The sequence below is a fragment of the Lygodium microphyllum genome, chromosome 3, assembly GCF_053477565.2.
Source record: "Lygodium microphyllum isolate KBCC chromosome 3, Lygodium_microphyllum_v1.1.10, whole genome shotgun sequence".
Taxonomy (NCBI): domain Eukaryota; kingdom Viridiplantae; phylum Streptophyta; class Polypodiopsida; order Schizaeales; family Lygodiaceae; genus Lygodium; species Lygodium microphyllum.
Window position 1 is genome coordinate 16,910,732 of NC_141137.1, and position 144,179 is coordinate 17,054,910.

General features: G+C 39.5%; 1 protein-coding gene across 1 annotated transcript; it reads right to left on the reverse strand.

Annotated features, from left to right (window-relative positions):
- Positions 1–29,518: 29,518 nt before the first annotated feature.
- Positions 29,519–105,790, reverse strand: LOC148038095 (Adaptin ear-binding coat-associated protein 1 NECAP-1). Its single transcript, XM_087668864.1, has 8 exons — positions 105,478–105,790; positions 72,160–72,191; positions 71,933–72,033; positions 71,639–71,711; positions 71,522–71,553; positions 71,353–71,443; positions 30,194–30,305; positions 29,519–30,114 (listed from the first exon to the last, which is right to left on the reverse strand). The coding sequence occupies exons 1-8, from the start codon at positions 105,607–105,609 to the stop codon at positions 29,872–29,874; spliced, it is 816 nt and encodes a 271-aa protein (XP_087524990.1). The 5' UTR covers positions 105,610–105,790; the 3' UTR covers positions 29,519–29,871.
- Positions 105,791–144,179: the final 38,389 nt, after the last annotated feature.

Genomic DNA, 144,179 nt, shown 5'->3' on the forward strand with positions numbered 1-144,179 from the left:
GTCTAATCAACTAACTAAATAAACAAACTAAATCAAATAACCACAAACAACCAAAACTAACTAAATAACTAAATAAACTAAATAACTAACTAAAAAAACTAACAAAACTAAATAAACAACCTAAACTAACTAATCACAAATCTAACCAAAGTAACTAACAACCTATTTAACTAACTAACTAAATAAACTAACCCTAAACTAACACAACTAACTAAACTAACCAAGTAAACTAAATAACTAACTAAACTAAATAAATTAAACTAACTAACAACCTATTTAACTAACTAACTTACTATATATTTAACTAAATAAACTAACCCTAAACTAACACAACTAACTAAACTAACCAAGTAAACTAAATAAAATAAACTAACCCTAAACTAAATGCAAAGTAACTAACACACAAAAATAATTCAAACTAACTTATCTAATCAACTAACTAAACTAACTAACTAACAAAACAAACTAACTAACTAACTAAACTAACTAACCAAAACTAACTATTTAAACCAATAACCTAATTAACTAACTAACTAAATAAACTAACCCTAAACTAACACAACTAACTAAACTAACCAAGTAAACTAAATAACTAACTAAACTAAATAAATTAAACTAAGGACGGAGGGACAGAGAGAGAGAGAGAGAGAGAGAGAGAGAGAGAGAGAGAGAGAGAGAGAGAGAGGGAGGGCGCCCTTTTGCAATGCAGGTTTCTGATGAAGTACCTACGTACACAGTGCAGACACACACACCGTAAATCTCTCTCTCTGGCCTGCCGTCCAAAACGTTCTGAAGCTATCAGAGACCAACCCCCGCCCAACCCTCTGACGTGTTTCTTGGCGTCTCGACACTGCGACGCGACTGGCACACATGTCAGAGCATCTCGACGCTGCGACGTGACTGGCACACACGTCACAGAGAGACAGACTCTCTGACGTCATCAGAAGCATTATACAAGCAGCTCGGAATATTGGTTATAGGAAGGATCGGGAGAACATCTGCATTTCCCTGCACCGAGTCTGACATGACCTGCTGCCTCTCGACGGCGGCCCTTTCTTCAATGGCAACATCTCCGACAGCTTTTTCCTTGTAATCATCTGCTTTTATATTGATATTATGCTCGGAATTGCTGATGTTGCTGGTGGCCCTTAATGTTACTCCAGGCCTGGAAAAGGTGCCTCTGCATGCGTTGCTGCTGCAAAATGTGCTGCGCCTGGATGTCAGTAACAGCCGCCATGGCGGATCGCAGGACCGTTATGAGGGGAGAGGAGCCAGATGTTTCTGGCTCGACCTGGACAGCCCGGACGTCTCCCCAAGCTTCCATCTCGCGAGCGAGGTCTTGGTCGGCCAGGCCAGCAGGGACCCCGATGAGCTGAACGGCACGGGAGAGGTGGTCGCGGTAATGGAAGGCAGGAGGAGGTGGGGCAGGGAGACGCCCACGCGTCAAGAGGCGGTTGGTAGGGCAACGCCCACGTGACAGGCCCGGGCTGCACGTATGAGCTGGTGCGCAGGCTGCTGGCATTGCCTTTGTCCGCGCGCGTACTTGCGGAGTCTGTGGTGCTCCCCCAGCCGCCCCTGGTCTCTGATCTTCTCCTGCAGCAGCAGCAGCAGTAGCATACAACTCGCAAGAAACCCGCCTCTCTTCATCCATCCCTCTCCCCCCCCCTTTCCCTCTCCCTCTCGTTCTCCCTTCCCTCCCCCAAAAACCAAGCCGGGAAAATAAAAATTTCCGCCTTTCCTCCTCACAGACCTTAGCTTAATGGTAAAGCCCCTTTCTCAGCCTAATAATAGGGATAAAACGCAGTCAACCAGAGAGAGAGAGAGAGAGAGAGAGAGAGAGAGAGAGAGAGAGAGAGAGAGAGAGAGAGAGAAAACACAAAAATGCTGAGAGAGAGAGAGAGAAGACTGACCTCCTGCTGCTTGTTGCTGGCCTGCCTCCTGCTGCTTGCTGGCCTGCCTCCTGAGTGAGAGTGAGAGTGAGAGTGAGAGTGAAAGTGAGAATGAGAGTGAGAGTGAGAGAAGAAGAGAAGGTGGTGGAAGGAGACCACGTTCCATTCTGCTCCCAATCATGTGACATTAATGGTCACTTACCTTTCATTCTCCTCCTAATCATGTGACATTAATGGTCACTTTGGTTTGGTTTGGGAGCCAGGTTCGGGAGCACTGTGGTGGTTCGACACTTTCCCGAACCTGTAGCTCAAATAATAATGTAGTATAGATATTACTTCTTATCTTACTACTATATTATTTTAGCTATAGGTTCAGAAAGCTCCCAAACCTTTCCAAATCTCCTTTCTTTAATCAAAACCCCCTCCCCTCCTCTCTTTCTCACGTGTAATATCTCATTTTCTCTTCCCTTTTCCTTTTTTCATTAAAGCCTTCCTTTCTCACATCCTTTTTTAAAATTAAAATCCCCTTCTTTTTTAAATTAAATTCCTCCCCTCCCCTCTCTCTCATGTGGAGGGCATAGGTTTCTCTCTCGCTCTCTCTCTCTCTCTTCTTTAATTAAATCACATTTATTTTTAAATCAAAAGTTTCTTTCTCTCTCTCTCATATTTAGATTAAACTTTTTAATTAAAAATTTTTAATTAAATATTTTAAAAGTTTTTTTAATTTAAAATTTTTCGAACATAGTTTTTCACACACTTTGAGAAGGAGATAGAATAAAAGAGAGATAAGAAGAAGAAAAAGAAGGATAAAAAAAAGAAGACGGAGAGAGAAGGGGAAGAAAGAGGAAAGAGACATGTTTTTTTTAAAATTAAACATTTTTCTTCTCCCCCTCCCCCCCTCTCTCTCATGCGTAGGGCCTAGGTTCTCTCTCTCTCTCTCTCTCTCTCTCTCTCTCTCTCAGATGAAACTTTTTGTTTAATTAAAATAAGGATATATATATATAGAAAGAAGAGGAGAGGGAGGGAGAGAGAGGGGGAACAGAGAGAAAGATAATTATAGAGAGGAAATATAAAATTTAAGAGAGAGGAAAAAAAAAGGAAAAGAGAGGAGAGAGGGGGAGAGAGAGACGTAGAGAAGAAAATGTGAGAGAGAAAATAAGAAGAGAGAATTTGAACACAATGAGATAATTATAGAGAGAGAAAAGATAAAATTTAAAAGAAAGATAGAGAATTATAGAGAGAGAAAATATGAAATTTAAGTAAGAGAGAGAGAGAAAGGGGGGAAAAAAAAGAGAGGAGAGAGGGGAGGGAGAGACAGAGAGAAGAAAATGAGATAGAGAGAGAGGGAAAAAAAAGAAAAAGAGAGGAGAGAGGGGGGAGAGAGACAGAGAGAAGAAAATGAGAGAGAGAAAATAAGAAGAATAAGAGAAAGAATTTGAACATAGAGAGAATTATAGAGAAATGAAAGATAAAATTTAAAAGAAAGAGAAAAGAAAAAGAAAAAGAAAAAAAGTTTTTTTAATTAAAATAAGGATATATATATATATATATATATATATATATACAAAGAGCAAAAAAGAAAGAAGATGAGAGGAAGGGAACAAAGAGAAAGAGAATTATAGAGAGAAGAAATATAAAATTTAAGAGAGAGAGAGAGGAAAAGAAAAAAGGAAAAGAGAGGAGAGAGGGGGGACAGAGACGGAGAGAAGAAAGTGAGAGAGAAAATAAGAAGAGAGAGAATTTGAACACAAAGAGAATTATAGAGAGAGGAAAGATAAAATTTAAAAGAAAGAGAAAAAAATTAAAGAGAGAAGAAAAAAAAGAAAAAAGAGGAGAGAGAAGGAAAGGAGAGAAGGGGGGAGAGAGAGAGAGAGAAGAATAAGAATAAGAAGAGAGAGGAAAAAAGAAAGAGAGATGGGAAAAAAGAGAAAAGAGAAAAGTCTTTTTAAAATTTAAATATTTTTTGAAAGAGAGAGAGGAGGGGAGAGAGGAGAGAGGGGGGAAGAGAGAGAGAGAGAATATAAAATTTAAAAGAGAGAAGGAGAGAAGAAAAAGATAAAATTTAAAAGAGAGAGGGAGAGAAGAAAAAAAGGAAAATTAGGAGAAAGGGGAGAAGAAGAAAAGGGGACGAAGAGAGAGAGAGAGAGAGAGAGAGAGAGAGAGAGAGAGTATAAACATAAAGAGAGAATTATATATAAGGAAAAGATAAAATTTACATACTTTAAGAGAACTAGAGGGGGGGAGAAAGTGAAAGAAGAAGAAGAGAGAGAGAACATGTAGAGAGAATTATAGAGAGAGAAAAGATAAAATTTAAAAAGAGAGAGAATAAAAATAGAGGAGAAAGAGAGAAGGAAGAGAGAGAGAGAGAGAGAGAGAGAGAGAAAATTCAAAAAGAGAATGAAGAGAGAGAGAGAGAAGAAAAAAAAAGGGAAAAAAGAGGAGAGGGAGAGAGAAGGAAAAGAGAGGAGAGAGGGGGGAGAATAAAAGGGGAGAGAGAGAGAGAGAGAGAGAGAGAGAGAGAGAGAGAGAGAGAAGAAAAGCCAGGAGAGAAAAAAAGGAGAGGAAAAAAAAACTAAAATAGAAGGCAAAGAGAGAGAGAGAGAGAGAGAGAATTAGACATAGGGAATTCTGGGAGGGGGAGAGAGAGAGAGAGAGAGAGAGAGAGAGAGGAAAAAGAGGAGAGAGAAAGATGAGAAATGGATTGTTGAGAACTTCGCTTGCCGCTTCGAGGCAGCAAAGCTGCCGCGAAGCGGCCTAGCATTCTGTGCAACGAAGCGCGCATGAAATGCTAGTAATATATACATATGCACACAAAGGTACAAACATACACACACATGTAAACATATGAGCAAGAGAAAAATGGAGAGATTTAAGTGTATGAATCTACTTGTGAGTATGAATAATTTATAATTTTCTTAGAGATATACTATTAATATATTAATAATACTCATGATATTATTGTTAATAATATTGATTCATTATTAAGAATAACACAAGTGTATATATCAATATACATAATTCATTTTAATATTGATGTTTCATACTCATCAAATAACATTGTAATTTGATATGCCAATCTTAACTCATAATATAATTTTGAGCATATCATAATAATCACACATTTTTTACAAATGAACCATTTAATGTTATGGTTCTTCGAGACAATTTGTGCATGTATCAAAGAAACTAATTTTCTTTAATGAGAGTTGCTTTATGCTTTAAATAAATCCTTATAAATATTATAATGATTAAGTTGCTTGATAGTCGAAAGTGTGTGTGGATGACACGTGCAACGTGACAACATACGCACGGCCTTCCACTATGGGCCAATGATGGGCATAAGTGTGAATAGTACATAGCTTCCTATTGACCCAACAGAGTTGATGCCATGCATAGATGGTAGTGTGGGAGACTTCTCTTGACACTAGGAGCATGAGATCTCTCATGAAGAGAGCCATATATGACAAGTTGGTCTTGCCTATTGTTCGACTGCTTGCTGGCCACTAAGTTTTCTAGGATAGGAGGGTTTATGATCTCTTATGATTGGTTTCTTTGTGACTCAACCCACTATAAAACCTCATGCCAAATGAAACGTGCATTATGATGCAAAGTACCCTAAGTAGTTTTGACGCTAGTACTTTGAACCTTGATATGAAGTACCAGACTAATATCGATGAAGCATTTAAGAGAATCTAGTAGTGTGTAAAATGGAGTAGGCTTCCATCTATTTTGAGGGATGATAATTTTCCTAATTTATATGGGATGTATGGGCCCCTTTCAACTCACAATAGCAAACTAGCTATAATAGTGTAACCCCACACCTTATTTTAGTGCAATTGTGGAATTGTGTACACAAGTATTTGTTGGAGAGAAAAAAGTAGATAAAGATCATAATTTTCTAGGCTAACACACTAGGGGCTAAACCTTTTAAATTTAATGGCCTAAAAGGAAGAAATATGAAAAGGATGAAAATCTGTATAGTGAATTTGAATGCATGGGGCAAGCAGATCATGTTATAAGTAACCTATATATTTAGCTCCTTTTACTTATATACAGCTTGTCTCCATCAAAGATCAAGCCTCACACACACACACACACACATCTTACAAAAATATCCCCCATTATGGTGATATTGGACTTATATCAATTACTGGTAACATTATTGCTTCAACCTTCAACTTCTTCAAGGCTTCATTATTGGATGTGGACTTAGCACATAAAAATGCTAAATGGTCAAGCAAGAGTAAAAAGCAATGCTCATTTATGATTGCCTTGCCCTTAATGCATGGATCATTGACGCTACTTATATTACATTGGTGGTTGGTGTTACTAAAAGGCAATGTCAGGGTATACCTATGGGTTTTAGTTGTTTACCCCTATGGCGTAACCTACACCTCTCCTTTTTTGAATATAACTTCTATAAAAGATCAACAAATGTTGGTAGATATGATATTCTGAAACATTTTACACATACATTCAAATATTATGATGACTTACTCTTGGTAAATGTACCTAATCTTGCCATTTTTATGAACCAAAAGGTGGATTCCATTTTCTCCATTCACTTGAGAGTTCCTCTACATTTTGACCTCACAAGGAACTCCTTCTATCACTTTCCAAGTGGACATTTCATTTCCTTGCCTTCACATTTCCTCAACATGACAATTCACTACACTCTGAATAATCTTTGCATCAATACTTTTGAAAAAAAAGAGGATCTACCATTCAACTATATACATTATAAACATAAAAGTAGGAACATACCTTTGGGATGGTCACACAAAGTTATCCTCTCACAAATGGGCCCTATCCTTTACTCTAATAATTCATCCCACTTAGCATTGCTTCAATTCAAGTTCATGATCCAAAGATTTACCAACAATGGCTTCGAAAAAGCTTAGCTTTGGCAACTTATTTCTATCTATCTTAAATTGGATTTACCTTTGTTGAAATTCGACATCATGCTGTTAAGGAATTTTCTCTTGAACTGGTGAATGGTGGGTATCTTGGGACTTGGGTGCTTGTCCCATGGTGCACCATCACCTTGTCATTATCCCTTTGGTATAGGAGGATTGGTAGGTTTCTTTACACTATCCTACATCCATGAAGATGAGGAAGTTAGTACTTGATGCTCTATCACATTTATCTTCATCTGGGCACGAACACACATATAGTGCACTACCCAATATACCATTTATATCATATGCCTTAATTCTCTGCTTTTGTTGATGTCTTATTATATGCTTAATTCTCCTAATTAACCTCCATGCTACTCCAATATCCACTGTATTCTATTTTGTCTTAGGTACTACTTTTCATGTATCTAATTTATGCAATATCTACCCTATCTTATGCAACTTCATTTCTAGTCTAATAACTATGTTTACTAATGGACTCTTTCCGTTTAATGAAAGGTATAAGCTTCTTAACCTTGCTAGTTTATTATTAGTATCCAATCGCTTGACCCCCTTTAACTTCTCTTAATAATGAATTTAGTTGTCTCCAATATGTTATGACTCTAGTTGCCTCTACATTGGATTAATGGATTAACCAAGACTTGTATTAACTAGGATATTGTACATTGTTCCAATTTGAGTTAACCTAAGATATGGCCTTTAGGTGGGTGTAGAGAAACCCTCTCCCTGCTTCTAGGGTTTCATTGTTTATAACCTAGTTTTTGAAACTTCTTTTCCCCTTTCCTACTGGTTTATTTCTATGTCCCTCCTTGTTAGGATGTAGTTGCCTAATCTCCTCTATTGTTCACGACTTTGGATGCTACTTGCACATGCCCTACATACACTTAACCCTCGCCACCTGCTCCCCATTCTGCATTATATGTATGTTTAAAACTCCTCAAAGAAGCATGATTGCATGTAGGTAATTTATTTCTTTTTGCTATATTTGACCTAGTTGTTGAGAAATAGACAAATGATGTATGCTCTAGGAAGAGCTGTCATGGATCCCATATGCACAGTGAGGATAGTGGAGAAGCTGGAAAGCTATAAAAGCATATACTTGGTTCACTTTTTTAAATGAATGCTATTGTACTTTGTACTTAGAGTCTGTAACTCTATCCACTCAAGATTGTGTTTATGAGTCCAAGCTAATCTATCTTGGAACCTAATTCACTTGAGTAAAAGTTTGTATCTAGTCATCAGTCTTCTTCACGTCTCTTGCTTACGAGTTCAAGTCTCCATAGCTAAACTGTGTTCAAGTTCCATGTTTGCTAACATGGTATCAGAGCCATGGTGAGCTCAGTTTAGCCCTTTCTCCTACTTCTCCAGCTTATCATAGCTCAACTCCAGCTCACGACAACTGGTTGAGTTCATCTCCTACTTTATTTTCACACACTTCTTCTTGGCCACCATAGCCAGACTGCACCTATCTTCAGTGGAGCTCTCAGATCTCATCATACAGACAATTTCAGCTTAAGGTGTCTTCTGAGAAGCTCTTCCTCTGCTCCCAGCACAGCTCCCTATCACATCAGAGTGTGACATTATCCATTGTAGAGCCAGCATTACGAAAATCGAGCATCGTTGTCTCTGTTGCGCCTTGTGACAGTCCTACAGTCTGTGTGACGTGTGGAGGCTGCAATTCGTTATGCTCATATGGGGCATTTAAAGCCTATACTATAGGCTATCCCCCATCCAATCCTCGGCCCGAATGGCTGTGCCTAGCTCCTGCTACAACAAAAAAATCAGGGCTGTCTGAAACCCTACACAGTGGAAGCCATAGCCAGAAACTTAAAAAGCTTGGCAACCTTGTCTTTTCTTATTGGCATCATCAATAGTCACCTTGATCACTCTGAAATTATCTCTGAAGCCTATTGCAGATCTGGAAGGATCCAAGGAAGTTCAAAGATTACCTGGCAACATCGAGCCAAATATCAAGATCTTCAAGACATAGTACCTATTGATACTCAAATAGTGCTTCTTGGCACTTGAATATTTCACCTTACTCAAAAGTAACTCATCTTTTGATTCCAGTCTCGAAGAACATTCTCAAGTTATGTAATGTTTTTAAAGTCACAATTATCAAATCCCTTGTAAATCTCAATCTTCTTGTAAAAGGATAGACACTGCCCGAGAGTGACCTTCTACTAAGATGACTAAAGTGGAACATATAGCAAAGTTTAATGGTGAAGGCTTCCATGCCTAAAAGAAGAAGACCATGTACCATCTTATGCGGAAAGACTTGTGGAGCTTGTTTGAAGATGATGCAGATAACAAGAATGAAGATGATGAAGATGGGTTCGTTGAAGAAGACCAATTCAAAACCAAAGAATGGAAGAAGATGAATAACAAGGCACTAGGCATCATTTCATGGGGACTAAGTGATGATGTGCTACATCATATATCTGGCATTAGAAATGCTAGAACCGCTTGGGAGGAACTTGACAGAATGTTTGGTACCCAAGCAAAGAACTCAAAGGTAAAATTACTCATGCAGTTTTATAAACTAGATATCAAAGACAGTGCTTCTATGACCGCGCACATTAACAAGTTCAAGAGCCTAAAAACCCAGCTTGCAACTCTTAAGAAGAATATTGATGAAGATGAATCAATAGCCGTACTATTTGCAAGTGTAAACAAGGATCCATATGAGAACCTTGTGTCCAATCTAAGTAATGTTCCAAGTCTCTCACTCAAAGATATTGAGCACTCACTACTTGATGGAGAAAGCAAATTCAAAAGCAAAGATGTAAAAGAGACCAACTCAAGGGAAAACCTCTTATACACTAGAGGAGCTACTGGACCCAAGGGAAGAGGTCGAGGATTCAACACCGACAACAAGAGTCGGATGACACGTCATTATTGTGGTAAAACTGGCCATGTTGTCAATGAATGCTTCCACAAGAAAAGAGCATAGCAGATGCAGAATGACCACCGCCAAAGTCAATTCATGAATGAAGAAGAAGAAAAAGATACTTCCGCTACCATCATCAACTCTGATAGATTGTTTTAAGGAATTTGTTCCCATAGTGGATCTCTATGTTTCCCTTAGTGGATTTGATTTCTTAACCCTTGCCAAAGATGTAAAGTCTCAAGATTTAACTTGACTAGGTTGCCTATGAGCTAGTCTTCCGGGCCATGTTATCATGTAGGGGGAGCAAAAGCCAACAAATGTAGGGACTCATCATTTGAGGGGGGGTGTTGAGAAATAGACAAATGATGTATGCTCCAGGAAGAGCTGTCCTGAATCCCATATGCACAGTGAGGATAGTGGAGAAGCTGGAAAGCTATAAAAGCATGTACTTGGTTCACTTTTTTAAATGAATGCTATTGTACTTTGTACTTAGAGTCTGTAACTCTATCCACTCAAGATTGTGTTTATGAGTCCAAGCTAATCTATCTTGGAACCTAATTCACTTGAGTAAAAGTTTGTATCTCGTCATCAGTCTTCTTCATGTCTCTCGCTTACGAGTTCAAGCCTCCATAGCTAAACTGTATTCAAGATCCATGCTTGCTAACACTAGTGGGACTACATATATTCAGGTTATTACTACTTTTTTATCATGCCAGTTATGGTAGACTCGGCTAGCTTTATCTTGTTGCTGTTTGTGGCTTGCTTTCACATCTTTGTCCTTTATAGATTGGCAATTACCTTGTTGTTCAATGCTTCTATTTCACCCTCATGTAATTGTTGGATATGATGTGATTGATATTGTTGGTTTTTATTTTCCCATTTGTCTTTCTATTATTTGCCTCCTCTATCAGTCTCTATTCCATAGAGGTATTTGTTTTTTGTTAAAAAAATCTATTACTGCTCCTTTCCTCCCTATGGATTTTAATATGTTAGCAGTAATCAAATTTGTGGATGTCATACAATGCTCAATTTGCTAGTTTTGATTTTTTAAATAGTAGTATTAGTTTGTGATCACTCTCATTTGTATTCTGATGTATCTTTAATCTACAGGTAGATAATCTGAAAATTCTATAAACATGTTTAACTCTTTGGCTAAATTTGGCATGCCTTGTGGATGATTCAACTAAGATAACTTTGATATCTTCCCCTATCCTTTAATGAACAAGTTTCTAGTCTAAATATGATTTTGTGTAATAAAGGTGTAGGATTAGCAAATTGTCCTCTACAACCTTAGCGTTATTGTCCACATAATTTATTTTTGTTTAACTTATGGTTATGGTTCCAATGCTAAAGCAATAACTAGGTTTATGGTTGAAATGAGATGATTAATTTTTCATGATAATAACCTATGGTTTACTTACTAAAGTTTATGCATTGCTTTTATGCCGATATTTACTAGAGGGCTTATACCTTTCTTGTGTGATACATCTTTGACTACATAAGCATTTGGATTGTCTTTGGTTTATATGGGATAAGTCCTTATATGTTAATAACCTAACTTGTCTTATATACCTTCATGACATCCTTCGACATGTTGTTGGTCTAATATTTCTTGGAAAGAATATGATATATATCCTTTAGTAATACCTATTTGCTGGTTTTCTTGGTACACAATTTTAGTCATGCCTTAGGTATTGGATAACTATCTCATTCCTCCATCCTCTTTGATATTCAACGACTTAAACTCAATGGATGCAACAATGGTTATTGGTCTGCCATTGTTATTGCTTCCCTCTTTGGTCAATATGACCTAATTCACGCATACATAAAAGAGGGTCTATCTCTTGCTATGACTATCGAGCATGAAAAGGGCTTACATATACCTTCCTTAGTCCTTCACCTCTTCCCATAAGGGATGTGTTATTATCTTGCAAGATTGAGGGTCTACCTTCTATAGCTTCATGGACATGTGCAAGGTAATCTTGTTCATCTTGGGTGACCTAGATAGGAACTCGGCATTGGTGATGACACCTGCAACATAGGATATAATTTTTGGTCCTTACTAATATTCTCCCCGTTCAATTTTGTAGGTAATAGTTGGTGCTCTTCCCTTGTGAACTTAATCACTTTGTTTGTGTCTTATGCTATTCACTTAAGTGTTGGAGTGCTCAGCCTTATGGCTTCTTGTAATTCATTCTTCTTTTCACTACAAATAACATGGTTGGTGCTACCTTTGCCTCTTGTATTTCATTTGCTTGCTTCACACGTGCACGTGCCCGTGCGCGCGTGCCCACACACACACACACACGCACGCACGCACACGCACACGTACACGCACACGCACACGCACACGCACACGCACACGCACACGCACACGCACACGCACACACACACACACACACACACACACACACATGTCCTTTTAGATGCTTCAAAGGTGCATAGGACAAAGGGAGAAACATCAAGGTTTAAGTTACAATTCACTTTGGGGTGCTATAATACTTAATATATCTTGACCCAAAAGTAACTTGGTGCTTAATCTTTCTAAACTCCTCTATGATGACATTGCAATCTCCATAAATGATCCATTTTTCCTTCTTTCTAGCTCCCTTCATCTTGGCAATTTTACTTGGTCATGCTTTGAGTTGTGTTGATGTAAGTCTTTTGTCGAGAATTGGCCTTAGTTTGGTCTTTAGCGTGTATGTCTCAAAACATCATTGGTGCTCTTCATCAACTGTTCCTCTTACATTTGTTCAAACCATCCATTAGGAAGGCCTTATAAATATGCATGGAATGTAATCCTCCTTTTGCAATGCAACTTATTAATTATTAAAAAGATAGTATTTGTCATACTTTGTGATATGCCTCCTCCTTTGATTCGATTTCTTCTATACTCCCTCTTGCATCTTGTTTGTTATTTCCTTGATTTCATCTTCAATCTTTTGAGAGAGAGAGAGAGAGAGAGATTCCTTCGGGCATTTGTGGGTCTACAAGTTTATGCATGGTTTTATGTTTTATAGGGGATGATATGAGTCTAGATGGGTGGGTATACTACCTTTAGACATGTAAGTGTGTGTTTGTGAAAATTTTACATACTACACTTTAACATGTAAAGGTATGGATTTCAAAGACTACACTTGTACATATATAAAATTTAAGACTAATGGGTGTTTAGCTTTGTTAGTTCATGTGAATGTGCATGATGGGTGGGGAAAGTAGCATGTTCATGTTTGTATTGGTGTGAATGCATGGGCGTTTTTGTAGATGCCCACATAAATGAAAGTTATTTGAATGTTTGGCCATTTACCAAGGTTACCTCACCTATGGTGGCCCAAATTCACATGGCAAGGGATGGACTTTATGATTAATCAAGTTAGAGCTCAAACCGTCTTTCTTATGGAGGTAAGGAGCCATATGGTGGCAGCTAGGATGGAAGTGGATGTGTACAGATTAAAGACATTTCCATCTACACACCTAATGTCTTGGTTGATAGAACAAGATTAGGCAACACCATAAATGGCCATTGTGTGTGAAATCACAATGCTCTTTAGAGATTGGAAGTTAATTGTTAGGACGGAAGATGGAATGAATGGATTTGCATGCATGATTACTCACATGAGAAGGAGTGTTTTGAGGATCTTGTAACGATTCACAAATGTGCCCTTGTGCACTAACTTGAGAATAGTGCTTTGAGCATAAAAGCCCTTATGCACAAAGCACATAGCACAATCCAACCAACCCATTAGAACATTGCAAGTAACACATGACATGTGTATCCACACTCCTATTGCACTGTAGTTTCAACTCCTACGCAAAGCCTAGAGCACATGTACACATGCACTAGTGCATTCTCCTTGTGCACGTATTGGTCACATGAACCACACACACATAGGCATTCACACATGCACTGTTACACTTCCATAGACTCTTGATTAGCTACAACCGTAGTGCAGATTGACTTTTGCACACCTTTGTGCATATGTGCACATGCACACTACATACATAAATAGTGCATATGAGTTCAAATGCATAACTAGATGGAAAATGACACACTTAATCAAAGAGTTCAGTCTTGGAGATTGAGCATAAATAAAAAATTTGAATCACAATAACCAACCATAGAAACTGATTGGGAAACAAACAACAAGAGTTGGGAAATGAAAATAAAAAACTAGAAAACCAGACACCCAGTTCAACTAGAGAAGACCTATTGACATAAGAAACCTTGGTATGGGTGTATGCACTTGAGATGTAGACTTGAGCTTCCATCTCTCACAACAAGCAAAGACCCCAACCCTAGTAGGCTGATTGATATCAGGAACACCCCTATCCGGGATTTCATAAACCAAATCATTGAATTAGTCAACCTAGAGACCAAAGGCACTATACTTAGCACAACGGAAAGAATTGAATTAGTTGACCTAGAGACCAAAGGCACTATATTTAGCACAATGGAAAGAATTGAAAACTTGGGGGGAGCCTTGGATGACTTCTAGGCTACCATTGACACCTTCTAGCATGCTGACTTTGACATATCAAACATGGCCATGAGGCCATGGAATAGGAGCTCATACGCAAACACTCTTAATCGGTGGTTGTGAAGATCAACAATGATACAAGACAATAGCTTGCAACCAGTTGTTATCCGATCTTGTGCAACAATGCATGTTTAACTCCATAAGCATGCCTTAAGTAAGAACTCACCTTGCTCAAAACATCTTGAGTGGGATGGACACACGCCATGAACTAAGAATCAAACAAAGATCCATGTTGTGCCTAAGAAATTGAATAAATATAGGGCCGAGGATGATCCTTATAGCTTGTAGATCGTATCTATGACTTGCTAGACTTAAGATCGAAATATGTAAATGTGTCATGCACTCCCTTTGCTTGATTTTCTCATAGCATCTCACATTGTGGAATCTCCCACCATGGATTCCCACTCCCTTGGGTAGTCATAGATGCAATCCATGATTTTCTAAGGAAGGAGAAAATATCCAAACAATAGAAAAAGTGAGAGAGGACTCACTAGCTATTATAGTTTAGGATTCACTGATGAACTCCCATGCTCTCCTAATTCCATTAGATGTGCGATCTTGAAGCTCCATCGATCTTGATCCCATGAGCCTACACCAAAGGTGTGCCAGTACGCCTTGCCCGAATCTCCAATCTACGTAAACGCCTCTCTCTCTCTCTCTCTCTCTCTCTCTCTCTCTCTCTCTCTCCCAACCTCTTAGGCTTGTTCCTTTGTCACAAGAGTCTCTACCTCTCAAACTTGAGCTAAGCTCAAGGAAGTAAGGAGATGGGTTGGAGGTGTTTTGCAATAGAGAGGAGCACCAAGAAGAAAGCTAGCTATGGCACACACATACAGCTTCTCTTCCCAAGCTTGTATGAGACAACACAATTCATAGGTGATTCATAGGTGAGGATGCAACAGAGAGAGTCGAGAGCCAAAGAGAATGAGATAAGCCTTTTGATTTTTTCAAGCATGGAATGAATCACAAGTAGGTTTTTCCACTTTAATCATGGGCCTTCTTTTTTACAAATGGGTAGGGCCTAATCTTTGAAGGTGCATGTGACTTGAAATTTTATTCATGCACGTTCTAAGGGCCCCTGGTGGCATGGCAACCTTCTCATTAGAATTTCAATTCATCCTCTTGCATGCTTTTAAATGTATATTAAATCCTATTACAATTTGGATGGGATGAGCTTGTCAGTGCTTAGAATTAATTCAAAAGCTACCACAATTCTAAGCACTCAAATTTATAGTTTTTAAGCATGTTTCTAGGGTCTTTGCTATTTTTGGTATTACGTCTTTTTTAGTAGCTCCCATGTCTCTCGCTTCTTTGACTTTGAATTTAATGAGATTTTCCATCTTCGCTCCTACTTTCTTGATCATATTATTTCTGTTTTGAATTTTTCTACTTGTGCCTTGACCTCACATAGAGCTAACATTACCCCCCCCCCCCCCCCACCCCCACCCCCACTATTTAGTGCAAGTTCTATGGCACTTAGGATGGTTGGGACTCACGTGGAATGGTGGAAGGGATGGTGTGTCAAGTGATAATGAAGGATGGGTGGAGGTTGAAGATTCTTCTTTTCTCTCAAGTGTATATGCAAGGAAAAGTTGTGTGCATGAGTTTTGAGTGGGTGGGAGGTGTGATTGGGAGATGGGTGTGCTAGGGAGGCCAAGCCCCCAAGGTCCATCCCACACTTGAGGACCCAATCGGTGAGGGTTTATTTGTGCTATGATGTGGCATTCAGGGTGACAAGCAGGCAATTTCTTGGGATGTCCTACCATTGAGGACCCTAAACAAGTTGTGGGGGAAGGGGATAGGGGGTTGAAGATGGAGTGAGTCGATTGAAATCATTAGATACCCTCAACTTGAGGACCCCTAGGTCTTGTGCATGTGTAGGGATTTTTTTGTCTTTTTTTGGGAAAATTATTCTTTGAATTTTTCTTTGTCTTGATTTGGCAATAGGAGTGGCTTAAGGGAGCGCTCTAAGCCCCCTCTAAGCATGCCTTGCTCATGAGGTAGATTTTCATTGCAACCTGAGTCACTACTAGAATGGTGGGTAAGAAGAGATGGATACAATTGATGATGCTTAAGTCACTACTAGAGTGGTGGATAAGAATAGATGGCTACAAAACTGGTGAAGTGGCTTTAATTAATATCCTCTAGGAGATTGAGATAGAAGGTTGAAAACATGGTGTCATAGAGGATGAGCCTGATAACCATGGTGTACTTGTCTATTCCTACGTTGACCACAAAAAAAAGGGATGCAATCCATCCTCCTTTACAGCTCTCTTTTGGTTTAGAAAACAATATCAACATCTTGAGGTAATTGCAACACATAGTGAAAAAGATTGGGTTTGGGGAGTTTAAGAAGGTGGCCATGAACTTTTTGAAGGATGGGACTAGATCTCGTCCTTGAAACTTGAGGTATTCCTTTGGTTCAATGGCTTTGATGTTATGGATGAGTGGGAACTCATACCTACCATGGAGGTTAGGGTTGTACTCCACTCCACTTCTTCTTGGATAGGGTAGATGTTTGCGGTTTACTCTCCATGGATGTGACACTACAAAATGCATCCATGCTAAACATTGACCTTGTCATACCAGTACCCTTCTTCTTCTTATTGTCACAACCCAACCCTAGGTTTTGTATTCTTTGATCAATCCAACATTTGCCCAAGGTATCCCTTGTGTAAATTATCTATTGCACCATTTCTATGGAGATCACCAACTTGAATTTTCCATACAGGTTGAAATTGAAGGGCATAGGCATGGCTTGAGACTCCCATCTACCCAAGGCTACAACTTGCTCCTCCCAGTGGATGGTCATAGCTTTCTTTTCCTTTGGAATTTTCCAGATAGGTTGAAATTGAACGGCATAGGCATGGCTTGAGACTCCCATCTACCCAAGGCTACAACTTGCTACTCCTAGTGGATGGTCATAGCTTTCTTTTCCTTTGGAATGATATGTCTGACATGTACTCTAGGGACACTTGATGACATTCCTTGAGCTTATCCATTTCCTCCCCCTTTTTTGCTTTGGATCCCTACTAATATTAGATGAGGTTGATTGCTCTATAGTTGGTTGTTCTAGTAGAGCGATGTCCACAACATCCCTCAAGTGGAAGTGGTGACAATAGGGGTTCCTCAAGATCCATGAGTCCTAACTTGATCAATACCACCTCACTTAATAAACCTTATTCCTTGAGTTGTAACGCCACATTGTCTCACAAGGGCTCATTCTTTGGTTGTCGTGGAAATGGCTCTAGGCTATTATGGAGAGCCTTATTAGCTGTGTAGCTACTCCATTGTGTCTTCTTCACTTGGATTTGTGATGTTTGTCAACATCTTAGCGAAGGTTCACTGTTGAATTTTCATGAGCTCTTCCACTACCTTGGCCTTGTCCATAGCCAATTTCTTTTCAAGGCACTCCCAGCTATCTTGGTGCCTGGGTCTTGAATAGTCTTTGTATCCCTCTCCTCCATCTAGTCAATTTTTCTTTTGATGTATTCTAGCTCTCTATCTTGATATTTGGTGAAAGCCTCACATGCTACAAGGTGTTCTCTCTTGATACATTGTGACTCAATTTCCTTGGTTAATTTTTCCACTATTTGCTTGTAATGCTTTGCATTTTCATTTGCCTCTTCTCATTGCTCAATAGTCATCATTCCTTCATCTAAGCTCTTCATACTCTTTCAATTGTTAATTTTTAGAGTTTGTTTGCTCACCTCCTCTTCCAATTTTGCAATGGTCTTCAAGGTTTCCTCATGTTGAGGCTCCAATATTTCTCTATGTTCCTTTTCCTGTTGGTATTGATGCAAGACTTCTTCATACTTGTCACTCTCACTGCCTTTCTTTGACATGGTATCCATTTCTAATATGAGATTGTACACATCCTTGGTATATTGTCTTTGGAGGGCCACATAGGTTTCCTTTTCTTTCTCTAGGGCAAGCACTACTTGCTTTCTTTCCTCCTAATTTTGATCCCTTTGCTCCTCTAGGATTTTGAGTAGGCCATCAAAAGCTTGAGAGGGTCTTTGGGTGATGAGGGGCACATGGGTAGAAATGCCTTCTATTCTGCGTAGTTTTTCAATTTTGGGTAGAAATGTCATTCATTCTTGCATGACAATGTGGAGACTTTGAAGCTAGTGGAACCTCTTCTCCTAGGTTGATTGGCTATCTCCTTTAGTGGTAGGTGGTTGTGGTAATGGCAAAGTGGGTGTTGAGGTTAACTCCCTTGGCAGCCTTGGCATTGGTTATGCTTTTGACTTTGTTTGCAGTCTTCTTGGAGCCTACTTTTGTTTTACAGAAGGGTGAGATGGAATCGTAGTAGCCAATTCTTCAACTCTACTCGGTTGTTCCACTAACTTGTAGATAGCGAAAGTCATTCAACTTTTGTCTTCTTGGATTCTTTCAAGGACCTTTCCATTGAATCCTTCTCTTTAGATGGAATTTTCTTTGGCTCCCACTTTTTTAGAAGCCTCTTTCTTTTTTCTACTCTTGGTAGGGATTTGCTCTTATCTTTCTATTGTTTACCCTTTTGAGGGCCTTTGTCTCACTCGGTTTTCTTTGCCTTTTATTTTTGTGTGACTTCCAACTCAGCCTACTGAGCTTCCTCGCCCCTTCTTCTCTATTCTTTTGTTTTCTTCTATCTTTGAGATGCACCCTCTTTTTTCCCTATATTGTTTAGGAGGCCTCACCTTCTTGCATTTGACCTTGTTGGGTAGATGCACTTGCTAGCCTCCTTGTGAGCAACCAACTTTCTTTGAGATGCTTCATGCTCTCTCTTTGCAAGTTCTATCACCTTTCACAATTATGCTTCATCATCATCCTCTTTGCTTGTGGCATGCGGTTCATCTTCTATGATTATTGACTCTTTTGGTTTTGAGGCTACTTCTTGGGCTGATGATGTTGCTATTCTCTCACTTGTACTTGTAATCGTTTCCCTCACTATATTAGGGTCCTCAAGTGCTTCTTTAATGATAGTAGTGAGCACTCCTCCATATCTAACTAGAAATGCCTTCCTTGATGCTTTTCCTCTTGTGGGTTTCCTACTTCTTGCCATGACCTCCTCAAAATCTTATGGATCCTGGGTGCTAGATTTTGGCACTTTTGTTGCCACATGTATGTTGTTTTCGGTGTAGGCATTGAGATCCACATTTTTCACATGTCATGTCCCAAGGTCTTCAAAAAGGCCCACATGGATCTTGTTCATGGTGGAGTCGTGCTTGGTGCTTGAAAACAAGTTATGCATTAACTTAGCATGCATCCTCAAGGCTTGGTCTAGGATTGCTTTGCAATCTTAATTCCATCCTTGCCCATTTCTTAATTGGTGAATTAAAATTTTCCTCCCACATCAATCCTTTCCCTAGTCACCTCATCTAAGCACTTTGGTAGGCCCAGTTCCCTTTATACTACCTTTGCATGTAGGGGAATTTCTCTTGGATGGTTCACTCTTCCCTCAAATTTATTGACACATTTTTGGAGAGAGCATTGTTCTACTAGGATAGTCTCATGGATAATGATTTAGAGAAGTGAAAAATCCTAAAATGTTAGGTTTTGTTAAAACATGTGACAATACAATATATCTTATTACTCATGTTGGGAGTGTTCCATTGTCTATGCAATTAAGTGTTTAGTTGATGTATTGCATATGCATAATATAAAAAAGAACTTGGTTTCTATTGGGCAAATGGTTTGAGTAGGGGATTACAAGTAAAGTTCAATCAGAATGGCTACTTTGTAGAAGATTTAAAAAATGGATGTACATTGGTTGTAAAATACAAGTGTATGGGAAGGATGTTTATCTGGATGTAAATATACCCAAGCTAAAAGATGCTATCTTTGCACAAGGTATAGGAGTTGTGTTTAGTATTGACATTTGGCATAAACGCATTGGCCATGTAAATGCACAATGGTTTAGAAACATGTTGTCACATGAAATTGTGATGACAAGCTTGCTCAAGTTCAAAGTGGCTAATATGCAAAAAGTGCACGAAGCATGCTAATTTGAAAAACAAGCAAGGCTTGCATTCTCTCATGATAAACATGCAAGAATCATTTGATTGATGTTGTACATTTAGATGTATGGGGTCCTACAAATACTATATCAATGGCTCAATGTAAGTATTATGCTATCTTTCTTGGCAATTATATAAGAAAGTTAAGGATATACTTAATGAAAGGAGAGAAGTGAGGTGTTCTCTCACTTTCAAAAGTTTAAAAATTGACTGAGAAACAAACAAGTCAACTGATTAAGTGCATGAGGTCATTTGGAGGGGGAGAGTACCGTTCTAATGAATTCAATAATTTTCTAAAATAATAGGCCACCCCTTAAGAAGTGCTCTCCATGATGTCGCATTCCACATGCTCTATAGTTTGAGTGTCTCAATCCACTCCTCAATATAGACATGCACTTGTGGTGGTGTTTGAGACTGTAAGACTTCCTGGAACTCCAATTCCCTTTGTGCTAGCTTGTTTTACAGTGCTTCTCCTTGCATGCAAGTCCAACATCACGCCTTGCAATGCCAATTGCAAATCATCTTGCTACTCTATGCACTTGTTCCTTTGTGGAATGGTGGGTCTCCTTTGTTGATGACAAGTCCGTCGTCTAGCAAAGTATAAAATGGTGCTTTCACTTCTCCTAGGAGGAGAAGTGTTATGAGTGTCTTCACTCCTCACAAGCTGTGTATTCTCCTCCACACATTGCACCTCATAACTGCATGAGAAACTCCAATAGCTATTGGATCTGAGAGGCACACAATGCAAGGAGGAGGATCGAGGGACTTGCACACGGGAGGGGGGTGTGAAAAATCTTAAAGCCCCCTCCTTGCATTGTGTAGATCACCCATGAGAACTTCACAACAAAGGGAAAGGGGATTTTGCAAAAATCTCAAGCTCCCTCCCCCCTCGTACTCACACAATGCTCAAAGGGGGGAGTGGGGGTTGCAAAATCTCAAGGGCCCCCTTCGCATTGTGCAAATCACCCCACATACACACACAACACAGGGGGGGGGGGACTAATTTTTGGCAAAATCTAGAGGCCCCCTCCTTTGCATTGTACAAGTCACTCCTCAAGACCTAAACAATGCAAGGAAGGGGGAACATGTGCAAAAATCTTGAGACCATCCCCTTGTATTATGCAGGTCACCACAAAGGACCCACACAATGTGGCACACGAGAGAGTGGGAAGGGGGGCAATGCAAAGTCTTGAGGCCCTTCCCTTGCATTATGCGGGTCACCCCGAGACCTTCATAAGGCAAGGGGTGACTCGCCCAACGTGGGGGCATAATAAGCTGAGGGCGCAGAGAGAGAGAGAGAGAGAGATCGCGAAAATGCAAAGAGAGTGACAGAGAAGAGAGAGAGATCGTGAAAAATGGGAAGCAGATCTGCCACCCGTCTGTCGTTGGCTTGGCACTTATAGCCTTCGGTATAACACACGTAGTAAGCACATGTGTAATCATATCTATGCGCCCCGATTAATTTTCATACGTGTGAGTCCACATTTATGATGAGATGGCATTGAGTGACATTAGCACATGCAATCGCCTTATGTAGCTCAAATTTAAAATTAAAATTCACTTCACATGTTGCATGCATGTTGAAACTCCATAGCCTTCTCATCCAAATATTCTTCATGATCTTCCACATTGAGTCTTTTCCACTAGTAAATCTTTCACAATGCAATAACACCCATACAAGCTCAAAGAGCACCCTCTCCTTTCATTGTCTAGTCCTCCAGACACTAGACAATGTGAAGGAGGGTCCAAAAACTTGATTATCCCACCTCATAGTGTTCGAGTTTTACGGGGGATACCCGCACACCATCCCTCACATTGTTTGATATCCTCTCCCCTAGCATTGTGTAGGTCCCCACTAGGGGTACCCACACAACACGAGAGGAGGGGGGCCCAAAATCTTGATGGCCCTTCCTCATGTTGTTTGGATTTTTGCCAAGGGGGATATCTACACAACACAATGGGAGGGGTTCCAAAATCTTAATAATTCCCCCGCCCTCCCCTTGCATTGTTTGAGTCCTCTCATTGAGGTGAGGGGGATACTGCACAAAGCAAGGGGGCACCTCGAGATTTTCAAAACCCCCCCTTCAATGGTAGTGGTAGCTACACACAACATTTAGGGGGGAGGGGCTCATAATTTTGGAAAACCTCTCTCCCCCCTCCCCGCATTATGTGCATTTGGCCTCTTTCATCCAATCCTTCTTGTTTTTTGTCATTTTCACCTTTTGGAGTTCTATTACTATCTTTTTACTTTTTCATAGAGATGGCTAGGAGAAAGCAGACCACCATACTAGTACCGTGAAAAGATACCCTCACATCACATGGCAAGGATTGACCTTTGGGAAAAGCATGCAATAGGGATTGGCCTTTGGGGAGATTGTGTAGCAAGGGTTGGCCTCTAATCTTGGTAAGAGCATGCATGTACCATAAGTCAGAGCTCAACGAAAGAGATACTAGTAGCACAGGTCCATTCTCAATGAATTAAATGGAATCATGGACCAGCATGAGCCTACCATCCCTAAGCTCCCGTCCATACCTTCGCATTAGATTGCCTACATGAAGCCAAGGAAGACTTTATGATCGAGTTCTTCCATGATACATACATTCTTGTAGCTCATGTGCATAAAGCCATGATTATAACAAGGGACTTCACATTCCTTAGGCTTTTAAGATTTGGATATGATAGATTGCTGAGCCTAGATGGCATTTTAGATAGAAAAAATGAAGGGAATTTTGGAAATCCCACCTCCCCTGTGAAGGAGCAAGAAGATGAAGATGGCTGATACCACAAGAGAACCCTTGCATCCCCACCAAACAAGGCCAAATGCTCAGAGGATAACAACCCAAGAAGAAAGGGAGACACATGAGACAAAAGCCGCGAGGAGACTAGTAACATTAATGAGATCAATGAGATTCATGAGAGGCACATTAGTATGCATGAGGACAACCATCAAATGCCGAATATGATTAGCCCATCCTTTGATATTATATTGCCTCTACGAAGGCCGCACTAGCAACAACTAGAATTGAGTGCCATTCAATTCAGTGAGGAGGACATTCTAGTGCTTGCACACCTCCATAAGGAGGTCAAAGATCGTGCGATAAACGTCGTTCTAAGATATATTTGTTAAGCATAGTACTTCAAAAGGTTTGCATGGTTTTCTTGGTAGCAAATGGCTTGAGACTTATTGTTTATTCAATTTCTAACTTAATTTCAGTAAACCTTCCATTTGATTGACAAAATAAGGTTTTCATCTTAGACTCCCTACCATCCATGGTGTAAATCTCCTTTACCAAAACAAAGATGTTGAAAATTGTATCAAAGGCTTGAGGCTATCACTCACATCCATAAAATGTTAGAGAATACACACACAGTCAATTGCAAAGTGCTAGAGCAAGGTGATGGCTACAATTATAGATGGAGGGTTTGCCACAATGCCGAATTGTTCCTATAGCATTTGCTCCAGATCCAAATCAATGATATAAGTTTAATTAACTTAGCATAGTGTTAATAACTTCATAGTTAACCTCATTTAGTGTTTTTTTTAATAGGGTGGTCATGTTGGCAAATGACACAAACGATGAACTTATTTCGTTCAGAGCAAAGATGGTTGAAAATCTGATCAAACTGCACAACACATAGAAATATTTCAATATACCAACTATCTATATACCTCTGCACCCTTGCCTAACTCCTAGAGAAGTTAGAAGGTCAAATACCCATCTAAAAACCATACAATTGGATGATGTGGAGGTAAGTGATGAGATAGAGAACACCATTAATGGTTTTGAGAGCTTAGATATAGATAGAATGCAAAGATTGTAAATATGCTACAATTTTGTATAAATCAAATTGCAACCATTGGCAATAGAATTCAAATTTTTTTTGTATTATACTTGATCGTTTTTACAACTATTGCATGTGTATTCCTATCAAATAGGTTATGGCAAAAGGAAAACTTGTTTTGTGGAGATGTCCCCTCATAAAGTGTCTCTCTTTTCTTTAGGGCACCGACACACAAGGTTCACCATGATTAATGTTATTAGCAAATTTAAAAATGTATATCTTACTAGACAACGCAACATAGTTGTGGATTGTACATTCTATTTACCTTGTAACCATTGCACTTGAACAAATAATTAGCATGATACTCATGCCCTTATTTGCTAGGTCCATTTTCACTTAATATAAAGACATATTTGCTCTCACATTGAGTAGCATTAAGAGCTCATCCTCTAATTAAACCTATAATATCCTCATAGGATTATCAATGCCATTATGTAAGTCTTAATCAATTGCTATAAACTTTCCATCCACATAATACTATCTCATGTAATAGAAAGTCAAAATAAAATTTTGAGTTACAATAAAAAATATCATAACATGTTTTGGTTGCCCACTGGAATTAGTAAGTGATTGAGGTTTCCATTTCTTGAATGGTCTAATTAGTGAGTTAACGAAACTATATCAAATTAAGCATCACAAATCAACATCTTATTATCCAAGAGCTAATGGCCAAGTAGAAGTAACTGATAGAATTGTGGAATTTTAACTAAAACAATAGCTTCCCATAGGCGAGATTCGGATGAGCGTCTGTATGAGGCATTATGGGCCTACAGAACTACCTACAAGATGACAATGTAAAATACACCATTCAACTTAGTTTATGGAACTAATGCTATATTTCCTATTGAGCAAGAATTGCCTACTTTGTGGGCAACTCTATCGTTTACTATTAGGGGAAGACGAATCATTGAAGCAAAGTATATGACAATGGATTTATATTGCACTTTAGACATAATTCCACATTCTTTTGTGTCTCAAATTAGACCTAAGAATTCCATGCATTTCTTCAAATTGCATATGAACATTGATGATGGTTTCAAAACTTTCTCATCATAAAAGAAATCCACAAAAACATGTAATGCTATGAAGATTGTGATCTTCGCTTATCGACTCTCTGCATTAAGTTGTAGATATCTTTGAATATATGCATAAATCTCTAATATAAAAGATTCACATGTTTTTAGTTTCGGAATTGGCCACTCTATGCTATCTAGAGCTAGGAGTGGATGAGGCCTCAAAGATGCACATTATATCATGCTTGATGATGCTTTATAAAATTAATCATAAAAGAAAACATCTTGCTTAGCCAATGATCTATTTGAGGTTGCTTTGTATAATTTCTTACCAATAGAGCCATAAAATGTATCAAGGATTCCAACTATACTTTCGAAGGTTACCAATCTTCGAGGTTTGATTGATAATCTGCAAATATACATAAACATCAGTAAATTTTTGAAACATAAAATCTAGTTTAAAGCCTATTGAAATATTTCAGTGAACTTGCAGTTTGGTATATAGCATGATATATCAATGGGCCAATTTCATAAAAGTAGTTCTAAGTTCATATATCCATGTCGTATAAGCACCTCCTTGAGTTTTTTGGTCCTTCGACCTTGAAATCCTTAACTCGCCCCTTGTAAGTTTTAATGAATTCATTTTCATATCATCTCCTCTTCTTTGCCTATAGCATAACCTAAGAACCAATAGAGGTGATAGTAGAAATTCACCTATTGTTGTCAAAGTCAAAATTATTGTATATTGTGATTACTATGATAAAACATGAGGGATGTCAAGGACATAAAGCTTCCATTGAGATAGTAGGTGAAGCAAAAGAAAACATTGAGTGAAAATAGAGAAAAGCAAATCCTATGCAAAAGTGAAGGAAGGCATGCACTTTGTTGACTTGCTTGAGATTTTCAAGAAAAAGAAAGGACATTTTCAAGAATTTACAAGGTTATTCAAGAATTTCGAGAAAATGGTTGGGAGATTACAAGGTTATGTAGGACTGATAAGAATCTAGTGTCTTTAATTGTACCAATACCTCTTGTATTTTGTGTCTCTAGAAATTTGTGCTCCCAAAATACAAAATGCTTTATTTGAAAAATCTTTAATTATGAGATAAAAAGACTAAGAATTTGGAAAGCCACAATTTAACCATAACGGTAGCTCTCCCCCTATTGGTTCAGAGATTTCTCTCTCTCAAATTAAAAAGGCCAAACTTGTGTCTGAATCTCCCCTACTATAGCTTGAGAGCATGATAGAGTTATCTGGACTTAACAATTGTGGCCAAGATGGAACAAGGATTAAGGTGAAAAAAAAAGATCGTAATAACTATACAAGTTCATCTACTAGTTTACAATACACGTATATAAAACACTTCATTATGATATCAATGTTGTGAATATTCTAACCATCATCCATGTCACTGTAGAAATGGAAATTTACTTAGTCATTGAGTACTTCTATACACACCATTGTGTGGTGCGTCTAAAGAATGCTTAAGTTAGTTCACCAATCTACATCACTTTTCACATCTAAATCTTTTTTGCACCTATAAAACATACATAGCATGAATATCTTACAATCCATATTTCAAATACTAAATGTGTGAGAGAGGGGGAGAGAGTCAAATGGAGCACGCATTGCTCACATGGCAGGTTCTTCAAGAGTAGAGAGAGAGAGAGAGAGAGAGAGAGAGATCTATTAACATCTCTAGAAGGCGAGAATGGCCTATGAAACCATAACTAATATAACCGGTATCATCATATCTCATTAGAGAAGAATACTGAGATATATTTAGGTCTACATAATAAATTGAAATGGACAATGAAACATATGGAAAACTGAAAAGAGTATAGAGTATCCCCCTTTGCGTATGGAATCCACCAAGACTTTGCATGCTACCTCCAATTGAGTCATCACGGTAATCTTCATTTGTAAACGAGCAATCATGACACGAATATGTCGCATATGAGCATGCCTACATTGCCAAGCAAGTACCCTAGAGCATTGTGCTCTGCATAACATTATAGCTCTGTCTATTGTGATACCACCTAATGATGTCCTTCGATGGTGCCTATCAAATAGGAGATGTAGTGTATAAGGTGGCACTGGCCAAGGGATCAGCTATACTAAAAAAGTCTGTAACTGCTCTCTAGAGGGGTGGATGTGGTTGGGGTTGCCTCCGATCCCATAACAATGCTACTCTACACTGTTGGAACTCCAATAAGAAAAGGCCCAAGCATCCTGGTCCTCATAGTACACCCGTCTCAATGGTCCAAAGCCCTCCTTAAATAGGCAATCACATTGACCATCACACCACCATGAAAAAAGTGCAAGCTCTAGAGACAGCTCTGCTCATTGCACAACACATTACCAACACACAAGGACATTGTACGTACTAAAAACTCCACACTTTTTGCACGAGTCATCATGGCAACAACCAATTGCTTGTCAATTTGCAGAACCACAAGTGAAATCCAGACCTTTACAAAAGCTAGGCTAGGAAATTGCTGCGCATCATCATCTATGTATTGCTATGGAAGCATGCCTTACCCACAAGCCAAAGTACAATGGATGGCAGCATGTAACAGTGTGGCTCTCCTCTACTATTGCTATCTCCTCAACCTTGACGTTGCCCTTGTTTTGAGATGGTTAGGGTGCCTGAATGAGGAGCTACACCACAAGGTATTGCTCTACCTTTCAACGAGTTTACATGCTTAAGGCATCCACTACAATTGTTATCACATGACGATGACTCATCTAGGGCTGCAATGTCACCTGAAGCAGTCAAATAAATTATGCTTGATGCTTGTACAATACATTGCATGGTTGTCAAGACTTGGAAGTGGCATAATTTTTATCCAACAAATTATGAAATCTATTACAGTTACACATGGTGTTCGAGAGGCAAGCAAATAGCAGTCCAAGATATCCAAGGGGAAAATCTCTATTCCATGCAAACTTGACAACTATGTTAGGTAGGTGCCTTAAAATTCTTTGGAGTAGGTGACCATGGCAATACATGTATCATCTAGCTGCCATATAACAATGGAGCCCTTTCCAACAACTGTTGTTCATGCTGAGCATTTGATGAATGAAAGCATAAGGTACTATCTAGAAAGATGGCCCTCGAATGTGTTCAAGCCATTAGGCTATTACTTGCAAGAAGGCAAAAGAGAATTACGATGCATCTGGATACTCCTTTCTTTTGACAAGATTGTTGGCACTGCTATAGGGATGGATGTCTACACCCATTGAAATGTCATGTTGTATCAAAGGCATAAATTTACTATGGCTGAACCATGGGACTCTAGCTTGGCATAAGGCAAAATAGAATTATCAGTACATCTGAAAGTTCTACACTTTTGTTGGCACTACTAGTGAGAACCCTTACACACCATGGGGACTTCAGAAGCAAGTGTTTTGACCTCTCCAAATGTCGAAAGTTTCTTCAGTGCATGAAAAGGGTAACAGACTATCTTCCAGCCTCAATCCCCCGCCCAATAAATAAATCATTCTTGTAAATTTTGTTGAGATTTGAATCTAGGTCCTAGAAGACACTTGATGCCATCCAACCCATCTGTAAGTTGCCCAAAGGAGGGACTCCTAGACCCAAATTTTCACTCCAAATGCAGAAGTTTACTACCAAACTATAAACACCGCATACAAAATGCAGTAACACAGCTCTCTGTGTGAAGATTCTCTGAATACTTGAGCTTTTCTTTTCTTTTCTTCCATATATCATGAATACCATTTCGTAAGGAAACAGACATCATGACTGAAGCATCCAGCTCTTTTTAGGCCTCTTAGATTAAGTGCCCTACGAGCCGCACAGCCAGTCTGGCCTTTGAAAACCTGCATAGAAAGCTCTACCCAAAACCTTAATATGCGGCAATTCATCTGCTGTATTGGCAACAGCTGTCAAGACAGGACCAGCAGGCTGAAGATAAGCAAAGCAGAATATACAAAGAGATTGCAAACAAGTTAAGAGCCAGCAGATTGAAAGCGCAGGGACCTGGAACAGCTGCAAATGACACTAAACCTATATGACTGACCTTAATATCCTCTCATAGTTGCCAACATCCAGGGGTTACTGAAACGGGAGGTATGAAACAGGTTTCATACGAGGTTCATAAAATTTTAGAAATAGGTTTCATCCAAGATGGGAAATAACTTCATACATGTACGGAATACGACTCGTGACACAGCTGGCATAGATTGATGATGATTTATGTTTCTACACTAAACAAATGCACATTCAACATAACATTAACACTTCTATGCATCATGGTCCATTATTCATGACCAACATTTATTTTAAATAGAGGACAAACATAATGGACAATTCCTCACACAAAATCCTTGCAATCCATACCAATGATTAAAATAATCCATGTAAGCACATAAAATGAATGCATGATCATGTTCACTTGGAAGTTAGGGCTTGTTTTAAAAAGTTCAAAATACATGCTTTATACGTTTATGAAATGCAAAAGTATGAAGCTAGTTTCCTGACCTTATGAAACAGGTTTCTTGGCAACTATGTCTAATCCCCTCAATGAAAGTCTTAAAGCCTATTCTACTTTCAGTACAAAGCAGCACATGAATTAGGCTTACAATCCGATCTCTGGTTCCATATTCTTGACACACAAGAAAGGCCATGACCAGGGAATCGAAAGTCAGTCAATACTTACTTATAAGTGTTTCTTACAAAAACTGTATATCAGGAATGAAGAATATATGGCAATAGATACACAAGGCAATCTTATTTAGCATTTACATGGACTCAAAAGCTAGCCAGCCGTCTGGAAGTCCCCAAAGTCATCATCTAAGTCATCCTCAGGTTTTGGTTGCTCGGATTCACTTGATTTACTTGAAGGACCCCGGAGAAGAGAAACTGGAAGAGTGTGTTGAGGGGGAGGTGCAAGGATTGGGACACAAGTCTGGTCTGTGTCGGCAGAAGGACCTCTGTTCGATTGAGCATGTAAATTTTGATCAAAAAATTTTGACCTTGCAGAGGCATCAATGCCCTTAGACTGCAATCACAAGCAACTTATCAACTACAGGTGGTTGTGATTTCAAAGGAGCATATTCATTTGTGAGTGAATCTCTTACTGTTTTAAGGTTTAGCCGGATGGTCTCCCCATCTTTCAAGCTATAGTCAACAGAAGGTTTTGATTGATAGTTTTGCTCCATTTCGTCTGCATGCTTCTTTTTGTTTAGATATCTGTTCATGAATATATGTTAGTATGGAAAGTAGGGCAACCATTTGAGAGTGACTAGTCAGAAAATAATCTCACTTTACAGCGTAAACTGGTTTTAATTCGTATCTCAACATCCAAAGGAAGAAAATCAAGATACACTTCTTCAAACCAACAGTATTAAACAAACCATACACAAAGAAGCATCAAATTCTATGGTTTCAAATAGACTCCTAAAAGATGTAAAATCTTGAATATGTCCAGATGAGAAAATGAAAATGCTATGCATCATGGGTTTAGGCACTTTGATTAGTCTTTATTTGGGTGCCATTTAGAGGCAGCTGGTCAGCTTTTTTAGGATTTGTTCAGTTGTCTAGGATCTCATCATAAGACCTATCTATGCTCCATTCCACGCTTAGTTGTATTGCATCATCTTGCATCCTTGGGAGAGAGGGAGACTGAAGGCACTGCTGCTGGTCATCATTGTGCCGGTACCCTGGTGGTCTTGTACTACACACACTACATCTCACACCTCATCTTATGCATTTCATTGCCCATTCATTTTGCATTCGCATTTTTGTATTCTTTCCCTTTTGCCACTGTAATGCTTTCTCTCTCTCATTTCCAAATCATCTGCACATTCTCACATGGTATCAAATGACCAGTGTTGTTCTGGTTCCTCAAGAAAACGGAGTATAGACTCCTTGAACTACTATGCTTGCCATTTGTAAATGAAATTATGTTGTATAAACTTCCTGAAGTGATCCTCAAACATAATTAACAATTCCTTGCACTTCATCAGCTTGAATGAAAGAACTTTCCTCTTTTTACTTTTCCCACTATTGGTGCTTCCAATTTTAACATCCTCAAATATCTTCACTACGATTAATTTTTCAATAAATCATTCCTCCATTGGGCATTGAGGCATTTTTGCAAGCCCACAAGAAGAGCATTCTCCAGTCAAACACTTTAGTGAATAGTAGGAGGCTCCAATAGGCTTTGAACATACAACTAATTCCCCTAGCAAAGTTATGCTTGAGAAAGTCTGTCCACAGTGCATTGCAACTATCATTTGGTTGAAAGATATCACCCTTGCAACCACACCTTTCTCGTGCACACCAAAAGAGCTTTGTCTTATTTGATTTACAGATCCCTCGAAGTATGACATTTGCACATGTTATACAATAACATGTGTATCTATCCCAAAGCTTGCAAACGAAGTAAGGCTTTAGTTTCTCTCAGTATCATGGGTGAATCTTCACATTCCAATGACTCCCTTTGAATTAAAGAAAGTAGTTCCACCTATACTTCACACGATATTAAACAAGTTACATGCAGTTTTTCACCTACATTTTAGCACTTTTGATTCACAACTGGCAGAATGGTAACTCTTATAATGGTGGTTGCCAGCCAAGCTGAAATATACTCAACAATAAGCTACCACCACTTTGGAGCCATACAAGTAGGTATCAAATTGGAAGCCACCATGGAGGTACCTACTACTACAGTACATGTAGTGTTTGTATGCTATAATAGAACTACCTTCTAATATATTGCTAATCAGGTAGCTTCCACTCTGCTTTTACATAGGTAGCTAACCAATACACTACCACATGCATATACTAGCAGAGTAGAATGTATCTTTACGGAAGCCTATAGATAGTTAGTAGAAGCTACCTAAGTGGTACCACCACATATCTATGAAGTTGCTAGCCACCAACCTATATGATAAATACATGTGGATGCCACCATGTTACCATATAGGTAGGGAACACTATAGAACAGGTATCTTGGACAATAGACACCTTGTTGGCCCCAAAACTGGCACCCCTTTTGATATTTCTTTAACTTTAATTGCTATTGGATTAAGTACAAGTTGAGTGAATTTCAAGTGCTTTTCAATGTACGATGGCCTTGATTGATGGCACGGGTCCCAAGGTGGTTGTTAAACCCTAATTTTTACACAAATCTGGGGGTTACAACAAAAATTCTATTTCTGTCCACCAAATCTGGCTGTGATCCTCTCTACATGGCTGAGAAACACTGAGAATGATTGAGCACCAGTTGGAGAAGGTGAGAGAGTACTAAGAGAAGAGAGAAATCTGAGATTCCTTGTGAGAAAATGCTAGGATCTGCTTGCTGCCTTGTTCTAATTGCATTAAATGCGGTCGCCTGCTGCCCTGAAGACCCAAAATGTTGTTGCCAACCCCTGGGAAGAGTTCTCTTGTTGTTGCTGACCTCCTGTAGGCTCCAGATGGCTGTTGCCTGCTACAATGGTTGATCTTTGCACATCAAAATGGACCGGCAGCTGCTCCTTCCTCTCTCTCAAGCTGAATAATGCTACTAAATGCTCTTTACCAGCTCCAAAAAGGTTTTTTCCTCAATTGCATGGGTATTTTTGCCAAGTGGCAGCCTTCTAATCCATTTCCCAGCAATTTTCAGCCATTAAATTTATTTTCAGAATTAATTTATTTTGAAAATTAATTTCGGCTCTTCTAACCCTGCCAAAAATTAAATGTGCCCATCTATAAATTAATTGGCTAGTCCATTTGCAACCTAGAGTGGTCCCCAATCTCAATTGTCTCTTAGATTGGCATTAATTAATTAATTAATGTCGGTCCCTAGTGTCACCACTAACACTTAATGGTCAAATAATTGTCCTAGGGTCAAAACTAAAACCAACTGACAACCAAAGCCCGGTTGGCATAACTTCTTACAACTTTTGCCTTCGACACCCAATGTATCCTTGGAGTTCTTGGTTTGTTACCATAAAACAATTACCATGTGCATCACACATGCTTTACAACCTCACACATTTGATTATTAAATTAATCAAATGTTACTCGCAAGATTAAAGCGTTTCATAAATTTCATGTCCTTGTGACACCCTGCCACACTTGTAGCAGATTGCGCAAGGAGGATTTGGGTGGGGTGATATGTACTGACGTGGAAATCCATCTCAAGGATGGCATCCACAACCCACCGACTACACTCGTGAAGGTCCTATTATAGAAGGAACTTCCATGTCTGCCCTGCTCGTTGGTGTGAGCCCATGAACTACCAGCTTGCCCAAGAGGGCTAGACTCTCGTACTCTGGGTCGATGACCCCCAACCTCCCTTGGAGTGATACTGGATGATAGTCGCCAATTCCACCTTGGCTCAAGAGTCCCTAGACTCATCTGAACGAGCCCAAAGAAAATTTCGCATGAGGCGGCGCAATTGAGCCACACATGATGATAAGAAACATTGGTAGGAAGCAATGTACTAGGCTGTTGCTAAGAGGACCTGGTTGACCACTAGGGCTCTATTGGCTAGGGAGAGGCAAGTCGTGCTCTAGTAGTCAACTTCTGATGGAGTCAAGTAATGGGAGAAACTGGTAGATTGGTGTAATGTGGAGTCCCACTTGAAAACCAAGGTAGCGCACGGTTTGTCCCTCGCCCATTTGAAACCCAAGTGGATGCCCCATTTGGTGCTAGACTCTAGATCTGTGAGAAAACCGATTGACTTCTGCTTGTTGATTATTGCCCTTGCAGTTGTGCAAAGTACCTCCAATGCTAGTCTCTCTCTTTGCAGCATCAACTCATCGTTATCCACATAGAGGGCCATGTCATCTATATACTTAGAGATCCACGAGCTTTGTATCCTCTCTCATTGGGAGCTTAAGGCCTTGCAGGCTGCTCACTCTCTAGTAGAGAAAATAGAACATCACCTCTACAAAGAATAGGAAGAGATAGGAGGAATAGAGGGCAGCCTTGCCGAACTGACCTCTTCAAATGGAGCTTCTCCTCCTTCTCGCCTCCTATAAGTATCTTGTCGGTGGTTGATGAAACCAACCTTTCTCCTTGGATAGGGTGGTAAAACCTAATCAAGCACTTAATTATAGTAAGTAACAAATTCACAAAACTGAAAATGCATACTTTATCACTTTAATCTTTGACATTGGACACCCTATTGGCCCTAAAACTGGCGTCCCTTTCGGTATTTCTTTAACTTATATTGATATTGGATGGAGTACAAATGAGATCCTTTGATCTCGTCCACTAATCCAAGTACCTCTTGTTGTCAAAATTGACCAGCAAGCCTCCAAACCAATTTTCCCCTTGGTTTGCTTGGGAATTGGCCTTCACCGTGCTCTTTGAAAGACAAATTCAGCCCCACATTTTATATTGGCTGGCTGGCCTCTTGAATCTCCCTGAAATTTCTTAATTTCAGTTGTTGAAATTCAAGCCCTAGGCCCTCAATTCTAAGCATGCATCTTGAGGCGGCTGTCAAACCCTAATTTTTGCTTTGTAAATTAGGATTTCCAGTAGAGATTGATTGAAATCTCTTCCTGTGATGGCTCAAACAGCCGGAAAATGTTGAGATAACTTGAGAAATGGCTGAGAAATGAGAGTGAGTACTATAGAGAGAGAAAATTTTAGAGTTTCATTGCAACAAACATTGAAAAACTGCTGCTGCCTTGCTCAAACAACCATGGAACCTATGACTTACAGCTTAGGACCACTAGAAAGACTGTTGGCCCCTCTTTTATGTTCTCACTTGCACAAGAAGAACCTTGGGCTGTTGTCACTTGCTTCTCGAAGGCTGTCACTTGTTGCTGTAGGACTGATGCCCCCTCTTGTATGTCGTCACCGGCACTGAAAGGACCTTGGACTGTTGTCACTTGCTCCTCGAAAGCTCCAAATTGTTGTCACTTGTTCTAGGACTGATCCTTGGTGGCTGCTTGCAAATCACATTAGTAGCCTCGTCTTGCTTTCTAAGAGTCTATTTCTCTCTCACAATGGTTGAAATATACTCCAACCCTTGAAAGCATTTTTTCCACTTGCATGGGCAAGTTTTGCCAAGTGATAGCCTTCTTGATCCCATTTTTCAATATTATTCAGCTTATTAAATTAATTTTCAGAATATTTAAAAATTAATTTAATAATTACTATAGTGCTAAAAAATTTACTTTTACCAACCAATAATTAAATTGGCTTAGTCAATTGCTTTTCCAAGTATCCTTGAGCCATTATTAGCCCTTAGATCAACATTAATTAATTAATTAATCCCCGATTTCTAATGTTAGCAGTGACATTAGTGGCCAATAAATTGTTCTAGGTCAAAATCTGACACTGGGTACCACCTAGTACATGTCAAGTAGAACTTATACAACTTTTGCCTTCGACACCCATTGCATCCTTGGGATCCTTAGTCTATTACCATGAAATAACTGCCATGTGCATCACGTGTGCTAAACAACCTTGCACATTTGATTAATATCCTAATCAAATGTTATCGGAAAGATTATAACATCTCAAAATTTCACGTTCCCGTGACAGACCTTTTCCTTGAAATCCTTGCAATCGTCCTTGATTGTATTGCATTATGCCAAAGGAAAAGCATACCGCAGTGGAATTTCCATAAGGCATCACAATCACAACATTGGCCACTGTTGTCCAACCATGATACATGCCCCAAACCTGTAGAAAATTTCTAGCCAGCATATACATAACATTAAACTGAAAATCAGTTCAGAAGTGTTGCTAGAAACTCATTAGATGCATCCATAACTCATGTTTCTCAACTGTTTAGACTATCAACCATAGAAAAACATTAATTGAGCATAAACCATGGCTGAAACTATACATGGCATTTACTAACATGTTGTTGTCCATGAAACCAGCTGTAAACCATTGAAAATTGAGCATAATCTGATTACTTGTTGATTTGAGAACTGATCATAAACTGCTGCAAATGTGACCCGAAACTAATCACAAATTGATTGCAAAAACTTACTAGTAACCAATGCAAAACTAATCCCAAAAGTGAGAAAAAACAGCTCTGTGATAAAAATTTGAGCTGAAATTGATCAGAATTTGACTTCAAAACCGAGGCAAAAGCTTGTGCCAAACTGATAATCAATTGATCTCAAACTAATGCAAAAGTATAGTCTCAAGAGCCGTGGTAACTATACTCAACTACATACATTTCATAGTGACTAGTACACAGAGTAGTGACCCCATGGCAAGCATAGTGTTAGCACAATACCTTGGATGTATGCTGAATACATCCGAGATCCACTATATACAAGAGTTGTCCACAACTAGAGGAGTGGAAGTGCTACCTCCCCCTTGAGCATCAGGTAATGCTTCGGACCCCTACTTTATTGAACTTGACTAAGCTCAAACTAAAGTTGGCTCTGCCTGAAAGGCATCTTGGTAAAGTTGCAACAATTGAGGATGGTTTGCCAAGTCATCCACTTTGCATCTATTAGTGAAACAATGCTAAAGCTTTACCAAGAAGCATATAGAAACTTTATCTCTAACTTTACTTCCATCAAACCTCCACTAGGTTGTACGCCTTTTTTTCCCTTAAGCATTGTGGTGCTTTATACTTTAACATTGTTGCAATTTCGACTTAACTAATGTGCAACATTGCATCCAGTTGATCAACCCCTCATGTATACTTGAAATGCTAGGAGCACCAAATGCATTGGGAAACATTCTTGTTTGCATACTTTGGACCATTGCAATGTGACTGTGCATGGGAATTCGCATAGTACCAGCCATACCAAGATACATTTTCCCGTATGTTATATGCATTACTAGCTGCAGTTTTCCTCATGACCAACACTATATGGAGCATTTGCAAGACTAGTATTAATACCACGAGTCCCAAACACAATGAGCTACATAAATGCATTGCCAAGCTTGTCACTTCATGTCCTAGCATCATGCCAACGTTGTTATACATGGGGTTATGCATATTACCAGCTATATCCGGATACATTGGGCCTTGCACACCATGCATTGGTTGCTGCATATCATAAGGTGTTGTGTCATACATCTCCATATGCAGTCCCTAACCCAGCATAGCATAGAAACTAGTGCCACAACCAAAGTATCCTAGCTTCCTGCCCCATCATAGCATGCATGCCCTGCTGTTCAAAAAGCATTGGATTGGCACTTCCAAGTTAGCCTCGCATATGCATCAATTGCCTCACTGGCATCATTCGCTTATGCTCACTACCCACATTTGGAACATCAAGCTATTGTGTTGGCTTTTCCTTCGGTGCATCTTGCTATCCCGAAGCTCTCGAAGATGATTTCCTCTTCTTGCCTTTGTTGCCCTCATTTAAGGGTTCAAAAAGCGCATAAACTGAGAATCATTTGCCAATTGCATAAACATTTCAGCAGTTGTCCTTTGTTGATCTTTACATTGGTTATCAGCTTCTAAAGGCCTAGGACTCACATTTTGGTCTAAAGCAACAATATCAACTTGCTGTCCATGTTGCATGCCTTGTCCAAGATCACGCATTGCAATTTTCCCAACACTTTGTGATATGTCAAATTGAGAGGCATCATCCCTGCTTGATCCCATGTCCCTATGTGAAGACATTATTGCTGTAATGTTCAGCTGAATACAATTTCAGCACTAGGGCAAAGCTTTTGACTTTCAATCAGGTCCGTTAGGCCCAGCAATTCGAGGGTATTGATGGCATCCTAGCAATGGAACCTTGAAACCAGCCTTTCTCCTTGGATAAGGTGGTAAAACCTGATCAAGCACTTAATTACAACAATTAACAAATTCATAAAACTGAAAATGCGGATGGAGTACAACTGAGATCTTCTGATCTCATCTGCTAATCCAAGTGCCTCTTATTGTTAAAATTTACTAGCAAGCCTCCAAACCAATTTGCCCCTTGGTTTGCTTGGGGATTGGCCTTCACCCTACTCCTTGAAAGACAAATTTAGCTCCAAATTTGAAAGACAATTTGCAGTTGCTGAAATTCAAGCTCTAGGCCCCCAATTCTGACCACGCATCTCGAGAAATACGCAACAAAGCATCCCAAAACTTCTTATTATACTGCTCCAAATTCTTACATTCCTTAGCATCTAGCTTATTCCAAGCTGTCATGATGTCCGCCTCAAAGGTACTTGTCAACCAACGTGATGCAAACATTTGCTTGAATTGTACCCATGTTGACGGTGCTCTACCTTGCATCAAAAGAGTGGACCACCATTGTAATGTATTCCCTTTCAAGAAAGTGGTCACCTTTCAAACTGCTGAATGAAAGTCCAAGCTTTTAGCCTATCTTATACACCATTGAAAGACTCAAACTTCACTGCTTTTCCACCCTCATCACAATTTTTTGTTGCCCCTTTAGGTGTCAAGTTGTTATACACTAGCTACTACAAAAAGAGTGCATTTGCTGAATTTACATCAAAACCAATGTCAAACAGAGCATTTCCATGACCAACATTCATTCCTTGAGCCCCATAAGCATTCGAGAAGACAGATGGAGTACCAAATATGCTACTTTGTTCCCTAGGTATCAAGCCAATGTTGCCATACGTAGGGTTTTGCATATTTCCAACCATACCCGAATACATTGGGCCTTGCACACCATGCATGGGTTGCTGCATACCATAGGAATTTGTGCCATGCATTCCCGTATGTGGTCCTTATCCAACCTCAACATGAAAAATCGTGCTTCCACCAAAATATCCTAGTTGCCTCATCATAGCATACATGCCCTGACTGTCCAAAATCCATTGGATTGGCACTTCCGTGATAGCCTTGCATTTGCATTCCTTGCCCTATAGGTACCAACTGTTTTATTTCATTAGCTTCTTTAAGAGCTTCAAATGAAGGGTTTGGCAATATCTTTGGTGCATCTTATTGTCTCGAAGGTGTAAAAGATGTCTTATTCTTCTTGCTTTTGCTATCCTTCTTTGGAGCATTCAAAAATTAGGTAAATTGAGGATCCTTTGCCAATTCAACAAAGATATTTACTACTGTCCTCATCGGATTCTTGGACTGGTCATCAAATTCCTCTTCACTTTGTTGGTCATCAATCTCCTTTTGCCCTGAAGGCTGTGCATCTTGCCCAACAATAACATTTTCAGCTTGTTGTCCATGGTCTGAACCTTGTCCAAGGTCAGACATTGCATTTCCTTCATTCCCATGTGAATGTTCATACTGAGAGGCATTATCACTGCTTGAGTCCATCTCACTGTATGAAGACATATTGCTGTAATTTCTCAGCTGAGAGTAAAAATCAGCACTCGTACAAAGCTTTGGCTTGCAATTAGGTGCCTTGGGCCCCCCAAATCAAGGGATTGAGTGGTAATCCCGACAATGGAACCATGTAACTAGCCTTCCTCCTCGGATAGGGTAGTAAATAACCTGATTAAGCACTATTTACAGCAATTAACAAATTCACAAAATTGAAATGCACACTTTACCATATAATCTTGGACATTGGATATCCTATTGGCCCTAAAACCGGGGACCCTTTCGGTATTTTTTTAACTTAATTAAAGAAAAAGTTGATGTACAATGGGATTCTCCCAATCCCTTTCGGTATTCCAACTTTCCTTGCTGTCCAAAATGACTTGCCAGTCTTCAATCTGATTTGCCTCTTAATTCGGACAGTCAATTGGTCTTTATCCGCTTTGATGGAGATGGAAAATGCCTGAAATTCATTGGTTTTCCGGTCCCTCCAGTTAAATTTGATTGAAAACAGCTTCAGCCCAGCTAAATCCAAGTCTTGGAGCTTCCAATTTTTGGCACGCTTCTTGAGGCTACTGCTAAACCCTAATTGTTGCCTGTAGATTAGGATTCATAGCAGAGAAATCTGAAATTTCTCATCCTCTAGTGATCTTAATACTGCAATCTTGGGAGCAAAGCTCTAGAAAGGTTGGGAGATGAGAGAGACTGCTGAGGAGAGAGAAATTTTCGACTTTCTTTACGAAGAACTGAAGAAAATCTGTCATTTACTCCTGCTGCCCTATCTCAATAACTTGTAGATGCAAAGAACTGAAGAAAATCAGTCATTTATCTCAACACGTGACAGCTTGTAGATGCTGTCACGTGTTGTTGATTGGTCTTCTCTTGCCCCTGGCTGCGTCAAAAGGCCCTCCAATGGTTGCAAATCACACGAGCAACATCTTTTTCCTCTCTCTGGAAGGCTGAATACACTAAAGCGCCTCTCTCTAGCCTCTAAAGATGTTTTTCAGTCTTGCATGGGCATTTTTGACAAGTAGGAGCCTTCTCAAATGGTTTTTCTAGCATTATTCATAATTAAATATTAATTTTCGGTCATTAAATACTGAAAATTAATCTAATAATTATTTTGATGCCCTGAAAAATAATCTAACTGGTCAATAATAAAATTGGCTAGGCAACTTCTATTCTTGAGTGTCTTTGCACCATCTTTGACAATCAGATTTGTGTTAGATACCATTAAACACCACTTCTCTAGTATTACCAATTGACACTTATGGCCAAATGAATGACCTAGCCCAACAAATGGCACTATATACCACTAAGTAGCTTTGTGGCATAACTTCTAACAACCTCTGCCCTTGACATCTTGTGATTTCTTGGAGTCTTGGACTCGTAAAATTACGCTAACCCCAGTTACAACTCACACATGTAACATTTACTTAATCGTGTGATTAAAATTAATCCACATGTTAAGTAACACTTAAAAAATACATGTTCCTCATGACACCTAGAGATCTTTGCCTTGGCTTTATTGATCCTCTAAGTTCTCTAGATTATTGAAGTCACCTCCAATAATCCAATAGTGAACCATGGGGAGACTTGTTGCAATCTCCACCTAGAAGCTAGTGCGTGCACAAATCTCAGGAGGAGCATAGATATTGAGGACTGCTAACCAAAAGTCCCCTTGTCAAGCCTTGCCCTTAGAACCCTTCTTGCAATAATCCTCCCATGGTCTCGCACATAGGGTAACAAATATAGACCAATGGAAGTGTAGATTCCTCCACTCAATACTAGCAAGGTAGAGAAGGTCTGTATATTCCTCACCCTAGGGAAGATTTGTGCCTTTCCCACCTTGCTGGCTTGGGTGGAAAAAAGCTTATGCTCATGAAGAAGTAAGATGTCAATCCGTTTGGCGAGGGTTGGGTTGCAAATTTTGTGGGACAATCAACTTCTTGGGAACCGTGTGTCCACTATAGTGGAGGCTATTCACATTCCAAGATGCAAGGTGTAAACTCATGGATAGGGCTAGTAGTTGCCGAATATGCACTTGTTAGGGGTCAAAGAAGCTTGGAGGAGGAATTGTTGGGCTTGTGCATTCACTTTGCTATAGACCTAGAGGGTGAACTCCATTCCCCCGTGGTAGACCTGTGGCATACAAGAGGGGTAATAGATGCTCTCAGTTACACAACCAGGGTATCCATGAGCCAAGTTGAGAAATGAGACTCTGCAATCTAATAGAATCAGGTGGCCTAGGCAAGTGGCCACTTAATCATATCCATCAGTAGGATCCATTGGGCAGGGGCTCAAAAGATAGTGCTGAGGCACGGAATCTCAGCCCCGCCCTTTAGTTGAAGTCCATTTGACATCCCAGCCATTGTTGTTCTAGTAGTGCTAGTCATGCCTCTCTGAGCCATCATTGAGAGACATGGTTTGCTACCTAGTCCCTTATGACCTCATTAACTAGGGCTATCGACCAGGCCCCTGAGTGTGAACATTGAAGGAAGATGTAGTTTGGCACTTGTTCCACCACTCTCATATATAACCACGAACCACAACGAAAGAACTTGTGTCATAAGCTGTTCATGGCGAGGAAAAATACAAGGAGCTAGCATTGTTGCAGAGCTAGTGGCAATGTTTTGGGAGGGGAAAACTAGGCTACAGATGAGGAGAGCTAGCAAGGATGTGGAGAGAGGTTGCAGTGTTGGGGGGAGTGAGGCCAATGAAGGAGCGGAGAGGGGACCATATGCTTGGGAGAGGGACTATCCTGGTGACAAGGGGGAAGGGGATGTCAATTGTTGTACTCTCTTAGTTGGTTGGGGGGGGGGGGGGGGGGGGGGAAGGGAAGGGGGAGCCTTACTCTCTTACCGGGGGGCGGATTGTAGCAAGAACATGTCTAATAGCTCAAGCCCTCTGTTGGCGGGGTTGGCGGTGCAGAACCAGCTGTAGCCCATCTTGTCGCCTCCCCCTCTTGCATCATTGGACCCTTGTGAAACCCTCATCATCCACATACACAGCCATTTGCTGTGTCACCTTCGTACCAAAGCAGGTATACTTCGAGGCAAGGTGCCCAAAGCATGGCATTGCAAGCACTGATCGGGATGCCTTCTCATAATGACCCATTGTCTGAAGGTATGCTAGCCAGCCTTGATCTCTAAAAACTTAGGTATGTGCTTGATATCTTCCACTTCCATCCGTACTTTCGAAACCCTTGCAATCGTTGCTGCATCAACAAAGAAAGGAGGGAGGATTGTACTGAAGAGGTGCCCAAAATCCTCTACCATCTATTGGCACTCCATTGCTAGTCTGGGACAAAGTAGAGTGACTAGATAATGAGGGAGTTTGTTGTGGAGCTCAAAGCTCTCAACAATGAAGCCATTGTACCATGGTACCATGTAAATGACTCCTTCCGTGACCTCTTGGGTTCCTAGGGTAAGATTACCATCACCTTTGTAGTCTTGATAGACCATTGGGCAACTAACATGCACCCTTTGTTTGATGCCTTGGTTGCTTTGAGGTGGGATGCCTTGGGATACTATGGGTTGAGCTATACTTTGTAGTCCCTCTTGGATACCAATTTTGGGTATGAGAGGGGGCATCAAGCGAAATATGCATTACAAATTGATTAGCTCTTTAACCAGCCCCAAAATATACTTATTGCCAAACTTCCATTAAATTACCATACTTTCCAAGAGAGTGTTTATGTCCCATAAACCAAACCCTAATTTGAGAGGATCAACATCTATAGCCACCCTTCCACTGAGGTTATCTCTCATTCAGTGCAGGTCGTCCATCAATTGATGTATAGTTTTTTCATACGGCAATCATACGTCATACGCAAACGCGTATGAAAGTATGATTGGAGTACGATTCACACCCTGGGACCGAATCATATGCTGCCCTAATTTTAATTTAAAAAAACTAAATTGTATCTAGATTTAGTATTTTTTACTAAATTGAGTAAAGAAGCTAACAAGCTGAATGAAAACTAGAATTCCATTGTTTCAATAGCTTTAGTCTACTAGCAAGGATCCAATAATCAAGACACAAAGTTGATTTGCCAAAACGTATTCAGATTCCAATCATTCGAGTCTAGACACAATTTAAGCACTGTGGCTGCAGCTTACAAGTGCTTACAAGTGAAAGAATTCCAAAAAAGGATATACAGGTCAAAACAGACTGCCATAAAAGTCAAAGGGTTGCATAACAATAGAGTTTAGACTCTAGAATCTAAGCTACATTAGAAGGTTGAAGCAAACTATATGGGAAGACGAGTAGAAATATTGATCATGGACAAGATGCACCGTCCTCATCCTCCTCCACAATGTTCTCATCCTCATCATTGTCATCCTTCTCCTCATTTTTCTTATCATCACACTTATAATTTTTAACTATTTCAGCCTCGCTAAAATGTCAATTTCAGCTGTGAAATCGGAAATTTCAGAGATTGTTAATGTTTGAAATTTATAAAGATTTCAGACTTCAGTCTAAGAAATTTGCAACTTAATTAGCCACTTAGACTTGAGAGTCAAGACACGTGAGGAGGAGAGAGAAAGAGCAAGGGAGGGAGAGAGAGATGCAGTCTGAAATTTCAGACAGACAAAAACAACACATGTAAAAGATGAGAGAGAGGAGAAAAACAGTAAGAAAAAGCTTACTCTTCAACTTTGGGGTAGATAATATCGGGGCTGAAGGCTGAATCGACCTGTTGAGCAGTCCACAAGTAGGTTTCCATGTGGTGACAGCAAGGAGACACCTTCCTGGTGAAAATTGTCTAGTCTTTGTATGCTTTTTACAAGGCCACAGCCTTTCTAGCATAATTGGGACGCTATTTGCCTTTTCCAGCCCGTTTTTAAAAAAAAGTATGTCAGATATGAAATAGGATTTCATACTCCTGTTTTCATACGTTTTTCAGACATCTGCATTGCGAATCAGACGCGTCTGATAAAAACTATGAGCTGATGCCTTTTTCTCCAATGCTCTTTGCACCCCTTTGTGGTGGCTTGTGCAGTTCATGGTGGTGCTCGCCTTGTGGCAGCTCTTGATGATCAGTCTACACCACCCAAACACTTGCATTTGCAGTTGGTGACACCTTTCAACCTGTTTACATCTTCTTCCAACCATTGCTATTAGTCTATGGGCTGCTTGACACTTATGTTTGTTGCATCCAACACATCTACAACCTATGTTTGCAGTTCTCAGCAAGTTGGCAACCTTCCAGGATAGTTTGTGAGCTGCATTTTGCAGTCCCTGCTTTTTCCATCATCTTCTTGATCATTCTCAGCCTGCTACCCAGTCTTCTTAAGCTGTTAGTATTGTGTTCAGCCTCATCTAGAAACACAATTCTGGGTTTACAGATGCTAATCACATTCGGAGGCTGCCTGCTGCATTTTGGGATCCATACAGAGTACGACAAACTCTCTAAGCTCATCTCTTTGCCTAGCCCTATAGAGACATGGGAGTTCGAGGTTTTGTATTCACTCTGCATAGTGTGTTTATTGCATTGAGCATTGTATTATTCATTATTCATTCTTTCTTTGTGTTCGTTGTCTCTAAGTTACTCTTCACCTCTAAGTTCTATTATCACTCTATGCTTTGTAGCACATTTGTGTTTTCGGTGTTCGAGTATTTCTTTACAAGGCATGCTAAAAATATGGTAAATTAAGGATAGAAATGTGCCCCTGAAGAGAGAATACAAGCTAGAGTGTATTGTGCAAGAATCAAATGATATGCAGGTTGGAATAGATCATTGTCAACGACATTTGAATTGGAGAAAGGCTCCACGATTTGCTAAGCCGGAGGGTCTCCTGGGTGTTGGATTTAGGGTTGAAAAAATGCACATACACAACTTCAATGATGAGGCTTGAGAGAGCACAACTCAAAGGGTATTGAGACATAAAATAAAGAAAATTTACAAGATTACAAGACTGAGTATCCCCTAAAGTGAATAGGCATATATGGTTATATGCATGAAAAGGTGGACTTAATACTAGCATTTCAAACATCGGTGGCAACCTGGTAGCTCCTTGGCATGGAGCATCAAAAATTGGTGGTTTTTTTGTGTTTTCTTTTGATTTTAAATCCACCACAACAGCTTCTTTGAAATAACGGCTTTCTCCCTTGCTTGGTTTCTCTCTAAGCATGCGTGCTCTCTCTCTCTCTCTCTCTCTCTCTCTCTCTCTCTCTCTCTCTCTCAGTTTGAGACACCCTCTCTCTTTGTTTGAGACCCTCTCTCTCTCTCTCTCTCTCTCTCTCTCTCTCTCTCTCTCTCTTTGAGGTTGAACCAAGAATTCTCTCCTTGCTTGCCTGCCCCCCCCCCCCCTTCCCTCTCTCTCTCAATCAATCAATCAAAATGGCCCAACAATCTAATTGGATGTGCCAAGCATTGATTTCAATAGCCATGTGGAAAGCATCGTTTTTGTCTGTCTGAAATTTCAGACTGCATCTCTCTCTCCCTCCCTCGCTCTTTCTCTCTCCTCCTCATGTGTCTTGACTCTCAAGTCTAAGTGGCTAATTATGTTGCAATTTTCTTAGACTGGAGTCTGAAATAAATTTCAAACATTAACAATCTCTGAAATTTCTGATTTCACAGCTGAAATTGACATTTTAGCGAGGCTAAAATAGTTAAAATTTGTAAGTGTGATTATAAGAAAAATGAGGAGAAGGATGACAATGATAAGGATGAGGACATTGTGGAGGAGGATGAGGACGGTGCATCTTGTCCATGATCAATATTTTACTATTCTTCCCATATAGTTTGCTTCAACCTACTAATGTAGCTTAGACTCTAGAGTCTAAACTCTATTGTTATGCAACCCTTCGACTTTTATGGCAGTCTGTTTTGACCTGTATATCCTTTTTTGGAATTCTTTCACTTGTAAGCACTTGTAAGCTGCAGCCACAGTGCTTAAATTGTGTCTAGACTCAAATGATTGGAATCTGAATACGTTTTGGCAAATCAACTTTGTGTCTTGATTATTAGATGCCTTGCTAGTAGACTAAAGCTATTGAAACAATGGAATTCTAGTTTTCATTCAGCTTGTTAGCTTCTTTACTCAATTTAGTAAAAAATACTAAATCTAGATACAATTTAGTTTTTTTTAAAAGTAAAATTAGGGCAGCATATGATTCAGCCCCAGGGTGTGAATCATACTCCAATCATACTTTCGTACGCATCTGCGTATGACGTATGATTGCCGTATGAAAAAATTATACATCAATTGATGGATGACCTACACTGAATGAGAGATAACCACAATGGAAGGGTGGCTATAGATGTTGATCCTCCCAAATTAGGGTTTGGTTTATGGGACATAAACACTCTCTTGGAAAGTATGGTAATTTAATGCAAGTTTGGCAATAAGAATATTTTGGGGCTGTTTAAAGAGCTAATCAATTTGTAATGCTTATTTCGCATGATGCCCCCTCTCATACCCAAAATTAGTACCCAAGAGGGACTACAAAGCATAGCTGAACCCATAGTATCCCAAGGCATCCCACCTCAAAGCAACCAAGGCATCAAACAAAGGGTGTATGCTAGTTGCCCAACGGCCTATCAAAACTACAAAGGTGATGGTAATCTTACCCTAGGAACCCAAGAGGTCACGAAAGAAGTCATTTACATGGTACTATGGTACAATGGCTTCACTGTTGAGAGCTTTGAGCTCCACAGCCAACTCCCTCATTATCTAGTCACTCTACTTTTTCCCAAACTAGCAATGGAGTACTGATAGTTGGTAGAGGATTTTGGGCACCTCTTCAGCACAATCCTCCCTTCTTTCTTTGTTGATGCAGCAACCACTGCAAGGGTTCAAAAGTACAGATGGAAGTGAAAGATACCAAGCACATACCTAAGTTTTTAGAGATCAAGGTTGGCTAGCACACCTTCAGACAATAGTTCATTGTGAGAGGGCACCCCGATCAGTGCTTGCAATGCCACGCTTTCGACACCATGCCACGGAGTATACCCGCTTTGGTACGAAAGTGACACAGCCAATGGCTGTGTAGGTGGATGATGAGGGTTTCACAAGGGTCCAACGATGTAAGAGGGGGAGGCGACAAGATGGGCTACAGTTGGTCCTGTACCTCCAACCCCGCCAACAAAGGGCTTGAGCTATTAGACACGTTCCCGCTATAATCCCCCCCCCACCCCTCGGCAAGAGAGTAAGGCTCCGCCTACCTCCCCCCGCCCCCCCCCCCCCCAACTAAGACAATGCAAACCATAGTACCACCCATGACCCCCCACCACAATCGACATCCCTCTCTCCTTGTCACCAGCATAGCCCCCCTCCCAAGCACATGGTCCCCTCTCCGCTCCTTCATTGGCCTCACCCCCCCAACATTGCAACCTCTCCCCACACCGCTGCTAGCTCTCCTCATCTGCAACCTAGTTCCCCCCTGCAAAAACATTGCCACTAGCTCTGCAACAATGCTAGCTCCTTGTATTTTCCCTCGCCAAGAACAACTTATGACACAAGTTCTTTCATTGTGGTTCGTGGTCATATATGAGAGTGGTGGGACAAGTAGAGTTTCCACTTTCCGTAGAGGTGGAGATCTTTGTAGTTCACAAATTGAGGGGTAGCAAAGCCCACTTACTTGCACCACCGGATGGGCCAAACTACATCTTCCTTCAATCTTCTCACTCAGGGGCCTGGTCGATAGCCCTAGTTGATGAGGTCATAAGGGACTAGGTAGCAAACCATGTCTCTCAATGATGGCTCGGAGAGGCATGACTAGCACTACTAGAACAACAATGGACGGGATGTCAAATAGACATAAACTAAAGGACAGGGCTAAGGTTCTGCGCCTCAGCACTATCTTTTGAGCCCCTCCCCAATGGATCCTACCGATGGATATGATCAAGTGGCCACTTGCCCAGGCCACCTGATTCTATTAGATTGCATGCAGAGTCTCATTTCTCAACTTGGCTCATGGATGCCCTGGTTGTGCAACTGAGAGCATCTATTACCCCTCCTTGTACGCCATAGGTATACCATGGGGGAATGGAGTTCACCCTCTAGGTCTATAGCAAAATGAATGCACAAGCCCAACAATTCCTCTTCCACCTCAGCTTCTTCGACCCCTAACAAGTACATATTCGGCAACTACTAGCCCTATCCATGAGTTTACACCTTGCATCCTGGAATGTGAACAGCCTTCACTATAGTGGGCACATGGTTCCCAAGAAGTTGATTGTCACACAAAATTTGCAACCCAACCCTCGCCAAACGGATTGACATCTTACTTCTTCATGAGCATAAGCTCTTTTCCACCCAAGCCAGCAAGGTGGGGAAGGTGCAAATCTTCCCTAGGGTGAGGAGTGTACAGACCTTCTCCACCTTGTTGGTATTAAGTGGAGGAATCTGCACTTCCATTGGTCTATATTTGTTAGCCTATGTGCAAGACCATGGGAGGATTATGGCAAGAAGGGTCCTAAGCATAAGGCTTGACAAGGGGACTTTTGTTTAGGAGTCCTCAACGTCTATGCTCCTCCTGAATTTGTGCACCCAATAGCTTCTAGATGGAGATTGCAACAAGTCTCCCCGTGGTTCACTATTGGATTGTGGGAGGTAACTTCAATAATCTAGAGACCTTAGAGGATCAATAAAGCCAAGGCAAAGATCTCTAGGTGTCATGAGGACATGTATTTTTAAAGCCTCACTTAACATGTGGATTAATTTTAACCACATGGTTAAGTAAATGTTGCACATGTGAGGTGTACCTGGGGTTAGCGCAAATTCACGAGCCCAAGATCCAAGGAAATCACAGGAAGTCAAAGGCAAAAGTTGATATAAGTTATCCCACACAAGTACTTGGTGGTATCTAGTGCCATTTGTTGGCCTAGGTCATTCATTTGGCCATAAGTATCAATTGGTGACACTAGAAAAGTGGCGTTTAATGGTATCTAACACTAATCTGATTGTCAAAGATGACGCAAAGATACTCAAGAATAGAAGTTGCCTAGTCAATTTCATCGTTGGCCAGTTAGATTATTTTTCAGGGCATCGAAATAATTACTAGATTAATTTTCAGTATTTAAAGACCGAAAATTAATAGTTAATTATGAATAATGCTAGAAAAACCATTTAAGAAGGCTCCTACTTGTCAAAAATGCCCATGCAAGACTGAAAAACATCTTTAGAGACTAGAGAGAGGCACTTTAGTGTATTCAGCCTGCCAGAGAGAGGGAAAAGATGTTGCTCGTCTAATTTGCAACCATTGGAGGGCCTTTTGACGCAGCCAGGGGCAAGAGAAGACCAATCGACAACACGTGACAGCATCTACAAGCTGTTCAAACAAGACATCAGCAATAAATGACTGATTTTCTTCAGTTCTTTGCATCTACAAGCTATTGAGATAGGGCAGCAGGAGTAAATGACAGATTTTCTTCAATTCTTCGTAAAGAAAGTCGAAAATTTCTCTCTCCTCAACAATCTCTCTCATCTCCCAACCTTTCTAGAGCTTTGCTCCCAAGATTGCAGCATTAAGATCACCAAAGGCTAAGAAATTTCAAATTTCTCTGCTATGAACCCTAATCTACAGGCAACAATTAGGGTTTAGCAGTAGCCTCAAGAAGCGTGCCAAAAATTGGAAGCTCCAAGACTTGGATTTAGCTGGGCTGAAGCTGTTTTCAGTCAAATTCAAGTGGAGGGACCAGAAAATCAATGAATATTGGGCATTTTTCATCACCATCAAAGCGGATGAAGGCCAATTGACTGTCCCAAATCAAGGGGCAAATCAGATTAAAGAGTTGTTGGTCATTTTGGACAGCAAGAAAAGTTGGAATACCGAAAGGGATTGGGAGAATCCCATTGTACATCAACTTCTTCTTTGATTAAGTTAAATAAATACCGAAAGGGGCCCCGGTTTTGGGGCCAACAGGATATCCAATGTCCAAGATTATATGGTAAAGTGTGCATTTCAATTTTGTGAATTTGTAAATTGCTGTAAATAGTTCTTAATCAGGTTATTTACCACCCTATCCGAGGAGGAAGGCTAGTTACATGGTTCCATAGTCAGGATTACCACTCAATTCCTTGATTTGGGGGGCCCAAGGCACCTAATTGCAACCCAAAGCTTTGTACAAGTGCTACTTTTTACTCTCAACTAAGAAATTACAGCAATATGTCTTCATACACTGAGATGGACTCAAGCAGTGATAATACCTCTCAGTATGAACATTCACATGAGAATGAAGGAAATGCAATGTCTGACCTTGGACAAGGATCAGACCATGGACAGCAAGCTGAAAATGTTGTTGTTGGGCAAGATGCACGACCTTCAAGGCATAAGGAGGCTGATAACCAGTAAAGTGAAGAGGAATTTGATGACCAGTCCAAGAATCAGATGAGGACAGCAGCAAATATCTTTGTTGAATTGGCAAAGGACCCTCAATTTACCCAATTTTTGAATGCTCCAAAGAAGGATAGCAAAAGCAAGAAGAAGAAGACATCTTTTACACCTTCAAGACAGTAAGATGCACCAAAGATAATGCCAAACCTTTCATTTGAAGCTCCCAAAGAAGCTAATGAAATAAAACAATTGGTACCTACAGGGCAAGGAATGCAAATGCAAGGCCATCACGGAAGTGCCAATCGAATGGATTTTGGACAGCCGGGCATATATGCTATGATGAGGCAACTAGGATATTTTGGTGGAAGCACGATTTTTCATGTTGAGGTTGGATAAGGACCATATACGGGAATGTATGGCACAAATCTCTATGGTATGCAACAACCCATGCATGGTGTGCAAGGCCCAATGTATTCGGGTATGGTTGGAAATATGCAAAACCCTATGTATGGCAGCATTGGCTTGATGCCTGGGGAACAAAGTGGTATGTTTGGTACTCCATCCATCCCCTCCAATGCTTATGAGGCTCAAGGAATGAATGTTGGTCATGCAAATGCTCCGTTTGGCATTGGTTTTGATGTAAATTCAGCAAATGCACTCTTTTTGCAGTAGCCAGTGTATAACAACTTGACATCCAAAGGGGCAATAAAAAACTGTGATGAGGGTGAAAAAGCAGTGAAGTTTGAGTCTTTCAGTGGTCTACAAGATAGGCTAAAAGCTTGGACCTTCATTCAACAGTTTGATGCAGCATATTTAGGGAGGGACTTCACAGAGTCCTCGAAGATTTAAACGGCAACCACTTTCTTGAAAGGGAATGCATTACAATGGTGGTCCACTCTTTTGATGCAAGGTAAAGCACCGTCAACATGGATACAATTCAAGCAAATGTTTGCGTCACATTGGTTGAAAAGTACCTTTGAGGTGGACATCATGACAGCTTGGAATAAGCTAGATGCTAAGGAATGTAAAAATTTGGAGCAGTATAATAAGAAGTTCTAGGATGCATTGATACCTATTACTTCTTATCGTCCCGTACCCCTTCATGAGCAAGTGGAAAAATATGTTTGTGGGCTGCCTAAAGGAATCAGGGATTTTGCATTAAATCCACTATGTCTAGCATGTCTCACCTCATAGAGATTGCTACTACAGTCGATGCTTTGCTGCGTGGGAAGGATTTGGGCTTCTTAGAGAGTGGAGAGAAACCGAATAAAAAGTTGTTTAAGGTTGAGAAAAGGGGTGGATCTGAAAAACAGCCTGAAAAGTGGCCAAAATAGCAAAGAAAGGGCTCGAAAACATTGGCACACTGTGGGAATTGATGGTTGCAAATAAATGTTATATTTATAAATAGAAGGGTCACATTGCAAGGGATTGTCTCAATAGATAGCAAGCTGGAAAATCAACAAATCAAGGAGATTCTAATGTGCATGAGATCCCCAGCTTCTTGGATTTATGTTCTTACTACAGAAAGTATGTACGCGGATTTGCTGAAATTGCATCTCCATTGCACATGCCTTGCAAAAGAAGGATGTGCCATTTAGATGGACAGTCTAAATGGAATGTGCATGAGATCCCTAACTTCTTGGATTTATGTTCTTACTACAAGAACTATGTACGCAAGTTTGCTGAAATTGCATCTCCATTGCATGCCTTGCAGAAGAAGGATGTGCCATTTAGATGCACAGTAGTGGAAATTTCAGCATTTGAAAAGTTGAAGAAAAAGATGACTTCAAATCTTGTGCTTGTGTTGCCTAATCTAAGGAAGTCATTCATAGTTCAATGTAATGCATGTTATAACAGCATTGGGGCCGTTCTTATGCAGAATAGCCGAGTTGTGGCTTATGAGAGCCGAATTCTCCACCGTGCAAAAAAGAATTTGCAAGTCTATGAGAAAGTGCTCTCGGCTGTAATTCGTGCACTGTCTACGTGGAAACATTATTTATTGGGGGTCGATTTTACAATGCAAACAGATCACCAAACTTTGAGCTACTTTCTAACAGAGAAGCATATGAGATGGCAAATTTTCTCTCTATGTTTCATTTTCAGATTATACATATTGATGGTAAAAAGAATATTGTGGCTAATGCACTCTCACATAAGCCACAAATTTCAGCCCTTAGCATGGTTTGTCACACTGAGTTGGATGCCATGAAAGAGCAATATGTTGTTGATATGGACTCTGCTGATGTTTATGATCAGTTTTGCAATGGCCAAAGGCATGAACACTTTGTCCTAAGATATGGATTTCTGATGATGCATGGGCGATTGTGTGTCACAAAACAGTTAAGGCCTAGAGCTATCACTGAAAGTCATGCTCCTTTGTATGATGCAAGACACAAAGGTATTGATGCCATGGTCAAGGCAGTGGAGCATTTCTTTTATTGGCCAGATTTGAGGCATGATGTAGGACAATTTGTTAAACATGCATCGTATGCCAAAAGGTAAAGCATGATAGGCAAAAGATGCTGGGTTTGTTGAAGCCCTTGCCTATTCCAGATAGGCCTTGGTAAAGCATTGCAATGGGCTTTATTCTTTAGCTTCCTAAGACACCTACAAGGAATGATGGAATATGGACTATCATTTGCAAGTTTAGAAAACAAGCCCATTTCATTCCGATAAGGAAGAAAATAAAGGCTGATCATATGGCACGATTGATTTTGCAACACATCTTTAAGTATCATGGTATGCCAAAATCGATCATTAGTGATCGAGACTCTCGAATGACCTGTTTATTTTGCAAGGGGTTATTTGAGAATATGGGTACCACGCTCAAATTCCCATCATCCTTCCATCCGCACAAAGATGGTTAGTCTGAGGAAGTAAATTCTATAGTGTTAGATCTTTTGAGATACGATTACAACAAAAACACAAAGAGACAGACACAGACACAAAAAGCAAAACTCAAACCCTAAACACAAAACTCAAAACTCAAACACAAACAGAAGAAGGGAGAGAAGAACACAACTCTAAAGTGAATGAATACTACAAATGAATATAAGAGTGTACAAATACTCAAGGGCAGAGTAGTGTGTCGGAGAGTGACATCCACCGGAGACAGATCCAAATTCTACGACCACCAGTCGAACTATGAAGAGAGAGAAATCTGCAAAACACTGACACTAGAGGTTGCTGGAGACTAAGGCCACAACTGCAGAAGGGTATGGTGATGTCAAGCGACTCTTGATGAGTGCAAACGCAAGCAAGAAGATGTCGCCATATGGAGGAGCAGCTACACTGTTGCCAAGCTGATGGAGACGCAAACGCAGGCAGCTAGAGGGTGTGGACACCGACGCCTGGCTGATGAAGATCAAACGCAAGCACCATATGATGGTGGAGAGACTAGCGATCACAGCTGGAGGCCAATCGCAACCTGGAAGGAGATGCTAGACAGTGGGCGACAGCTGGAAGAAGGCACCAAGGCATTGCAAGACTGGAGGGGCTGCCATGTGTAAGTTGGTTGATCTTTTCAAACACCTGGTCTTTTCACACACACACACACACACACACAAACAAAGACCTCACTTCCTCGCTCAACACCAAATTGGCGCCGAAGACCGGTGCCCCTCTCGGTATTTCTTTATCAATTAAAAGATGGAAAGTTACAAAAATGAAATGCTCCAAAATACATAACTTGTGAACAATTGGTTTTCATCTTTTCTGAGTAAATCCCAGCTGCATAAGGACAGTACAGCATGACCAGAACAACATCCCTTTTAGAAAGCGTTTTCTATGACCATAACTCAATAATTCACGTGCAGCATTGCAATCTGCAGAACTCTGTATTTATTGTTCTTACTGTCCAGCATATCCAAAACAACATCTCTTTTAGGAAAGCATTTTCTGTGACCATAACTCAATGATTCATGTGCAGAATTACAATCTGCAAAACTCTGTATTTATTGTTCTTACTGTCCAGCATATCCAAAACAACATCCCTTCTACCTTGGCATCATTCCAGCGGTAAAATAGTCCCATAAACAGCACTAAATCAGAGCTGAAAAACCATGTTCCTGTGTGGCATGGTAATCACTTTCTTTAGTTCCTGCATTGGAGAAGCCAACAGTTACTCCCGTACCTGGACAATGAGGCTCTTGCCTCAACAAAAATGCAAAGAAAACACAAAACTGTACCTTCAATGGAATCAGCCCATCATGCAAAGCATTCCCTCTTAGAATAGAGAGAGAGTTGACCAGAGGGAGCGAGCTCTACCTCCATACATGAGTCAGAGACGAAGAAGTACTCTCCATAGCTGATGTTCTTGTAGCAATCTGCCCTTAGCTCCTCAAAACTTCACTCTCAGATCTGCCCCTCATGCCTATTACATTTTTCTTTTAATGTTCTCTCTCTCTCTTTTGGGAATTTGTACCACATGGCATACATGTAACAATTTTCCCGTTTAAACCTTCCGGTCTAAAATCCTCCACGATCAGTGCAAAATTTGACCTCGGCACGGACCAAAGAATTAATCCTCGTGCAAAAACGAAGATAATGACGCGAACAAATTCTGGGGTCCAAAAATAGTAACTCCCTAAATTTTAGGGATGGTGATCTTTGCATTCCTCAAGTTGTTCTGAGCAATTTTTATCATTGCAACCACATCAAAAAGTGTAGTGTGGCTCAATTACAGTGACTTTTATTCTGTGAGCATTCTCACATGTGCATCTTCTGTCTTAGCTGCTAGGCTCATTGTCCTACACTATCTCCAATGGCTAAGCACATAGTCCCAAACCACTAGCATTCTATTCTAGTCCAATTTATCCCATTGGCTGCCTCTTATGACCATGCAAAGATCCTCGCTTAATCCAAGAGAACTCTGGGGGTAAAAAGCAACGGCAACTAAAGAAAAGAAAAATAAAATATTTATATAAGTAAATAAGGAAAGCAATTGCAAAAAATACCACCACCTGGTGACATTTCCCCTCTTGAAAGAAGCAAGTGACCTCGATTGCATGCCATGCATGCCAACGGATAACACAAGACGATAACAAGATTCTCCATGTTACTAGTGCCATCGCATGTATCACTTGCTAAGAGATGACACGGGGCGATGGTAGGAGTTTCCCCACTACCATTTGTGCCACTACAAGTTCAAGTCTCATATAGGTGGAGGACCACATCCTGTATCCAACTAGGAGCCTTTCTAATATACATATTTCCGGATGCAACACAAGGCGATAGCATGTATCCCCGAACTATTAGTGCCACGATATGTATAATCATTCAACTGAAGTATAACAAATACAACTTCAAAGTACTAAGATTTCATTCAATGATACACATATTAATACCAAAGTGTAAACCATACATTGTGCAATATTCAATGAGATGAAGTGTTTAACTATACAATAGAGAATGTGCATTGCTTCAAAAAGCATTCTAAGTCACTGGAAATTCCAATAAGAAAGCTTCTCGGTAAAGTTGAAATAACTAAGGCGAATCTGCCAATTCAGCCTATTCCATCCATTTGGCATCCATTGGTGAATAGTTCTTGAACTTCACCAAAAATCTTCTTATAACTCTACCTTTCACTTTCCTATCCTTATGTCCTAGGATCTACTCACGAACTAGAATCTCATCTAATTCCTCTACTTCAAGCTATTCCTCTTGAACCATATCTTCTGGCACTTCACCAATAAAAGGCCTCAATAGGCTCACATGGAATGCATTATGAATTTTCCAATTCTCTGGCAATTTTAGTCTATATACCACGTCATTGATCTTCTCTGAGACTTGAAAAGAGCCATAGTAACACATACTCACCTTTGAAAATAAATGTTCCTTGCCCTTCTGTTCTCTCAAACGTGCCTTTTCAAAACGCAATAAGACCCAATCATCCTTTTTGAACCAAAGTTCCCGAAGATGACTACCAGCAGCTCTTTTCTGTTTAGCTTGTGACTTTTCTAAGGCATACTTAACCTTTTTATATGCTTCTTCCCAATCTTTTACATAACGATCTGCTTCAAAAATGTTATCTTTTGTCTGCAAAATGAGAGACAGTTTCTTTCCACCTTCCACAATCTCAAAAGGTGCCTTGCCACTAGATGAGTGCACCGTATTATTGTATGCATACTCAACCAAGGCCAAGTAGTGTTTCCAAGAAGTCCTATGATCTGAAACATAACACTTCAGTAGATCTAAAACTGTCGAATTTGCTTCTTCAAACTGTCCATCAGTTTGTGGATAGAAAGAAGATGAAAATTTCAACGTAGTGCCCATGTTTTCAAACAACGCTTTCCAAAACAAGCTAGTCATTCTTGGGTCCCTATCACTGACAATTGACCGTGGCATTCCATGGTACTTGAAGATATTATGCATAAATATCTTTACCATGTGTTCTCACTTAACCTTTTTCCTTACAGGAATGAAATGTGCCTGTTTGCTGAATCTGCAAATGATAGTCCATATTCCATCATTCCCTGAAGAAGTTCTTGGAAGATCAAAAAGGAAATCCATGGTAATACTTTCCCATGGCCTTTCTAGAATAGGCAGTGGTTGCAATAACCCTGGTACCTTCTGTCTATCAAATTTGACCTTTTCGCATACAAGATAAGATCTAACATATGCATCAACATTAGATCTCAAGGCTGGTCAATAGAAGAAAGTCTCTACCGCTTTGACTTGTAGCATCAATACCACGATGTCCTGCATACGGTGGAGCATGACTTTCTAATAAAACTTTTGGCCTTAGCTGTTTCATAACGCATAATCTTCCATGCATCATGATGTTGGCCATTGATCAATTGTTCATAGATTTCAGAGAAATCTTCGTCATCACATATTGCTCTTTCATATCATCCAATTCATGGTGACAAGAAATTGAAACAACTGACACCTGTGGTTTGCGAGATAAAGCATCTGCAACTATATTCTTTTTGCCTTCCACATGCACTATCTGAAAATGAAACATAGATAGGAAATTTGCCCAACGCATGTGTTTCTCTGATAATTTAGCGTGTGTGAGAAAGTATCTAAGTGTTTGATGATCTGTTTGCACTATAAAATCAGCACCAAGCAAATAGTGCTTCCAACTAGAAAGTGTATGGATCACAGTCAATAACTCATTCTCATAAATTTAGTAAATCCTTTCAATGACAGAAAGTACTCTACTCTTGTATGCCACAACTTGGCCATTCTGCATTAATACAACACCAATTTTATTCCCACATGCATCACATTGCACTACGAATGGCTTAGACAGATCTGGCAAAATAAGTACTAGATATGTAGTCATTTTTCCCTTCAAACATCTAAATGTTGATTTCTCTTTGTCAGTCCATTGCCATTTGGCATCCTTCTTTTCAAGCGCATGTAAAGTATCTAAGTGTTTGATGATCCGTTTGCACTACAAAATCAGCACCACACAAATAGTGCTTCCAACTAGCCAATAACTCATTCTCATAAATTTGGTAAATCCTTTCAATGACAGAAAGTACTCTACTCTTGTATGCCACAACTCGGCCATTCTACATTAATACAACACCAATTTTGTTCCCACATGCATCACATTGCACTACGAATGGCTTAGACAGATCTGGCAAAATAAGTACTAGATATGTAGTCATTTTTCCCTTCAAACATCTAAATGTTGATTTCTCTTTGTCAGTCCATTGCCATTTGGCATCCTTCTTTTCAAGCGCATGTAAAGGAGAAGCAATCTCTGCAAAGTGTCTTACAAATCTTTTGTAGTAAGAGCGAAGGACAAGGAAACTGCAGACATCATGAACGGTTTTCAAGTCTAGCCAAGAGACAATTGCTTCTATCTTTGCAAGATCCATCTTCACCCCATCTTTAGAAACTATGTACCCAAGGAAGTGAATCTCTTTCAAAAAGAATTCACTCTTCTTGCCATTAATGAGTAATCCATTATGCTTAAGCTCATTAAAGAGTGTAACTAAGTGTTTTCTATGCTCTTCTTCATTCTTTGAAAAGATAATCATATCATCAAAGAATGTGACAACGAAACTTCGATAAGGGCGGAAAATTCTATCCATCATCTTGTTAAATGTAGCAAGAGCATTGGTCAATCCAAACGGCATGACTAAAAATTCATAGAGACCAAATGTCGTTCTAAAAGCAATCTTATGGATATTCTCTGGCCTAATTCTAATCTGATGGTACCCACTTTTCAAATCTATCCTGCTAAACATTCTTGCTCCCTGTAAACGATCAAGAATGTCATCTATCCTCGGAATGTGAAACCTATTCTTGATCGTGTTCTTATTCAGGGCTCTGTAGTCAATACACATTCGCCAAGAGCAGTCCTTTTTCTGAACTAGCAACACAGGTGAATAAAACGGAGAACTACTGGGCTGAATTAGTCCCTTCTCTAAAAGCTCATTAACATGTGTCATAATCTCTTTCTGTTGCGCTGCACTGACCCTGTATGGTGGCCTATTGGGTGGACTAGTCCCTCGAATAAGATCTATGGTATGATCTTCAGGCCTCTCAAGGGGTAACTCTCTTGGAAACAAATCTGAGAAACAATCACTGAATTTATCCAAGAAAACCCTTCTACTTTCATCTAGTACAAACATATTACTGTCAACTTCATTAACTTGCTTTGCAAAAAACCAAGTACGCAAAAATATAATTTTTTATTACAAAAGTAATTGCAGAAGCAAAAACAATTGGGACAGACTCTCCTTTAAGCTTCACATCTAACACATGAGTCTTGTCCCTATGTACAAGAGTAATCGTTCTATTGTAAGTATCCAAGATAGCATGCTTCATGTGGCACCATGGAATACCCAACAGAACATCACAGCCCTCTAAAGGCATAATATGGAACTCCTCTGTGTCCACATAGCTCTGAATGTGCATACGAAGTTTGCCAAGAATGGGGGTGACAGGTTCAATATGTCCTAGGTATGCCAAATCACCTATCCAACTGGTCCCGTTTCCTCAGGCCATATACCCAGCTTAGCTGCCAATGCCGGTGAGATAAAGTATACACGAGCTCCAAGATCAAAGAAAATAAGCACTGTGGAATCTTTGATCTTTCCCCAAGCTTTGCACAATTCTGTAGCATCATCAGTTGACTGATCTCCCACCATATCAGGCACTAAGCTAATGCTGGGCTTCTTTTTACTTGCCGCATCTTTATCCTCTGCATCTTTAGAAGATTGTTGTGGGTACTTAGAAGGAATATGGCCTTTTTATTCACATATAAAGCATTTCCCAGCCATCATTAAAGCCTTTCTTTCTTCAAATGATTTGCCAAAAAGTGGCCTCTTCTGTCCTTTGCCTTATATAAAAGAAGTTTGAGGTGGCTACTGAAATCTATTCTTCCAAAAAGACTTCTTTGTAAAGCTGGTATTTTCTGGAAATTGCTTCTTGTTCTTGCCAAGATCCTACTTAAACTGAGAATCCTTCTTTTCATTGCCTTTAAAGCTGTCAACTTTTCCTTTCAACAATGCATTTGCCACACCAGCATTTTCAATTAACTGTACCATATTTGTAACCCTAGTCTTGGTACAATAATCCCTGATGGCTTCGGGCAAACTGCAACAGTACTTTTCAATTTGTTCTGACAAGGGCACTGTCCTATAAGAACTCACAGGCAAAAGTACTTCCCAAAATTTCTTATTGTACTCTTCTAAATCCGCACAATTTGCCGCGTCCAATTTATGCCATGCAATCATGACATCTACTTCAAATATGTTAGTTAACCATGAGGCTGCAAACAACTGTTTAAAATGGACCCCAGTGGCACGTGCATATCCTTGCATCAACAATATGTTCCACCACTCCAAAGCATTACCTTTCAAAACAGTTGCAACCTTCCGCACCCTAGAAGTCTCAGTAAAATTCCCTCCAATGTAAGTTGCATCAAACTGCTGTATAAATGTCAAAGCTTTCAGCTTATCTTGCATACCACTGAAGGTTTCAAACTTTAATGCTTGACCATCCTCTTTATAGTCTTTAGGCTTTGCACTTTTTGGTGTCACGTTGTCATAGACAAGGGGCTGTAAAAAGGGGAGTCCCTTAGGCGCATTATTAGCATTAATTTCACAAGTCTTAGTTGCCATATGCCCACTAGGCTAAAAAAAAACAGCCGCTGCATTTTGTACTCCAAGCATTAAATAAGGACTCTGCAAAGTCTGATAACTGGGCTGTAGACCAATATTAGCATAAAGTGGGTTCATTGCCTCAATAGGTATCATTCCTAATGGCCCTCTAGGCAACTATCCCTGATAACCCGTGGGTAATCCAACCATTGCTTGAAAAACTGACCCACCACCAAAGTAACCAGGATAAGTAGCAGACTGAGGAGGAATAGTCTGTTGTGCCACTTGTGCATAAGTGCCTTGGCCATTCACTCCCTAATCCTATGCTTATGCTTCTTGTTGCACTAGACCTATCTCCATGTTTGGTGTCTTTTCCACATTCTCACGCACATTAGAGGTTTGCCTTTTTTAGCGCTCCATGGTATGATGCGATGACTCAGCCTGAGAATCCTCATTATGTGACTTCAAAAATTTTTGCATCCGAGGATTCTTTACAAGCTATTGGAAAGAGCCAACCATACTGAGGAGTTGTGCCATAAACAAGTCCTCCTGTTCTTGCTCCTCATCTTGTGGTTCAATGTCGGTTCTAGAAGGTACTGACACCTGTGCACCAATACTCTCTCTTCGGTATCTATGAGCAGAATAAGAACTCTCTTCTTCATGAGGGAGTTTTCATTTGCCTTTATCCATGTCTGCCATCTCTCTAGTCTTGTAATCACCCAAAACTCTCCGAGCTTAAATTCTTACAGAAAAGAATTCAAATCCCGGGATGGAACCATGGAACCGGTCTATGACTCACATAAACGTTAGTTCCTTCAATTAACACTTGGTCTCTTCACACACACACACAAACAGAGACCTCACTCCCTCGCTCAACACCAGATTGGCCCCGAAGATTGGCGCCCCTCTTGGTATTTCTTAATCAATTAAAAGATGGAAAGTTACAAAAATGAAATGTTCCAAAATGCATAACCTGTGAGCAGTTGGTTTTTATCTTTTCTGAGTAAATAATTTTCTATGACCATAACTCAATAATTCATGTGCAGAATTGCAATCTGCATAACTTTGTATTCACTGTTCTTACTGTCCAGCATATCCAAAACAATATCCCTTCTAGGAAAGCATTTTCTGAGTTATGCAGAACTCTGTATTTACTGTTCTTACTGTCCAGGATATCCAGAACAACATCCCTCTTAGGAAAGCATTTTCTGTGACCATAACTCAATGATTCATGTACAGAATTGCAGTCTGCAAAACTCTGTATTTACTCTTCTTACTGTCCAACATATCCAGAACAAGATCCCTTCTACCCTGGCATCATTCCAATAGTAAAACAGTCCCATAAACAGCACTAAATCAGAGCTGAGAAACCCTGTTCCTTTGTGGCATGGTCATCACTTTCTTTAGTTCCTGTATTCGAGAAGCCAACAGCTGCTCCTGTACCTGAACAGTGAGGCAAGCAATAAAAGTGCAAAGAAAACATAGAACCGTACCTTCGATGGAATCAGCCCATTATGCAGAGCATTTTCTCTAAGAATAGAGAGAGAGTTGACCAGAGGGAGCCAATTCTACCTCCATACATGAGTCAAAGACGAAGAAGTACTCTCCATAGCTGATGTTCTTACAGCAATCTGCCCTCAGTTCCTCAAAACTTCACTCTCAGATCTGCCCCTCATGCCTATTACATTTTTCTTTTAATGCTCTCTCCCTCTCTTTTGGGAATTAGTGCCACATGGAATACATGTAACAATTTTCATGTTTAAACCTTTCGATCTAAAATTTTCCATGATCGGTGCAAAATTTGACCTCGTCACAGCCCAAAGAATTAATCCTCGTGCAAAAATGAAGATAATGATGCGAATAGATTCTGGGGTCAAAAATAGTAACTCCCTAAATTTTAGGGATGGTGACCCTTGCATTCCTCAAGTTGTTCTGAGCAACTTTTATCATTGCAACCACATCAAAAAGTGTAATGTGGCTCAATTACGATGACTTTTATTTCGTGAACATTCTCACGTGTGCATCTTCTGTCTTGGTCAGGCTCATTGTCCTGCACCATCTCCAGTGGCTAAGCATACAGTGGTTTGGCATACAGTCCCAAACCACTGGCATTCTATTCTTTAGTACCCATTCAATATGAAACCGGTCCTAAGGCTCAAACAAACCGCTAGTCCAATTTGTCCCAATGGTTGCCTCTTCTGGCCATGCAAAGATCCCAGCTTAATCCAAGAGAAATCTAGGGATAAAAAGCAACATCAACCAAAGAAAAGAAAAATAAAATATTTATATAAGTAAATAAGAAAAATAACTGCAAAAAGTATCACCACTTGGTCACAGCTGCAATCTACAAAAAAAGATGGACTGAATGGAGAACAGCATACCTATTTATAGAAAGTTTGGGTCCTCCCAAGTGGGGTTCTGCTTATGGGACACAAACACTCTCTAGGAATACATTTTTGTTTAAAGAACAAGTTTGATTCATTAATTAAGTATGTTTTGGGGTTGTTTAAGTAATACTACTGCATTTTTAGTTCAACATTCTCTCTCAGGCCCAACAACGGTGCCATGAGAATGAAAGCCAGCCAGTGGTGTCAACAGCCACCAATGGAAACAACTTAGGATCCATTCAAGTGGTGCTCTACACAATGAGATGCAAAGTGTCCTACATGCTAAAGAATGCTCATGCAACAGGTGCCACTTAGACAGTGTCCCTCGTGGGAAATTCACTTACCCAAGTGCCCTAGTACAAAGATGATGAAATCATGCAATGCAAATATTGTAGTCGCGAAGGCTATGTTGTAGTCGTGATGGCGATTCGATGAAGAAACTGATATGATGAGGAGAACGGAAGACCACACAGTCCGATTCTCAATAGGGGAACGAGATACGTTTTTTCCTCCCAACCTTGCCTAGTTAATTGCTAGCAACTCTCATCATGATCCGATTGCCAGCCGTCACTTCTTGGTGAGTCCTACTATTCCTGGACTCTCTTTAATTCTAGGCTCCTGCTTTAAAAAGAAATTCAACATAGAGAACATGTATTCCTCCCCTCAGTCCGAACGGAGAGTCTTAATTTTACAACCAAACTGGTTTTCAACAAGTGCAATAAAAGCCAAGAATGCATCATACACTTCTAACTTTTTCACCAAAGAGTAGACCCAACAAAATCAAGTAAAGTCATCAATAAAAGTCACAAAATAGTAACATCCTCCCAATGACTTTGTCTGCATAGGCCCACATACATCTGAATGCACTTACTGCAACCTGGTTGTTGCTCGAAAAGCAACATCACGGGGAAATGAAAAACGATGCATTTTCCCCAAAATACATCCTTTGCACAAGTGCTCAGGAGGTCTCTCCAATAGAGGTAATCCATCTAGCATCTGCGTACACTGTAAGAGCATCAAGCTGCCAAAGTTCACGTGCCCCATCCTAGCATGCCATAACTCTACTTGTATCATAGCAGGAGTTAGAGTGGATGTCAAATACGCTAACTGATCAACTGAAAGAGCATCCAACTCATATATCCCATAACATAAAGTACCTATCAAAACCAAAGTCATGTGTTCTTTGTCTCTCACCATGCATCGGTCATCATCAAATGTGACCTGCAATCCACAACGTGCCAAAGAAGAGATAGAGAGCAAATTATTCTTTATGCCTGGCATAAATAAAGCATCCTGTAGGCGGAGAATAGAGCCATCAATGGTTGTGAGCACAATCTCCCCAATACCTCTAACAGGGTATGATGCATTGTTGACACACTGTACAGACTTGCCAACTGGAGCTACATGAACAGATGCAAATAAATCTCTACGAGATGTAATATGCCTAGAAGCACCACTGTCAAAAAACCAAGTGCATGCATCCTCAGTAGTGTTGAATGCTCGATCGTCCCAAGAGGTGTCATAACTGCATGTGTAAAAACAATAGTCCCTATCTGCAACAAAGGACGTGGACTCAATACAGTGGAAGGAGCATCGAAAATAGACATTCCTAACTCCTTTTTCTTCTCTTTGGCAAAATGCGCTTTCTGCACTCAGTGATGTAGTGGCCTAGCTTCTTGCAATAATGGCATTTGCTCTTTTTGGCTTGCGTACCCTCCCTTGTTTTTTGTTTGCCTGTGATGTGCCAGAAGTCCCAGAACTCTACGGAGCATTCTTCACTTGGCTGCCTTTGCCCTTCTGTCTAGCCATAAAAGCCTGCTCAAAGGCTATAGCATCCACACCACTATTCCTCCGTGTTTGCTCCTCCTCTAGAAGCAAAGTGACTAACTGAAGAAAAGCGATGAGCTGCGCGGCAATCCTCATGGTGAGGTTTAAGGCCGTATGAAAAGCCAAGTACGAAGGAGATAATGAGTTCAAAGTGGTAGATATCATCTATGCATCCGAATAGTACTCATCAACATTCATGACTTGCTCTCGCAAGTCCTGAATTTTGTTCAAGTGATCCTGAATAGAATCACCTTTATCCATTTTTAATGTCTCTAGCTCTTTCTTTAAGAAAGAGATGTGAGTCTCATTCTTGCCTGCAAACATCTGCTCCAAAGTTAGCCAAGCTTCTCGTAAAAAAGCTGCTAAACGAATGTGGGGGATGATTGACCGCTGAACTGCCAATACAATCAGCGACAAAGCCTGTGCATCCCGTGTATCCCATGCTTTTTGAGCTAATGTTCTTTGGGGAAGTGGCTGAAGTGGAGCAGGCTGAGGTGCCCATAGTGTACGTCCTCCTAGAGGAGGAGTAGCTGGAGCCACAACTCCAGGTCAAGCTTCTTCTCCACTGACATAATCCCAAAGATTTTTTGCCACAAGTACATTCTTCATCATGAAGGACCAAAGTGAATAGTTATTTCCATCCAATCTGTCCTCCTTGGATACATAGGTGAAAACATCTCCTCCCTCCCTTGCCATGATTTTCAATTACCAAAGAAAGATTAAAAAGAGCAATGTCAAAGCAGGACTACATTAGAAATCTGAAAATTTTCAGAATTGCAAGAAATAACTTTCTGCAATTAGTGTGTACAGAGGTGCACTCTGTCAAAACTGTCTATTATGCATACAGTCCAACGTGCAATCAGTGTTCAGCAACACTGTACCAGTAAAATCCCCAAAATTTCTTGCCTCCGATTTGTCAAAACAGTCTGTCAGTGACTGTAACTACAGTGCGTATGCCAATGTTCCCAAAAAACATAAAAGCCCCAAAAAAAATTTATGAATGTGTCCAAAAATTGCATTCAATGTATCCCAGACATGTTTGCTGACTTCTGTGTCTATGGCGTGCGAACCCTTGCTTCCAAAAATTACAAGAGATTTTTTAAAAAAATTAAAATACCATAAAAAACGCAGAGCCGTTAGGCACGCCTTCGGTGGGTTGACTGGCATCGGGCATCGCACACGAGTTGGCGGGCAAGGCGACTGACATCGCAAGTGAGCTGGCGAGCGGAGCGTGCAACACAACTGGTGGGACGTCGGACAAGCGGACGAGCAGGGACGAAACACTGCAGGGGCATAGTTGACGATCGAAGCGATTGATGACTGGCCAGCTAGTGCTCGATGTCGAGCGACAAGCTGGAGCTGGTGGCGCTAGCAGGAAGGGCGCTAGGCAGGCGACGCGCTGCAAGGGAGAGGGCGACTTCCTCCAAGAGTCAGGTGGTACAGGCAAGCAACACGCTGCAGGGCAGGCGGCGACTTCCTCCAGGCGTTAGGTGGTACAGGCAGGCAACACAATAGGCAGAAGTGTCATAACACCACAGGGGCGTTTGGAGATTGGCGAGCGAGTGCAGAAGGCTGGAGTGAATGGCTGAGGGGCTGTATTTGCCACAAACGTAGGCAACTGAAGACTGTTGGGGCACTCGTCAAGCTATTGCAGGTCATGCTGAAAGAGCCAGAAGCTCCCAGAGGCTGAGCAGAACTAAGCCTCAACTGAATAGAGCCAATGCTCTGATACCAAATGTGAGGGAGGACAGGATCGAAGCTCAGCACAGAAAACCAATTGACAATAGAGAGTGAAGCATGACACCCAATGCAATAGACTGAAAGAGTATAAACTGAAAGTACAAGGTACAACCCTTAAACCTTAGGGTTGTAGGGGGGTGTTCACACCCGAACATGGTAAGTACCCGCTATAAGTGTGCGTCATAAGTACATACAAAATAATACCATAAGTCTGGGGAAAAAAACCTCTCCTACCGAGAGTAAAAAGTGCCCCAGTGTCCTACTGATCACTGACACTCCGATGTGAGCGTAGGCGTAAGTGAGGCGCAAGTGAAACACCCAACAAACTAGGCAATCTTACAGCAAGCATTTGAATTTTGGCTACCAATGTGGAGTTGAGACCAAAAGCAAGGAGATTACGGTTACATAGGAATCCCACAAGACTAGTTGGAAACCCAAAACCCCCCCCCCCCCCCCCCGGTTTCGGGAGCCTGTGTTGGCTGGCAAGGTAAGGGCAGCTAGATTCTCCCCAATAGGCATCCCATTACAGGTGGCAAGTAGAGTGGGTGGTGGCCCCCATGAGGTATTATTCATAGTCCAGACTGGCAAAAGGCTAGCCCTCTATAGAGACCAAGAGGACGAGCTACTAGTGGAGGAGGATTCGTGTCATCGAGTTGCAAGGAAAGACTTGGCTCCTCGACCCCTATGTACCTTAGAGTGAGTTCCGAGAATAGTACCTATGGATCTAGGAGAGCCGACCTCTTGATGAAGTGGACTGGTACCTTGGAGAGTGGCCTTAGCCGGCCACTGCGGTTGCCAAGAAGCCCCAAGGCCTTTTGACCTGCACAGAATGGATTGGCAAGTATGTCTTGATACAAGAGGATATGGATTGGGCACCGTCGTGCAACAAGCACTAGGCAAAACATAGGATTGCCGAGGCCTTCCACAAACCTTTTGGCAACACTTGTGGGATAGTTGGAGGTTGTGGAGAGTGTCTTATTTCATATGGCTACTGCCACATGGAGGCTTGGAAATTGGGCGTGCGTTGGTTCAAATGCAACACGATGGAGTCTCCAAGTGCTGTCCACTACAACGCTTGGAAACTTCAAAGCATTGCCTCTAGAATTGTGAGGCAACACTGTTGGTGCAGAGAGGAGTATGTCACATTCTCCACCAAGTGGTGCCTAGCCTGGGCTTTGTCTCTTGAGGGGTTATCTACAACTAGCAAGCTATTAGCCATGGCCGCTACTTACTCTATGAGGCTAAGATGCATAATACTATTTTTCTTATCTAGTCAAGTTGCTATGTTGTGGTTGGCTTAGAGACACTACCCATCTGACAAGTATTAAAGCCAACAACAAAGCATTTGAAGGTATGGGGAATTATTGGAAGCCTCACAATTTGGCACATTTGGAAGGCACGCTATCAATTGGTTCTGGGCAACGACTGCCTGCCTACATATGTGACTTTAGCAAAGCTCTAGACCTCAATCATCCACTCCCTCCACAGTCGTTGGAATCAAATGCAAGTGACTCTCAAGCTCATGTGGATCTCAAATACTACTTACGTACCTCCTAGGGTAGTCATGCTCTATTCTTTGCAATGCATACAAGCAACCCCAAGTGGTGATACGCTCCTCCATGGCTTCTATCCCCCGTTTCCCCCAAACCACCTTGCGAGGTATATATGATTCTAGCATGACTTTGTATCAGCTTCAACTAGTCTATTGAGCACATGTACATTGTAATGTCTTCTAAGTAATATCACTAGCCACATTTTTCTTTTCTTTTTTTAAACTTGAACAAAGTGACTAGATTATCAACTGACTTGGATAAGCCAATTGTAGCAAATTCAGTGAACAATCACCAATACTTTGCCAAATTGACAGTCGAATCATCCCTCTCAATGATTTTGAACTCTTGGAGCTCATGGTCAAGATTGATACAACAAATACGATCACGAACCATGTAACGATCAGCCTCATATGAGAAACAATGGGGTTTAGGCTAGGATTCCAATCCCTGAATAAGTTCCCACAAGCCTTGGGAGTCCAACACATGCCGCATCAAGTTAGACCAAGTAGTAAAGTTAGACCCGTTGAAACAAGTCTTATCCATAAACGCATGCTTGGCTAATGCAAATGAATGAGTGGTTGGATGAGGTGGTCGAGAGGAAGATGGCATTGAATAGAAGTATAGGTAACTAGGTGCAACATGGCATTGAAGTCCCCGGTATGGTGATTTGGGAACCAAGCTAGCAATGAGGGATAATGATCAAGGATGAAGTGGAAATGATCAAGATATGTCTTTTATAGGAGATGTTTTGGGTATTTCTTCAGCCATCAATACAATTTCTTTTTCCTTAAAATATTAATCTTTTGGAATTGGTTTTGTGGAGTTAGATTAGGGATTCATGAGAATTTGAGAGATTAAGCCCTTTCATTTGACTAGCTCAATATGGTGAATGTTGCAAATGACCATTAGAAACAACAAAGAAAATTGTTATTATCTTAATCTGTGGAAATGCTGTCAAAAGCTAGACACAAAAAGTACTGACTCATCCCACAATTGAGGAACATCAAAACACCACATTAACAAGGAAAGGCCAAGCCCCTTCAAGGAAAATTGCTCCCATCCAGAGTAGTCTGGAGTGACATCTTGCTTATCAGCATGAAATCACAAACAATCAAAACACTCTAGATTCTCTTATTCCATCAACATGGGCAACAATCAAACGATCCTCATGTTTGTAATCTATCCTCAAGCAGACTGACCAACAGGAGCATAAATGAAAGCAGAAAAGCAAATTCGCTGTAGTAGCTATCTGAATGTAGCTCACATCCACAAACCCTTAACAGGATATGGAAACCACCAATATCTGTCTATGCAGACCAATAACTTCCACACAATCATTCAACATCCTCGATGATTAGCAAAGCTTTGTTTCCTCAAGTAGTTTTCTCAAAATAGCAATCATGCTTTTTTAATTTTTTGGATTTCATGAAATAAACACTCAACCAGCAGACATATTCATTTCATTATCTCAAGGTTGTCAAGTACGAAAGGTACGATATAGTACCGTACGATAAAATACAGTACTAATTGGTACCTTATGATTTTATAAGGTGCGGTACGATATTAGTACGGAAGAAAAAAAAACAAAAACTTGGTTATTTTGGATTATAGATAATAGAACACATGTTTAGAGCTAAAATAGCAATGTCACTTGAGTTAATAGGATGAATACATGAGGGTAACAAGGTAAAACCTCATGTACAACATGCGCAACGCGCTACTAGAAGACAAATGGGAGTGTATATGTAATACATCATACAACAAAGCAAAGTGTAGGTCGGATGGACAAAGAGGTGTTGAGCTAAAATATGCATTACTTTTGCTGATTAGTCTCTTAAACAGCCCCAAAACACACTAAAAATGCTCTTTTAGAGTAAAACCCTAAAACAGGGAGTGGTTCGAGAGAGTTCAGTGGAAACCCTAAAACGGGGAGCGGTTCGAGAGAGCTCAGTGGAAACCCTAATTTTTGGAGCGCCCTTCCACATCTATAAATAGACAGGCTGCCCCCATTCAGCCCCATTTCGTCTGTGCAGGTTTCTCACTCCACGTGCAAATTTAAGCCATCAGCCTCCTCCCACGTGGCTGTCCAACCCTCAAGAGTGCTACCACTCCATCCATGTTTGCTCTTGTTGTTGGCACCTTCATCCATGCTGACATCAGTTGTTGCCGACATCATCATCTACTCCAATCTGATCATCCAGTCATCGCCAGCCACATCAGACACTATTTCAACCTGCTGTTTACAGCAAACTGTGCACAATTTCCAACCTATGATCAGTGGTACACTGCTGCGTTTACCAGTTTCCAACCTCCAGACTATTGCGTTTTGGTGACCAGCCTACTGCCATTCACTATTCAGCACTCCTACACTCCGATTGGTGGTCACAAACTTGGGATCCATCTCCGGTGGACGTCACACTCCGATATTGCTCTGCCCTTGAGCACATTGTACACTCTTACATTCACTTCAAAGTTATGTTCTCTCTCTCCCTTCTTCTGTTTGTGTTTGAGTTTTGAGTTTTGCGTTTAGGGTTTGAGTTTTGCCCGCTGTGTCTATCTGTCTCTTTGTGTTTCTGTCGTGGTAGTACACTCTATGTGTCCTCAGTGCAAACCCTAGCAGTTTTCTTCACAAGAGGCTCTTTGTTCATTTGTGTGTGTGTGTGTGTGTGAGAGAGAGAGAAAGGCTTGGCAGTTTGGGGGGAGAGAGAGACAGACAGAGAGATAGAGAGCGGGCGGAGGGATGCTCTTGAAATTGCATACTCATCTTGGAAGTCGGGAGAGAGAGAGAGAGACTTGAAATTATGATAATAAACATAAGGCTTAGGAGTTAAAGCATATTGTGTGGTCTAGTCTTCATAGGCCAAAAATAGGGTTTTTTTTGTATGAATACATACCATACCATACCGTACGGACCGTATGGAATGAACTAGTCCGTACATGGTATGAATGCAACTATGCATTATCTCCATGTGTAGTTACCTCCTAAAATCTTGCACTTAAACATTAGGGAGATTTCTGCATCTTTGATTCATCCTCCTTATATACTTTGAAAAACCATCCCCCTAAATACCCACCCCCCAAAAGACAATAAACCTTCACTATGGCCAGCTTATGCTTGAAAACAAATGTCATTTAATAGCACATGAATTGTGCCGTTCATTCCAGAGAAAGGAAGGGTCAAAAGCATATATTGGATATATCGGATACATATGCTCTTACTTGACATGATCATATAGAGCTGCTTGAAAATCATAAGCTGGCATTCTCTCTCTGAATCCAATGCCAATAAAAGCATGCCTTGCTTGTGGACCTGGTAACATAAATATGCTGATCCAAATAAGCACTAGCCCACAAGAATGTGTCAGAAAACTTCAAATTGTGTATGTACCAGTATTGTCTTCAATGCGTAAAACAAAAAACCTGACAAAACAGGGAATGTATCAGACAGTGTTTCCTGACATTTTTAACATGTTTTTGCGCTGTGAACGACTGCATTATTACACACCTGCTGCTGTCAATGACACCTTCTATAGGAAGTGATTGATCAGCTCGAACAGGAGCTTGTGCATAAAGCTCTCCTATGTTCAAAGAAAGACAATAAGCATCCAAGTGTGTTATTCCACAAAATCTAACTAACACTACTCAAAAGTCCAAGCTGAAAAGACCTTTAAGCTGTCCATCTAACAGTCTTGTTGCATAAAAACTTGTCTTGAACATATACATGCAGCTCTTTCCTAAACAATTTGGCCTATGCTTTTTTCATTAGCAATGCCTCACCATGCAGGTAAATAGCACATGCCTGTGGTCTTGTCTTCAAGTCTGATTGTGCACTCCTCTCCTTTACTAATAACTCTTAATGTCCCTTCCCAATCCCATTTATTTATGTTCCACTCATCAGCCCTGCAAAACAAAGCACAATGTTAACACAAATCTAGCATGTAAAAGATAAAAGAGAGAAATAAATACACTTCCAACAGTAGAAACGTGGAAACATAGCTAACAAGGTGACAAATTGAGAGGAAATACCTGTATGAAGCAGCACTTTTCCTAGGGGGTATCTGTTGGTTGAAAATGTCCATGTGAGTATTACAAAACTTGTAGACATTATTTGCATATATATGCAAACATTTGCCTTTGTTGAATGTATGCATACTGAAAAAAATCAAATATTTAAACAATCTTTGTGTCAAAACAAGATGATTATAAACTGTTATCCAAGGTCTATATCAAGAGAGTTTTGTTTTTTTATTAGTTTGATGCAGGAGGATGTTATGTATGAATTTCCATGTGTAAACAACGGTATAAGTATGCTGCCTCCTTCCATGACAGCTGTCCCTCGAGTCTCTGAACATAATTAGTGCAACTGGTGCAAGTTGGAGGTCCTGGATGCATTAAAAAAACGACTATACTTGCTTTTGTAGGAATGCTGCACCACGCTCCCAAAGAGTATCATAGAGGCTGGCCACTGTCGCCCTCCATCCGATCTCCATTCTCAGTATGCTGCTGTATTTGCATCAAATTGTCCTAAAGTCTCCATCTATAATCAATGCATGATGCATGTGGTGCAACTTAGATGTCCTGAACTTGCGTGCAATCTGTCCTCAAGTCTCTATCTATAATCAGTGCCTACAGCGCAAACTTGGAGATCCTGAACTGCATTGTGATAATTGTCATACTTGCTTTGTAACTGGAATGCATCATACTGTTGCACCCCAGTTCTAAAGACCATCATTGTGCAAGGGACACCTCAAGATCCCAGACTCTTGAATCAGATCTCATTTTACTGCCACACTGTTTCACATTCAATTTTTTTTGGCCTAAACAGTACTGCATAATGGTCCATTCCAGCTTCAGCAACCTGCAGCAATTGCTGTTTTTGCTCCAGTCTCTTCCTGGAGCATCAACATCAGCAAATAAGCCCTTTTCTAGCTGCAATTTCACACCATAAAAGTACCCACACAAACTGTTAGTACCCACACATGCAAAGCCACTAGATATGAAATGAAAAGATGATGGGAAGTCTCGTCAAATGTGCTGCAAAAAACACATATGCCATGGGAAATCCTACAACATCACAACACATCACCCAAAGGAAGACCACCTATGCCGACCCTCGAGATCCCCAAACTAAGACTTTATCCTAGTCAGGTGTAACCAGCCTTCCTCCTCGAATAGGGTGGTAAATAACATGATTAAGCACTATTTACAGCAATTAACAAATTCGCAAAACTGAGATGCATACTTTACCATATAATCTTGGACATTGGACACCTTGTTGGCCCCAAAACTGGCCCCCCTTTTGGTATTTATTTAACTTAATTGAAGAAGAAGTTGATGTGCAATGGGATTTCGGTATTCCAACTTCGCTTACTGTCCAAAATGACCAACAAGTCTTCAATCTGATTTGCCCCTTGATTCGGGCAATCAATTTGCCTTCACCTGCTATAATGGAAATGGAAAATGCCCCAAATTCATTGATTTGCTTGTCCCTCCACTTGAATTTGACCAAAAACAACTTCAGCCTTGTTGAATCCAAGTCTTGGAGCTTCCAATTTCTGGCACGCTTCCCAAGGTTATTGCTATACCCTAATTTTTGCTGCATATTAGGGTTTACAACACAGAAATCTGAAATTTCTCAGCCTCTGATAATCTCAATGCTACAATCTTTGGAGCAAGGCTGTAGAAAGTGTGACATTAAAGTGATATTTAATGTGACATTAAGGTCACAAACATTGAATGTGACATTAAAGTGACATTTAATGTGACATTAAGGTAAATCAAGGGGAACATGCACGAGGATGACCGTCTGGGCTCTTGGGCGCCCGAACGGGGTTAAGGGGAGCCTAGAACTGAAGAGAGTCCAAGAATAGTAGGACTCACCAAGGTTTGACGGCTGGCAATCGGATCACGATGGTCTGGCCAGCAATATACTAGGCAAGGCTGGGAGGTGAAAGACAGAACTCGTGCTCATCCATCCCGACTGTTTTCTTCTGGCTTCATAGTCTTCTTCTGAGTCATCTATCATTGGTATCAGAGCTGATGGGTCTAGTCGTGTGGATCTGTGAAGTTCTTCAACGAAAAGGCAAAGTCAACGGGTCCCGCTATTCGTTTCAGTCGACGGGTTTCAATCGTCCCGCTATTCGTTTCAGTCGACGGGTTTCAATCGTCCCGCTATTCGTTTCAGTCGACGGGTTTCAGTCGACGGGTCTTGCCTCGTCGACCCGTGAAGCCGTTGGTCTAAAGCGCCTGGTGACACGTCACATAAAATTTGACGTGACGATTACCTACGTCACGTATTTTATGGCGGGGAAGCTACCTTTTACATCGAACGCTGTATGCTGGATCGCGCGACGAATTCTGGCTGGAGCCCGTCTGTAAACGCATCAACGGACCTAACGTCTTGTTTAGCTTTCCGCAGGCTGGTCCTTCAGTTTCGTGAAACTGAAGCTATTTTCTGGTTCATGAGTGATCAGTCGACTGCACGCTCTGGAATTTTTCTCACCAACCCCGACTACACTTGCATCACAAGTACAAGCTCAGCAGAGAACAAGTTCAGGAAAGGTGCATTGATGGCCTGCGTGATTATTAAGAAGGGGGCTGAATACTAGTCGTTTTTGCAAAGAAGCTCCATTTCCTGTGTGACCGACTTTGTTCAGACGATAAAATTTGTTCCTTACTCTTCGGGTTTATTTACAAACCAGCAACAACTGCCTGCCATTAAAACCAGGGAAGTACTTTACTTTGTATGCAAATTTCTTATCTTTGCTTTCCAATTCCAGTGTATTAATGGCAGAAAAAGGGAAAGAGAGAGTAATGGAAGGTTCTAGTTCTGGGGACCACCCTATGGTAGATCCCCATGAACCAGAGATACAAGAAGAACAGTGGGAAGAATTTTTTGCTACACGAGAACAATTTGATGATCTTACTGCTCGTGTACAAGCTCAGGGGGTTCAAATGGAATTTTTAACCCAAACACTCACTGAAATAAAATCTCAATTAACTTTATTGTTAGAAAGAGATAAAAATAAGATAGAAACCTCGGATGTCCCATCTTCATCGAAAGATTTAGATGTGACTATGCGAGATCCTAAGGAACCCCACCATAAGTTGAGGGATAATCCAGTTTTAAAGGATATGAAACCCCCTCAGTTTCACGGGGAGAAAAAAGATAGAAATAAAGATACAATCTTTAATTTCCTCCAAAAATGGGAAGATTTACATAAACTCAAAAATACCCCACCACATCTCCAAGCATTGAAGGCTAGTTTAACTTTGGGGCCCAAAGCATATAAGTGGTGGCGAACTTTAAAGGAGGCAAATAAAATACCTGAAACTTGGGCTCAATTTGAATCCGTCTTTTTGAAAGAATTCCTTCCTGAAAATGAAATGGAAAGAAATTGGGAAGATTGGGATTATATCAGACAAAAGGGAAGACCCCTGCTGACATATCTGGAGGAATATCGTAAGATAATCCTCAAATTGGAAGGAATAGATGAATTTAAAAAAACAAGAGGATTCATTAGGGGACTAGATAAAGCCTGTAAAAAGGAAGTAAAAAGGAGTTCACCTAAGACGCTGGAAGAGGCAATTAAATTTGCATTAATCAATGAAGATAGTATGCGTCCAAGTACACTCACTAGTCTCACCTGATACGGAGCCCAAGTCTAAGGAATTGAAAATCTCAAAATTTGTGGGCAAATTTAAAAGGAAAATGCCATTTTTTAAGGGTAAAAACAACCTTTTGAAAAGAAACCATATGTGAGGCCAAAGTTAAGTCCTGATGACTTTGATAAGGCCAAAAAAGAAAAGTTGTGTTTCAATTGCCTATCCCCTAACCATGCTGCTTGGAATGGCCCTCAAAAGAAAAAGGGGGAAGACAAAGGAAAGGATAAGGACAAGGATAAGGGAAAAGAAAAACAAATCCATGTAGTGCAGACCTTAGAATTAAAGGGGCATGAAAAGTACAAATCTTTAGAGGTCTTGCATATGGATGTACAACACAAGTGTTGTATGTCAACTTCTATGTGGCAGCCTACTTTTGGGCCACATGATTTACTTAGAGTACATGGATTGATAGCTAGAAAGAGGGTTAGAGTCATGATTGATGACTCTGCTACACATAATTTTATAAATTATGCACTTGTCAAAAAATTGAAACTTCCCCAACAAAAGAGTGGGCATCAATATGTTGTTCGTATGATGCAAGGCCAAGACAATAAAATATGGGATACAATGGTATCCAATTTGAAAATTGAGATTCAAGGATATAAAGATAAACTTGATTTCCAAATTATGAATATGGAAAGAGCGGATATTGCTCTAGGGAGGGAGTGGCTATGGGGATTGGAACCATCCTTAAAACGTAGTTATCACCATAATACACTGGAATTTGAAAGGGATGGTAAGACTTTTGTTATTCAAGGTGAACATGAAGTATCTGATAATCCTTTGCTGTGTTCTATTGAAGTTCAGAAGCTGATAAAGAAGGAAGTTTGTGAGGTATACACGTTATGGTCTCTTCCTATACAAAACACTTTTACTTTTTGTAATATAAAGCAACAATTTTCTTATGTTTGTGAGTTGAATGTAAATAATGAATTAAGTAGTTTGTTAGATGATTTTAAAGATGTGTTTCCTTCTGATTTACCAAGTGGCCTTCCACCAGATAGGGGTGATATAAATCACCCAATTGACATAAATCAGGATACACACCCTATTTCTAAACCATCGTATAGGTTAAGTGAAACACAGCACCAAGAAGTTGAAAGACAAATTAAGGATTACCTTGATAAAGGGTTTATTCAACCCGTAATTCACCTTGGGCTTCACCAATTTTATTAGTAAAGAAAAAAGATGGTTCTATGCGACTTTGTGTTGACTATAGAGCACTTAATAAAATAACGGTGAAGAATAAATTTCCTATGTCCAGAATGGAAGATCTTTTTGATCAATTGCAAGGGGCAAAATTCTTCACAAAGATAAATCACCCAATTGACATAAATCAGGATGCACACCCTATTTCTAAACCACCGTATAGGTTAAGTGAAACACAGCACCAAGAAGTTGAAAGACAAATTAAGGATTACCTTGATAAAGGGTTTATTCAACCCAGTAATTCACCTTGGGCTTCACCAATTTTATTGGTAAAGAAAAAAGATGGTTCTATGCGACTTTGTGTTGACTATAGAGCACTTAATAAAATAACGGTAAAGAATAAATTTCCTATGTCCAGAATGGAAGATCTTTTTGATCAATCGCAAGGGGCAAAATTCTTCACAAAGATAGATTTAAGATCAGGTTATCACCAAGTAAGAATTAAGGCATAAGATGTTCCCAAGACAACATTTCGTACTAGATACGGGCATTATGATTTTTTGGTGATGCCTTTTGGCCTCACTAATGCACCAACTACCTTTATGAAGCTAATGAATAGTGTTTTACGGCCCTATCTAGGACATTTTGTAGTAGTCTTCTTGGATGATATCTTGATCTTTAGTAAATCAAGAGAATAACATTTGGAACACTTACAATTAGTATTCCAACTATTAAGAACACATTCCCTTTATGCGAAGAAAACTAAATGTGAATTCTTTGCACAAGAGGTCAAATATTTGGGGCATATTATCTCGAAAGAGGGAATCAACATGGATCCAGAAAAAGTAAGGGCAATTATTGAATGGGCATCTCCAAGGAACCTGGAAGAGCTGCAGATCTTCCTAGGTTTATCTGGATTTTATCGCAGATTCATTCGAGATTATGCCAAAATAGCTGTTCCAATGACTGACCAACTTAAAGGGAAAGGAAAAAGTTTTAATTGGGGAACTGACCAAAATGAAAGTTTTCAAAAACTTAAGGTAGCTATTGCTACAACTCCAGTACTATTAATTGTGGATCCCAATAAACCGTTTGTGGTTGAAGCTGATGCCAGTGATAAGGCGATAGGCGCGGTCTTATTACAAGAAGGTCGACCAGTTGCTTTTGAAAGCAAGAAATTGGACCGTGCAAAACAGAATTATTCCGTTTATGAGAGGGAGCTATATGCAATAGTACATGCAATGAAGAAATGGAGGCACTATCTGTACGGTGCCAAACTTTTGATTTTATCGGATCATGAAAGCATTAAGTGGCTTAATGATCAACCGGATTTACACGGGCGTAAAGCCAGATGGACCGAACTCCTCCAAGAGTTCGACTATGAGATAAGATATAGAAAAGGAAAGTATAATATAGTAGCTGATGCACTCAGCAGAATGCCCATCATTAACGAATTGAGTTTTACTCAGTTCACTTCCAACTTGCTTGAATCTTTAAAAGGGAAATGTCAGGTTGATCCGGCATATTCCAACATATGGGAAGCAATAAAAAATGGGGATCCAAATGAAAGTGCTTCTACTGAGGAAGGAATATCTGAGGATGTTCAACAAGGAAATGGAGCATCAGGGGTTGCTCAAACTGGATTCAAGTGGAAGAATTTTACCATTGATAATGGTTATTTACTCTACAAGGGTAGGGTATGTGTCCCGAAAGATACAGAAATTAGGCGTCAGATACTCTTTGAGTGTCATGATACCCCTAGCGCGGGACATCCAGGAGTTAATAAGACTTATAGTCTTATTAAAAGGCAGTTCTATTGGCCTGGAATGAATAAGGACGTCCTTGACTATGTGGTCAAATGTAATAAATGCCACATTAATAAAGCTGAAAGATTGAAAATGGGAGGACTTCTCCATCCACTAGAGATTCCTTCGGGAAAATGGGAGAGTATCTCCATGGACTTTATTGTTGCTTATCCAGAACACAGAGGGGGCACGACTCTGTGTGGGTGATTGTGGATAGGTTAACCAAAATGGCTAGGTTCATTCCAACTTCAACTGATGTTAAAACACCAGAATTGGCTAGATTGTTCGTAGAGAACATATACCGATTGTATGGCCTTCTGGCAAATATAGTTTCTGATCGGGATAGAAAATTTGATAGGTATTTAGGAAATTGGATACTAAACTTAGCATGAGTACGGCGGATCATCCGCAAACTGATGGGCAAACTGAAAGGGTTAACCAAATTCTTGAAGATATGCTTAGGGCATATGTAAGTAAAAGGCAAACTAATTGGGAAGAGTATCTACTGATAGCAGAGTTTGCATATAATAGTGCCAAGCACTCTTCCACTGGATATAGTCCATTTATGTTAATGTATGGGTTTCAGCCCAGAGCTCCTTTTGCAGTAGGACTGCATAAGGAAAAGGTTCAGACAGCCAAAGACTTTTTGGAGGATATAAATAGTATGTTAAAATTTGCTCAAGAAAATATTAAAAAGGCTCAAAATTGAGCTAGAGCGTATGCAGATCCTCACCGAAGAGACATCTCCTTTGAAGAAGGAGAATTGGTCTATCTTAAGGTGCCTGAACAAACTAAAACTATGAAAAAGGGACAATGTCCAAAGCTTTCACCAAGGTATTGTGGTCCTTTCATAATACTTAAAAAGGTGGGAGAATTGGCTTACAAGCTCCAACTACCTACTGGTAGTAAAATACATCCAGTTTTTCATGTAAGTAAATTAAGGAAGAAGCTGGGTGATTTGGATAATCTAATCCTAAATGATGATATTGAGGAGCTATTAAATGACCAATCTAATCCACATGAACCAGAAAGAATATTAAATGTTCGCAATAGATGAACAAGGAATACTATTTATCAAGCATGTTTGGTTAAGTGGAAAGATTGTTCAGAAGAAAGCTCAACATGGGAGCAAGTAAGTACTTTAAAGAAAAGGTTTCCCAATTTACAGTTAGACCTTCCAAGTATCGTTTTCGAGGACGAAACCGATTCTTAAGGGGAAGGAAATGTGACATTAATGTGACATTAAAGTGATATTTAATGTGACATTAAGGTCACAAATATTGAATGTGACATTAAAGTGACATTAAGGTAAATCAAGGGGAACATGCACGAGGATGACCGTCCGGGCTCTTGGGCGCCCGAACGGGGTTAAGGGGAGCCTAGAACTGAAGAGAGTCCAAGAATAGTAGGACTCACCAAGGTTTGACGGCTGGCAATCGGATCACGATGGTCTAGCCAGCAATATACTAGGCAAGGCTGGGAGGTGAAAGACAGAACTCGTGCTCATCCATCCCGACTGTTTTCTTCTGGCTTCATAGTCTTCTTCTGAGTCATCTGTCAGAAAGACTCGTAGATGAGAGAGGATGTCGAGGAGAGAGAAAATTTAGACTTTCTTCGCAAAGAATTGAAGAAAATCTCTCATTTACTGCTCCTGCCCTGTCTCAACAGCTTGTAGATACAAAGACCTGAAAAAAATCATTCATTTACTCCTGTTGCCCTGTCTCAATAGCCTGTAGATGCTGTCACCTGCTATTGATTGGTCTTCTCCTACCCCTGGCTGCCTCAGAAGATCCTCCAATGGCTGCAAATCATACCAACAGCATCTCCTCACTCTCTCTTGCAAGCTGGATACACTAAAATGCCTCTCTCCAACCTCTAAAGATGTTTTTTGGTCTTGCATGGGTATTTTTAACAAGTGGCACTTTTTCCAAATGGTTTTTTCAACATTATCCATAATTAAATATTAATTTTCAATCTTTAAATACTAAAAATTAATCTAATAATTATTTCAGTGCCTTGAAAAATAATCTAACTAGCCAATAATTAAATTGGCTAGGCAGCTTCCATTCCCGAGTGTCTCTGCGCCATCTTTGACTATCAGATTGGTGTAAGGTACCATTAAATGCCACTTCTCTAGTATCACCAACAACTAACACTTATGGCCAAATGAATCACCTAAGCCAACAACTAGCACCAGATACCACCAAGTACATGTGCAGCATAACTTACAACAACTTTTGCCTTTGACATCCCTTGATTTTCTCGAGTCTCGGGGTCGTAAATTTACTCTGACCCCGTTTACACCTCACATGTGCAACATCTACTTAACCATGTGATTAAAAATTAATCCACATGTTAAGTGAGGTTTCAAAAATACGTGTCATCATGACATAAGGAGTCTTTGGATTCCCAATTGGAGCAATTTATCTAGCCGCTTAAGGAATATCTCTAAATAACCAAATTTTGATTGCTCTCTCTCTCTTAAACTCCCTTTTTTCTTCCACCATTTTATGGTATACCTCATTAACACACTTTAAAATCCTCAAGATTCACAAAGACCAATCCAACCATGGAGACAAATTATCATTTTTTAGTAGTAGAGGTCCATCCAATCTAGTGAAGCTTAATTTGCCTCTAAGAATCCAAAAATATTATCGAATACAGCAGAAGGGAAAAACCTTCAGCTGCCCAAGTATAGTGACCGGGAGGCACGAAGATCGACACAGTCAATGTTCGTTACGCGCGGAGAGAGAGAGAGAGTGAGAGTGAGAGAGAGCAAAGTAGAGAGTATGCATGATTTGTGGGTACAATGACCAGTGTACCTCTTTAGGTTTTTAAATAGATATATATGTATAAGTACAAGTGCTAAGGGTGTGTTCATACCCGAGTACATCAAAAGACATGAGGGCCTTTATTCCCAACAACCTCCCACCTAAAGGCAATGTGCCTTAAGAGGAGAAAAGAATCAGCTAAGTCTAGGTATGTACAAAGCTAAAATACATATATCTATTCAACTCCCATCATCTATCGGCAATGAGCAAACTGCTCTACTGGAAGACCCTTCGTGAGAAGGTCTGCAAGATTATCTTCTGTATGTACTTTGACAAGCTCAATGCTCTTGCTGTCAAGTGCATCTCTAATGAAGTGGTACTTCACCTGTATGTGTTTCATCTTTGCATGAAAGACATGATTCCATGCTGACATGATAGCACTTTGACTATCACAATGGAGAACATGTAACTTTGTGATGCCAAGCTCTCCCACCAAACGTGAAAGCCATAAAGCCTTCTTGCATGCCTCAGTGGCAGCCACATACTCTACCTCTGTAGTAGACAATGCAACACACTTTTGTAGCCTGGATATCCAAGAGACTACTCCTCCTGTGAAAGTAAACACATACCCAAAAGTGGACTTCCTGCAGTCTGCATGACCAACATAGTCTGCATCCGTAAAGCCAACAACAAATGCCTTCTGCTTTCCAAAGCAAATGCACAACTCCTTTGTGCCTTTGAGGTATCTCATAATACCTTTCGCTGTTTCCCAATGCTTTTTGCCAAGGTTTACCATGTATCTGCTAACCACTCCCACTGCAAAGGCAATGTCAAGACGTATAACAACCATGGCATACATCAAACTGCCACCAACAGCTGAAGCATATGGTATCTTGGCCATTTCAGCCTTCTCATCATCAAATGTAGGGCTGTCCTCTGCACTGAGTTTCACATACGGAGGCAATGGAACCCCAATTGTTTGCCCCCCCTCCATATTGAAACGCTGCAAAACTTTGGAGATATACTCCTACTGAGATAGATAGAGCAATCCTTTTCACCTATCTCTGAGTATTCACATGCCAAGAATATGATTTGCATCACCAAGATCCTTCGTGTCAAAGCTGCCATGAAGACTTTGCTTCAGCGAGTCCAAGGCATGAATATCCCTGCCAGCAATCAGCATGTCATCAACATACAAAACCAAGATAATCAGGCTGCCATCTACAACTTTCTTAGTGTACAAGCAATTATCTACTTGACTTCTATAGAAACTTTGAGATTGCATAAATGTATCAAATTTATGATATCATTCTATAGTGAATGGTTAGGCACGGAGATCGAGACAGACAGTCGTTACATGCAATGAGAGACAGAGAGAGTGAGATAGAGCAGAGTAGAGAGTGAGCATGTTTGTAGGTACAATGACGAGAGTGTACCTTTAGGTTTTTAATAGATATATATGTGTAAGTACAAGTGCTAAGGGTGTGTTCACACCCGAGCACATTTAAAAGGCACGAGGCCTTTATTCCCAACAACCTCCCACCTAAAGGCAATGTGCCTTAAGAGGAGAAAAGAATCAGCTAAGTCTAGGTATATACAAAGCTGAAATACATATATCTATCCAATTCCCATCATCTATCGGCAATGAGCAAACCGCTCTGCTGGAAGACCCTTCGTGAGAAGGTCTACAAGATTATCATCTGTATGCACTTTGACAAGCTCAATGCTCTTGCTATCAAGTACATCTCTAATGAAGTGGTACTTCACCTGTATGTGCTTTGTCTTTGCATGAAAGGCAAGATTCCGTGCAAGCATGATCGCACTCTAACTATCACAATGGACAACACGTAAGCTCTCCCACCAGACATGAAAGCCATAAAGCCTCCTTGCATGCCTCAGTGGCAGCCACATACTCTGCCTCTGTAGTAGACAATGCAACACACTTTTGTAGCCTGGAGATCCAAGAGACTACTACTCCTGTGAAAGTAAACACATACCCAGAAGTGGACTTCCTGCAGTTCGCATAACCAGCAGTCTGCATCCATAAAGCCAACAACAGATGCCTTCTGCTTTCCAAAGCAGATGTACAACTTCTTTGTGCCTTTGAGGTATCTCATAATATCTTTCACTGCATCCCAATGCTTCTTGCCAGGGTTTGCCATGTATCTGCTAACCACTCCCACTGCAAAGCCAATGTTAGGACGCGTAGCAACCATAGCATACATCAAACTGCCAACAGCTGAAGCATATGGTATCTTGGCCATTTCAGCCTTCTCATCATCAAATGTAGAGCTGTCCTCCGCACTAAGTTTCACATACGGAGGCAATGGAACCCCAATTGTTTGCCCCCCCTCCATATTGCAACGCTGCAAAACTTTGGAGATATACTCCTGCTGAGATAGATAGAGTAAGCCTTTCGATTTATCTCTGAGTATTCGCATGCCAAGAATGTGATTTACATCACCAAGATCCTTCATATCAAAGCTGCCATGAAGACTTTGCTTCAATGAATCCAAGGCATGAGTATCCCTGCTAGCAATCAGCATGTCATCAACATACAAAACCAAGATAATCAGGCTGCCATCTGCTACCTTCTTGGTGTACAAGCACTGATCCACTTGACTTCTATGAAAGCCTTGGGATTGCATGAATGTATCAAACTTATGATACCATTCTCTTGGTGATTGTTTCAACCCATATAAACTCCTTTTGAGTTTACATACCATTTTTTCTTTCCCTTGTTTAACAAACCCTTCAGGCTACTGCATATAGATGTCTTGATGCAAATCACCATGTAAAAACGCAGTCTTGACATCCATCTGTATGAGCTCCATATCCTCAACTGCAACCAAGCCTAAAATGGTTCTCAATGTAGTCATCTTGACTACAGGAGAGAAAATCTCATCAAAGTCAATTCCGTGCTCCTACTTGTATCCCTTTGCAATCAATCTTCCTTTGTACTTTGGTGAGGAACCAGAAGTGACCTTCATCTTGTAAACCCATTTGCATGGAAGGGTTTTCTACCCTTTAGGCAACTGCACCAAGTCCCAAGTGCCATTTTTTCAAGAGATTTCATCTCTGACAAAATGGCTTTATACCATTTCTTGATGTCCTGTCTGTCCATTGCTTCCTTGAAGCAAGACGGTTCACCACAGTCTGTCACATAACATAATCAACCACATTATTTGCACCACGAACAAATCTGCCAGGTTTCGAGTAGCCCTAGACGATCTCCTAACCCAATAGTCATTGTTTGCTGGCTGTTCCTGCAAATTTCCATTTTCAGCATGATGTCCTAGAATTTCAACCTGCAAATCAGCATTGACAGCTTGCTGTCCTGGCTATTCCTACACATGTAGTGGCTCATTATCATGGGCAATAACTGGCTGACCATTTCCAGCATCATTTCTTACATTTACAGGTTCATTTACAACAGGTATTTGCTACTGTACAGCGGGCACATTTTGCTGTCCAAAAGGTATTTCTTCCCAGAATACAACCCTATCGACCTCCTCAGTCTTTTCGGGCTGTTTGTGCATGCGATATTCCTGGAAGATAACGTCACTGTTGCGTACTACTTTCCTTTTCTTGGGATCCCACAATTTATACCCCATTTCACCCTCGTTATAACAGCCTCTGCCCAAAAACCATGGGGTAATGCAGCATGAGACAGCATCGTACGGACCTTATCCTGTATGGTCCAATTCATACACTCTGCAACTCCATTTTGGGGTGGATTATGAGGGGTAATGAGCTCCCTCTTTATCCCTTTGCTGTCACAAAATGCCTGAAAGGCCTTAGACACATATTCCCCACCATTATCTTAGCGAAGACACTTAAGTGTCTTATCTATCTGATTTTCAACCAATGCCAAGAATTTTTTAAACTTGTCAAGCACTTCATCCTTGCTACGAATGGGGTAAACCCATACTTTCCGTGTAGCATCATCCACAAAGGTGACAAAATATTTCTTTTCTCCTAAAGATAATCTTGGCATTTGACATACATCCGAATGTACTAACTCTAGAGGAGAAGGTTTCAACGAAAGAGACTTTTTGTGAGACGTCTGTGCATATTTGCCATAAATACAATGATCACAATGCTCAAAATTAACATAACGAAGACAAGGCAAGCAACCCAAACGAGAAAGCACTTTCATTCCTGTTTGACTCATCTGTCCCGACCAGGCATGCCACAAAGAAACACTTGGTTGCTCAGTCACGGCAACAACATGATCACTCACACTAGATACATGGAGAGGATACAAAGTATCACTTTTACAACCTCTGGCAATCACTCTAGATCCCTTACAGATCTTTCATTTTCCATCACCAAAGGTGGTATAAAAACCCATCATCATCTAGCTCCCTTGTGCTAATCAAGCTCTTCTTGAGCTGAGGTACATGACGTACATGCCGAAGTGTGAAGATAGAGCCATGCTGAAACTGCAACCAATCACTGTCAATACTTGCAATGTCACATGCATAGTTATCCCTAAGATGGACAACACCATGTCAACCCCCTATATAGACAGAGAACCACTCTCGATGAGGGGTGGCATGAAAGGAAGCACCTGAATCGAGAATCCACGTATACATGTCCTCATCTATATTTGCAAGTAAAGCATGTGCACCAAAGTGTAAAGAGACCAAAAGTATCTCATTCCCACTGTTCTCACTGTCATGACTGACTACATTCACCTCTTCAATTTTTTCACTGCTCTTCTTGGGTTGACCTTCTTTCTTCTCTTCCTTGCTATCATTTGTCTTCTTGCCCTTTCCTTTCTCTTTCTTCCATTTGTAGCAATCACGTTTAAAGTGACCCTTCTTGCCACAATGGTGACATTCAATATCTTTGCCATCTGATTGGCTACATTCCTTGCTATCACATTTGCCTTTCTGCTGTGATCTGCCCCTAGTATGCAAAGCACTAGAAGAATTACTAGAAGCATTGTTCTGCCGATTCATTTCTTCCATGAGTAGAGCACTCTCTACATCAGCATACAAAAAATTGCATTGGAATTGCTCATAGCAATCCTGAATGTATCCCAACTCTTTGGAAGAGTACAAAACAAGAACATAGCCTTAAATTCTTCATCAATCAAGAACTTCAAGGAAACCAGCTAGCTGAAAATGGAGTTAAACTCACTCAACTGAGTAGACATTGATGTACCCTCTTTCATATGCAAATCCATAAGCTTTTTCAGCCAATACACTTTGCTTACAGCACTCTTCTGTGCATAACGTTCTTCCAGACAAGTCCATATAGCATATGCAAAATCCAAACTTTCAATGTTAAACAGCTAGGCATCAGAAATCGATAGCTCGATGGTTGAGCGTGCAAGCTCATTTAACTCATCCTAATTTTCCTGTTCCATGTCTGCGGGCTTTGCCCCTTTGGTTTTAATTGGCTTTGCCTGCTTCTTTTGCAACAGGATATTGTAGCACTGTTTTTGCCAAACTGCAAAGTTATGAACCTTCAAGCTTCTTTATGTGCATGAGATTATTGCTGTCACTGCTGCCAACCATGATTTTCAGCCCAAATGTGACCAAAAAATCAGCAAATGCAGGCCTAAACTGTCATACAAGTGACCAAGGTACAAAGAAGTATCAACCAGCAATAAATTACCACGTAGAAGCAGAGATTTCAGATCTGTAATTAAATTTTCAGAAGCACCAAACCATGTGCTACAGCATTCCACAACTGGTTACAGCTGTTGCAAGGGCATATACATCACATTACATGAGAAATCCCAAATTTTAGCTGCAATTTCTGTTGTACATGTACCCACGAGCATAAAATTTGACACGCACGGTCAAAAGCCCCAAAATTTTTGTGCTCAAAGCATCAACCACACATCTGCATTTTCTCTCTCATGCATAGAACAGGCCAATTTTGCCAAAATAGAGCAATTTCAGCAAAACCCCCAAATTTTCCAAGTGTTGGATGTCCAAATTGCATGGAACTGAGCCTGCATGTACATAAAAAATGACCAAAAGGTGCACAAATTTTGCCCAAACTGCAAAAGCCCCAAATTGCACGGGGTCCAATGTGCATCAATGTCAAGAATTTGGGTAAATTTCAGCCCAATTTGTGCATGTACATGAAAAGCCCCAAATGTCAGGGACAAAATGTCACAAAATTCCTGCAATTTCTAAGACAAATTGTCTTGTCCTGCTTCACAATCCCCAAATCCAAGAAAAGTCCCAAATTTTCAGGCAAAGATTGTACAGATTTCAATGAAATTGACTCATCAAAGAAAAAATCTCACTTGCATTTGAGAATCCCCAAAAAATTTCTGAGGCCTGCGCATTCAATGACTACAATTTCTGGTCCAAAGAACACTGCAATGTGTGTCAAGCACAAATTTGGGAAAACCCCCAAATTTCAAGACACAGATTTGCACTCTGTGCTTGTAGGTGTGAACACCCGATAACGGGAAGGGGGAGCAAAGGGAGTTTCAAGAAAAAATTGATTTTGAAAGAAAATTATGACGGGTCCGTTGACCCACTCAACTATGCCGCCACGCGTGTCGTCAGCGTCGTGCAACTCACCTCCAGTCCCGTCGCGTGGTCGCCGCGTCTGACGTGTTCGTCGTAGCCCTGTTGCCCGCCACACAGTCCTATTGCCTGCCATATCCTGTCTGACTAGCAACACGTTAGCTGCCTAACCCGTCGCACAACTACACGTCATCTGCCGCCTATGAGCTATCATCTATTGGACATGCCTACTTGTCGACTGGTCCCGTCAGGCAGGCTGCATTTGCCTACAACCCGTTAAGTTTGCCAACTATTGCCCGCCAGCGACTCCTGCTCGCACCTGACTGCCTACTGACGAGTAGTGCCGACTCCAGAAAGCGTGCACAACATGTGGGTGTGTGCAACTCTTGCTCACCTGTGACAACTCTTGCTCGTGGAGTCCACCTAGGACTCCTACAACACCTGAGCTGTCTCTTATCCGCTCTGATACCAGTTTGTAGTGATCGGAGGCACGAAGATCGAGACAATCGATATCCGTTACACACGAAGAGACAAAGAGAGTGAGAAGAGCAAAGTAGAGAGTGTCTGTAATTTGTGGGTACAATGACGAGTGTCTCTCTTTAGGTTTTTAGATAGATCTATGTGTAAGTACAAGTGCTAAGGGTATGTTCACACCCGAGCACATTAAAAGGCACAAGGGCCTTTATTCCCAATACCAAGAACAACAACATCCTGGAGTGTCCTCAAACCCAACCTTGCCATCTTCTTGAATTTACTACACAAGACCTTTCCAGGCCAATTGTAATGATTTCTTTAATTTGCTAGGACATGAATAAGCCAAATGTCTCCTAACCCAACATTGAGAAGATTCTCGCTCTTAGCATTTTTCGCTAATATTTATTCTTGTTTGGCTGCTTTTTCTGAGTTTCCAAATGAGGCTTATTTTGGGAATTGTCCTCAAACCCAACCTTGCCATCTTGTTGAATTTCTCACCAAACAACTCCTTGTCTAGCCAATTCAATTTCTTTCTTTCATTTGTTAGGATATAATAAGCCAAATTTCTTTAACACACATTCAAAAGATTCTTGCTCGTTAGCATTTTTAATGGTTGTCATGTCCCATGGTGTCCAATCAGTTCAGTTCGACCTTAGTATGGTACTAGTCAAACTAAAAAATCTTGAGCATATATTCAATGCTATGTTTGATGAAAAAAAGGGACACACATAAAGAGGATAGAGCGTAGAGGTTTAGAGGTGAGGGTAGAGATTGTAGAGAAGAGAGTAGAAAGCTTGAAAGTAGAGTGCATAGAGAGGTTGGGGAGAGTAGAGACTTTGAAAGTTGAGGTGGAGAGCTTGAGAGCTTGTGGATCAGGACTCACTAGTGAAGGTGTTAAAACAGTATGAGAGACGCGGAGGGAGGGAGAGCTTGAAATTTGAACGAGAGTAAACATTTATTCTTTTTTGCATAATCTTTCTTACTTCCCAAACAAGGCTTAATTCAAATCATGTTTCTATTCTCTTCTTATATAATAGTCATCACTATCGCCTCTCACAAATTCTGCAATTTACAGTTGACAGTTAATTCCATGCAACCCTTCAAATTAGTCTACAGTGCCAATGCCAAAACGAGCCAATGTTAGGTATGTGACCTAACATTCTCATTTTCATTCTCATTGTGCTAATGCCAATGCTACTCTTTAATAATGTAATTATATGGAAGGAATCATTCCACAAACATCAGTTTGAAGTCTGCCCAAATTTTTGGACATTGACCCACCAATAGCAAACCAGTTCAAACTATCTCAATAAAAGTAACAACCTAAACAATACCCATGAGAGCAAAGCTTGGGAAAGATGCACCTTATTAAAAGGATGATGATGGTTACTTTGGGGAGCTCGAGTAATTTTGCAAAAAACAATTCCATGAAGATGAATGAGGGCACCAGATGTGGTCGCTTATGCCAATAGAACCTAGAGAGCTAACTATTATAAAAATGTAACTTTCTAGACCTAGCTAAATATCTGTAATGCACTAGCGCACCATCCGCATACATGTACTCATATGCCGGGCAGGTAAGGGGGCAGGTGGATGCAGATGACATGGCCGGAGGAGTGCATGTGAGAAGGCTCTAGTGAGAGGCGAGACATGAAAGGAGGCAAGATGAGTCTCCAACCATCAAGAGGTCGCAAAGGCAGCAAACTGTGATCATATTAAGATGATCGTGGACAGCAAGGTCACATAATGGATCAAATGAGGATGATCGTGAACTAATTGTGTAGCCGGGCTGTTTGGTCAGCCCAATTAAAGACTATGGTCTATGCTTTCATGATGTTGTGGCATCATGGTGGGATCAATGTGGAGGTTCAAGGATCAGCAATCACATCTTCTCCTTCTATTGTTCATGCCTAATTGCAAGGAGCCGCAAAGAGTGAGTCTACCCACTTGTTGTGTAACCAACCTTCCTTCTCGAATAGGGTGGTTTAACCTGATTAAGCACTTAATTACAGCAATTAGCAAATGAACATAAACTAAAATGCTCACTTTACCTTCATAAACTTGGACAGTGGACACCCTGTTGGCCCCAAAACTGGCGCCCCTTTCGGTATTTCTTTAATTTCAATTGCTAATGGATAAATTACAAGCCGAGATTTCACAATCTCCTTGGCTGATTCAAAAGCCCCTTGCTGTTCCAATAATCAACAAAGCATTCAGGCATATTGCCCCTTGATTTTCACCCAGGACTTGCTCTAATGGAACCCCACCTGGTCAAATGCTGCCCCAAATTCACAATAGATGGGCTGGCATCTGAAATGCTCACAATTCCACGAATTTCCGGTGCTGATTTCAGTGTACAATGCCTTTGACTAATGGCACAGGTCCCAAGGTGGCTGCTAAACCCTAATTACTATTGTAATTTAGGGTTTACTGCTGTAATTTAGGGTTTAAAGCAGTAAACTCTCTGCTGTCCACCAAATTTGGCTCTACTCTGCTACCAATGATTGAGAATTACTGAGAATGCTTGAGCATAGACTGGAGGAGATGAGAGAATGTTGTAGAAAGAGAGAAAATCAGCTGAAATGTATCTTCAGATTTGTAGCTCTGATGACAAATCTGATGGCACCAACAGCTTCAAAAGGGGGGTAAAACGCCAGCTCTGTTGGCGAGCCCTCCTCTCCTACCGTCGCCTCTCTTGAGGCGGAAGAGAAATCCTACTGCCCCCTGTCCTATTGCAGCGCGCGATCATTCATCGTCACCTCTCAAAGTCAAATCTGATCACCTCCTCTCCCTCTACCAAGCTCCGAACCGCTGCAATTCCACTTCCACCACCCTCCAACAGCCTTCTCCCTAGTTGCATGGGAAAGTTTTGCCAAGTGACAGCCTTCCTAATGCATTTTCAGCCATTAAATTAATTTTTCAGCATTAATTAATTCTGAAAATTAATTTCAGCCCTTTTGACCCTGCCCAAAATTAAACATGCCCATCTGTAATGAAATTGGCTAGGCCCTTCGCAACTTGGAGTGGTTCCCAACCTCTGTTGACCCTTAGACTAGTCCCTACTGTCACCACTAACACTTAATGGCCAAACAATTGTCCTAGGGCCCAACCTGGCACCAACTGACCACCAAAACCCAGTTCGCATAACTTAACACAACTTTTGCCTTTAACACCCACTGCATCCTCGGGGTCCTTGGCCCGTTCCCATGAAATAACTGCCATGTGCATCACATGTGCTAAACAACCTTGCACATTTGATTAGTAACTTAATCAAATGTTACTAGCAAGATTAAAGCATCTCAAAATTTCACGTCCCCGTGACATGTTGTAGTGCACAAAAGATCAAGTCTGACGTGTTCATGACTTGTTGAAGGGAAAGACTGTTCAAGACATATGAAGACAGATTGAACAGCTGTCCCAAACAGGACAGTTAGGCAACTTGATGGATTCGAATTGTAGGTTCATGTTTGGGCTCTTGAAGCCGATACTTGTACAAACTTCTATTGAGCTTTTGTAATTAAAATTTGAGGATCCCTTCCACCTTTCTACCTAACTTGCAAAACTAAATTTTTCATAGATCAGAAAATCGTCTAATTAGATGCTCTGCAACTGCAAAACCTCTACTAGACTTAGTCACAAATCTAGGTTTATGCATCATTCAAGATTAGGCGTTACCAACTGCCCTAATCTTGTTGCACAAGCAATGAAGGTTCATATCTCAAAGGCACCATGCAAACACAAAGGTCAGGCATGTCTTATATAACTGCATATGAGTGCATGTACAATGTAGTTGAAAATTTAATGTTTGTGTCTACAGTCTTCTATTAAGAGAGAACTACAACATAATCAAATAATGAAAGAGACCACACAAAAATTAGAAACATGAATAGGAATCCTCTATGGAAAACAAAGAGTACAAAGCTGAGCATTAGCTCCCACACTTCATAGGCTCTCTCCACACAAGGAAGTTGCAAGTACGTAGCCACACAACCTCCTTTTATAGACAAAAGGTGGGATAATGTACAAGAACTAAGTCAACCAAGACTAGAGTGAAACCGCCAATGGATAAGGATTTGGCACCCATGAACCTATGAAATGACCCTTAACACCCTCTCAGAGTGTAGATGATAACAAATAATGAACAAGAACGCCCAAAATGCACGAGAGATACTCCAACATTATCAAGACCCAGTATGCCTCAATGTGCACCCCGAGATGAAGTTGTCCAAAGCCACAATACACCTAAAGTCAAATTAGACAAACTAGCCACCATTGCATCATCTATAGCCACAACCTCCATAGATACAACTCTGTCAAATTAGACAAACTAGCCACCATTGCACTCATTGTGACATCTAGATGCCTCTAGTAGAGCATAGGCATGCCCCCTACATCCCTTCATGTAAGACCACATGAACCTATCATCTCATGTGTCCCATCATGAACTCATCCAAGATTTTGGAAGTGCCAATACATGTAGGCTCAATGACAGTATGAGCATGGCCTCTTTCTACCCTTGGAAAGAGCTTCTCATTGCCTAACTACGAGCATGTGAAGGCCATCCACACCAATCAAGTGCAAATGAAATATTCACTTGAGCCATTGTTGTGCCCCCGGTCAATTAAGATAATGTAGACCTCCACACAATTCTCCTACTCCAACAAGGACAACCATGGTGGCCACTAATGAAGTAGTAAAATGTTTTCATCATCAATCTCTTTGTATGTGACACCATGCAACACCACACCATCTCGTCATGTTCACATGCATGATCACCAATCTATTGATGTAAAAGGGTGGTAAATAACCTAATTAAGCACTAATTATAGCAAGCATGAAATTCTACTGTAAATTAGGCTTTATAGCAGCAAAAACATAGCTGCTCTTCACCAAGGTCTGAAAATGGTTGAAATCTGCTGAGGGATTTCTTGTAGAGGAAAGAGAAAGCTGACACAAGGGAAATCTCTGAATTCTATCGCAAGAAACTGCGCAAATTTGTTCCTGTTTTGCTGGAAATGATTGCATGACTACAGCCCACCACTAACAAGAGCCCCACATGCAATCACCTACCCTTGTGAGCCCAAATTTGCTCACTTGCATATACATAGCCTATAGGGGCTATCACCTACCTCCAATGGCCTCTATCAGCTGAGGGCAGCTCTTTTGAGTCTTGACAATCTCCAATGGCTGGAAAATTGCACCAACAACTCTCTCTCCTCCTCTCCCAACCTCCATAATGTTGGACTTTTCAACCGTTTAATTAATTGTTCAAAATTGATAATTCTGAAATTTAATTTAGCCTAGCCCCTTGTCCCTATCCAAAATATTAACAATGCTCATCCACAATTAAATTGGCCGAGCCATTTTGACTCCCAAGTGGCCCTATGCATAAATTGGCCGATTAAATGCCCTAGGCCAAATTTGACACTAGGCACGTCCAATATAACTCATTACAACTTTTGCCTTTGACGCCCACTGACATCTCGCAGTCTATTTATAGGCATAAACTATCTAGGGTGGCGCACCACTGTGTGGGAACGCACTGAAAAAGTGGCCAAAATATGAACACCAGCCCTTTTTGGGGCTATTAGTGCGAAAGCCCAAATGAAGTGTGTGCGCTGAAGAAGTGGTTTCTCAACAACTCTTCATGCCCTAAAACGTTGGATATATACATTGGCAAACTTGCCACTTTGTGCCCCAATACATTGCCAACATTGCTATACATTTGGTTTTCCATTCCACTTGCCATGACTTGATACCATAGTGATAGGAAACGGCCGGAATGGCCCCCTGGCACGTGGAATCGCCGTCCCCGGCACGTATCCGTCGTGGACCGCGTTTCCAAATGATGGAACGTTTCCTGTCCCATTTCAAACAGGGAACGTTCCCTGTCCCTGCTGCATTCCCTGTCTAAAACAGGACAGGGAACGCCATGTGGCACAACTTACCTGCGGCCGGCCACCCGCGTTCTGCTCCTGCTTGCACCCAGTTCGCCTACTCCCGCCTGCGCCCAGTTCACGTTCTACTCCCGCCCAGTCCTGGCCTGCGTCCTGCTCCCTCCTGCATCCAGCCCCCAGCCACCTTCTTTCTCTTCCTTCTTCTTATTTCTTCTCTTCCTTCTCTTCCCTCTCTTCCTTCTTCTTCTTTCTCTTATTTCTCCTCCCACCTCCAACCTCTTCCTTCTCTTCCTTCTTATTCTTTCTCTTCTTTCTCTTTCTTCTCTTCCTTCTCTTCTTCCTTCTACCTTCTCTTCACTTCTCCCTTCTCTTCTTCCTTCTTCCTTAAACCTTCTTCCTTCTTCTCCTCTTCTCTTGAGTCTTCCTTCTAAGTTCTTTTCCAAGTTCCAAGTTCTCCTCTTTTCTTCTTCTTCTCCCTTCTCTCCCTTTCCCTTCTCTCTGGACTCTTGAGTGAGTCTTGACTCTTGAGCCTTCTCCCTTCTCTCGAGCCTTCAATTTTTCCTTCTCTCGACTCTTGAGCCTTCAATTTTCAGCCTGAAATCATAAATGGCTTCATCTTCTTGCCCCGCTCATCGGGTTGGTGGTCGAGGAAAAAGGTCTGATGATTGGTCATGGTGGAAAGAAGTAAATGTTGACCACCCTTTGAGTGGTGAAGGATCTCAACCATGGACTTGCAAGCTTTGCCCATACAAGTGAACTAGTGGAGCAAACAAGGTAATCCATTGAGCCAAGCATTTGTATTTCAAATTTTTATTGATTTTACTTTTTCAAAGTTACTTAAATATTAGAATATAGACTACCAATTGCCACTTGTTCCATTTTAATATTTATGCATAATCAGGTCCGAGCTCATCTCCTACATGAGCCAAATTCAGAGGTGCAGTTTTGTCCGAATGTGACCTTGGAGAAGCAAAGGGAGCTTCGTGACCGTGTAGCAAGTCAACAACCTTATCTTGCATCTAGACCACGACGTGTTGCAGTTGACCCTGCAACTTTTGTAACACCATCCCCATCAGATGTATCTAGAGCAGGGTCAATATCAGGAAGTGCTACCTCCACACCTACTGCAGGTATTGCATCGGCCATGGCATCAACAACGCCACATGTTGCACGTAGACAAAGCACACTTGATGCTAGTTGGGATCCCAAGAAGAAGGAAGAGGTGGATACATCAGTGGCATGCTTTCTTTATCATGACCACATTCAATTTCGTACAACCAGGTCAGAGAATTTTAAATTGATGTGCAAGAAGATTGGTGAGTATGGCCCTTCGTATGTACCTCCATCATCAGAGACCTTATGCACCACTTTGCTCGACAAGGAAAAGCGCCTTGTTGAGCAAGCAGCAGTGACTAGAAAGAGATGTGGGCTAAAAATGGAGTTTCCTTGATTGCTGATGGTTGGAGTGATACACGCAAGCGATCCATTCATGGTATGGTTGCTTATTCTCGTGGGGAAATGTATTTCATATCTTCACATGATGCATCGGGGACAGGAAAGTCAGCAGATGTACTTGCAGCAGAGTGGGTTACAGATGTTGAGCTTATTGGCCCAGAGCATGTTGTGGGACTTGTTGCAGATGGAGAGCCCACAAATAGGGCAGAAGTGCTATTATTTAGGGATATTATCTGCATATCACAGTTTCATATTGTATGGCTCATTGCTTGAACAACCTACTAAAGAATATTGGTAACCTGTCATGGATTGCACCTATCATAGAGCAAGGAGCTCAAATGGTTAGCTTTGTTTTGAATCACCAGTTTCTTCGCCATCACTTCTCTTTGTGGTCAAAGAAGACACTTTTAAAATACTCTGATATCAGATTTGCCTTTAACTTCTTGATGCTAGGCAGGTTAAGAGAATGCAGTGGTGCCTTGAGGCACTTATTTCTTAGTGATGAGTTTACCTCATCAACATTGGTAGATACTCCTACAGGTATCTTATGCTTGGAGAAAGCAAATAACTCCACTTTTTGGGATGATGTGAAGCGGATAGATGCTATGATATCACCCATTGTACATTTATTGAGGGTTATGGATACTATGCAACCTTGCATTGGCAAGGTATATGAGGGTATGGATAGGCTGAATGAAAAGTTGCAGGAGTTGGCACCAAATGATGAGGCGTATGAGAAAATACACCATTTAGTTGTGATGAGGTGGAACTCCTATAGCTCACCCATGCATGCAGCTGCATTTGTTGTGGATCCTGAGTTCCAGGGCAAGGGTCAGGAGAATGACACTGAGCTTATGGATGCATGGAGACTTATATTGTCTCGTCTAGTGCCTGATCATGGCACTAGACGAAAGATCAGAGATCAGCTTTCATGTTATAGGACCGTTCGGTGTTCTTTTGGTTGTGGGGATGCACAGGAGGATCGCTATAAGGTTGGGGCAGCTTTGTGGTAGGAGGACTATGGTTCGGATGGTCCTGAGTTGCACCAACTAGCCATCCGTATTTTGAGTCAGTCAGTTAGCTCCTCTTGTTTGGAGCAATTGTGGAGTACATACGCTCACATTGCTTCAAAGAAGAGGAACCATCTTGGTGTGGAGAGGGCAAACGATCTAGTATTCGTTAGAGCTAATTTGAGGATGTTATATAACAGTATGACAACAAAGTCTAATCCATTCACAGAGTGGGAGATGCAGCAAGAAGAGGAGACACATGCTGATGTTGAGGGAGATGCAATAATTCATGGTACACATGATGATGAGGCTAGCACTTCAGGAGTGGCTAGAGCAGCCGCAAATCATGATCATGATCTTTGATTTACCTTACTTATCACGAGTCTCAAGATACATGACACATTTACATTATATATGATATTATGATCATTGATGACAGTGTGATACTTGGGCTGTTGACAGTTGTGCCATACCGATATTATATTTGTACTTAAGTCTTGCAGTTGCCCTTTGAGCTATTTTGGCATGCCGCATTTTGCTTCAGTCTAGAGATTAGACTTTATATTTGTAGTCTTTTCTGGGGCAATGAGCATGTTCTTTCAAAGATTAGACTTCAATTTCATATTTGTAATCTTTTAAGTTTTTTGGCAATGGTACCATAGGCATGTTCTTTTAGCTTAGACTTTAAAGTTTAGTTCATTGTTCATTGTTTTATCATTTTTGGCATATGTATTATGGATTTTATTATTTATAATTGAATAGCTTACCTCTTGAGCCTTGTAAGTTGCAATTCAATTTCTAATGAGTAGTTTTAGAATAATGCATGATATCTTAAAGTTAAAACTTAAAATGATTTATCCTTGTGGATTATATATCTTGGTTTTAAGTTTTAACACTCTAGAGTCCACATGGATTATGAGTGAAATATTAAATTTTTTTCATGAATTTTGATTTTTTAAATGCCGGTCCCGTTCCCACATCCCCATTCCCTAGGTTTGGCGTTCCCGTCCCCGTCCCCGTTTCATGTTTCTATGCCTGATACATTGGGCCGGGTATGCATAGGTGGCCGCATACCAAATACATTCAATCCTGGCATCCCCATCGCCGAAGCATTATCAACCATTGCTTGTAAAACCGAACCACCACCAAAGTACCCTGGTTGACCCACATTAGTATGCATGCCTTGTTGTCCAAAAATCATTGGATTGGCACTTTCAAGCTGGCCTTGCATATATATAATTGCCCCATTGGCATAATTTGCTTATGCTCATTACCCACATTGGGAAATCGAAACATCATGCTGCTGCATTGGTTCTTCCTTCAATACATCTGCCTGTCTTAAAGCTCTTTTCAAGCCAATTTTCTATTCTTGCTGCTGCCCTCCTTTGGGGAGTTCAAAAAGTGCATACACAAAGAATCATTTGCCAATTCCATATGCATTTCACTTGCTCTCCTCAGCTGATCTTAAAATTGGTCATCAAATTCTATGCTTTCTTACTGGTCACCGACATCAAGAGGCCTTGAAGAACATTTTGGTCTACATCAACATTTTCAGCTTATTCCCATGATATGTGCTTGTCCAAGATCAAGCATTGCATTTCCCCCTTCATTATATGCATTTTTGGATTGAGAGACATCACCACTACTTGATTCCCCTTGCTGCCTCTATGACTATGGCCTTGCGTCGTTGCTATCAACTGCCACCATACCTGCTTGGAGTTTCCAAAATAAAGAAATGAAAACTTTTGGGAAACGCTCAGAATGGAGCTTCGGCCCTAGTTCAAAATGGCAACACATAAAATGACAATATGTGTATATACACATACATATTTGCATATATACATACACATACATTCACACGCATGCGTGCATGTACATATGTATATACGTATGTATGTGCATATGTGCAGGTATGTAGTATATATGTACGAATGTAGATCTATATGTATGGATAAGTATGGAAGCTTGAATGGTTAACACATACTAAAAGACACAATAGGCCATTGCCATAGTTAATCATCATCATTTCAAATTTATCATTCATTTACTTACTTGAGCCATGCTTAAAAGTTTCAAGTTCCAACTTACAATTGACATTAACAGTTAGTGCTCCATGAAAATGGAAACATGGTCACACATTAAACTAACCACAAAAAGACATTTGTTGTTTCCAACACAATTTCCAATGCTCAATGCTAATCAATACAATTGGACTACATTTACCATAACTAGATTTTTTTCATGGCTAGGGATCTAACCTTGGAAGATACAAAAACACATTTCTTGTTTCTACAAATATAAAGAAAGAGAGAGACCCTTTTCAAGGCCAAGAAAAAGTGTTCCATGCAACTGTTGTTGCCAACTGCTATTAATGGCCAAAACATAGCTGGATAGCATTTAATAGCCAAAACATAGCTGGATAGCCTTCCCCAATTCCTCCATCCATCTCATCTAGGTCTGTTTTTGTCAAGAGTGGATACAGCAATGGAAGCATATATGTATGCCCAAATAGACTACTAAACACAAAACAAAGAGAAAAGAAGAACACTGCAAAAGAAGAGAACTCAGAAGAATGCTCGAGAAATGAAATCCATATACCAAGACATATGACAATCACAAACAGCGGTGAGTCACTAGCTGCATGGGCACTGGCACTAACTCCTCTCTCCGATAGGACCTCCAAATGATGAATACACAAACTGAGGAGGAGGAGCACAAAATATATATGCAATAAATATGCTATAAATAACAGCTAGTCAGCTAGTATTAAATGCTGGCCAACTAGAATCAAAATGCCCTAAGATGCCACAAATAATGCACAATATAAATGCCTAAAATATTTGGCGTGCACCCAACCCAATCTGGCATACGCACACTCACACATGAGCCGACATATCTACTAACACCCTCTCTCAGATCATGGGTGATCTGATAAAGTACAATATACGATGATAATGTCCCATCATAATACATACAACAATGTCCACCAAAGGGAAACAATGGATACCCAAGCAATGGATACGCAAGCCACCACCAAGGTGCCTCAGAGAAAACCTGAGATCAATGTCCATCATGCTAGTGCCTGAAAATAGAGATGAATCATAGCAACTCTCAATGTCTACCTACCATGTCTAGCAATAGTATACAAGACCATCTTGTCAAAAATGCCTCTAAACATAAGTGACCATGGATTTCCCGCCTTTGGCCAAATTACCAAAGTTTCCCCTCATGTGAGCTCAAACTAGGAACCAATCCTGCTCTCTATCAAAAACCAACCCATCATAAACATGAATGTCAATCCTAGCTGCAAGATTTGACTTTGCCAGGTGAACAAAGAGAGAAGACACTAGAGAGAGAACACCCATTAACTTAAAAAAAAGGAGAGAGAAGAAAGTCAAAACAACAACAAAAACTGCAAAAATGAGAGTTCACATGCAGTGGAAACCAAAAGTTAATTAGAAGATGAGGGTGATTGCTCCAACAAGTTAAAAATAAAGCCAAAAATTACCAGAAACAACAAAAATGACTTGTACACACAGTCATCCAGACAACAATCAAGGTCAAAAAACCAAAATGCAAGATGAATTAAGCAAAAATGCAGCAAACTAACAAAAACACGGCAGGATGCTGACACAGGCTGGAAATGCAAATTGTTGTACAGAAACCGCAGGCTGTAGTGGAGCACAAACAAGCTGGGATCAATCAGCAGCAGCAAGGTCACCTAATTAGAAGAGGTAAAACACACCTGTAATCAGCAAGAACATAGATCCCGCAGTTTGATACCATGTCAAAAGTGGATGCAGAAATGGAAGCGTATACGTATGCTGAAATAGACTACGGAACACAAGATAGAGAGAAAAGAATAACACTACAAATGAAGAGAACTCAGAAGAATGCTCGAGAAACAAAATCACAATCGCGTACAATAGTGAATCACTGGCTGTGTGGGCACTCTCCTCTCTCCAACAGGACCTCTAGGTGATGAATACACAAATTGTAGAGGAGCACAAAATATATAGGCAATAAATATGCCATAAATAACAGATGGTCTGCTGGCGACTGGCATCAAAATGCCCTAAAATGACACAAATAATGCACAACAGAACTGCCTAAAAACAACTGGCATGTGCTCAGCCCAATCTAGCATGCACAGACTCACACATAAGCTAGCATATCTACTAGCAACTCTAGACTTCCATGGAACCAAAATGCAACCTATGTGCCACAAAACACACAGATTGTTGTTTCTGGACTGCTCCAAACTGTCCATGCTGGCTCACTACAGCAAAATGCAGTCTCTGCCACCAAATGCAGAGTTTGCTTCCCCTAATGGCCTACTACAGCCAAAATGCAGATTTCTCCCTTATCAACATCCATCCATCCTAGGAGTTTCTATCCTTTCCTCAAGTGCTGGCTGGCCGTTCACTTTCAAGTTCAGTAGAGTGATAACAAACTCCGTGCAGCCTTTGCTTCTACTCTAGCTTCTTTTTGTAGTTGGCCCTAGTCTACCACAATGCACCTTGTTTATGCATTTCATATACATTCCATGCTTCCCATCATTGTATCTCTATCATATAAGGATTTGTTTGATATTTGATGATGAGTTCATAGCCCACCTGTTCTCACACCCTAATAGGACTGCCTTGAGCTAGAATTTGCTGTTGATGTTGCCATAGTCAATGTCTGTTCGGTTTTGGAGGTAACATGTGGCATCTTTCCCTTTGGAGCTTGTTTCTTTGCTTATGTTCATCGTACTCCTTTTGAAGCTTTGAGATAATCCTTGCTTCTAGGCTTGTTGTTATCATGCTCATGTTACTACTTTGTAAAACTAATTGGAAAATTTCAATTTCACACCGTTGCATTGCTACTTCTTAACTCTTCATTGAAAATGCATACACACACACATACATGCAAATATACACGCGTACACATTCACAAGCACATGCCAACACACATACACATACATGTAACATTTACAAGCTATAGATGTACATGTTAAATAGTAAATGTTGTATATATATGCATACTTTCATGGAGGTGAAATCCTCCTTGAGGTCATATATTGCATGCTTGCAAACCATGTTGAGAATAGCAAATGATACTTGCCCTGAAGAGGCTAGAAGATTTTAGAATCCCATAAGCACAGAGAGAAAAAGTGATACTATCCAAAAAACTATAAAGGCATTTACTTGACACTCATTTCATGGTATGGAACTATCAGTTTGAGTTACTCAAGACTGTCTTTATGAGTCCAAGCTAATTTATCTTGGAACCTAATTCACTTGAGTTACAATCTCTCATTCTGATAATGTATCGAGTGTTTGATTTGCGTCAACCATAGCTAACTAGCTCTAGATCCGTGTTTTATCAACATGGTATCAGAGCCATGGCTGAGCTAGATAATTAGTGAGCATAGCTTCTTAACATTTCCTTTTTCCTTGCATATTCTAAACCCTTTCCATCTCGTTCTTCTCCTTGTACACGCCTGTCTCTATTCCAATTTTTCAAGCCAACATCCAATGTTGTGTACAAGGTGAAGAAGCTCAAGAAAGAAGGTGTTGAGGTGCTGCTCAAGAAGCTCAATTTGGAGTTCACATTAGAGGTATTAATGTTCATTCCCCATTTCAGAAGTTGGCATTTGGAAAAAGAAAAAGATTGCTACATCATTAGCTGCTCTTCACGGCCTGATCCAGTTCGCGATCTTACCGAAGCACTTGGCAAGATCGGATCTGTTGCTAATGGGCATGGTGAAGAAGGGGAGATGAAGAATCGACAACTACCATAGCTATCCACAAATAACCACTTACAGAAAGAAAAAGAGCGGACGCACAAAATTTCGCAGACAACCAACAGATAAGTGTTGCATCCAGAAACAGAGACAAACAGGTCTATAGGAAGCTGCCAGGATTGTAGCCATTAAGAAGAAGAAAAGCGTATATAGTTGCTGCCAGGATTGCAGCCATTAAGAAGAAGAAAAGCTCCCCCCTCGCTATCGTGTTCAACCTCGTCGACCACTTTCTTGAAGCCAAGGCTCAACACTTCGGTTTTATGCTTCGCGGGCTTCGCATTGTTGAGGGCAAACTGAAGGCCATGGGCATTTTCTTCCTAGCTTGCTCTGCAACATACAACAAGGCCCAGTTGTCACCCGAGCGCTCGTCACACGACATTCAGTAGATAACGGGGCCAGGGCCTTCCTGTGGTGCGCGGCCTCCTTGAGAAGGCGGGCTCTGTTAGGGTTTGTGAGGCCGGGCTGGACCCTCTGAGGGAAGCCGGTAGTAGACGAGTAGTTACGCAGAGGATTCGAAGGTTGAAAACACAAAAATCTACTGAATTGGGACCAACAACTGCATACTCAGAGGTGAGGATGAAAAGCGGCCAGCAGCATCTTATCCCTCTCTTTCCTTAAACCTTGAGCATTAAGGTTAAAAGACTCCTCCAATAAAAACCTTTTTCACACTTGAGCCCTCTATCTCAAACAAGCCTTTTCAAGCCATTCACATTGATCTCAATTTTAAAACCTGTATGCTTCCAATCTCCTTCACTCTACTCTATCAAGTGTTTTTTTTTACACTAGCATTGTTGTATGTCATTTCAATATCTGTGATCACAAATATCACTTGTAAAAGGGATTAGACATTGTCCAAGAATACTCACATTTGAGATGGTTTGCTTGCTCTTTGCTCAAGAATCCAATGTCGAGAAAATTCAATGCCATTCCTTTTAGTAAAAAGCCAAAATTCCAAAAATCATGCATTCAAAGACCATGAATGTCAAGAAGGGTTTGCTAAGCCAAAACAATGTATTCATGTGTATCCATCTCAAGTTCATCAAGCAAAAAGAATGTGTCAAGAAGACTGGAGTAATTTTTATTTTTATTTTTTTTTAAACACGTACCACACATCGACAAAAGGGATAAGGAGCACAACAAAAGCCAATGAGCATGAAGATAAAGAAGTCCAAAAAAAGGACGAAGAATATCAAAGGTTGCCAAAGAAGCAACAAAACACAAATCAACAAAATATTTTGCAAAAATTTCCCATAGAGAATCTTGAATTCCCTGAGTGCATCTGCTTTCCATAGTGGATGTAAAAACCCTACCAAGATGTAAAGTTTCAAGTCTTAACTTGACTAGGCTGCCAAAGAGCTAGTCTCCTTGTCCATGTTCACATGCAGGGGGAGCAAAAGCCAGCAAGGGTAGAGACTCATCATTTGAGGGGGGGTGTTGAGAATAGCAAATGATACTTGCCCTGAAGAGGCTAGAAGATGACAAATTATGTATGCTCTAGAAAGAGATGTTCAGAATCCCATAAGCACATAGAGGAAAAGTGATACTATCCAAAAAGCTATAAAGGCATGTACTTGACGCTCATTTCATGGTATGGAACTATCAGTTTGAGTTACTCAAGACTGTCTTTATGAGTCCAAGCTAATCTATCTTGGAACCTAATTCACTTGAGTTACAATCTCTCATTCTGATAATGTATCGCGTGTTTGATTTGCGTCCACCATAGCTAACTAGCTCTAGATCCATGTTTTATCAACAAACCATAGATGAAAACCATAAATAATGACTTTAGTTTATGCATGTGTACCCACATGCATGCACATGCAAAAACACACAAATTGTATCTATAATATTTGAAAATACAAAACCGGAATGACCCTAGCCTTATTGTGAGTCTTTGATTTATTTTTATGGAGACATGAGACTTTCCCATAGGGGCCACCTAAAATGAGCCACTATAGGTTTTTCTTTTCCAGAGGTAGTCCCCTGCAACGTTTTATCCTTGCAAAATATTTATACTAAATTTCACCCCATCTTGATGCTCAATTTTGAGACTGAGCCTTTAGAATAAGATTGAACCAAGGCCCCTAAGGTGTTATGTCCCAAGCAAATTGTTATCTCTTGTCAAATGCATAGTGCAAAGGTCACAAAGCTGGCCTTGCTAGCATTGGTAACAAAATTTTAACAGAGTCCCCCATGGACAATACAGCTGAACCAACCAAAACCATGTAAATGTGGCTATATCTGAAGCTCCCTCTCTTGAGGTCTGGAGGTTCCTCGTGATCTAAAATAGTCTGTGCATGTGACAGCATTTTCAAGGTTAGAACCTTCATGCCTGAGTTTTAATGCTGTGTTCCCTCAATCGACAGCTTGGTACAATTTCCATCAATGTGGATATCAACGTGCTTCAGAAGAATAACGTAGTGCGGTTCATGCTGAACCTGCAATACTATGAAGCCAGACAAAGGCATCCACAATAAAAGCAGCCATCTTCTGCAGTCGTTTGAGTTCTGTTTAGAATCAACAAGACTACTATCGCCCTAACCCTTGCAATAGATGGGAGATATGTGCTTGCCAATATGTATTCATCAGCTTTGATGCACATCAACGTTGTAAGTTTGATTTCAAACTCCATTCTTCGGCTGGAATGAGAATAAAGTTGACGAACTCTCTACATCGCAGGATCCAAAAATTCCGAGGAGACCATCAATCGAAACTTTTGCGCCGCGTGGTAAAACAAAATGCAAAGATTTGTCCAGACCTTCGCAATCTTTGACAATATCAAATCATAATCCGCAATCAGGAACTGCGCTATGTTGCAGGTAAATCGTACCAGGTAAACATAGCACTCTTTCACTTGGAAAAGTACAAGCTCTGCGTTCTCCGCAGGGTCGTCGTCGTGCTGCTCAATGCCACGGTTGAACTTCTCATCTGCGTGAGCCATTTCGTCCTCTCCTGCTGCCATTTGAATTCCCAACTGGATCTACCTGTGTGTGTGTGTGTGTGTGTGTGTACACACACTTCCTCTTGTTCTTCTGCCTGGTCTTTTCGGAAATGAGAATGTCCCAAGAAGATGCTTTTAAGAATCCACTTATATTGCCCTGTCATTACTATTCCGTCTAAGCCTTAAGCTTAAGCTATGCTAAACCTGTGCTTTTTATGGCTCACATACTAAAGACTTCAAAGGGTTGCTGCAATTGTTTCCAATTAAAAGGACCTCGATGCCTTGTGCAAAGTATCAAGTTGTAGCTTAGAAGCTCTACACATGGAGGACCAACTTCTTGTAACAATTAGTATCTCCAAAATCATTGTCTAAAACCTTATGCAACATATATTGTTGAAAATTAAGTATTCAAAAGATAGCTTCCTTTTTGTAGTAAAATTATTCAAATTTGGTAGATGTTGCACAACTGTGTCAAGGTGATGTTGTGCAACACCCCTCTTAGACCATGCTGCAACATGTGGCCTTTTGACATTGCTGCTATTTACATTCTTTACTTCACTTAAAAATGAGAAAGAATATTTTTAACTTAACATCTTACATGCAATAAAAAAATTCATTAAGAATTTTGGTTTTTAAAACTAGCGAGCTTAGCTATAGCATTGGTAGAATAGTCTAGAGAAAACAAATGGAATGGATACAAGGTGACAAAACATAATAAGACTTGAAACTCCCATTTACTCCAATCTTTCAATATTTGCTTAGTGTGCAAGCAATATATCTTGTAATTACCATCAAATGGAGATAAGTAGTAACATAAAATAATACATAACTTCTATATATAAAGAAGCACTAATGTTGGTAAAATGATCACTCTATAACTCTTGCAAGAGTCATATGAATTATGTCACTTGTGGCTTGGTAATATTAATGCATATGATAAGTTGAAGCATGGTAATATTGAAAAATGGGCTCGGTCATCGAATTAAAATAGATAAGAAGAAACACTAAAAATATTAGTATATGGAATCATTTTGTGAATGTGATTTATTATAACGCATCTTTGAATAAACTAAAACAAATAAGCAAAACCTTGACTACAAAGCTTTGTTAGTAAACATTTGTATAAAAATGTTTTTCTAAACCACTTAGACCATCTTGAAAAAATGATTTCCTTGAACTAGTATCAATCACATTTATTATTGCCATCGAGGATTTTTTTTGTCCATCATTAACCTTAATTTTCATATCTAAGAAAATATTATCTTTTACTATTAACTTGTTCTTCAAGGTATAAAGGGTATGCATTGATGTGCATTCTTACCACTGATAGTATGTGATAGTGAATTAAAGTGCATCGATGTTGATGCTAAATTTCACAAATATGCATCAAAGCTTGAATTCAAATCTCATATTGCATATAAATATTTTGTCTATTTTGCAAAAACAATCAATATAACTTATCCTCTATAGGCATTATGGTACCTATTGCACAGGTATGATCTTATTGACAAGAAGGATGGCTAGAGATCGCCATGTTAGAGGTTCAAATCCTCTTCGATGCACACACAAGACCCAAGGTTTTTCAGACCAATCTTAGAATCTGGGACCTCAACTATGGTTGCAGTGAAGAAAACTACTCCTCCCAATTGGCAAAGCTGTTGTATTCTCAAATGTATGCTTGTTTCTATTAATGCAACTTCACATAAGCACATGTCCTCTCAATAATCGGCATTCCCCTTCCTATACAAGCCTCTTAAAAAGTGGAATATCTATACTACTTTATAATCTATAGCAATACTGATACTATGTGGCAAGAACCCCTGGGTTTCAAACCAACAAAAAGGGAATAACAATACATTGACATGGTAAAATTTTTGGAATAATAGAAATAGAAATTTGTGCTACAAAGAAGTGGTTGGAGTTGATCAAAAATAGGTATTTCAATTATATGCATTTGCCTCCAATTGGGAGTGTCATCAATGAGAAAGTAATTATAATGAAATTTAAAAATTTATGCAACAAAGAAGTGATTAGAGTTTATTAAAAGCTGATATTTTGATGTTGTGCATCCGCCTCCAATTGGGAGGGTCATTGATTCATTGAAATGTGAGCACGTGAGCTATAAGCTTATACCCCCTAAGTTGCATGCTCAATTACAAAATGAAAGGCTTCTTATAGTTTTACAAATTCTAATCCTAATTTTTGCTCTTAGTTTTAGAGGTCAAAACTCTTTTGTGATTTTGGTGTTTTATTTTACGCTCTAGTTGTACTCCTATCACTTTCTCAATGTTGATGGTCTTTTGCAAGTGATCTCCATCAACATCTTAACATTGCAAGCTCCTTTCCATCCTTCTACACCCACAGATCTTTCAGGTCGGTCTTCATTACCTATTGTTATTGTTGTTTTGTACACAAAATAGATGCAAAAAACTTGTGTTAGTCAAATATATAAAAAGGATTTGTCAAATAAGAAAGGATAAGAATATGAAAATAGATGGATACTACTACAATACTTTAAACATTCTCTCTCTCTCTCTCTCTCTCTCTCTCTCTCTCTCTCTCTCTCTCTCTCTCTCTCTCTCTCTCTCTCTCTCTCTCTCTCTCTCTCTCTCTCTCTCTCTCTCTCTCTCTCTCTCTCTCTCTCTCTCTCTCTCTCTCTCTCTCTCTCTGTGGAATAGAATAAGGCATGTAGATAGAGAAAGATAAGAATAAGCAATGAAACATGCAATTAAAAAAAAGTTGTGCGTGTTACACTACAAAACACATGAGCTCTGCAGATTTGCAAAGTGGCTACATGATCTCTATGCATGAAAACAAATTGGTCACAGGAATAGACCATGCTATTGAAATGCATAGAGACCATGACACATACTACAACACTACATTAGTGAGAGATGCTTTTTTGCATTCTCCACAAGTATAATCAATAACTTGCAAAAATGTAATAGCTTTAGATGCAAACATGTTAAGATAATCATTTTTATGTTTGCATTCAAAATTTTTAAATATTCAAATATGTGACATTTGGAATCACACTTCTTACATAAAGCTGTGTATTTGGAGTCACATGTATGCTATAAAGGGGATGCATGCATGGTTGATAATAATAATACAATTAAGAACTAATCAACATTGCAAAAAAATGTAGTATTGAGGCTTCGAGGCCATGCATTGCTGCGAGCAATGTCCTTTGCATTGCAGAAAAGTGGGGTAATACTAAAGCTTCAAGGCCTTGTGTTGCTACCAATAGATCAAAGGAGAGCGCTTGCAGACATGAAGGTATGGCATTACTACCCCACTGCCAAAGGAGAGAGCCCCGCATCAAAGGAGAGTGCACCATCATCTACACAACAGCAACAATAGACACACATGATAGCATAGAGAACTTGGGGCTAGGGGTCGGGGGGAGCGGGGAGAAAGAGGTAGAGGGGACAAATAGTAGCCTGAGCTTCACCATGGCATGGTATAGGGATAGCTCACAAGAAAGAGCCAAAGCTTAAAAAGGAAGAGGATGTTTATTAGAGAGAGAGAGAGAGAGAGAGAGAGAGAGAGAGAGAGAGAGAGGGAGGGAGGAGAGAGAGAGAGAGAGAAAGAGAGAGAGAGAGGGGGGAGAGAGAGAGAGAGAGAGAGAGAGAGAGAGAGATGGGGGAAGAGAGAGAGATGTGTGTGAGTGATGGCCAAGGGGTTGGGTTTCAGACTCATACATGTGAAGTATTTCGTGTAGGAAAAGGAGTGACAAAAGGAATAACATCATCCAATGGCTGCCTAACATGTGTATGAATTTCCACACTTAACTATCTAGCAGTTCCATTTTCTCACGCTTGACATAAATACAAGTTGAGCCCACATATCTACCCAACATGATTGGTGCAAGAAGACCAAGAGCCTTACAGCTTAGCTAATCTAATATAAATTATTAACTTAGAAGTTTTGCAAACATAATGGCCATCGAGCACATGATAGCATAGAGCAAACATTGATTGCCTCCATAGCCTTTAAAAATTAATGAGCAATGACTTCATTTCCTTTAATGATGCTTTTCTCCTGTTTGATAATGCTAAGTTGAAGGGAATAGGTAAGAAATCAAAGAATATAGAAATACATGGTCAAATGATTTTGTAGATAGGTGTAGCACACTTTAAAGCATGTGTTTATGATTCATAGATAAGGGTTTGTGCTCCGCGTGCATAAGACCCTCCCCTCCACATTTAGGTTTAGACACTACTTGACAATGAGTTAAGTAGTTGTGTATATTTCTTATTATTTGTTGTACCACAGAGCGAAAGATATTTCTCTAACTTTATCTTAATATATAGTAGCTTAATGTTGGTTTACGATTAGGGAAATAAATACAAAGCCAAGGAGTGACACATGGCAACTAGATAACTAGATACTTACATCAAAATAATAGCGACTATATATGTAAGCCTTTGTAGAAAAACATTTGTGTTTTTTAAAATTGCTTTTGCTTTTGCAATGCATGTAATTACATGATCGGATTTATCTTCATTTCTTCGCCACATAAGGTTTATTACCAACATATAGGTGTCCTCTAAGGCATTGAGACGCGACATAAAGTTGCAACTTTAGGATTGGTTCCACGTCTAAATTAGGCTTTCCATAACAAGTGAGGTGTTTCTTACAAGGAGGGACAACACATCTTATGATTGTAATGGTTCATGGTAGCTAGGCACGCCAATCACACACATGCAAAATAAGCTAACCTCAAATCTTGGACCTCACACACACGCATCACATGGACACGCATTAGTTAGAGAGAGAGAGAGAGAGAGAGAGAGAGAGAGAGAGAGAGAGAGAGAGAGAGAGAGAGAGAGAGAGAGAGAGAGGGAGAGGGAGAGGGAGAGGGAGAGGGAGAGAGAGAGGGAGAGAGAGAGAGAGAGAGAGAGAGAGAGAGAGAGAGAGAGAGAGAGAGAGAGAGAGAGAGAGAGAGAGAGAGAGTGTGTGTGTGTGTGTGTGACTAACTTCTTTATGTTAGAATTGAGTTTTTGAAAATCTAATACACAACTTAATTGCCTCAGACATAACATTGATTCACTCTAAGACCTCCCTTGGAATCTCCAAAGCTTACGTTGTGATATTTCCATCTTATTTTTTTGTAAAATTTGGATTCGATCTTGGTTCCGATCTTGATTTGTTATTGTCTGCACAAATATGAAGGTGTGTAATTCTAATACCACTATGGAGTCCTCTAATAGGGATACTCCAAAGGTGGTTGGATCTACTTCGCAAAAGCATACGAGTGTCAAGAAGTCAAAGCAAATGGCTAGAGAAAGAGCAATTGAAAGAGTGGTGAGAGCTACATGAATCAAATAAACCAAAAATAGTTGTATTGTTGGAGCTCTTTTATCAAAGCTCCAAATCTTGCACCATCAGTTTCAATGTGCAGCACAACAAGACAGTGCTTAGAGGGCTGGGGTTATACAAAAGCTATAATTCTTGTGGCATCAGATAGAAACTACAACAAAACATGATATTGCATGGAAGGTAGGTGTTGATGTAGCTCAACAAGAACTACTTGACATTGCTTCAAGCATGCACAAGGACTCCATTGAGTTATATGGATAGATGTGGTCCATGTTGTGGGGTGGAGAATAAGGGTCAATGGTATAAAGCTTGAGGTCTCAAATTGATAGAATAGAGGTGGAGGGTACAAACTTCTGGATGCAACTTGGTCATCTCAACACTATCATTGTTAGACTAAGTAATAAAGTGAATGTTGTGTGTGTGTGTGTGTGTGTGTGTGTGTGTGTGTGTGTGTGTGTGAGGAGAGAGAGAGAGAGAGAGAGAGAGAGGGAGATCTAAATATAGAATTATAAAGGTATATAGTGTGAAATTTCCTCTTAACTGAGCAACTTCTCCAGTGGCGACTACAAAACTCTCATTTGGTAGGCTCTGATACCACTAATATTAGGGTGTGTAGACTTGAGCAAACTTGGACGACATATGGAACAGATGGATTACTCAAAATCTATGAGAAAGGAAGAATAGGTAGGATAAACATGCTATAATGCAGATCGTGAGTATGTTTAGTAATGAAGCAAAGTGGAACTGATGGATTACAAAAAAATCTCCAATGAAGGAAGAATAGACATGATAAACATGCTATACTACAGATCATTAGTATGTTCAATAATGAAGCAGAGTCCTAAATTAGAAGCATCAATATCGTAGATAGCAAGATAAGTAGTGCGATGATTGGTAAAAGAGAATCGAATAAAGATTAGCATGCTTGTTCAAAAAGGAGAGATAACTGAACAAACTTAATACAATGCACAATAGAAGAACTCAAACTGGAAAAAGCCTAGATACTCAATTATGATAATACGTGTTACAAAGAAGAAGCAGATAGCTATGAACTATATGCTCAAGATGAAGTTCATATTGAGGTATAGTATAACCACAAAAGATTGTCAGAACAGGCTTTGCAGAGAGATAGATGGAGGGACTTACTCTATTATGAGCTTATAGAGCTAGAGAGGAGGGGAGTAATGTTACTAAATTGATTGCTTATTACACATTCTCTATTTAGTAAATTTATGTCAATAAATTAATGACTCGCTTTTCTTTAAGTGTTGATAATGATCTAGCATGGCCATGAGACCATTCAGAGACCAGTATTCCTAGTGCATCACTTAATGGGGTGATCAGAGCACTATGACAGGGATATCTGGTATAGGCAGTATAAGTTATGAAGGGGGAAGGAAGTGTCTGCCAAGTGTAAGAGTGTACACCAGAACCAAGGAGCTACACATAAATGAAGATGGATTGAGTTCTAAGAAGAGGAAGTGCATTAGCATTGTGTATATGTATTTATGTGTGCATCCAGGGACATCTGGGAACGTTTGCTTGTGTGTAATGAGCATTGCATTCATTTGGGGTCATCCTCTCCCTTACAAGTCAAGGTTTAAGGTCTTTTCTCTTTTAATGAATTAAGGAGAGAAGTAATTCTTTCACTAAGAAAAACGAAAGAGGTAATTCTCTCACTAAGAAATATGAGAGGCATAATCCTCTAGAAGTGAGAAGAGAAGTGATTTTCTCTTTCTAAGGTCTAAGATGACACAAGCTTTTGCGTGGAAGTCAATCTTAAGGTTGAGGCCCAAGGCAATCTAATGAACTCTCCTTACCTATGGCTCAAGGTGGTTGCATGGACCATAAGTTAAGAATAAAGTCTAAAAAATTGCTTTTCTTAAAATAGGCATGGTGAATCCATTTTTAAAATATCTCGCGATAGAAAGCCGATCTCTAAAAATGGCTCTCAAGAGTTATCAGAAACGGCGAGATCTACAATTTTTGTGTAGGATGTTTTTCCATTCAAGCAACATATTGAGAGATATTCTAAAATTGGTGCTACATAGTTGATCCTTGAACAACCACATCTTGCATGAAGATCAATCTTTCCAATATTGGCACTCAAGTCTCTCTTCAAGAAGAGAAGCACTTAGAGCCTATAAAAGGGAGGCTCTCCTTGGGTGTGGAGGAGGTGAAGAAAGCATCACTTTTTGCACTCATACAATAGAAGGAGAGAAGGCAGTTTGAGTTTCACAAAGTGCTGCAGAAGCTCTATTGAAATTAAGCACCAAGAAGAGCCCTACGCATATTGTGTAGGAGAGAAGAAGAGAAATCAAGAAGATCAAAGGTGGCAACTGCTCAGTTGTGCAAGTGCTCGCCCATTATATACCGTGCAAGGATCTGTGTAAGTTCAAGCTTGCCAACCCTCAAGTTGTGCAAGTGTTGCGGAAACTCTGTTGAAATCAAGCTCCAAGAGGAGATCCTGACACATATTGTGTAGGAGAGAAGGAGAGACAAAAGAATGATCAAAAGGTGCCAACTTCCAAGTTATGCAAGTGTTAGCCAGTTGTATACCGTGAAAAGAACTATGATCTTGTTCCCAATATCTACAAGTTAAGAACTGGTTTATGTGTAACAGAGTACCTTGCTCCTTGTCAATAATATAACTCCACAAGGGGGGGAATTGGCCCATCTTCCAATCCCTAGTGTGTTGTCAATCTCTCTATCTCTCACTCTTTCTATCTACTTCTTTATTTTCTCTCATCTGTTCTCTCTCTGTGCCAACATAATATTCACCATATATCTTTTAAGTATGTAAGAAGGTCAAGAGTCTATCTCGAATCTTATAACAGTGGTATCAAAGTAGGTCTCTTTGATTTTCTCAAAGTAAAGGCAATCCTTGCAAGAAGAAGGTAAAGATGGCAATTGATGAAGTGTCTACAAGAGCAATTGTAGGCTCAATTGCTAGAGTATCATAGCTTGTTGGAGATTCCCTAAGCACATCAATCGATTGACAGCTTAAGGGCAAGGGAAGAAGCTACTTATGAAGGACCGAATCCTCCGAAAGATGGTGATACTGGAGGAAACACCATTGCACCAATTGATGGTGAAGGTGCAAAGCATCTAATTGTTGAGAAGCTTCCTAGAAAGAAGAAGGACTTTTGGGTCAAGAAGAGTAAAAAGACCTCACCTCGAGTGAGGTGGATAAGGAGGAAGTCATCTCCCTCAGCAACCAGCTACTCCCCTGATTATTCAAGTTCCTCCTCGTCTTCTAGTTCCTACTCTCTTGGTTTTAAGTCTTGTGCAATCCGCAAATGGACAAAGAGGGACCATGAGAGGAGCAAGCTTAAGAAGACTAAGACTTTCAAGTCTGGGAATAAGGACATAAAGTTTGACTATTACTCCGGTTAGAGAGATCCTACTAAGGCGTTAGCCTTTGTTAGACAATTTGAAATTGATTTTTTTAATGGTAATTTCTCAGAAAAGTCCAAGCTCAGGCATGTAGGCATGCACTTGAAAGACACCGCTAGCAATTGGTGGTTGACTCTCATTTTGGAGGGAAGGAAACCTACGACTTGGGAAAAGTTCAAGAAGAAGTTTTATGCTTAGTTTTTGCCTCCTAAATTTGAGAATGATGTCAAAAAGGAGTGGGGTTGGCTAGGCCAAAAAGAGCATGAGAAGGTCACTAGTTATGTGGACAAGTTTTGGTCTACTCTTCTCAAGGTTACTCCTTTCATGGAGATTAGCAATGAAGAGAATAAAAGGAAGTTTGAAGCTGGCCTACTCCCTCATTTACACCCGATGATCAACCAAGAGATAGGACTAATCGAATAAGACCTACCTCTACCCATGACCAATATTTAAAGTCAGAGAGTAATAAGAAGAAGTGCAAGTATTTATCACCCTCTGAGATACAAAAGTACAAAGAGGAAGGAAGGTGCTTTCTTTGTGGTGAGTTAGGGTATATGAAGCCTGATTGTCCTCACAAAAGGAAGGAAGCAAATATGATTTAAGATCCTCCTCTGTCATCCTCAAATTCTATTCCGGATGTGCAAGCTAACACTCATTCAAATGAGAAGAAGAGACAACTCTTAAAGGGTTGGGGAACACTCACCAATCAACGAGTTTTGATACACTTTGATCTAGGGTCCATAGATAATTTTGTGTCAATAGATACTGCTGAAAGGCTGCAAATTCATTGGATTGGTTAGGAACACCAATTGGATCAAGTTTGGCATTTGAAAGACTTACAACCAATTCTACTCCTATCCAAGGGAAGTTGAATCTTAGAATTGGGGATTACTGTGGCCAAAAATCTTTTCTACTTGCACCCATTGGTAATTGTGATGTTATCTTAGGTATGCCTTGGCATTACAAGATTAGACCTCTTCTCGATTTTGTTAAGAAGACCCTCGTATTTCAATTCAAGGGTCGGAACATAGTATACATTGTTGATGCTGGAGATTGGCATGTGCCAATGGTTGTCATGTTATCATTTCTAAAGAAATGAAGAAAGTTATTTTGCGTACATGATTTTTGTGAGAGAGTGAAAAGAAGCTAATGATTCAAGGACACTTGATGCCTCTAATGAACACACAATACCAACTAATGCTTCTAAGTCTCAGACTTTAAAAGAACCCCTCTCTTTAATTGATCAAGCTAGACATGATTTTGTTAAACAATATGAAGATTGTTTTGGTGATTCACTCCCAGGAGAGTTACCTCCTAAGCGCCCGAAAGATCACACAATTGATCTTATCCCAAGCTGTTTACCATCTAACCAACTACCTTACCGAGTAAGTGCAAGTCAGCACAAGAGGAGATCCTAAAACAAGTAAAACGAATTGTTGGAAAAAGGGTTAGTTCAACCTAGGTCTTCTCCATACTACTCTCCAATCTTACTTGTTCAAAAGAGAGACATTTCTTTTCGTATGTGCATAGACTACAGATCTTTGAATAAGATCACAATCAAGAATCGTTTTCCTATCCCAATGATAGATGATATCTTGGATAAGTTGCAAGAAGAGGCTAGTATCTTTAGTTGCATTGATCTCAAGAGCGGCTATCACCAGATACGGATAGCACCTGAAGATGTTCATAAGGCAGATTTTCATACAATGTTTGGACTATACAAGTTCTTAGTCATGCCATTTGGTTTGACTAATGTACCCGCCACATTCAATCTAATGATGGAGAGAATTTTCAGACCTCGCTCAAAGTTCACAGGTGTCTTCTTTGATGCCATTCTAATATTTTCATGGTCTAAAGAAGAGCATAGAAAACATCTATCTATTGTTTTTCAAGAGCTTCGCAAGCATAGACTACACATCAATGCTAAGAAAAGATAAAATTTTTCTTTAAAAAATTCATTAATTGGGCCATATTGTTTCTCACAATCTGGTGAGAATGGATCTTGAGAAGATTCAAGCCATTGTTGAATGGCCTACACCTACTTCTGTACATGAAGTTAGAAGTTTCTTGGGCTTATCTTCATACTACAGGAGGTTCATACGAGGTTTTGCATATGTTGCATCTCCTCTACATGACCTTATTAAGAAGTGAATGCCTTTTCATTCGGGATCAAGGTAACTACAAGCCTTTGAAAGAATTAAGTTTCTTGTGACTCAAGAACTAGTTCTCATAGTTCCGGATCTTCAAAAACCTTTTGAAGTTCACTGCGATGCTTCTACGAATTGCATTGGAGTTGTACTTAACCAAGAGTATCATGCAGTAGCATTCGAGATAGCTGAGGCCTCAAGGATCATGAGCTACATGCTCCAGTATATGAGAAAGAGCTTATGGCAGTGGTACATGCTCTTCAAGTATGGAAACACTATTTACTTGATGCAAATTTTGTTATTAAAGCAGATCACCAAAGTCTAAGATACTTCCACTCAGAAGAAGCTCTCAGAGAAACATATGAGTTTGCTAGAGACATTGATACAACTTTCACTCAAGTAAAAGTTGCTATCCAAAGGACACAAGAGAAGCATAAATGCGAAGCTGATAAGCATCACCGTAAGTTAGATCTCAAGTTGGGACAGTATGTTCTTCTTAAGTTTGAGAAGGCTTGCTTGAAGAAGCAGAAAGGTCAAAAGGGTAAAGTGATTAAGCTTTCTAATTGCTATTATGGCCCTTTTAAGATCATATATAAGATAAACGATGTGACTTTTTGTTTGGATCTACCAAGTCATTGGAACATTCATAAGGCTTTCCATATAAGTTTGCTACGTCCCTATATTGGAGAACCTCCAATGGAACCAATCAAGGAAGATTTACATGACATAGAAGAAACAGAAAAGTTCCTTGTGCCTGAAATAATTTTACACCATTAAGACAATACTCTAAGGTTAGATAAGGTATTACGGAAGTATCTGGTTAAGTTTAAGAATTATCCCCCATTGGACGCTCAGTTAATGACTGAGAGAGAACTACAAGACTTTCTAGATCTTCTTAAGTACTATGTATCCCCTCTACAGTTGAGGTCAAGTATTTAGAAGCCAGAGGGATGTTACTAAATTGATTGCTTATTATGCATTCTCTATTTAGTAAATTTATGTCAATAAATTAATGACTCGCTTTTCTTTAAAGTGTTGATAATGATCTAGCATGGCCATGAGACCATTTAGAGACCAGTATTCCTAGTGCATCACTTAATGGGGTGATCAGAGCACTGTGACGGGGATATCTGGTACAGGCAGTACAAGTTATGAAGGGGGAAAGAAGTGTTTGCCAAGTGTAAGAGTGTACACCAGAACTAATGAGTTACACATAAATGAAGATGGACTGAGTTTTAAGAAGAGGAAGTGCATTAGTATTGTGTATATGTATTTATGTGTGCATTTAGGGACACCTGGGAATGTTTACTTGTGTGTAATGAGCATTGCATTCATTTGGGGTCATCCTCTCCCTTATAAGTCAAGGTTTAAGGTCTATTCTCTTTTAATGAATTAAGGAGAGAAGTAATTCTTTCACTAAGAAAAATGAGAGAGGTAATTCTCTCACTAAGAAAGATGAGAGACGTGATCCTCTAGAAGTGAGAAGAGAAGTGATTTTCTCTTTCTAAGGTCTAAGATGACACAAGCTTTTGTGTGGAAGTCAATCTTAAGGTTGAGGCCCAAAGCAATCTAATGAACTCTCCTTATCTATGGCTCAAGGTGGTTGTATGGACCATAAGTTAAGAATAAAGTCTAAAAAGCTGCTTTTCTTAAAATAGACATGGTGAATCCATTTTTAAAATATCTCGCGATAGAAAGCCGATCTCTAAAAATGGCTCTCAAGACTTACCAGAAACGGTGAGATCTACAACTTTTGTGTAGGATGTTTTTCCATTCGAGCAATGCACAGAGAGATATTCTAAAATTGGTGCTGCAGAGTTGGTCCTCGAACAACCACATCTTGCATGAAGATCAACCTTTCCAATCTTGACACTCAAGTCTCTCTCCAAGAAGAGAAGCTCTTAGAGCCTATAAAAGGGAGGCTCTCCTTGGGTGTGGAGGAGGTGAAGAAAGCATCACTTTGCACTCATACAATAGGAGGAGAGAAGGCAGTTTGAGTTTCACAAAGTTCTACAGAAGCTCTGTTGAAATCAAGCACCAAGAAGAGCCCTACACATATTGTGTAGGAGAGAAGAAGAGAAATCAAGAAGATCAAAGGAGGCAACTTCCGAGTTGTGCAAGTGCTCGCCCGTTATATACTATGCAAGGATCTATGTAAGTTCAAGCTTGCCAACCCTCAAGTCGTGCAAGTGTTGCGGAAACTCTGTTGAAATCAAGCTCCAAGAGGAGATCCCGACACATATTGTGTAGGAGAGAAGGAGAGACACAAGAATGATCAAAAGGTGCCAACTTCCAAGTTATGCAAGTGTTAGCCAGTTGTATACCGTGCAAAGAACTATGATCTTGTTCCCAATATCTATAAGTCAAGAACTGGTTTATGTGTAACAGAGTACCTTGCTCCTTGTCAATAATATAACTCCACAAGGGGGGGAATTGGCCCATCTTCCAATCCCTAGTGTGTTGTCAATCTCTCTATCTCTCACTCTTTCTCTCTCTCTCTCTCTCTCTCTACATCTTTATTTTCTCTCATCTATTCTCTCTCTGCACCAGCATAATATTCACCATATATCTTTTAAGTATATAAGAAGGTCGACCGTGTATCTCAGATATTATAACAAGTAAAATAAAGGCTGAGCTTCAACTCTCTCTCTTAACTCACTCACTCGAAACTTGACAGAGGGACTTACTTTGTTATGAGCTTCTAGGTAGAGACGAGGGGAGTAAAAAAAGGTTGTGCTTAAACTCTCTCTCTCTCTTGCCTCCCTCACTCACTTGAAACTCGATGATCAAAATGAGAGAGTCAGCCTCCTTTTATATATATAAGGAGGAAGAGATTATAGAGGATATGTCTCTATAAGATACATGAAAAGGAGAAGGCCACGTCTCCTTTATTTATGGGGTAGAGAAAAAAAGGAGATAGGACACATCTCGATTATTTACAGGAAGAAGAGAGAGACATGCCTTCTTTATTCTTTTGGGGGATGACGAGAAAGATAATCTACAATAATATTTTATTTTCCTTTGATATGTTGGAATGTGATGTCAAGCTGATCAAACTAGATAGCCCATAGGAGAAGCCTATTGTTTCCAATAGCTTTACAAGCTTTCCCTTTTAAATAGCTAGTGGCATGGTTGAGGTCACTTGTAATAGTGAATGGTACAAATTCAACAACAACACAAAAGCTTTGGATGGATCGTCTTGTACATAGCTTGAATGGCCATTCCTCGAGTCATTGAAGGGATAAACACTAAGAAGGACTAGGGCCAGACAATTGTTATGAAAAGTGATGACATGACCCAAAGATATCTTCCCACCATAATCAACTAGGCAGATGTCGACCTTCCCTAGGAATGGCAAATGAATATCTCTTTCTTATAAGTGCACGAGCTAAAACAACCTTAGGATATTCAAATCTACTCCCACGCTGAAAAAGGCAAATATGTTATTGGCACCCCTTCTGCAAACTAAATCCTTCCAAAAGGAGCAAAAAGACTTCTAGATACAATTGGCTTTGCCTATCTAACATGATTTTCTTAGGCGTGCATGTTCTCATGAGTCCATGGATGAAAATGATATGTGCACCCACTACAAGAGACTCATCATTCTCACAAGTGGTAGTACTAGAACTGTCAATGCTTAGGATTTCTAGCCTTGAGAGTTCTCTCATAACGACTCTCACTATAAAGTTGCCCCATTCCTTTGCCTACTCAATGGTGGCTAGACTATAAAGTAGTAGGCCCTAAATTGTACACACTTCTCCCTTCACTAACTCAAGGAACAAGTTGATCACATTCACCAAAGTACGTGCTCTCTCAATACCCATCTTGGTACTATTGAAGACTCTCTCAAACCTATGGAATCCTCTAAGCTTCAAAGTTTGTCCACCCAGCTTTCTACCACCGCTACTTCCTCTTCTAAGAATTCTATCCTACTAGAAATGATAAGGGGTGGGAATTCCACCTACCCAACCTCCACAAAATCAATGCCCTCTCAGCTGAAGATCCTCTCACTCCTTCTTCCCCTACCACAAGTGATCTCATGTATTGGGAATTTGAAACGGAATCTAAAGAAGATGACAAGGATGAGGAAGAAGAGGAAGACAACCTCCAAGCTATACTAGCTATTAATGCTAGCACAACCATCAATGAGGATGTTGCCTCTAGTTCTTCTCTACCACAAGACATCCTTGAATATACCCCTAATACACTACCACCTATCCTTGGTCAATGGAGGACTTTTAGTGAGATGATGCAGAATTTTCCCATGCACATTGGCCCTGATGAATAGATATTATTAGAAAGATCTAGGTTTCACTAGCATGCCATTGAAATTTCCCTTGTGGAGGAGACTGTGGCATCCAGATGGCACTAAAGAGAATTGTTGTGAACTTGTTGATGACTATAGGGGCATATATGGAGGCTATTTGGGCTCTTTAGATTGAGAATTTGGGTCGGATGATCTTGCTAATACTACTCCTCTCAATGATGAAGATGATGATGACTCCTCACAGGATAGTAATGAGTTTCAAGTAGTTTCCATATTTATTTATATAAATGTTCACTATATTATTGATGTGTTTGATCAAGAAGAATATGATTCCAATTTCTTCATAGAGCTTGATGCTATTGAAGCCAAGTACCTTAATGCACATAGGTTAAAATATGAAGGTTCAACCTTTAGTGTACAACTAGACTAGCTTGCTCGGTCTTTCCAAAGTTGGAAAATTTCCCATATGGAATTTTGATTGCAAATCACATAAAGAGATTAAAGATATCTTGCATATGATGCATGCCTACCTCTCTCAAAAGCTTCTTGATAAGCCTGATACAAGCAAAATTGACCTCATTGATGCTCTCACTTGTGGGTTTGTGGGTACACTCTAACTTTGGTGGGAAAGCATTTCCTCAGATCCCAAAGAAGAAATTTTCGATACAATGTTGATCCAGTTTTTCCCTTTTTTGAACTTCTTATTGGGAAATTTGTTGGTAATAGATACAATGATGAAATTGAAGCTAAAGTAGCATTCCAAAGGGATCAGCTTTGTGATCTCAAAAGATACAAAGAACACCTAATTTATATGAGAGACCTATTGTATGAATGTTAGGGGACACATGATGCCACACTTAAAGAGCATTTTGTAAGTTCATTCCATGATCCTCTACTTGCATTTGCCAAAAGTAAGATGAGTGAAGAAGGTTATGAATTCTTTGATAGTTTTGGGAAGCTTAGTTAGATTATGGAAAGGGTGATCAAGGATATTTGTAGTCAACAAAAGGTGGCAAAGTTGCATCACCAAATCCCTGATAGCACGCAATCCAAGAAGGGTAAGTGCCATTATTGTAAGAAGCCTGATCACTATATTATGGAATGTAAGAAGTGCATTGCCAAGGAGAAGAAGAGTATGTTAGAGATGTCTATTTTCAATACACTTTCTATTGCTACAAAGTTTTCATCTTTTGTTGTTGACCATGACTATTATTTTTACACTTGCAGTTATGATTCTTCTTGGGCTGATAGAGCATTTAGCTCTATTGAGGATGCTAGCACTTGGTTCTTTGACAGTGGTGCTTCTACACACATTACATCTTGCAAGTATTTATTTTCCTTTGTTATTGAAGCTCCTGTTGGCAAATCTGTGTAATGTGCCAACAATGCATCTTACCTTGTTAGAGGTGTTGGGGAGATTGTTTTGTGAGCCATTTTGATGGCTCTACTCTTCGTTTACACGATGCATTATATGTGCCAGGGATAAAGAAGAATTCATTGTCCATTTCTTCTTTAGTAAGGTGTAGTATGCAGGTCACATTTGATGATGACAAATGCATGGTCAGGGATAAATTATTATTGACTTTGGTATTGATTGGCACATAATGTCATGGATTCTATGAGTTAGATGCTTATTCGATTGATCAATCAATCTATTTAACATATACTCTTACTCCTACTATGTTAGAGGTAGAGTTAGACATGCTCTCATGGGGCATGTTAACTATGGCATTTGATGCTTATGTAGCATACTTAGATGCAAGATGGTTTACCTCTCTTAGAGAGACCTCTTGAGCATATTTATGAGGGATACATTTTCCCAAAATGCATCAAGTCTCTTTTCCTCATGATGTTGCTTTTAAGGCAACAGCTAGATTACGAATTATTGTACATTCAGATGTATGTGGACCTATGCAGACAAAGTCATTGGGTGGATGTTATTATTTCATCACCTTCATTGATGACTTTACTTGTTTCTATTGGGCCTACTCATTGGTGAAAAAGTCAAAGGTGTATAATGCATTTTTGGCTTTTGTTGCACTTGTTAAAAGTCAAATTGGTTGTAAGATTAAAACTCTCCATTTAGACCAAGGGGGAATACATATGTCTTCTTTGTCATTGAATAATTTTTTGAAGCAAAAAGGCATTGCCAATCAATATAATATTGCATATACTCCATAGCAGAATGGGTTTGCAAAAAGGAAGAATTGGTCACTCATGGAGATGGCTAGATGTATGTTGAAAGCTAAGAATATGCCAAATGGCTTTTGGGGATGCAAATAGTAATGTGTGCTTGTCATGTTTTGAATAGGTGCCCTACCAAGGCATTGAAAAACGACATGCCTTTTGAGGCTTGGAATAGCCGAAAACCGTGGCCACTTTCGTACTTTTGGGTGTCTTGCATATGCTCATATTCCCAAAGTACTAAGAAATAAGTTGGACAACAAGGCTATCAAATGCATTTTTGTAGGGTACAACAGTGAGAGCAAAGGATACACACTATATAACCTTGTTTCCAAGAAAGCCTTTGTTAGTAGGAATGTGATTTTTGATGAAAAATCAAAATTATCCCTTACTGGTTTTGGTACATATCAAGCTACAAATGATGTGTTTGAAGGGATATTGCCCATTTCTTTTGGTGATACAGTTGGAGTTTCAATAAATGAACAAAATGTTCAACTAGCTACTCCATTAAGCAATGCATAAATTCAGCCTATGGCTAATCAGAATATTCAGCAAGATGCTGAATTTGAGGTTCATTAGGAGCATGTACATAATCAAGAAACTAGGTAAATGCCTAGATGGCACTTGCATACTATGAAAGATAGTCATTTGGATGCTCCTATTGCTAGTGGTACTAGAAGACAAGCATGTTTGCATGATCATGCTATCACAATGGAGTTTGTTATGGCAACACACACACTTGGTAAGGAGGAGCTTGATTGTTTTGAGGATACATAATAGAGTATGCATTGGATGGCAGCAATGCAAGCTAAATTTGATTCTATCATAAATAATCAAACATGGGATTTAGTGACATTGCCTATTGTAAAGAAAGCCATTGGTACAAAATGGATCTATAAGCTGAAAAGAAAAGTAGATGGATCCATTGATTAGTATAAAGCCAGGCTTGTGGCAAAAGGCTACATGTGAAAGAAGGGCATTGATTATGAGGAGATATTTGCTCCTACATCCCATATGACCACCATTCGGTACATGGTTGCTTTGGTTGCCCATTGTGGCTGGATTGTGCACCAGCTTGATATTAAAATTGCATTTTTACATGGAGAACTTCAAGAATAAGTGTATGTACTGCTAGCAATCCATTGATTTTGTAGTTGAGGGATCCGAACACTTGGTATGCAAGTTGAAAAAGGTTTTATGGTTTAAAGTAAGCTCCATGAGCTTGGTTTGCAAAAATGGTTGCCTTTTTACTCAACCCCAAGGGTTTATTAACAACCCATCACACTCTACCCTTTACATATATGCAAAGAGGGGGGATCCTTGTTATTGGTTATTTGTCTTTATGTAGATGACCTTTTGCTCACAGGGACACGTGCTGATTAGATTTAAGCATTCAAGAAAATTTTGCAGCAAACTTTTGAAATGTCAGATTTGGGGCCTTTGCATTACTATTTGGGCATTTAGTTTATTCATGATACTAGAGGTATTGGATTGTCACAATCCACATATATTGCTAAAATCCTTGAGAGATTTGGCTTTCAAAATTGCAAGCAAGTTAAGGGTACTAATGGAGACTGGACTCAAGCTATCTTTACATGATGAGACAGTGATGTGTTTGGCATTCATACATATGCTCCAACAGTTTGATGTCTAATCTATTTATGCAACCCATGGCTAGATATTCAGTTTACAGTTTCAACCTTGAGCAAATATATACATAGCCTACACATGTCACATTGGCAAGCTGTGAAGTGTGTCTTTCATTACTACTTGCAAGGTGTTAGGACTATTGGATTGCTTTATGCCAAGGGGGGACCACTACAATTACATGCTTACAATGATTTAGATTGGGCTGGTGATTTTGATTCACATCACTCTCTACGAGTGGAAACTGTTTCTTTCTTGGCTCATCTTGCATCTCTTGGCTTAATCCATTGTTGCCACATCATCTTGTGAAGCTAAATACAAGGCAACTTTCACTACCACAATTGAATGTGTATGGCTAAGTTGCTTGTTGGTTGAATCTTGATGTATCTATCACAGAGCCCACTCCTTTATTTACTGATATAGTCAAAGTGCCATTGCAGTGGCGCATAACTTAGTGTAGCTTGCACGCATGAAACAGAGAGATCCATTATCACTTTGTTAGAGAGAGGCTACATGTAGGAGATGTCAGCCTTGTTTATTGTCCTACCACTAGTAATGTGGTAGACATCTTCACCCAAGCTCTTCCTCGTGACAAATTTGAAGCATTTCGAAATGCTTTAATTAGATCTCCTTTGGTGGATGATCCTTGTATGTTGATCAGTTTTCACTCCAGGGGGGTTTGTTGGATTTGACTCATGCTTACGCTCATAGAGAAGTATTGGTGATCCACAGTAGGATATTGGGACACTTTTTTCTCTCCTTATGAGAGCTCCCCCCCCACCCAATTTACATTATTTTCTATTTTATGTGTTTATGTTACACAGTTCAGTCACTTACCATGTTTTACACCTTTCAGGTGTGAACGCACATTAACAACCCTTAGGTTTAAGGGTTGTACTTTGTACCTTCATCACACACTTGCGAATACGATTGGGAATTGTGTTGTGTCTTCACTCTCACTCTCTCTACTGTCTACTATGTGCTTTCAATTGAGAGCTACCATATCCCATCTCACAACTAGAGGCACATTCATCTTTAAGTGGGAGGTTTTTGGGGGTAAAAGGCACCTATGCCTACACCGCCTGTGTATTCACTACATTAATAGTACCCACACACTTGCACATTGCAGGTGGTAGGCACCTATCATTATCACTTCATTCTTTATTCTTTTAGTGACTAACAGAATAAGGTAGGCTAGTCACATAGTGTGAGTACTGGAGTTCCCAGACCTTGAGTCTCTCTCTCTTACTCTCTTGCTTCATCTGCCATAGCTCACACCTCAGTTGCTTCTGCTTGTTCATGGTCTCACTCAGGCTTCTCCCTTTACTATTTGTGTTACTATGTAGTGGTACTAATAGCAACACTTTAGCAATGATAAGGGGATTTTGTTTATAGACTATGAATCTTGCTAAAGATGTTACTATAGGTCCAAGGTGTTGTAGTGTCTATCTTTTAAAGCACATGTTGTAAATTGGGTTAATAGTTATATTTATCTAATTACTTACTTAAATAATTATTTTTATAATAAAGTTTATTCAAAGTTTTGTTATTTGTGTGTGTGTGTGTGTGTGTGTGTGTGTGTGTTGTAATAGTTGTTTCTCTTTTATATTAATGCTTTCAAATGCTTCCTTATTTCTTTGAGATTATATGTAATATCTCTTAATGTTTGGATTTAGTAATAACTTTTTTTGAAAAATAATCCTATTTATGTGTAACATATCAAGATGGTTGACATTTTAGTTTTCTATTGTCTAATGTTTACTCTCTGATTTTTAAAAAAGAATTTACAAATATATTGTACTTTAGAAAAATTAAGCATTATATAATTCATTTTTAAAAACTTTTTTAAACATTACATCCATAATAGTCATTTTGCCTTGACATAGCTCCTCATCATTTTTATCTCTTCAGGTGTATATTGCAAATCAAGTCAAATATCATTTATGTATATAAATATTTATTTTTTTGTAGAAAATATTTCTTGATAATTTTTGAATATCTATTTGTTAATATTTTTAAAAAATCCATCTATTTGATATCATTAATAGATTATCTTAATAGTTTACATTTTAATAATTTTATTCAGGAGTTTTTTTAAGTTGTTGAATAAATTAGTTTTAATGCTTTCATTTTCTCTCTTTGATTTTTAAATACTTTTTTGACATTATATGTTTTAAAGTTTTGATACTTTTTTTAACATTACATCAGTGATGGGTTTTCCATATAGTTAGCATATTTTGCCTTTAATATCTCTTCATCCACTCCATCTCTCCATGTATATGTTGCAGCTTAGGTTAAATGTGATTTATATGTATCCAACACTCCATGAATTGCTGTGCTTGGAAGCTCAAGCACCTAGCATTGGTAACAAGGCAATGCAAGCATAAATAGGAAATGTTGATATATTGGGTGAGCCTTATGGGAACAACCATCTTGTGTTTCTTCTTGAAGATGGTGGATTTTGTTCAATTCTTTATGAGATGCCGCCTAATTTGGAAGTTTATCCATTAACAATTATTCTTCTCTTCCAAGAACTGAATGTACATACAATTGATATACTTTGCAAGGTTTATGAGCATTTCATGGCTAAGTTATAGAACTTTAAACCAAAAACTCTGCATTTTGTTTTGACTAGAAAATATTATTGTTGAGGTGGAAAAAGTACTTCTACCACCTTTACAACAACCACATAACTTGTATGTAATTTATTGGATGGTCCACACACACAAAGAATTAAAAAAAAAGACATATATGCTTACCATAGTGCTTTAGTATTTGTTTCAATGGGTGTAAAAATTGAAGAGCTTTTGTCTCAAAATAGTAATGGTTACACTTTTTGAGTTCATGGACAAATGTATCATCATATAGGTTCCCTATTGCCAAATGAGAATGAATAGTAAATACCAAAGTTTGCACAAGTTTATGCTAATAATATCAAACAAGAGTTATTAAATTGGAGGGGGGTTTTATTTGACCTTCTATTCGACTTGTTAGAGAGCTTCAACATATGACAAATGACGACAATGTTATGCCATGGAATTTAGATCAATGGGTACAAACTTGCAAACCAATCCATTTATGGAAATAAGAATGACCACTTAGATAGTATTTTGTTTCAACTATAAATAAAGTTGTTATAATCATACATGGACAAGGCATCAATGTCATATTTGAACATTAGAATATTTAGGTTTGCACTTGGCAAGGGTGCTTCGTTAGTATATCTAACTTACATAAGACATACGTACCTTTGTTATATGTTCTTCTCTTTCCAAATGGAGAGCATCAATGACATATCAAAATTCCTTATAGATTTGTGGATTCTTATATAAATCACTAAGACCTTACAAATTAAGGTGTTGTTACTCAAATGTAGTTTTATGCATTTTGATCTCTAGTCATGATGCTTAAAATAGTGCATTGCTAATGCTTATTGTAGCGTTGAGCAATATAGATTAGTTTGGTCTCATTGTAACCAACCAACTTTGGGAACATAAACACATATATAGGGGAGGGGGTTAGCAAATATGGTTAATGTAAGGGATGTAATTGAGAATAATATTAATGGAGTTATTTTTGATAAGAGAATAATGTTTTCCTCTTCCTTTAAAGAAAGACATTGATTCATGTACAATCTATTTCAAGATGACATAACAATTGTGCACACTAAAAAGAAAATTGATTTTTCCATCCTAATGATATGCAATCCTAAGTGGACAAAAATTAAAAATGCTTGCATATATTGATTTGACTTTACAAGTTTTTAACTAGAAAAGTGAGGATATGATGCATTTAATAGTTAATAAGTAACTATTTGTCAAAGTTATTGTATATGTATTTGTTATAGAATTTCAAAAGAGGAGCTTACCTCATTCACACATGTTCTTGCTATTAAGAACCACCTTTTAAGCCCTTGGAACTATATATTTATGATAGATTAGTGTATGTTGAGCTTCCTGATTGATAAATTTCCATATTTATAGCAAATTGTCACTTTATCAATGTGTATGGTCCATGTGGGATGTTCAATGGAAAAAGTTCTAGAACGAGAGATGGCTGATGTACAAAGAGATATCGAAAAGAGTTTTTGTATACATTTGCAATTGATGATACTAGTTATGCTCTATGCAAACATCAAGACAATGAGGAAAAAAACTAAAATGTTGAGTATCACCTTCGATAATCAATGGGTAGTGCTTTGCAATCCTTAAGTTTCAACTACAACACTCATATAAATGTAGAGTGATGCTCCACAATTGCAATAATCAAATGCTTATATAAATACACTTCTAAGGGCCATAATCGAACAACTATTAAATTCACAACAGTGCATGGTTCCATATCCAATGAAATTGGTAGATAAGACTAATGAAATTGAGACCTATGTGGATGCATGATATATTTCTACTTTAGAAGCATATTGGAAAATATTTGAATATAAACTTCATGATGAGAAAATCAAAAATCAAATATTCAATGATATAAATACACTTACATGGACAAAATAATGTTGATTTTCATGACTTTGATAATATTCATTGTGTGCTCCAAAATGAAAAAGCATTAAAAGTAACTCTCACAAGGTGTTTTACTTCTATATCTTGAGGCTAACATACTTTTGTATTAGGAATTCTCAATATATTGGGTTTGGAATGCACAAAAAGGAAAATGAACAAAGAGAAAGCAAAGAAAACATGTGGCCATATATGTTTTATTGCTCTAACATGTGGAGAAAAATACTACTTACATATCCTTCTCATTATATGCAAGGGAGTGTACTATCTTTAACGAGTTCAGTATAGTTCATAGTGTGATACTAGTTGGTCTAATTGGCATTGCCAACCAAACTTGCTATTGTGTGTTGCACAATTTGTTTCTAGCAAAGCTTATGAGGTTTTTCCTTGTTTGCTTTGCATTTTTGTGAATAAAGGGAGACAGCCATGTGAGCATGAAAAATAGCATACTTCACGTGTAATCCACTAAGCGCTCTATGCCAAATCTATAAAATCCCATGACTTTGAGAATGATATTTCTTGAAATTACTCACACAAGCCTTTAATAAATGTTATATACTTGTATTGTATAATAAATAGTCAACATATGTTTTGCCTACATGCTACAATCCATTCATTTGTGAGAAGTTGATTGTGTGAACTTTGTGTGTGTGTGTGTGTGTGCATGTGCGCGCGCGCACTCGCGCTTTATCATAGTATTACTACACCTCCATCTACCTTTGTTAATACATCTAGTTGTGTATATATCACATAAGTACAATTAGTTCCTAGGTAATCAATAAAGACATGTGAGGAACACAACTATAGATTTTTGCATTTTTTTTAAAATAAAGATGTTCAAAGAATGAAAAAAAGTTTTACAAAGCAAGGGACTCTCAATGTCAAGTGCACATATTGCAAAAGAAAACCACAAAAAGATTTGTATCTCGAAAGCTCTCTTCCACCATAATAACAACATGCACACCATGAAGGTTTTTTTAGTGCAAGATGATTCAATGTCTAGACTCATAAAACCTCATTTGACAGTCAAACAATTTGGAGGATAACAAAAAGCAACCCAAGATCTATAATGTAGATGTATATGAGTCAAAGCAATGAAATGGAACCATTAGAAGTTAAACATCAGCACAAATGCAATGCAATGCTAAGCAAATCACGCAAAAAAGAAAGGAAAAAGAAACATCACACAATTGCATGAGACCTAAATTTGATTAAAAAAAGGTTTCTTTTATCTAAAATTGATGGTGCCTCAACAATTCCATGCTTCAGAGAAACATTGCAGCTCACATAAGAATGGTTGGAATGTTCAAATTTTGCACTTTTGGTCTTAAAAACCTTCCTTTTAGTTGTGAACACACATGTGACTGAACTCATCAAGACAAAGGAACCACAAATAACAATGGAATGTCCAACAAACAACAACATTACTCACTAATATTTGAAGAAGGCATGCAAGCCTCTTTGGCACACAATGACTTGATTGGATGCAAGTATAATTGATGTACCCTAGCTAGGCATGACAACTCAAAGAACTCATGATATTGAAAGGAGAATGGGATCCTTGAAGCATGCGTTTTTTGGATCAAGAATCCACTCAAGGGGCCCATAACACCAAAACATTGGACAGATCTCTGATAATGTATCTCCACAAAAGCATTTGTCAATGGATCTAAATATGGCAATGTAGAAAGCTACTCAACAACATGAGCCAGGGTTCTATGCATCATGACATCTAAAAAAAGGGGTGTGAATTGCTTCTGCAAAGGATAATAACCAAAGGTTGGGGTGGACATCTGAGTTAGCATGATAGACACCTGAAACATGATATATAACAAATTCTCAAAATATTCCAAATAAGTATAGAGGAGGAAATATTGTTAGGCTTAAAAATCTCAAGCAAATATGTACTATTTCCATAAGATATTCACTTGGTGAATTGGCAAGGAAACACAAAAGACAAAGATCAGTAAAGTAGAAAAAATGACACTCTTAGAGCCACACATGTGCAATGTCTTCCATGAACACATAGGAAGCATTACCAAACACAAAGACAAAGGTTAGTGAAGTAGAAAAAATGAGGCTCTTGTAGTCACACATGTGTAATGTCTTTAATGAGAGTACAATAAAGTGTAAGCAAATTATGTCACAAACAAACTTTAAAATATGTACCTTAAATTTAAAAAAATTATTATACAACAAATTGTGGAAATAATGATTAGATCAATTGTATTTATCAATGGAAGTCTCCCAAAAACACAAGTATATCAAAGAGCAAGCATATCCATAAAAGACCCATTACTTGCATTGGCCAAGGAACAAAAAAGACCAAGCTTAATGTAGGAGATCTTAATATCTTAATAAGATTGTTGTGAAAACAATGAGGAACCTAGCTAAATTTCATGACTTAAGAATCTCGAATATCCAAGTTTCATGGAAAAAATATTACAAACTTTGATGCAAATATTTTACTTTACACCATAAGTAGAAAGGAGACATCAACTCAACTATGTTAATAATCCATTGAATCTATCCACATACATTTTCAAAGTCAAAATCTCATTTTTCATGACAGACGCTTGCTCTAAAAAAAACAAAGAAATGACACGTGACATTCATTACTTGAGCCCACTTTATTTGTCTCCTTTTTGGGATTGTTGCCTACATGGAACAATCCCTTGACCATGGTATCCACATATGTTGTCGTCTTGAATGCAACATTGGTTGCACATTTCACTAGCTGCAACTCATCAATGATACCATGAAGGTTAACCTACACAACTTACACCTGTTGAAGAATTCCATAAAGAGATACATGATGAGATCTCAATTCCTTAGTCAAACATTTTTTGGCTACATAGACATGATTGTTGAGACAACAAGCTCAACATGTGTAGACATTGATGAGATGAACCACCTGGTTAGATGGGTATGCATGTCTACACTTAGCACATCAGTGATCATTATAACTCTTACATGTGTAGACATTGATGAGATGGAACACCTGGTTAGATGGGTCGTCTGTGCATCTACACTTAGCACGTTAGTGATCATTATAACTCTTACATGGCCACTGACTTATCATTTATTATATTTGGTTTATTACACCTACAATTAGCACAGTTATAGTGCCAGTTGATTCATTATACATTGTTTGACATACTAGGTCATTTTTCTTTATATTGTATCTTATCTATACTTTGTGTATATCGAAAAGTGTTTGAAAAAAGAAGAAAAAACCTGTAAGAGAACATGTTGATCTCCATCTCTCTTTGTGTGTTGTTGAGTGAGCTTCTCCTTATGTGTATTATGTGTGTTTGGATGCAACAGCTTGAGTAAGTCCCCTCACCATACAATTCGTGATATGATATTAGAGTCACACCATTGATATAGGGTAGTTTTGAAGGCTAGATTGAAGGAGAAGAAGCAAGGATTTGAGAAGCAAGCAACGGGTAAGAAGCTCTTCCATTCTCCCACTCTTTCTCTTAAGAAATTGTTCATTACTTCTGTGCATATACAAAAGCTATTTCCAGATTTTAATGAGCTAGTCTCAAAAAAGTTGAATAGACCAACATGCAAGATTAGTCGAAACATTTTTGGTCTAAAGCTATTCATACCGTTGTCTATATTATGACCAGAGCTCCCATAGCTGCAGTTCATGGAATGACCCCAAAGAATGCTTTATAAACAAGAAACTTGATGTGCCATACTTGAAAGTGTTTGATTGTATTACATATCTTCATGTCCCATATGAGTTGCAAAAGAAGCTCGATCCAAAGGTTGAAAAATGTATTTTCATGGAATATTCTTTAGAGCAGAAAGAGTATTGCTATTATAACCCTATCACAGGTGAGTTCAAAGTAGGTAGAAATGTTATTTTTTATGGGATGAGCAGTTGGTATACATCTAGTGGTGATGCATTATATGATGATGATGATGTGGATGATTTGATTACTACAACTGACACTGATATTAGGATTTATGAAGTCAAGGGCCTTTTAAAGAAGAAGTTTGAGAAAAAGGATTTGGGTGAGTTGAGGTACTTTCTTAGTATTGAGGTGATCAAATGTGATGATGGTATATGGTTATCCTAAAGGTAGTATGGCTTGGATATGTTGTCCACGTATGGTATGACAATGTGTAAGTCTCTTTCAATGCTATTGGAGAAAAATGTGAAGTTGAGTACTGATGTTGGGGATGAGATAGAAGACTCTACTATGTTTAGGAAGATAGTGACTAGTTTGATTTACATGACTATCACAAGTCTAAACTTGAGCTATGCTATTGGCATTGTCAGTCAATTTATATAGATGCCTAGAAATCCTGGTTTTAATGCAATTATATGCATATTGAGATATATGAGGTGTACTTTGCATTATGAACTTTTTTATGAGATAGGTAAGAAAACACGTGTTTGGACACATAAATGCAGATTGGGTTTGTAGCATATCTGATAGAAGATCTACCATAGCAGATTGATGTTTTCCCTTGCTAGTACAACACTTACATGGAGCAACAAAAAGCAAACTATAATGCCTTTATCAAGACAAAGGCTAAATATGGAGGTGTTGCTATGGCAACATGTGAGATGGTAATGGCTACATAAGTTATTGGGTGATTTGGATGTGTAGGTAGATAGTATAGTTATCATTCATTGTGACAACATGAGTAGCATACAATTGGCTAGGAACCTCGTATTCCATACTAGAACAAAATACATTGAAGTGTACTATTGCTTTGTGAGAGAGAATATACTTACCATCTCACATCTTGTTATGGCAACATGTAAGATGGTAATGGCTACATAAGTTATTGGGTGATTTGGATGTATAGATAGATAGTATAGTTATCATTCATTGTGACAACGTGAGTAGCATAAAATTGGCTAAGAACCTCGTATTCCATGCTAGAACAAAATACATTGAAGTGTACTATCACTTTGTGTGAGGGAAGGTACTTACCGATGAGATCGACTTAGTATACGTCATCACATAGGATTAGATAGTTGACATCTTCACTAAGGCATTGGGTGGAGAGAAGCTTCCAAACTTTCAAAGCTTGCTTGGAGTTGTAGAGATATAGTTGAGCTTGAGGGAAAATGTTTAGATGGCAAGCTCAACACGTGCGAACATTGATGATGGACCACCTCACTATATGGCTCCACACATCTACAATTAGCACGCTAGTGATCATTGGGACTCTTACATGGCCACTAATTTATCACTTATTATATTTGGTTTGTTACACCTATCTACAATTGGCATAATTATAGTGCCATTCAATTAGTATAGTCAATTAGACATTGCTTACTCCAAAGATCTTGGATGCTTGAGGGTGGCAACATGTGTCCACCTATCTCCCACTTCTTGCACCTCACGTGATACACCCTCTTTGTTTGCAACAACAAGCTTGCCACTAAAATGAAATCACAAATATTTTATGACATTTCCATAGAATTTCTATGACATTGTGTCGTTGAATCTCATTGCAAAGCTAGTGAAGATCTAGCCTTTCAAAACATTTAAAAGAGGGAAATAAAAAAGGCAAAGTCACCATATCCTATTGAACAACACCAAGCATGCAAGATTCACCTATATTTTGTTGTTGCAACCTTCCTCAAGTGATAGATACTTGTGTTATTGGGAGAGGTAGCAAGCATCACACTCTTATTGGACAACAAAAATTTGATTGAATCATGGGACTTTACCCAAGAGAATGCAACATACAACTATCCATGTGAGAAGACTGGAGTCTTTAGATACGACCCCATGCAACTCAAAGCTTGTCCTTAAGACTTATTAATTGTCATTGTAAATGCTAATCAAATGGAAAACTGCCTCGTTCTCATCGTGAATGGAAGTCTTCTAAAATGGGAATAAATGTGATCCTAGAGATAAAATGTAATAAATCATAAAATACCTTAGTCTAGGATATGCTAGGGTTTGGTATAAAAGGTGGAGATGCAACATGTGAAGGATCTTTTTGCCATTTCAAGAATACAAGATTGAGGGATCCTTCCTCCCACCTATCATAGGGGTATGTACCTATGTCCACCATAAGAGGTGAATATCTTGTTGCAACATTCATCTTTGATTCTCAGCCATTCATGGCAATACATTTTCATGCCTAGCCACCTTGGCTATGGTTTCTTTGGCATATTTGGTGTATTCTTGTATTTTCTAGTTATTTTGTTTGCTGTGAGAATTGCCTCTTTTACATTGGTATTAGAGCATGGACTTTGATCCATGGGAAGGGTCATTTTCATGGTGGATCTAGTCACAGACTTGGTATAGGGTAACTAGGAGGACAAAGTTTGGTCACAGGACTAGTTACAGTTCAAACTGTAACTAGCCATGGCTATCTGCATCAAGTCGTCACTATTTTGGAGGTTCATGGAGGCTTTATGGTAAAAATAGCAGCTCATGGTCAACTCATAGGTCATTTTGGAGGGAGATTGAAGTAACTAGAGTTAAACAGAGATTAGGGAGGAGTAAACAGGGTTACTTTTTGTTAACCAAGGGTTTCTTCTTCTCTTTCCTCTTTCTCTCAAGCTTCCCTACAAGCTACCATGGAAATCTCTACTCATATCTCCTTCCAGGAACTTCCATCCATCAAATGGATTAGTAGGATTTTTCATGAGCTTTATGTAGAGTACCCATATGGTATATTTGGACTCCATTTGATGCTTGTTGTAGAGAAGTATGCCAATGGCAGATTTGCGCCAGTTTTTAGTATGTCTTCTTACTACATGATCAAAACGATTTGATGTTTGAGGCCTTGAGCACCATGGCAAGGCTAGTTGGAGCACTATAGTGGCATCAAAGGCATCCTTCTTTCCCTTCTCTTCAAGATTGAAGCTTATCTCAAACCCTAGCTATGGCTGGAAATGGTTAGCATGAAGATTTCAAGAATTTCTTGAAGTTTTGATGGGGATTTCAAGATCTATGGCTTCCTAAAGATGAAGGCAAGCTTCTATGCTTGAAATAGAATTGACATTGGAGCTCTTTAAGGAGTTTTGAAGCATTCTTGCTCTCTTGAATTGGGGAAAACAGGTGTAGCCACTCAATTCTTCAAAAATCTTGGTCTTACAAGGTTCAAATCATGGGGCTTTTGTGCTCTACAACTCCAATAAGGTTTGATTGAAGCCACTCCATCAAGAATAGGTCTACATTGGGGCATTTCATAAAGATTGAGAGCATTTTCACTCTCTTGAATGCTTGAGTGTACGGTATCTTCATCAATTCTTGATTCTATCAAGAATTTGGATTCTTCAAGACTCAAAGCATCTTCTCCTACAAGCATTATGGATATTTCTTCAAGCATTGGATTCTCTTGAATCATTGGAGCTCTCTATTAGAAGTAATGCTTATGCTACATGGAAGCAACCATTATGGGACAAATTTTTGCTTGAAACTGAGCCTACACCTTTCAATTTGGATCAATTTGATTATGGATTTTATGGAGTATTGATAGATTGTGGTTCATTTACCATTCTTCAACAACAATCAAGAGGTAATTCTTGTTCTCTACTCTTAATTTCCATATTAATCCACTTGTTCAAGCCTTCCAATTGCTGAAAGGGAAGAAATTAAGAGTAAATCATTGATGTCATGATCATATAGTACCTTACCTAGGGCTAATTGATGTTGTTTACTGATTTCCAGCTCTGTCCATTCATAAATTGATGTCCAAATGATTGCATAGAGTGATTCATTACTCATATTTTGTGCCTAACTTGTACTTGACTTGGTTGAGCTAACATTGATGCTTAGGACTGAAAAATGCCAATGAAAATGGTAAGTGGGATATTGTAAAAGCAGTGAGTCATTACAAAGGGTAATTCCCTATCCATAGCTCTTTCAATTTTAGCAATTTTTTCCATTTTCCACTTGCATTTCATCAAAGAATCAAAGGCTTTTTCCGTCTATGCATAGCATCACTGTTTTCTTAGCCTAGAATGTACTTGCCATGTCGATACCCGTGAGGAAAAGCAGATGCCAGGCGAGTTGGGAAGACAAAAGCGAGGTGACCCTCCTTTCCTGATTATGATCCTGATGGGGTGCACAACCTGGCACATGATGAACTTTGCACACCTCCCTTGATAGCTTCTTGGATAGATGGCATAATAAGCTTTGATTTGAATAAGGAAGCTTGGAGATCTAACATCTGTAGCTTAAGATATTTCAGTTTTAGTGACAGTGGGTACAATTGGATAGCACCTGGACAACATAATAGGGACTCACTATTTGTCAGTATATCACCTAAGATCTTCATCCCAAGTTGAAATCTATTCAAATATGGCATATCCCTACATCATAAGATTTATTTGGAGCTATTAAGCATCGGGATTGAAGCAAAAATTTGAGAGATACAAGGGATTTTGTGATTGACAGTCCATTATTACTGCAAGCATTTCCAATGACCAAAGGCAAAAGGAAAGGCAAGTGATGGAGACAATTCAAGAAGACATTAGAGAGTATGCCAATGAACAAAATAACACTAATGAAACCCAAAATCAAGACCAACATGATGATAGTGTAAGTGTTGGTAATGCCCATAGTGTGCAACTTGGAAATGAAGAGAACCAAGCATTCCATGAACCTTTTGGGAATCCTACACTTTCAAATGAGTTACATATGATGAGCATTGGAATGTATGACGGATTTGAATAAATTTCTAAGTTAATGGGGAATATGGAAAAGAAAACCAATGCAATGAATGAGAGTATTCAATGATTGGTCAAGTTCATGCAATATGGGTTTGAAAATATGGTAGCAAAGACTATGAAAAATGGGTTTAATGAGGTATTATCAGCTATCAAGGTTCAAAATAACCCTCTTCTCCAAATAGACCCACTACTCATGGTGAAAATACTTCAACCCAGCCATCTAATGTAAAAGGGAAAGGGATTGGTCAACCAATCATGTCCACTTTTGAGAGAGGAGAGCCTTCTACATTGAAGAATACCTATGGTCAGGCACCATCAAAGTATTATGCTCATCCACATTTTAATCCAAGGCATGAGGCAACTTATGTAGGGGATGAAGACTTAAGAGAAATGGAGAATAAAGAGTTCCATGGAAGATTTGAAGAAAGAAGGTCATTTCAAGACATCACTAACAAAGAGAACACAATCTATGGTTAGCCCACTAGTGGATAGCATCATTCATTTGGATTTAATCAACAAAATCAAGGCGGTAATGCTTCTAGGCCAAATTCCTTTGGAAGGGATTCAATGCATAGAGAATCTTGGAGACAACCATCTTTTGGACAGCATTCTAACAATTTTCAGCCAACATATAATGAGAGGGAATACAAAGAGAAAATCACAATTTTCAACTTCAAGGGAATAATGGATCTCCAATAGAGTTAGAAGAATGGGTAAACAAACTACAGATGTACTTCACTCTTTTCCATCGCCATGATGAAGCTAAGATCTACTTTGTGACACTCCATCTTGAAGGGTATGCTCATACATGGTGGAGATACATGCAAAGAGTTGGCCATACTTTTGCTTTATGGGAAGATTTTAAAAAGGCAAGGTTTGAGGTGTTTGTTTCTTTAATGGAAAATGAAAATTTGTAACGAGATGGTATAATCTTCAACAAAGAGGCATGTCCGTGCGTGACTACTCCAATATGTTCCTCAACCTCTCTATGTACATTGATGGAATTGATGATATGGCAAAATTAAACAAATATATCTTTGGTTTAGATCTGGCCCTTTCTTCGAAAGTAGGTGCAATGCAGCCCAAGAGCATTCATGATGCTATTCAATATGCTGAAATGTATGGACAGAAATACAAGAAAGATTCAATGGGTTTTCAGCCTAAAGGTGCAGGGTATTCTTCATCAAATCAGTCCTCTAAGTTTGGAGCTTATTTCAGCCAGCCAAAGGACACTTTTAGGCAAGAAAATAGGGGGTATAACAATCCCAATAGCTATAACAACAGAGTACCAATCTTTCCTATTGTTTATACCTCAAAATAGGGTGAAAATTATCCACAAAAATAGGGGCAAAATTTCAAAAATATGGCTGAAGCTAAGCAAAATTTTACAAGGTTTGAAAATACACAAAGGGGATCTCAAAACAACACTTACAGGAGGAAGATCCTTTCTAATGATCAAATTTGGGACATGCGGGCCAAAGGTTTATGCTTTAAGTGTGGAGAGAAGTGGACATAAGACCATAGGCTTAAATGTAAATCTAAAAATAGCAAGCTCAATTTTGTCATCGTTGATGAACCGGATGAAGATGAAGGACAAGAGAATCAAGAGGCAAATGTGTTTCAAGTGTATGCAAACCCTATGGTTGAAGACATGCATGATGAAGATGATAGAACCAATGATGAGTTTTATGACATTGTGGACAGCTTTCCTTTTGATCCGGGTGGTTCTTTATGTGCCATTTCTCATGATGCATGGACCGGTTGTAAGGGAGAAAATACCCTTTGACTTGAAGGGATGATCAATGGCAAAGTGGTTCATCTCTCTTGATAGACACGGATAGCACCCATAGCTTCATAAATACCAAATCTTTACATGGGTTGAAATTGTTACCTCAACAAATGCAAAGTTCCATTGAAGATCCAAGTTGCGAATGGAGCTTATGAGTCAAGCAATGAAGTGTGCCTATAAACTTCTATTACTCTATCTCCTTCATGTACCATATAAGTGGACTTGATTACTTTGGAGATGGGACCTATTGATATTGTCATTGGTTGCATTTGGTTAAAGTCCATTGGAAAATTTTCATTGGGCTTGGAGAACATGCAAATGGAGTTCAAATGGAATGGACAGCATATAGAATTGAAGGGCATTGGTCAAAAACAGTTGGAACTCATATCCATGAAGAAGTTAAGAAAAGAAATCAATGCACGATCATGTATCTTCACTCTTTTGCTTACGAAAGTAGATGAAGAGCAGCCACCAAATCAGCCATCTTCTTCTTCAAAGAAAAAGGATCCAAGGTTGGAAGAGCTATTGGAGAAGTACAAAAATTTATTTCAGCCACCATCATCTTTGCCTCCAAAGTGAGAGATTGACCATCCTATCGAATACCAAGCCCATCAAGAAACCTCCCTATCGCTTATTAAAGTTTGAAAGGGAAGAGGTGGAGCGACAAGTCAAAGAGTTGCTGCACATGGGTCTAATTCAGCCAAGTCAATCTCCATTTGCCTCTCCTGTGCTCTTGGTAAAGAATAAGGATGGATCTTTCTGCATGTGCATTGATTATAGAGAGTTGAACAAGTCCATGGTGAATAATGGATACCTGATTCCATGTATTGACGATCTCTTGGATGAACTTAAGGATGCAAAGGTCTACACCAAGATTGATCTTTGTTCGGGCTATCACCAAATTTGAATGAAGGAAGGAGATGACTATAAAATAGCCTTTAGGACCGAAAGAGGGTTATACCACTTCTTGGTCATGCCATTTGGGCTCTCAAATGTCCCCGCCACTTTTCAAGCTCTCATGAACAAAATATTGTAGTCTCTCTTATACAAAACAATCCTTGTATTTTTTGATGACATTCTCATTTATAACAAGTCCAAGGAGGAGCATTTGATGCATGTACGAGAGGTCTTTGACATATTAAGAAGACACACACTCTTTGCCAAAATGTCAAAGTGTTCTTTCATGAAAGAAGAAGTGGAATATCTAGGTCACATTGTGGGAGAAAAAGGGATAAGAGTGGATCCTAACAAAGTGAAGTGTGTCAAAGAATGGCCTACACTGACTTCTTCTACCTCTTTGCGGCGATTCCTTGGATTATCATCATTTTATAGAAGATTCATAAAAAATTATGCTCGTGTGGCGGTTCCTTTAACCGATAGGCTGAATAAAGAGTCTTTCTTTTGGGACTCCATAGGCGGACAAGAGTTTCAACGAGCTGAAATCTCTCTTAATTTCAACACCTATTCTTGTTTGCTCGGATTTCTCTAAGGAATTCACTATATGCGCGGATGCTAGTGGAAGAGGAGTTGGGGCTGTTCTCTATCAAGACCATGGAGTTATAGCATATTAGAGTCGCAAGCTTGATGATAAGGAGCGTCAACTACATGTCTATGAACAAGAGATGTAGGCAATTTTGCATGCTATTAGAAGTGGTATCATTATATATATGGCAGTCATTTCAAGGTTAAAAGCAACCACTGTGTGTTGAAATATTTCACAACAAATTTATCTCCTAAACAATGAAGGTGGCTAGCTACTCTTCAAAGCTATGATATTGAAATATCCTATATGGCTAGAAAAGACAACATTGTAGCGGATGCTTTAACAAGAATGTGGGCATGCTCCATCTCTACAATTTCAAATGTGCATAAGGATTGGATCAATGATATTCAAGAAGAGTATTTGCTTGATGAGCAAGCATCAAAGATGATGAAGGAATTTTAGCAAGGCAAAGGAGAAGAGTATTCCAATTTCAAATGGCATAATGGTCTTCTATGGTATCATGGTAGTATCTACTTGACACCACAATCTTCTTTCAAAGACCGTATTTTGCATGAGATGCACTCTTCGCCTTTAGCGTGACGGATTGGACTGTTCAAAACCTTTGATAATAGCCATAAGAGCTTCTATTGGAAGGGTATTTGGAGGGATATTAAGGATTTTGTTATGCGATGTCTTCCATGCCAACAAAACAAGGACTCTTCTCTTCTACCCGACAACTTACTTCAGCCACTTCCTATTCCTCATGGTAAGTGGACTGATATTACCATGTATTTTATTGTGGGGTTACCTACAAAAAAGCATGGGTGGAATAGCATTTATGTGGTGGTAGATCGATTGTCTAAATCAGCCCATTTCATCCCTACCAAAGCTCAATTTACAGCAAAGCAAGTGGCTGAACAATTTATGGAATCTATCTTCAAGCTTCATGGAATGCCAATGCAATGACTCTGTCAAGAACGTTGTGCACACTAACACACTGTAGTTTGTAATTGCACCTAAGCCTTGCAAATATTATAATCATACTTCATGATAGCATTATATGTGGTATTGCAATGAATACCAATATTCTCCAATTTTCGAGAGGATTTATAATATTCTTTGATGCATTCGACGTAGGTCATATGATATCCAAATAGTATCCTCTTTAAGTATTTAGAAAAGAGAATTCATATAACATGAAGCTCTGATAGAATGTCCAATAAACATTGCTCCACCATAGTGGGAACCCTTGCACATATTATAAGGTCCTTGCAAATATTATAATCATACTTCATGATATCATTATATGTGGTCTTGTGAATACCAATATTCTCCAATTTTCGAGAGGATTTATAATATTCTTTGATGCATTCAATGTAGGTCATTTGATATCCAAATAGTATCCTCTTTAAGTATTTAGAAAAGAGAATTCATATAACATGAAGCTCTGATAGAATGTCCAATAAACACTGCTCCACCATAGTGGGAACCCTTGCAAATATTATAATCATACTTCATGATAGAATTATATGTGGTCTTGTGAATACCAATATTCTCCAATTTTCGAGAGGATTTATAATATTCTTTAATGCATTCGATGAGGTCATTTGATATCCAAATAGTATCCTCTTTAAGTATTTAGAAAAGAGAATTCATATAACATGAAGCTCTGATAGAATGTCCAATAAACACTGCTCCACCATAGTGGGAACCCTTAGATTGTTTCAAAGATGTGAGCACCATCTTGATTCCTTGCTTCTTGTTTTCCTCTCCCAACTGTCAGCTTTACATTGTCATCACTTCCTACTTTGATTCATGCATTGTGTCCTAACAGAAATATGTTTTGAAATAGAACTTTGTGCTCAATCATTCATGATTTAAAGAAGACATGCAATATCGAATCCATGCTACGCAATCAATCACCTGATGCTCACATGAAAATTATGGATGCATTGAAGAACTATGCCTAGCCTATTTACATGTGCCCGTGCATCATGCAAAATGCAAACAAAAAGACACACACAATGGAAAACAAATTTCTAATGATGTTTACCAATGAGTTCAAATTCCTGGTGAAAAACTCCGCCCTCAAGTTCGCAGTGGTGGATGTGAAGTGTCACGACAATGTGGGTTCAAAATAATGTATTTTCAAAATACAATTTCTATATATTTTTTTACATATAGAAGGGTGCGATATAAAGGGGTTATTTACAGATTGAATAGAAAAGGATTATGTTTTATTTAGAAAAAATTCACAAATAAGGATATTTATAAATAGTCATTGAATGCACATGATGTAGAGGATATACATATAGTAACTTCCCCAAGAGTGTATGCGTGCATGTATGTCACATAGACAAATAGATGCACACAAGGTAATCAAGAGTGGCGCCTCAAAGCCCGAGTTGCTAGACACAAAGGATTGTTGGAGACTCAATGAGGAGGCAATAGATTCCAAGACAATGGTAGGAGTAGGCGGGAGACATCGACGAGGGTGTGATTGGAGGCAGGGGTTGTGCATCAGTTGGGGAGTGGCGGGTACGGGACTTATTTGGAAGACTTTGTAAGTCTTCATTTGGTTCTTCTCACTTTCTTATTTGGAATATCACTTGTACTAACAATCATGTTTCTAACTATGCTATTCTATTTTCTTAACAACACTCCATCACAAACCGTGACTCCAGAGGTTTGGAGACTTGATATGCAGAGAGACACAATCTCACTATAGTTATCGATAGATTGTACACACGTGATGACCCAGTAAGTCAATCCTCTTTCTTGTTGGTAGTCATTAGGTCTTTTTATGATGCATTATGTATAGTGGACTAATGTTTGGTTCATTTTGTAGAGTCTATGCGATGCTCTTTTGTGTCAGGATGAGCTTTCAAATGGCGAGGATCTATAGCAAGCACTTGGATTCGTGGAGCGCACATCATCTTCCTTTTTGGTCATGTGATCTGTGCAGGCCTCTCCCATGTAGCATTCCTTTGGTATACTTATCATTCTTTGTATAAAATCACCCTTTGTGATATCTATAGATAGATTTTCATGTTTGTTTTAGCTCTCCTCTCCATGGTTCCATCTAATTTCATAAGTTGTCATCACTAGTCTTGTACTTATTTTATGAGTTATCAATCTTGTGGTTTTAAGTAGTTTTTGTGCCTATCTTGACAA

Coding starts and splice junctions, on each gene's coding strand:
- LOC148038095 (XM_087668864.1), bottom strand. CDS start 105,609: ATGGCAGCAGGAGAGGACGAAATGGCTCACGCAGATGAGAAGTTCAAC. Junction 72,034..72,159: donor AAAAGTGCTGCTTCATACAG/GTATTTCCTCTC, acceptor TTTGTTTTGCAG/GGCTGATGAGTGGAACATAA. Junction 71,444..71,521: donor ACGCATTGAAGACAATACTG/GTACATACACAA, acceptor TTATGTTACCAG/GTCCACAAGCAAGGCATGCT.